Here is a 144179-nt window from a genome sequence, read left to right on the forward strand (position 1 = left end):
GAAATCTTTATTTATGAAATATGAACGAAAACATTTGAGTCCATTTTGAGAAAAACACTGAGAAAAAACTCACCCCCTTAGTATAAACTACCCCTTGTAGATTTTTCTCAGATAAATGCCTTATACCACAAAATAGGGTTGCTAATTAAATATTGATTTATAAAAAAAGAAAGAAAACAAGATCGTTAGAGCCAGTTATGAGAAAATATATTTTTTTTATTTTCATCGTACAGGAAACTACCCTTGTTTTGGGAGTAGGAGGGAAATTTAAAAAAAAAAACTATAGGAAATACTATGAAAATCTTAAACTAAAATTTGGTGCAGATAAGTTGAACATACCGTAAATTTTTCAACTAATTTACGGTATGTTCAAGTATGGCTTCTAGGCGAGGTATGGCTTCAGGTATGGCTTCTAGGCGAGTGCACAGAAAAGTGTAGCGAACGGACGGACGAACTAATGGACATGTATCGAAAAATAACTTTTTCGGTGTTAGGGGCTATAATACGTGTAAATTCGTTGAAATCTCAAATTTGATTTTTTTTTTCGAACACCATACTTTCTTCTCTCATTTGTCACTTCAAAGTAAAAGGAACTCAGAACTACAGATAAAAGACACCTACTTTTACACATAGACATTTATTGATTTAAAACTGTTTTAGTTTGTGTCATTTCACTTCCAATTGAAAGGTTTTACAATGATTAACGGCATACCAATGACGAGACGGAAGTGTTCAGGAAGTAAATGCATTCAGAAGTCTAGACTGCATTACAGCCTGTTTTTATTTCTGCAATTGTTAACAGCTGTAATTTCGTCCAAACGCTACATGAAATAATTTTTGGTTGACGTCATTGTATTACTATTTTAGTATTGTTCTCTTCAGACTTGGTTGAAGTTTTGTCTTAACGGTTATACATTTTTTCTTTCTTATTTCATCGTTACACATAAGAACAAAATGTTATGGTGAGTGGATAGATTCGAATCTACGAACATTGAGTTTATATTCTTCCAACACTTTACCAATGGACCAAGCTTTGTCTTCACGTTAACGCCCGGTTACAGGGTTTACTACGATTTAAATAAAATGGCTGGCTGTTAGAATTCCCTGCTCACATATTTCGATAAATAATTTTCATTGCTTCGTAGATACATAGAGCAATATTTAGATACACATTTTAGGAGAGTGAATTTTGGTGTATATAATAATTTCATGCCAGGTAAAAGCTAGATAAGTTTTGATAAAATGTTTCATATGTAGTTCTCAATAATAAGCTTGCTGTTCGGAGTGAAGTTCCAAGGTTCAGCATTGCCTAGCAGTTTTTGCTATTAATATCCCTTCTAACAATATTGGCAGTGGACAAAAGTTAGCCCGTGTTGAAGCTTTTTGCTCCTAATTTAGTTATTTTACTTATTTAAGGAATATATTGAAAATTGTCAGCAGGCACGTATGCAGTAATTTATTTCGGGAGAAGTCCGACTTCAATATTAGGATAAATTATAATAAAATTTAAAAGATAATCCTTAAATTTAGGCTAAATTTACAGAGAAGTTGGGATTTCAGAGGGGAGTCCGGACCCCCTGGACCCACCCCTAAATGCGTCCTTGTTTGTCAGTAACGTTTCCTCATTTTGAAACCCTCAAAAACTTCGGATATATGAAGGAAAACGAGTTATTTTCGATAAAATATCACTTCAGAAGACGCGACAGTTTTATTGCACATGGTGGTATCCCAAGTTCACAAGGGCAAGAATTCATTAATTTTGATTCTCTGTCATTGTGCTCTATCGAAAGGTTAGGTTTGTAACATATTACTCCTACGAACAAGCATGACTGGCAGATAGGAATACTGAACACAACTCCAGAGAAATGCATGCTGAACTTACGTTTATAGCTACGCGTTGGTGATTTGCCCTCAAGGTCAATCGAGTGGTAATTCAGTTCCGTCTCTGTTCTTAAGCCATGTTCGTATTACTTGGAACAGTTTTGATAATGAAAAGCATGCCTCTTAATATAACAGACTTCTTTCGCGTAAGAAATCGAAACTCAGTTGGTCAGAGCAACTAGTCTGTAAGAATTAGGTTGTTAGTTAGTTAGGAGCCCAGTACGAGTAAGGGTGTTTATTACTATTGTTTTTATCTTTTTTATGTGAGGAAAAATCAAATTGTGACATCGCGATATCAAATGTATTTGATTAGGTAGCTTTGTCTTAGCTAAACTTTAAACATCAGTAACCGTCGAAATTATTTCACCAACTGATCACTTACTGAACATTTCAAACACGTCAAACCAGTGGCATAACATGAAGGTTAACCTCTCCTCCGCAGTCCTTAGTTATGCGTCCGTACTTTCAAGGGCGGACTAAGGGCCGAGCGACTACCCGGGGCGCCAGAGAAAGAGGGGCACCATAACGAGCCTCAAAAAGTAAATTTTATAATGTGCTTTCTACTGACGTTTTTGGTTTATATTCTTGTAAAGTAGTGGCAATTATATGATCTTTTTCCATTTCACTATGGTAGAAGAGAGTTTCATAGTACTAAGGGGGCTGTATCGAAAAATTGAGAGATGGCATGTAGAATAAAGAGTGCCGGGAATTAAGTATTTGTTTGTTTGCTTGAGTTTAGCGTTCCACGGTTATGCCTTAATGGGCAAGGGAGATGTGGATACTAATTATAGTGGAATCCGAACCACTTTTATCGTTCAACAGTAATCCACCGGGAATTGGATCCGGTACCACAGAAGGCAGGCGTGCTAGCCACTAGACCAGGGGGGGTGGAGTTGGTATTGTTTATAGCGGGCCATATTCTTTGTGAACTTTTCCTAGGTAATGGATTTCTTTTTGAAAATGGGTTTAAAACAGGGGCGTCATTTAGGGAGGGCAGGGAGGGGCATTTGCCCCCCTTGAGTTTGAGATGTATATAGATTTTATCATTAGAATAGTAGTAAATCAGTGAAAAACGCGAAATTTTACTTATATCAAGAGGTCTTGCCCCCCCCCCCCCCCAAAGCAAAATCTGAAATGACGCTTCTGGTTTAAACTATTAAAAACACTATGATATAATGTAAAATATAGGCTACTACTAGGGGAAGGGCGCCAAAAAGTCACTTTGCCCGTGTGAAAATTTGGCCTGCTCCGCCCCTGCGTACTTTCTGTATATTTTTTGGCCTTGCAGCTTGTGCGGTCCCCACGCCACATTGTTGCGGGGGCGCTATTTACGCCTACCCTTCGAACGTAATTCAATAACTGTTTAAGAAATTCTACCATCAGCGTGAAAACGGGAATATATTTTTCTAATAGTCTCATAGAATTTTCACTCAGAATGCCAGATGCAATTTTTCAGAGTGGGCTCTGGCTAAGTAGAAGGAAGATCTGTTTCCTAAGTAAGTTCCTTTCAGAAAGTTTGCTATTTCTTTAACAGTGATGTAAATAAATATACTTATCGTTATTAGCTCGACACCAAACCATCCTGGACAAATCCCTCTAGAACAATGATCGGCAAAAGTTATTCTGCATAATTTTATAAGCGACTCAAGGGTGAAACACTTGTTAACGAAAGCAATGTTGTGTATATACTGCCTTGTTTCTGACAAAATATAAAGTCTTTTGTAATCTTTAGACACTTTTCCTATTCTTTTTGTCACCCTTGGTTGTGTAAGGAAGCCTCGAACAAATAAAGAAGAGGTAATATTACAGATAAGGGGCGCTATAAATATATTAGGTATTTCTTTTGTTACCTAACCATAACGGCCTAGGGTCGTCTTCAGTAGAATAAAAAATGCTACGTGATATTACATTCACGAAGGAGGAAAGGATGCTCTAAATATATTTCTTATTCATTTTGTCTGCCCTGCTTCTCAGAAATTATATACCTTCTGTTGGAGGGTGCTGAAAAGAGGGGAGGGGAAATAAAACGTCGTGCCCCCTCATACATTTTAAATTTTGTGACGTGGTTGCTCAAATTATTACTAAAGAAAGCACTCTAAACTAAGATGTGTAAAGTTACAACATTATGTAAGGGTGGCATATTCATTAATAATAATAATAATAATAATAATAATAATAATAATAATAATAATAATAATAATAATAATAATAATAATAATAATAATAATAATAATAATAATAATAAATATGAATGTCTTTGGAGAGCCGAAATTATGTGAGACGAACAATGATATGTAGAGGTTTAAGATGGGTGGTCATAGAGGAGGAAAAACCAGGATTTTTCTCTCTCTGACTCTCTAACGTTAAGATTATGTGCTGAAGGTAAGAAGCATCATCATTCTACAATAGGTTGCTTTTACGTAGAATATCTATTACTTGAGCTCCCCTCCTTCGGGCAACTTTGCTTATGTAGTAAATTCAAAACAATTTCAATTTAAGACAAATATTTATAGAGAAAATTAAACATTTAATAGGGAAATCTGTTATCAAAATATCCAAACACTTAGATAGAAGACTATGTAGTGAGAAACATTGTGAAACTATAAAATTCTCCAAATTAGAATTAACATTTACTGGAAAACATTCGTTATGCATCAGTGAGCACAGAGCACAGGGGAAATAATTACGAATCTGTTTGCAAACAAAAATTAGACACACTAATGCAAATGCGACGATATTTTCTCTCTCTCTCTTTTTTTTTTGGTATCGTCATGAGTTTTACACATATGTTACAATTTGATTCTTTCAGAAATAAAAAATAAATAAAATAACCTTAGTGATAAAAATGACAACAGTACTTCCACGGGATTCGAACCGTCTACCTTCGGTATACAAACTCGTTGCTTTACCTAACTGAGCTATTTGCATTCTTACGTAAGCTGAACCTATTCTACAGTAAAGACGATTTTTCATTACGATTGGGCTAACAATTCGTCTTTTTCCATAGTTAATTTCCACTATTTGCACTATCTATACGTTAATACTTAGCATAGATTCATATATTTGGAGTTCGCTGATAATGCATATAATAAGACATACTAGAAATATTTCGTTAAAATTTTCGTTTGTAGATCTAATCCACGCTTCTCTCAATGACATAGATGTCGCTGCTTCGTGTTGAACTGCAGAATTCCCTCGCGTTCTTGAAAATTTCCCACTTTAGCAGAGTTGGTAATTCTCGAGATTTCTGTCGATTTAATGTTTTTTGCTTCTAATTTCTTTATTTTAAGCCAATATCTAACACAAATATTAAAAACGGGTTTGTTATTAACCTGTCCTGCTGGGGAAACCTTCCGAAATTTCGAACATATAAAGAAAACGGAGATATTTTCAAAAAACTTCAAAATAAAGAGACGCGTCATTTATTTTGCTCATGGTAGTACCTATGAGCAATTTACTGTATATTCGTGTATTGAAACTGGTGAAACAAATTTCAATGTTTTAGAATGAAAAAAAAAAGAAAAAAAAAGAAGCCAGGGTCCTCAGACAACTAACAGCAGAGATATATTATCTTGTAAACTATTTGTCCTTGCCTTGTGAGCTTATTTGAATTTATTTTTAAGACCTTTAGGCAACTTTGGCCGAATGGATGATGATGGGAAAATTAGTGGAATGAAGAAAGTGGTAGGATACTAGACAACTTCGAGAAAACACACACATTCGAAAAATGAAATGAAATGAAATGAAATCTTTGAGTTTTACGTCCCACGATTATGCCGGCTAGGCTAAAGGAGACAGTGATGATGAGTAATGAATGAAATGGTGGAATGAAGAAAGTGGGAGGAAACGGGAGAACCCCAAGAAAACCCACGCACATGGTGTTTGTCCACCACAAAGTTCACTTGGCGGGGCTGGGATCGAACCCGAGACCCCAAGCACCAGAGGGGAACGCTCTACCACTGAGCCACCGCGGTCCCCACACACATTCAATGTTTGTCCACCACAAAGCTCACATGGCACTAACCGAGATCGAACCGACTACCACATACACCAGAGGTAAAGGCTTCACGGTGTAGCTACCGTGACATTTCTTGTCTTGTGTGTTCTGGGTAATACTTGTAACTTACAAGGGAAGAGAGGGAGATTATATATCGAAGTGGAAGATGGTTTCTATACCAATCGAAAGCACTAATGAAGCCTATTACAAAACTGTAATAAAACTTTTCCGAATGCATATACTATGCGAGTTATATGGATATATAGAGTGTCCAGATAATCCGTTACCACCCCTTGAAATCGCAAACGATAAGACAGATGCCAAAACTCGAAAACATGTGTTTGATCATTTTAAAAGTACAACATATCAAAGCAAAAATTCTTGTCACAAGGCCACCCGCAGTGTACTGGGCGGGGTCCAACTCAAAAATTACAAAAGGTAAGGGGGTCAAGTAGCATATCGTTCGAAACTTCTTGGGAAATGAAAGAAGACGGAACAAGTCTCAATACTCTAAAATTACCTTGTGCAAAATGGCGGCCGGTCAAACTGTCAGCAAAAACGTCATTGTAAAGTCGATGGCCACCCCCAAAAAAATCCTGAAACGGTGAGGCAGATGTCAAAACAGGAAAACATGTGTGTCATCATTTCAAAAGTACAATGATTGGAAGTAAAAATATTTGTCTCAGGCTCCTCCACAATGTCCCAGGCGGGGTCATGTTCAAATTGTTCAAATGGCAAGGGAGGTCAAGTAGCACATCGTTTAAAGCTGTTATTAAATGAAAGCAGAAAGAACAAATATGGACGCTATACGATAATACTGTGCAAACATCTTGCATTTTAGTTGTTCTTTCTGTAACCGGGTTTTTAGTTTATTTTCACTTTAATTCTTGTACCTACTCAACGGAAAGAAAGGAAATGCCCCTACTGTGAGATTCTGCTCTTTGAGCCCAATAATATCTAAATAAAGAAAAAAAAAATAATAAAATAAAAGCAAATTAAGATATAAAGAAAAGAAACGACAACATTTGACATCTTTGAGTATAGAACTGACTAGTTAATATATAATGTACTTCCACGAACATAAATAAGTAGAGGTTGGAGCCATCAGAAGTAAAGACTCTTACCTCTACTTATTTATGTTTATGACTGCACAACAGTGGTACTTATGCTCGTTATCTGGTTTATCAATTATAAAATAATTCAAACGAAAGAATTCCTTGCACCAGGAAGAGTAAATACGTACAAATGTCTCAGAATGAAAACAAGTGCCGATTGCAAAATGGAAAGTGAACGTGCTCAGAAAATCGAAATGAAGATGTACATTTTGACCGGCCGCCATTTTACACAGGGTAATTTTAGAGGATCGAGACTTGTTCCGTGTTCTTTTATTTCTCAACAGCTTTATTTGACCAAATTTGCCATTTGAAAATTTTGAGTAGGACCCTGTCTGGAACCTTGTGGAGGACCCTAGGACAAACATTTTTACTTTCAATCATTGTACTTTTGAAAAGATGACACATCTTTTTCTTTTTTGACATCTGTCTTACCGTTTCAGTTTTTTTTTCTTTCTTTGGAGGGTGGCCATAGACTCTACGATGACGTTTTTGCTGACAGTTTGACCGGCCGCCATTTTGCACAGGGTAATTTTAGAGAGTTGGGACTTGTTCGTCTTCTTTCATTTCCCAAGAAGTTTCGAACGATATACTACTTGACCCCCTTACCTTTTGTAATTTTTGAGTTGGATCCCGCCTGGGACTCTGCGGGTGGCCCTGGGACAACAATGTTTGCTTTGATACATTGTACTTTTATAATGATCAAAAACGTGTTTTCCAGTTTTGGCATCTGTCTCATCGTTTGCGATTTCAAGGAGTGGAAATGGATTTTCTGGACACCCTGTATATTCATATAACTCGCATAGTATATGCATTCGGAAAATTTTTATTACAGTTTTGTAATAGGCGTCATTAGTGCTTTCGATTGGTATATAAACCATCTTCCACTTCGATATATAATCTCCCTCTCTTCCCTTGTTAGTTGTATCTTGATTAGCATGGTGCAGCCTGCTACATTTTACTTTCGTTCCCATGGTATGCTGCTATATTTTTACGAGACAAGACGAGACAAAACGAGACAGGACAGAACCTCTCGAGACGAGACGGGACGAGCACATTTTTTCGAGACGAGACGAGACATGCTTTGCACGAGACGAGACGAGACAGCCTGAAGTCTCGTCTCGTCTCGTCTCGTGGCAACACTAGCGGTTTGTATCTAAATACTAAAAATTAGTTGACTGTCGATCTCGGTCGTCAAGAAATCTTCAGGAGGCAAGCATATCGGTCACGAGGTTCTAGGTTTGAGTTCAGGAGGAGCAAGTATTCGGCCAAACATGTTCAAAACTGCTCGACCCGGGTTTAGGGTTGTCAACGACTCAAGCGGCTCGCTCACAGCTCATTCACTTATCGAGCCGAACCGAGAAGTGAGCCGAGCCAACAGCTCACCCAACCGAGCCAGCTCGAGCCGAACCGAACCGAGTTGATTGCTTACCCCAACCGAGCCGGTTCGAGCCATCGGCTCAGTTGAGCTGACTCGAACCAAGCATATGGACTCGTTTCAACATAGCTGGTTCGAGCCATTGGCTCCAATCAAGCCGAGTCGATGATTCGTCCCTACCGAGCCGGCTCAAGTCATCGGCTCAATTGAGCCCAGTCGATGGGTCATCCCAACCAAGCCAGCTCAAGCTGTTCGCTCAGTTGAACCGAGCCGAGCCGGTTGACATCACTATCCCGGTTGGGCTTCTGCTTTGGCTAAAAAATTGGACCATGCAGTTCTCAGCCTTGATGGTAAGAACTACAATATATACTTATATTGGTGCTCACGGCGTCATTAACTTGTCCTGCCACCAACGAATTTCGAGGTACATTGTTTTTCATCTTTTGTGTCCAGTAGCGTCATTTCAGATTTGGCTGGGGGGGGGGGGCAAGACCCCTTGATATATGTAAAATTTCGCGTTTTTCACAGACTTACTACTATTCTATTGATAAAATCTATATAAATCTCAAACTATGGGGGGGAGTAAATGATCCTCCCTGCCCCCCTAAATGACGCCCCTGTTTGTGTCGCTTTGTGCGCCTATTCCCACATTTTGTGCGTCACCGGAAGTGGGTCAAAATGGGCCTACAAATATGGCGGAACAAGTTATTGCTGTTCCGCCATCAATGAATTTCGAGGACGTTTCCTTCACATCGTTTTGTGCGTCTACTTCCACGTTTTTTGCGTCATGGGAAGTAGGTTAAAATGAGTCTCCAAGGTGAGACGAAAATGACCCACTGTTCCGCCACCAACGAATTTCGAGGTCGCTTCTTTCGCATCGTTTAGTGCCAGTTTCTTGCCATTTTGAGCGCGTATTTTCACGTTTTGTGCGTCACCGGAAGTGGTTCAAAATGGGCTTCCAAGATGGGATAAAAATGACCAAGAGTTCCGCCACTATCGAATTTCGAGGTCGTTAATTTCACATCGCGTATTCTTTTGTGCGCCTATTTCGACGTTTTGTGCATCACTGGAAGAGGGTCAAAATGGGCCTCGAACGTGGGACAAAAATGACCCACTGCTCCGCCATTACCGAATTTCGAGGTCCATCCTTTCACATCGACTAGTCAATGTTTCGTGCCGTATCGTGCCCCTATTTCCACGTTTTGTGCGTCACCAGAAGTGTGTCAAGATGGGCCTCCAAGATGTGACGAAAATAACCCACTGTTCTGACACTATTGAATTTCTAGATCGTTTCTTTCGCATCGTTTAGTACCTTTTTAAAAAAAGTTTTCTGCACCTACAGTATTTCTCGTCTTGTGCTTCACCCGAGATGAGTTAAACGGGCCTTTAAAGTGGGAGTTAAATGGTTCACTGTTCCGCCACTATCGAATTTCGAGGTCGTTTCTTTCGCATCGTTTAGTGCCTGTTTTGTACGTTTTGTGCGCCAGCGGAAGTGGATCAAAATGGACCTACGAATATAACGGAACAAGTTAATGCTGTTCCGCCACCAACGAATTTGGAGGACGTTTCCTTCACATCGTTTAGTGTGTATTTTGTACCGTTATGTTCGCCTACTTCCGTGTTTTGAGCATCAGCAGAAATGCGTCAAAATGGTCCATCAAGATGTGAGGAAAAAGAGCCATTGTTCCGCCACTATCGAATTTGGAGGTCGTTTCTTTCGCATCGTATAGTGCCTGTTTTACAGTTTTGTGCGCCTATTTCCACTTTAGTGCGACAACGGAAATGGGTCAAAATGGCCTCTAAGTATAGCGGAATAATTTAATGCGATTCTGACGCCATTGAATGTCGAGGTCGTTTCTTTCATATTTTTTGTGCGTGATTTGTGTCGCTTTGTGCATCAGTGGAAGTGGGTCAAAATGGACCTTGAAAGTGGGATGAATATGCCTTTTTCCGACATATTTGTAGGTCCTCTTTGACCCACTTTCGGTGGCGCACAAAACGTGAAAGTATGCACAGAAACGGTACAAAACATGCACTAAACAATGCGAAAGAAGCGACCTCGAAATTCGATACTGGTGGGACAGTGTCATTTTTCTTCCTACATTGAATGCCCATTTTGACCCATTTTGACATTGATTCACAAAACGTGGAAATAGGCTTAGGCCTACATAACGGTAGAAAACACGTACAAGACGATGTGAAGGAAACGACCTCGAAATCGTTCCTGACGGAACAGTATGAACTTGTTCCCCATATTTGTAGGATAACATTGATCCATTTCCGGTGACGCACAAAACGTGGAAATAGGCGCACAAGACGACACAGAATGGCATTAAACGTTGCGAAAGAAACGACCTCGAAATTCGATATTGGCTCTAACAGTGGGTCATTTTCGTCCCACCTTGGAGGCCCATTTTGACCCACCTCCAGTGACGCACAAAACATGAAAATACGCACTCAGAACGGCAAGAAACTGGCACTAAACGATGCGAAAGAAGCGACCTCGAAATTCGTTGGTGGCGGGACAGTGGGTCATTTTCGTCCCACCTTGGAGACCCATTTTAACCCACTTCCCATGACGCACAAAACGTGGAAGTAGGTGCACAAAACGACACAAAACGATGTGAAGAAAACAACCTCGAAATTCGTTGGTGGCGGAACAGCAATAACTTGTTATCGCCATATTTGTAGGCCCATTTTGACCCACTTGCGGTGCCGCACAAAAAGTGAGAATAGGCGTGCAAAATAGCACAAAACGATGCAAAAGAAACTATCTGGAAATTCGTTGGTGGCGGAACAAGTTTATGACCCCGGTGCTCACGGCATTTGACGCTGTCTCGTTATAAAAATCTATAGTTTTCGCTATCGAGACGAGACGAGATGCACTAAAAGTACCCCTAGAGATGTACTAAAAGTACGACACAAAATATGGTGAGCACCATTAAAAGTATTCCACATTACTGCTTACATTTCTCATGGTTTTCGCTTTCCAGTATAATCAGATCATGATTTCAAAACAAGTTAAAACGAGCTGAACGAGGGAGCTATTTGACAAACTCGGCTCGACACGAAACTCGATATCAATTTATGGAGCTAAAAATAAACAGAACCTGCCCTAGCATTTAAAAAAAAAATCTCTATTATTGGGGGGAGACTTTCTACTTATGGGAAATTGGCAGTGGGTTGATTTGTAAAAAAATAATAGAAAACGATCGATATTAGTTTAGAAACAATTTTAAAAAAATACAGTGTTTCGCATTATCCAATGCTTTCTACTATAATAATCGCTGAAGCGTGTGCTTGACGCTTAGAGCTCAAGGAAATCAAGTTATGAGAAAAAGAGACAAAATTTGTACTGTAAGCTTAATTACATGGAAATTTTAAGTTTGTACGGTACGCTTAATTATATGGAAAATGTTATACTTTTTTTCCTTTACGTTGGTCTACTTTAACTAGATTTGGGACTTTCAAATTTTATTCTTTTTTCCACTGAAAAGTATCTATAATTCAACAAGGAAATAATTATCAATGATAATTATAATAATTATCTATATAATTGAATTCATTGTAATTTGCTCATGACAAACACTTTACCATTTCGTACTAGCTGTTATGCCCGTTCTTCGCACGGACCAGATAAAATATCAATGTAAACAAACTGAACAACGGGAGAACAATTAAGAAACATTTCCAAAATTGGATATATTTTGTGTGAATATATATTCAACAACGTACATGTGTTTTCATTGGGAAGGCCGATGGGGGCTGAATTTGAACGTAAACAATACATCTGAGCAATCCTGATAAATATGGATTTGACACAAATATTGGTCATTTTCTACTACTTTTACATGTCCCGGTAAACGCCCCTTTAGACCTCCTTGGTTCGAATTGTGAAAAAAATCTCTGTCTCCCAGCCGATACTGTGAAAACTATGAATGTGACACTAACATCTGCCATTTTCTGCTACTTTTTACGTATCCTGGTAAAAGCCCCTATGAGCTTCTGGTTTCAATTTTGAAACAACAACGCCTCTAGCCCGCAGCCGATGGCGGCTGTATTTGGAAGTCAACGCGTGTGGAAGTATCACCATTCATCTCAGCGACAGCGAAAACTATGGATTTGACACTAATATCGGTCATTTTCCATTATTTTTACATGTCTCGCAATTCTTCACCCCCGGTGACTCCCGGCCCGCATACAATGATGACTAAATTTGAAAATCATCGCTAATGAAAATATCACCATTGATCTCAGCGACCACGAAAACTATGGATTTGACGCTAACAGAGTTGGCGTGGGTCAATGAAAACTTGACCCACGACTCACTGACCCACCACCCACCGTGACCCACGACCCACTGACCCACCATGACCCACTCTGACCTACCACCCACCGTGACCCACCACTCACTACCCACCGTGACCCATCACTCTCATCCACTTTGACCTACTCTGACTCACCAAAATCCATCGTCATCAACTCTGAACACGATCCACGGCCTCTTCTGAACTGACTAAAGAGTTTACACTTGTAATAAAACAAGACTGTGAAATTGTCACTAATCGGAGTTTGAATTTCTAGTCAATCGCTCAAGCACCACTCTGTTACAGTAACGGTGGATCTGACCTTTACGATATTAAATGGTAAAGTGTTTGTCAGTGAGGAAACTGAAACGGTTCGAGGTGGGGAGAAATTAGTGTGAGCCTAAAATATACTTGTACTAAGAGAGTATTCTTGCAAGTGTTAATTTCTGAACGCATTCCACAAGAAACTTCTATTCGAAGGAAAATACCCCTGTACAATATGGAAAAGGTTATGGTTTCTCAGTTCACAATATTTTTCTCACAAAAGACTTGAAATATCAGTTGTTCATAGGCTATAAAGATGCTCGGGTACCCTATGTGAGAGCATCTCCATACAATATGCTCATAATTGTAATTTGTGTAATCACTAAAACACCACGTTAAATTTAAGTTACAAATATGCATAATTGCAATTATTATGAATATTTATTCAAAAGTAGTTTACCTAAAGCAAAGAAGAGAGTTACTAAAAAGTAGGTACAAAGTTGAATAACACAAATAAGCCATTAGTAATTCAAGTATACATTTTCTATAACTCGTAATTTTCCACCTTAAAACAAATCTGAAATCGATTTCCTGTTGGTAACTTTTTGGCGGTAAATCATCCGCAGTGGAATGATGTCCGTCCTCCAGCCAAGAAATAACTAACTCGTCTACTTTGAGCTTGTCTAGCGGTGGGCCATTAACATTGATGAGCAACAAGTTAGACAATGTTTGAGCACTTAATCTATTTCTAATATCAGTCATCTGTAAATTCATAAGGGGAAATCCCCATTCACACTCTGTCCTGGAAATTGATAATACTTCTACCCGATTTCTGCAACTTCTCATCGACAATCTACTTGTTAGACTTAAGTCTAATAACGATTTTTCTCGGTCAGTTTTGAAATACTCAGCAAGAAGAGTTTTGAATATCTCTATCACCATACATCTTTTCCATATCGACCATGTCAGTTGGCAATGTCGACCCATGTAGAACAGAAACTTCATCTACCACGCCTTTGATAGGGAATCTTGTGAATAAATTATCAATTAACGCCTGATAAACTGATGATTTCTTATGTGTTTATAAATTTAATTTTTGTAATTACACCTGAAGGTTTGATACCATTACCAAGTTCCCTCCCCCGTCTAGAAAGCGAAAGGGAACGAGGTTTCTGGAAAGTATTCATAGGTGAATGGGAATTTCCCTCCTTCTTCAACTTCAATTACCACACTGCTGTTTGCCATGTGCCAAATTACGATGAATTTCAATTAAATTATCATAGTATAATTATTTCCTTGCTGAATTATCAATACTTTTCAGTGGAAAAAAAGATGAAATTTCAAAGTTCCAAATCAAAGTAAGTAGACCAACGTAAAGGAAAAAAAGGGTAAAATTTTCCATACAATTATGCGTACAATCCAAACTTCAAATTTCCGTGTAATTAAGCTTACAGTACAAATTTTATGCCTATTTTTCTCACAACTTTATGGGTTGATTGCTCTGTGCTGTGAGGGCTCCATATAATAAACATAAGCTTCAGCAATTATTATAGCAGAAAGCAATGGATATATGAAGCCAAGCACTGTATTTTTTGTTTCTGAAATAACATCAATCGTTTTCGATCCTTTTTACAAACCAACTCACTACCAATTTTCCATATATAGAAAGTGCCCCCCCCCCCCACATAAAGGAGAATTTTAAAAAATACTAGGACACATTCTGTTTATTTTCAATAAAGTGTTAATACACTGAATTTCAGCTCCGTAAGTTTAACGGCTTGCGAGATACTCATTTTTTTTTCCCGCAAAAATTCGGATCCTCACTACCTCCTTAGGATATTATGCATTATAATAAAAGCAATATAACATCCCAATTTGGATTAAGCCCTAACTATATACCAAAAGTAATTTCATTTGACTTTGCAATTTGACCGTGATGATCAGGCACATATAATTACATTCAATTTTTTTATATAATAATTTATATATTACAGTGATTCAAAAATGTATTTTTTCCAGTAGTTAGCTCTAAAAACTCACAGGTCTCGAAAGCCAAGTAGAGTGCATCTATAACCTATTATTCTATATTGTATCGATTGATCTCTAAATCCCAAGTTTGCGTTCATTATCGAGAACGAATACTTTAATTCCCTGACATTAAAGAACTTTTCACTAATTTCTCTGACATTACCTGATTTTCCAGGTCTGTGGGAACTCGGTCCAAAGCTTAATTAATTTTTAAAAAGAGACTTTCACAGGCCACTCAGTAGCCACGTGTATTCAGAAATTTAAATTTTGGATGGTTTTAGATAGCACTTAATAGTACGATACTTAATGTAATTTGCCTAGATAGAGTACTTCACTGTTTATTAGAAATATTTTGTTATATTGAGGTATAATTAAGTCATAAAATGCACTTTGATGAATAATGCAACCATTTCTTTTCTTTTTTTTTTTTTTTTTTTACACTTGTATTCAGGTTTTATTAAAATCCTTACATCGCTAGCTATAGAATGTTCTTACGAAGGAAGGGCGCAATGTCACTCAGGGATAATTGCACCAAACTTGGTGTAGAAGTAGGTAATGGAAATAGAAAAGAACAGGTGGAAACATTCATTTTGCAGACGTTCGGATTCAGAAATAATGGGCCCTACAGTTCTGGATAAGTATGACTTCTCAATCAGATGCTGATGGAGCCTTTCCTCGTTGTTGCGGCCAATACAGGAGAACTTAAATTAAGTAGAATGAAAATAAAGAAGATGAGTTGAACAGAAAAACACTCTAATGTCCGCCCTCAGTCCCACCACGCGAATGCCGGGATACTAAATCTATCATCTGCCCTGTCCTTGCCGTTACCAATTGGGTATGCATCACTAGTTAGCCTAATGAAATTATATTTAAAAAATAAATATATACAGAAATTAATCATGGGTGTCGCTAGAAGTTTTCCAGGGAAGGAGTCGAAATGAACTTGCTGTATTTCTTCACACTATAAGATGCTGTCAGTACGCAAGTATGTTTGAACCCACCAATATTAAAGTATTGTGTGTTTGTGAGGCGAATTTAAATATATTTCGGGATTAGTGATGATGTTTAAAATAGGAACGACTGTGGATGGTCATAACAGAAATAACCGTTTGAATACATACAAGATTGTTCATTAACGCAACTATGTTAACGCAAAGCATAAAGGAAATATTTGAATTTGGTCTACTCAACACTAGAAAGCAGCAAAATGTATTGGACAGAAACAGCCTCGTAACAACTGCGTTCAAGACTCCAAATATAATTCACGTATGTTTAACAAATATTGCACTTTAATAGTGTGAACACAAAATGAACATGAGCGTTTCACTTCTGTTGCCTAGCACACATGAGACAGAACGTCTTCACTGTCTACACACAAGTCATGTTTGTAAAGTTAGCTTCCAAATTGGTCTCAACAAGATTATAAAATACCGTAGTTAACCTTAATATACCGTACTAGTTATATACTATTTTTGACATAATGAAACTTATTAACAGAAGCATTATTTCAATTCCTCTTTATAGAGATAAGATAGATAATGGCAATACCAGTTGATGATTTAGTATCCCGGCATTCGTCTGGTGGGACTGAGGGCGAACATTGGTGCATTTTCTGTTTATCTCATCTTTTTTGTATTCATTCTATTTTATTTAACTTCTTTTACATTGGTCGTAACAGCTAACAAAGGTTCTGTCCCATCAATATCTGATTGACAGGTCATACTTCTTCAGAACTGTAGGGCCCATTATTTCTGATTCAGAACGCCTGCGGAACGAATGCTTCCACACGTTTTTTTTTTTTTTTTTCTATTCCCATTACCTACTCCTACATCAAATTTGATGCAATTATCTCTGAGTGACATCGCGCCCTTCCCTTGTTAGTTATATACTTATTTTTCCATTATTTTCAAGACGTTCAGATTGATTTAAATCAGTAAGGATGATTTCAATCAGTATTAGCTATGTCTTGAACACTCGAAAAGAAAAATGTACTATGTTTTGTTATAGTACGAGTAATAGCATAAGAAAATGTGATCTCAACAGATTAAACTTTCATAAACAATTAGGCTGTTAACGTGGCTGTATGGTTAGCGTACGTGCCTTTGGCATGGGAGGCCACAGTTCAATTCCAGCGGGTGCTCATGTGGGTCGGATTCCACGGTAAGCTGAAGGTCCATGTCTCATAACGTCTCGCTGCTGAAAGGTGCGTTAAACTCAAATCCATTCATCCGGAAGGTCTTGGAATTAAAACCCTCGATCGATATATATATTTCGCTTTCCTCAGGTTTCTTTTAGATTTCCCAGGAAAACACAAGGATTGAGATTTTAAACATAGACTCGGACCGACTTACTTCCATGCTTTCCCATCTTCTTTGTTAAGATTTCCAGTGAAAAACGGCTTCACCAGCTGTGTGTCTAGAACTAAATTATTCTCAAAAACGAAAACGTTTCAAATATGAGTACGGTACAGACTTTATTTCTTCAATTAGGATGGCACCTTCACAAAGTAACTTCGGAAGACAAATAGTAAATGAAGTTATTAAATATAAATAAAGTACTTTCAAAATATTAGAAATAAACTTCAACAGAGAGAATTGTATTTTACAAAATAAAAGAGAAAACAATTCATTTTACAAAAATTTGATACCATCAAATTAAAATTTCACTGGAAGCTAGATCACAATATACTCTACAGCAATTTAATGAGAATGGTCCATTTTGCAATGTTAAATGGAATTAAAAAAATTCTTATAATATAACTTAGTATCCAAAACATATTGTTCACAGAGTCATCATCCACACAGTTTACATCACAGCAGCTGGAGATTCATTTAAGGTCATGCAATCATAAGGTCCAGATGACTTAAAGTGAAAAAATATCTTATTTGAAAATAATCAGTTTTCGTTCTTTCAGCTTAACCTCGATAACAACACCTAGTAAATATTCTATCTGAGCAAAATATTTTAATAATTTGCATACTATCGTTGTTTAACAAACACGAGTGTTTTAACAATAAAATACAAATTTTAGATATAGATGCAACTGAATGCAAAACAGAAAACTACATAAAGGATCCAATATTTCTTGATTTTCATATTATGTACTACACAAATTCACAATTCTTTGAACAGAAAATATGATGAAAATCATACTAAGATGAAGTTCCAAATTTTGAGCTGAAAGCATTATTTTCTTGCTAATATAACAAAAATTACGTAACAATAAAAGAAAGGGAAAATAGCTATTTGCTTACTTTTCTTTCTTCAATGACCTTAATAGCCTTTCAAGGACAGTAAAATAAACACTGCAAAAATATCTCACGCAATATAAATGAAATTAAGGACTTTAACAACACATTGTATACGAACAAAATATTATTTCCTTCTGTACATCAGTACGATAGCAACTTATGCAGTATTTTTTTTTCTTATACTCCCATTTGAGGATGTGCACGAAGCATTGAAATCTTGCACGTTTTTCTTCAGTATTAAATCATAAACAAAGGGAGATTACGGATCCAAGTTTCAACTTCATTACTAGAAGTTCTTGAAACGCAATAGCCAACATCAGTTCACCGTTATAGTACACCGTTATAGTCGTATGTACCGTTATAGTACATACGACAACCGTTTACCCCTTGATTACAGCAATTGGACGCAATTTAATACACTTTTTGCTGATTCCTGCAGCATGACATGTATCTACAACATCCGTTACATTTTTATAGGACTCTGGAGCTTCTTCCATCACCAATTTTGGAGAAGCCACTCGTATGGATATTCCCATTTCTTCTAGTTTATTCAGAACATCCTGGTAATCGAGATTTCTCCGAGACTTGGCTCGCGATAACGCACGACCCTACAAAAAATGAGAAGAGATTTTAATATGTAACATTCATAAATAAATAATTCTTATGTAAACTTTAACATGAAAATTGTTAAAGTGGCCAACATAAACACGTAAGTGTCTTAGTTTTGATTCTATTACTCATACGTAAGAGTGTAAAGTATATTATAACATTCATCATACGAAAGATTTTTTTTTGTTATTCTAATTTTTGTTTATTTAGATTTAACATAAATAGGCCTGATAATAAACTGTTTGTGTTTTGTTTTTCAAAAATAATTTTAAAAATCCCAAATCTTCATACCGTAAACCTAATTTTACTTAGTTCCTTGTTTATTTTTCGCCCGAATTTGTCTTGGGCTGGCTTGATAAAATATTAAAATGTAATAAAATACTTAATAAAATGTGAAACTGTTAACTTTCGAAAGAACAACGTCATTTGGAATATTATTCCTTGGTATATTCCCCAACAGTGTTAGATTTAATGAGCCTTATGCAGAGTCGTTGTGACGCGTGGTTAGTGCCATACTGAAGAATTCGACTAACATGTATCCTGCAGTAGCCAGGCTTTTAGTATGACGCTAATCATACGTCAAAACGACTCTACATAAGGCGGAATATGTTTACATTTTTATAGTATGCACTGTATATTTCACAAGCACTGACTCTGTTACATGTAGTGAGAAAAAGAGAGAAAGCTTGTAATGTACAAGTGTTGGATTTGTTGGGAAGGAATTGTCATGAATTGAAAAATCATTCCCACTTCTGGTTTGGAAAAAATCGTCCCAACCAGGGATAAAGTTTTCCCCCCTCTCTGTACAGTGTTACTCTATCCTAGAAAACTACGCTCCTAGAGTATTCCGTTTTCTAAGTTTGGATGACGCTGCTCTTTACTTCCCTTTCCTTCTTTGCTGTGCGAAAGGGGGAAAGGTGGCTCAGTGGTAGATCGATTACCTGTACTGCATTGGGTCCCTGGTTTGATTTCCGGCTAAGTTAGTTTGTGGTGGACAATCGTGTCCGTGGGTTTTTCTTAGGGTACTCCCGTTTTCTCCCTATCATCATTCCATTATCATCCGGCGGGAGCTCATGTGGTTCGGATTCCACGTTAATCAGTAGATCAATGTCTCATATAGTTCGCTGCTGAACGGGACGTTAAACTCAAATCAACTCAACTCTTCCATTATCATTCACCTAGCCTTAATCATCGTCTCCCTTAGCCAATGAGCATTAATCGTGGCTACATTATCGGACGTTAAACTGGAAGATTTTATTTTCTTTCTTTCCTGTACGTGAAGCTGTCTTTGATTGCGCCAGCTACCTCCATAAACATGTCGTTTTGGGGAATTGTAAACAAATATTACAAGAAAACAAACCCAAACAGGCATCTTGTTTCAACGTTTGTAGTATATTTCGAAGATGCTGTTTTTCAGGAAGGAGGACGATTTGATGTTGAAGCTTACACTTAAAACTTAGAGCAATGAAACTGGACATTAATATACCAGTAATGCGTTTCCTCCACTGCCGACAAGAAAAGCAAATAGCTAATAGCAAAAGCACAAGTGCGCCAGATAATTTTTCTTCTTTCCTCGTGTATCATATCACAGGAGGAAAAAATGTTTATTATTCTTGCGCTGAACTATATATCTGAAATTTGGGATCTCACAATCTCCCCAACCAAAGGCAATAACGAATATAGGGTTGCGTTGGAATCTATAGTAGCTTCCTTTTTTATTATTTATAGTTATATAAAGCTAATAAAGCAATAGAACGCTTCCCCAGCTCCCTTACAATCCCGATCTGGCCCCAGTGGACTCTTTTCTGTTGGTCCCATTACTTTTTTATACAAATCCTGTATCTCATTAACCATATTGTATATTGTCGTCTTGCTAGTGTCATGATGAAAATCTTGATACGTATATACTTTAGTAGCAAGTGTAGTTACTGCAGTTTTTTTTTTTTTGTTTACCAAAGTTTTTTTTTTTTTTTTTCTCGAAAACTACACTCACTCATATCATTCCGCTCAATAAGATCTATTCACTTATATATGTCTCACCTTTATACAATTTTCCCCCGCTTAATGCTACTATTACAGAATTATTTACAGCAATCAAAATTTAAAAACATTTATTATTCTTACAATCTTTAAAAGTATATATATTTATTTCAATGCTTCTGGACAACAGTCTATTGCAGTCAGTTCATAAGGAAGTAATGAAATATTCTTACAAAATATCCGAATGATGAGGATAATTCATCCGTTTCATTTTGCTGATACAGATTGGTTATTAATATAGAAACATGTGACTGTTTAAACTTATTTTCTTAAAAAAAAAACACCACTAGTACTACCCATTCGTTGCCATAAGAAAACCTTAACTTTTATATAATTTGTATTTCGGACTTCCATTACAAGTAGCACCAGTCAAGCAGGTCCGGATATCATGCGTGGAAGTAGATTCACAGCATTTAACAATCAAACAATAATAATACGGATTCCAAATCTCAGTTCCAAAATTTTAATGCTTATTTCAATGACCAGGATACAAGAGCCATATTACAGCTGTCTGCTTTTAAACGATCCGGATTGTAGGATACACCAGTTATCTCACCACTTTACTTCCTACAGCCAGTACATATGTTATTTCAAGACAACGACGTATTTCCACATGACTGCGAAGCTTTATAAACAATGGCTAAGAATACATATAAAACATCCGTAACATCCATCTCGTGTTAGTACATAGGCTGTAATATTAGCTTTCTAAATTCCGTAAAATTCATATTATTTAATAAAATAATTATTGCATACAAAATCAAACTTAATAATTTTACATTGGGAATCAACTGGGATATGGAAGTAGGCGGGGTTAGGCTCTTAGCAATTCATATTATATTGATTGATATTTCTTGAACACATCTTACCATATGTATCAATTTGCAGCACAAAAGAATATGATTATCACTATTTTATGCTATTTAACTTAGATAACAACTATAATTGTTTTAAAAACGTCAAATTAATTCGTTTTTACGTTTATCAACTTTACTGCTTATTCTGTATATCCATCAATCGATCAATAATTAGAAAAAGATAAAGATGCATGTATACAGAATTTAAAACACTTTCCGCCCAGTGATTCATTTAGTATCCCATAAAACTATAATTTATCGACTCGTTTTAATAAAATTTGAGTTGAAAATTCATAATAACATTTTAAAATTAGTAACAGCAAATCTTAAAATGAAATGAACAAGTATTTACAATAAAATAAAACAATCAAATAATACAAATGTAGACCAAACAAATCAGATTTGTAACGATCGTTTTTCAGATCGTTACAATTCCCCGGCTTCACCGGAAAAATTTTATGATCTTTATAGAGCAACATAAAATTTTCACCTTCAATTATTCATAGTTATCCTACATTTATCTTTTTTTCTCAAGACTGAATAAACTAATAGAAATTACAAACTAAACAACAATTTTAAAAACAGTAACATTAATAACATAGAATTCGCTATTTACAAGCTCTTTCGTTTTTCAATATTTTACGTCACCTTTTAATTTATTCCGTTTCTTCCCCGTACATTGTCTTCCTTTTAATTGCTTATACTTCCTTCTGTTATATTTCCTCATACTGTTTTCTTGTGACTTCTTTAATTTCCTCTTCCGATGTTTCCACTGTCTTCTTTCATCTGGAATTATTCCTTTCATCCTTTTGTACTTCCTTGTCTCTTCTTTGAATTTCTTTCGTGTCTTCTTTTGATTTCTGAGTTTTCTTCTTTTCCTTTTTCCACGCTTCCGATTTCTGATGATGATTTCTGTCAGTGCCTTTCTTCTTTTTCTGCTTCTTCTCTCGTTTTTCTTTTTCTTCTTTCTTTTCCTCCAACACTTATTTTTACATATTATCATATAACTTCTTTTCTCCAATTGTTGTATTGCGTTTTGTTCTTTGTGTTGTTTTATCTTCTTATAAGGTCTTTCGACTAGTCCATTTGATGTTGTCGTACTTTTACATGATACAGCTTTAACACATGTACTTTCATCATATACTGTCACATCTTCAATTACATTTGTTGTCCATTGGTCAGTGTTCGTCAAAATATCTTCTATTATTCCGTCACCAGATTGATCCTTTTGTTTACTCACTTCTTCACTCAGTTGGTTCAAACGGATATCGACAGTTGGTATCTCAGTTCTCAAATCCTCCTTCGACTCTTGTCTCAGTTCCTGTTCAGTCTCAATCATTCTTTTATTCATCCGCTCTTCCAACTTCTGCCAATGAAGTTCAAAATTCTTATTCTGATCCTCGAATTTCTTTTCCAAATTTTTATTCATACGTGTCATCTGATCCTCAAAAGTTTTATTCATACGCGTCATCTCCTTCCACAGTTTTGTCAAAATTGCTTCAGATCCTATAGTACTACTTTCAGCAACTTCTTCTTCCTCTTCAGAAGCCTTATCATCCTCTACTATTGATTGATTATCTTTACTGGTACATCGACTACAACACCAAGTGTTTAATAATTCTTCTAACTTGGTAGATTCTACTTTTTCACAGTACAGATGAAAATAATTGCGGCAAGTATTACACACTATACTGTTATCAGTATCCTGTCCAGTTACTTCCACACCGTCACAACACAGATACATTAAATTGTCTCTGCTTTTAGCAGTTTTGTCACCTTTATTCTTCCTTACCATATTATTCAATAATGTTCCGCCTACTTCCGAAGTCCCAAAATTTTCTCAAGAACTTTTTTTTCTCTGGTATCCACTATCCTCAACGCTGATATCTTTTCAGATCATTGTCGTTATATTCTGACTCTGGATCTGCGACAACATCCAGTAACTGCATCTGTCTTCAATGTCCGGTAACACGGTCGCCATTTTCTGTGTCTATAAAAATTGATTTTTTCTAAAAACACTCACTAGTACTACCCATTTTCTATAGGAACAACCATTCATTGCCATACGAAAACTTTAACTTTTATACTATTTTGTATTTCGGACTTCCATTACAAGTAGCACCAGTCAAGCAGGTCCGGATATCATGCGTGGAAGTAGATTCACAGCATTTAACAATCAAACAATAATAATACGGATTCCAAATCTCAGTTCCAAAATTTTAATGCTTATTTCAATGACCAGGATACAAGAGCCATATTACAGCTGTCTGCTTTTAAACGATCCGGATTGTAGGATACACCAGTTATCTCACCACTTTACTTCCTACAGCCAGTACATATGTTATTTCAAGACAACGACGTATTTCCACATGACTGCGAAGCTTTATAAACAATGGCTAAGAATACATATAAAACATCCGTAACATCCATCTCGTGTTAGTACATAGGCTGTAATATTAGCTTTCTAAATTCCGTAAAATTCATATTATTTAATAAAATAATTATTGCATACAAAATCAAACTTAATAATTTTACATTGGGAATCAACTGGGATATGGAAGTAGGCGGGGTTAGGCTCTTAGCAATTCATATTATATTGATTGATATTTCTTGAACACATCTTACCATATGTATCAATTTGCAGCACAAAAGAATATGATTATCACTATTTTATGCTATTTAACTTAGATAACAACTATAATTGTTTTAAAAACGTCAAATTAATTCGTTTTTACGTTTATCAACTTTACTGCTTATTCTGTATATCCATCAATCGATCAATAATTAGAAAAAGATAAAGATGCATGTATACAGAATTTAAAACACTTTCCGCCCAGTGATTCATTTAGTATCCCATAAAACTATAATTTATCGACTCGTTTTAATAAAATTTGAGTTGAAAATTCATAATAACATTTTAAAATTAGTAACAGCAAATCTTAAAATGAAATGAACAAGTATTTACAATAAAATAAAACAATCAAATAATACAAATGTAGACCAAACAAATCAGATTTGTAACGATCGTTTTTCAGATCGTTACAAACATCCCCGAAAAAAGTTAACTTACTACCACCTTTCGTCCTCAAAACAGCCGTGATGTGACGTGGGATGGGTTATAGAAATCGTAAACGATAGCAAGAAGAATATCAAACCATTCTGCATGTAATGCATTACTCAGTTCCGTGAGAAAGAATGGAGGCGGAAATCTACGCCGGATTCGTGTCTCTAAGACGGAATACAGTGTTCAAACATGTTCAGCTCTGGGCCTTGGGTGGGCTAGGGGAGGTGTTCAATTTCATCCCAATGTTCCTCAAAGCATGTCGCAACAGCTTGGGCTGTATGAATGGGGACATTATTATCCTGGAATATCGCGTCTTTGTTCGCATTGGAAATGCATGGTCCCCTAAATTAATGATATAATTACCGTAAGTGACACGACCGGTAAGCATCAACACAGGACCCACTGAAAATCAGGATATTGCAGCTCACGACATCACAGAGCCACTGCATGTCTCACGGCTGGCAGAGATACTGGGAATCGTTGGCTTTTTTGGCCGTGTACCACACATAACATAGCCCATGTTTTGATATAAGGAGAACGATGGCTCATTCCACCACATCATACGGTTCAAGTCATCAAGGTTAATAGTTCATAATCGAGGCAACATTGGCGTCGTGATGGTCCATTATCGGCGGTTTTACCCATGGAACCCGAGTCCACATATCCATGCCATGTAACTTGCTGTGAATTGTGATTCCTCCATCACTTGCACACACACACACATGACATTCTGGTGATAAACTCAGTTTTAATTTCCGGCGAGACTGGTCATCACCATTTGTAAATATGAAATGATTATCTCTCGATTCGCAGCAACCATCACCGACACTTCTCCAGCGTGTACACTTCCGGCCTACCTGCCCCAAAACACAAATCATCATAACAGTACATTAGACCACACCTCCCGCTTGAGTAATTCTCGAGATCTTTTTTCCTAAACCCTTCCACGATCTTCAGAAAAGGATACGAAGACATGCAACTTCTATACTGTACGCAAACCGCACCTGTAATGACTCCACTCCACAACATCCTCTATTTCTGAAATAACCACTTTAATCCTTAATAGTTTTTTAAAATATTTTATTTTTCAATATATATACACTATGTGATCAAAAGTATCCGAACACCCCCAAAAACATACGTTTTTCATATTAGGTGCATTGTGCTGCCACTTACTGGCAGGTACTCATTATCAGCGACCTCAGTAGTCATTAGACATCGTGAGAAAGCAGAATGGGGCGCTCCGCGCAACTTACGGACTTCGAAAGTGGTCAGCAGATTGGGTGTCACTTGTGTCAGAAGTCGGTACGCGAGATTTCACACTCCTAAACGTCTCTAGGTCCACTGTGTCTAATGTGATAGTGAAGTGGAAACGTGAAGGGACACGTACAGCACAAAAGCGTGCAGGCCGACCTCGTCTGCTGACTAACAGACACCGCCGACAGTTGAAGAAGGTCGTAAAATGTAATAGGAAGACATCTATTCAGACCATCAGACAGGAATTCCAAACTGCATCAGGATCGACTCCAAGCACTATGATAGTTAGGTGTGAGGTGAGAAAACTTGAATTTCATGGTCGAGCGGCTGCTCATAAGCCACACACAACGCAGGTAAATGCCAAACGACGCCTTGCTTGGTGTAAGGAGCGTAAACATCGGACGGCTGAACAGTGGAAAAACATTGTGTGGAATGACGAATCACGGTACACAATGTGGCGATCCGATGGTATGGTGTGGGTATGACGAATGCCCAGTGAACGTCATCTGTCAGCATGTGTAGTACCAACAGTAAAATTCGGTGGTGGTCGTGTTTTTCTTGGAAGAGGCTTGCATCCCTTGTTTTGCGTGGCACTCTCATAGCGCAGGTCTACATTGATATTTTAAGCACCTTCTTGCTTCCCACCGTTGAAGAGCAATTTGGGAATGGCGATTGCATCTTTCAACACGATCGAGCACCTGCTCATACTGCACGGCCTGTGGCGGAGTGGTTACTCGACCATAACATCCCTGTAATGGATTGCCTGCACAGAGTCCTGACTTGAATCCTATAGAACACCTCTGTGATGTTTCGGAACGCCGACTTCGTGCCAGGCCTCCCCGACCTAAATCGATACCTCTCCTCAGTTCAGCACTCCGTGAAGAATGGGCTAAAATTCCCCAAGAAACCTTCCAGCACCTGATTGAAAGTATGCCTGCGAGAGCGGAAGCTGTCATCAAGGCTACGGGTAGGCCAACACTATATTGAATTCCAGCAGTACCGATGGAGGACCACGAACTTGTGTCACTTTCAGCCAGGTGTCCGGATATTTTTCATTACATAGTATATATATATACAGGGTGGCCCATTTTAATCTTTCCATGGAAATATCTCGAAAACGGTTGAACATAAATGAACTGAACTAAAACTCAAATAGGAAATACCATGGGGCAAATCGAATAGTGATGTCGGGGTTCCCCCAGAGCCGCTCGTCATGGGGGCCCGGGACCCAACTTTAAAATTTTAAATGGAAACATGGGGCGAGTGACCCTTCGTTCGATAGGTCTTTAAAAACTAAAAAGCGATGTGGCGAAAGAATTTTCATATAGGTCACCGTATTTAAAACGGCCGCCAAGATATGTTACCTGTATCAGATAAACGTCCAGTACTACTAATATGAAAACGGTTGAACATAAATGAACCAAACAAAAACTCAAATAGGAAAACCATGGGACAAATCGAATGATGATGTCGCGGTGTCCCCCAGGGCCGCCTTTCATGGGGGCCCAGGCCCAACTTAGAAATTTTAAACGAAAATATGGGTCAAGTGATACCTCGTTCGATAGATCTTCATACACTAAACAGCGTTGTGGCAAAAGATTGTTCATATAGGTCACCGTTTTCAAAATGGCCGCCAAGACATGGTGCCTGTATCAGATAAAAGATCCAGTACCATTAATATGAAAGCGGTTGAAGGTAATAACGGATGAACAGAATAAAACTCCTACAGAAAATCACAGAGATTATTTATCATTCCAGGGCTCTAAAATGTTGCAACTGAGGAAAAGATGATTAGAGTAAAAGTCCCATAATGCAAAGGAGGAAATCTAGTTCCTAGAAAATAATCGTTCCAACGTCATCCGTAAGTGGGTGAAGCGGGACGGGAAGGAATGGTGAAATTGCAAATGAGAACCTTGGTTTTTGCAAATTGTATCTACACAACTAAATTATTTGAAATGTGTTTTTATAACAGATAGATGTCTGTAATGGAAAAAAGTAGGTAAAATTCTTGTTAAATGGTATCGTCTATTTTGATTGCAGGTAATGATTTGTGCAAAAATGAATCAACTGAAATGCGAAACCAATTTGTCGAACAACGCAATTTTAGAACAACGTGTACAAACGTTGGTTTTGCTCAAAAGTCGTCTGCACAATATTGGTTCATTACAGTACAGGTCACTTGTACACCCAAGTGTTTCGGACAAACCATACCTATTGCAGGTAAACGTGGGGTTCTCATTTGAGATTTTACCATTCATTTCCGCTTCACCCACTTATGGAGGGAGTTCGGAAAAATACTTTTCTAAGAATTAGATTTCCTCTTTAGCATTATGCCACTTATACTTTAATAATATTTTTCTCCGTTGGATTACTTTCGCGGTGTGGAATGATAAATACCCTCTGTGATTTCCTATACGAGTTTTATCTTGTTCATTTATGTCCAACCGTTTTCATATTAGTGGTACTGACGTTTTATTTGATACAGGCACCATGTCTTGGCGGTCTTGGTGAATACGGTGACAGATATGAAAAACCTTTTGCCGCAACAATTTTAGTTTTTAAAGATCTATCGAACGAGATATCACTTCACTTATGCTTTTCCATTGACAATTTTGAAGTTGGCCCTGGGTCCCCATGAAAGGCGGCCCTGAGGGTCACCACGATATCATTCGACGTGCTTTATGTCATTTTCCTGTTTCACTTTTTGTTCTGTTCATTTATCTCCAACCGCTTTCATATTAGTGGTACTAGACGCTTAATCTGATATAGGCGTCATGTCTTAGCGGCCATTTTGAAAACGGCAACCGATATGAAAACTCTTTTGTCACAACTCTGTTTAGTGTTTGAAGATCTATCGAACGAGTTATCACTCGCCCCATGTTTCCATTTAAAATTTTAAAGTTGGGCCCCGGTCCCCCCTGAATAGCGGCCCTGGGGGGGCACCCCGACATCACCATTCGATTTGCCCCATGGTATTTCCTATTTGAGTTTTTGTTCAGTCCATTTATGTTCAACCGTTTTCGAGAAATTTCCGTGGAAAGATTAAAATGGGCCACCCGATATATATCAATCAGGGTTCCTACTCATGTAGAGAAATCTATTTCCCTGACCTTTCGCAGAAAATTCCCTGAGTTTCATGTGACAGGTGCCGGGTGACTTTGACATATAAATAAAGAATAAATTACGGTGAATATTTAAATATGAGAACCTTTATTCTATAGAGACAAATAGTCATTAATTGCTCATACGTACATTCCACTTACCTTACCAAATAGGTATTATAATGATTGGCTAGGCTGAAATTTGTCTACTGTTAAAGTTAGAAAAAATATATTTTATAAAGTTTCCCTGACTTTCTCTGATTTCTGTTCTTTTTCCCTGAGCTCCCCTGACCTGCACCATTTTCCCTGAGTTTTCCCTGACCAGTAGGAGCCCTGTATATACACTTTCCTCTTGTTCGCTAATACAGATTCCTTTCTTTCCAGCACACTTACTGACTAACTACTCTTGTCAGTTTTCTTTTCTTCCATTATGTTTTTGAATTACTTATGAAACATGAAGAAAATTATAACACATTTTCGAAAAACTTCGTCTGAAGAAAACTCATCGTATTAGTAGAAAACCCTTCTAGGTTTTCCAGAAAAAAATTATTTATGTCATATTCTATGCTAATAATGTAATACTTATTTACAAAATATCCTCGAAGTCACTAGAGTATCTTTCGAGAAATCGCCGGTACAAAACATACCCAAGCTAGTAAACTACCGTTCTCAACTTTTGTGAGAAAAATAATACGCTATATTACTGGGTTATTAATTAAAGATTTATTTATTAACTATAAACATCGTAGTTTTTGAAGTTCCCTTTCTGAAGAAACTGCAATTTCGATTTTCGTTTTCCAGTGAACTACTTTTATGTTTTGGTTCAAGAGGAAAATTCGAAACATCCTTTCTGAGAATATTAATAAGAATCTGTAAACTTGTTGGGCAGAAAGGTTTTATATGCTACTAGCCCAGAAGATGAAGAAAGAAAGAATATAATTATTCTAACGCTTTTACACACACACAAGATTGTATATTTATTGTTATGTGTGGTAATGTACACCCATGTTCAAAATTACTGTCGCATGTCTATAAATATGTTGTTGTAGAAATATAATTTGGTAATGAATTCGCCCAGTATTTCTTATAATGTTAGTATGTGTATAATCGGCAAAGACATGTAAGTGGCAAATTTCATGTCAAAAGAGCAGTAAATAAGAACAATAAAACAAAAATAAAACTTTCTTGTCCATTTAGCAACATTTTGTTTTTCTCATTCTAATTTTCGTATTTATAATTCTTTTGCTATGAAATTTACCACTAATTATATTTCCCGATTATACACACAGTATCAGTATTAAAAGTATCCTTCAAAATCATCATCAAATTATATTCTTACAAGAAGACAGTTATAGATATGCGACTATCATTTTGGACATGAGTGTACATGTAAATTATACGAACTGGTTGAAAATCGCTTTGCTATCTTTATAAATGTATTAATCGAGGAAATATCTGCTGACTATAAGTCAATAATTAAGTCTCAAAAGAAATCTCATGCTATTTTATTAACAGTGCTTGTAAATTTGGAATCAAGTATAATAACTGCTGGGCCTATCCTAATTACTGAAAGAATATTTTAAAATTTGGTCTCGATACTTTGAAGAATAAGACCTCTATGCTTCTGTACATGCGGACGAAATCCAAAGAATACTATTTAGGCACTTAGAAGTCATGAAACGCATAAATCCGTATATAAATTCCGTTTTTTTTTTTTTTTTTCTTCACGACTACAAAACATCATTAGCTGTTCCTCGAAGGTAAAAACATATCCAAAGGAACTCTTCCTTGTACATTTTGTCAACATAAATGATTTTTTTTTTATATTGTAGGATTGTTAATGAAATATAATCGAAATCAAGTAAACTATTTTTGAGAAACTGTCTAGAAAAAAACTCACCATCAAGAGAAACTAACCCCTTTTTATTAAAAGAGTATTTCGTAATACCTATTTGGGACTTATTGTGTTAATGTCGATTCGTTTCATATGATATTTATTATCCAAGATACGAATTTAATTTAGAGAGGCCTAAAACCATCTGGCTCTATCACTAATATGTTTTATTGATAATAATGTACGACAAAATTATTATGCTAATTTTAAAAGTAGGGCTAATTTCCGAAAACATCAAGTAATACTTACAGCGCCATGGCATGTAGATCCAAAAGTCTCCTTCATTCCTTGTTCTGTTCCTGTTAATACATAACTGCACGTTCCCATAGTTCCTCCTATCAATACTGGCTGACCAGTCAGTTGGTAATCTACGGGAATCAAAGGGTGGTGTGGAGGGAAGGCTCGGGTAGAACCCTGTGGACAAAGATCAAATCATCACATATAAACATAAATATCATTTTTAATTTGTTCTACCTGCTAAAAGGAATTCAATACATATATAGGGTGGGCGGGAATTAACTTTCTATTGGCAGTGAACCAATTGTTTCTCGATGTAATTTGTGGTTCTGTAAGTACAGTTTTCTTTTTATTGACTCGCCCGTACTATGCAAATACCACCGGACAGTTAGCACTAACCTGTCAACATCGTTTGTGATATCATTGGCAAATTTCGATAGTTGGCTCCTTGTACTCGGACGACAGCACGTTTCAGGTGTGGCGTTGGTCCCAGTCGATCCGATCTTCCGTCAACGTATGTCTTTCCATTCTGTCTGAACTGCACTGTTAACAGATGCAAATGGTACAAATGAACCCCAGCATCGATGGTATGCTACTTTTAACGTTTTCAATGTGCTTAACTATGCGACTTCAGGTACATCGCGTCAGCTCTTTGCAAACATGTCCGCGCAACAAGACGCTATTTGTACTGCATGCTCACATCACCATCTATTCATATTCATCGGCAGATAGCACTCAGTCGGTACTTTCCCGAAATCATGTTCTTCAGCATGTCTTGTTACTTAGTCTGGGTAGTGTATATATGAGGCGTTCCCAGTAGTAAAGGTTTAACTTAACAAAGGTTTATTTTGTCTGTGCTCTGAGCGGCCGAAATAATTGTCTATTTATTTTGAACCTCTATTTACTAAGAAGAACGACATCCACAAAGTATACGCATAAGTACGGGAACTGGCTGCCACGGAGAGATTTGGTATTATAATCAAATAAATCGGGTGCACCATTAATTTCCAAGCGTTCAGACTGCACGTAGTAAAATTTTGCTTAGTTCGCCTCCGACACATACGAGGGTCATTTCATAAGTCATGGCAACTATGCTACAGCCGCTATATGAGACAGTGGACCAATAGGTTGACGTGGGACTCAAACCAAGAGCTCCCAATGGAAATGAAAGCTGGATCTTCCATGCCAAAGGTGCGTAAAACTAACCACATAGCCACGAGGAAACTCACCTGCATTGATGGAAATCAAGTATGTATTTGAAGACCATTGGAAGGTGCTTTTTAATGCCACCAACAGCTAACGTCTGCAGTATGCAGGAGCAACAGATAATGTATGCAGGAGCTAATGGTAGGAAGCAATTGAAGGATACGTACATATGAATTCACTACTTGATCAGGCTTAAAGTACGGTACGTACATGGCAAACAACAACGTTTATTGTTGTTTTAAGGGAACAAAAGTTTATATATATATATATTGAAAGTAGCCTTCAAAATATGATGATGATGATAATGTTGATGGTGATAGTGAATGCCATTCTTGAACTAAGCATGGTCGAATTAGTCAGAATCTTTTTCCAATCTAAGACATGAAATTTGAAAACGCAGGGATGTGTAATTTTAGTAAAATATACGGAATGTACATTCTCAACAGTGTCGTTTTAATTTTAAGTTTACATTGCTCGAAGTTTATCGCATGACTATATCAGCCTGTGAACTGTGCAGCAATAACTTCTGGCGTATCTACCAGGATCTAATTCAGAATCATGCATTCAGAAACCAACATATTAACCACTCTGCTTCTTGCGACAATTTTGGGAAGAAAATGTGAAGTAAGGTACACTTTTTTCGTTACTACTTGCTGTTCCGAATACAATTAGCCATTAAATGGAAATAAGACATTGTTTCACTTACCTTTCTATGAACTAACAGTGTTTTCAACTTTCCGTCTATAACATGTTCTTCAATCTTCGCAATGTTGTGCGATACATCATAAATTACATGCATATCCAAATCGTCTGGAGTCATATGGAATTGCTTCGCAAATGCCTACAGAAATAAGTGATTTCAAGATAAGTAAATTATGACACAGAAATAAAATAAAAACACTACTTAAATTACAACGCAAAATAAAACGAAAGAGATAACAATGCATTACTCTTGCTTATGTCATTCAGTTGGATGAGATTTTTTTTTAAATAATAGTTTATTTTACTTCTAATTATATTACTTTAGGCAATACGAATCAGGATTTGCTTTGTCGCTAGTTATAGCGACCAAGATATTTCTGTTCCTCTATGCTTACTGGTACTTACAGTTCGAAATTATTAAAATGGGTACTAAAATTAATTATTCTAATTTGATTGCAATAATTGATAATTACTTATGTACATATAATTGAGATAAAAATTACCTGTCTACTAAGGAATGTCATCGAACTCCTATTGACCCAAGCAAAATTAGCAGCTGCAGCCATTGATTTAAGATAATCCTGACCTTCAGGTGACTTAATATGTGCACAAGCTAACTGTCTATCATTAGTTTCAATACCGTCTCGTTTCATGGCTTTTTCCATCTGGACTAAGGCATCTGTCAATGCAAAAATAAAAGTAATAATTCACAAAGTAAGGGAAATACGTTTAGGATATTCATGCTGCAAAAGGAATATAAAAAGTTAATACTGGAATAAGCAAAGCCAAACTATGACCTTAGTACATAATCAAAAAATAAACAGACACTCATTTTGTATCTAGAAGTTAATTTTTGGATTGTTATATGATTTCGGCTTTCTCTAGAGTCTTCACGAGTAACAACCCTTGTCATTGCCCTGTTCTCTTTACACATTCATCCTCGAAGAGGACTTTTTTCCTGGAATATTTGAAGATCACTAGACCATCTGAAAACACTGAAATTTTTGAAATATTAATTGTGAATCCCTGTACTTTTTCCCCTTATAGAAACATATTCTTAAATACAAATTTCAAATTATGAATGTAACTGACCGTGTTCAGAAAACGATTTTGTAAATGGAAGAAAAATGTAATATTTCATCCCACCGACGTGTCATGAATTTTATTTCAAAATAGAATATTTTTCTCTTTCTTCACTTATTTTCATTTTCAGTAAATATAGGTTAAATATTTAGAAATTAGCACTCTTCATTTTGTGTTTTCGATCTCTCCTGGTTCAATCTTTTAATCTCATCTATTGTATTTCTTGCAAGGAAAAGAAAGTGTGGAGAGAAAATATAACATCCTCTGTTGCTATACAAACCATTCAACATTTGAGCAGAACAAAGAAAAATAATCTGTTTATTTTTGATACAGAACTTATCAAGAAAATTATTCTACATACAAATACATATGAAAATAAAACTGAAAATTATACACTTAGTATTTTTTCAGTTATGTTAATTACCTATAATTACTAAAAATAAAAAAAATACAAATAATAAAAAAGTAAAATAAAATTCATGGCACGTCGCTGGGATGAACGATTTCATTTTTTTTCACTCATTTGCAAAACAGTCTTCTAAGTACTATCAGTGACATTCCTAATTTGAAATCTATAGCTACGAACAAATTTCTATTGATACTACAAAAATTTCTGTAACATTTTCAGATAACCTAGTGTTCTTCGAATATTCCATGAAAAATTCTCTCCGAGGATGAATATGTAAGAGGAAATGGTAACAAGAGAAACTGTTACTCAAGGCGGCTCCTCAGAAGGCCGAAATGGTACAACAAAATTAACTTCTGAATACAAGGGAAGTGCATATTTATTTATGAGATACGTATCCTACAGTGTCTATTAGTAACTAATCAAATGGAATTAAATGTTGGCATTGCTCTTTTATTTTATCAACATGAATGCCAATTGCCGTTTTCAAATGAGAATACAAATATATAGAGACGACTGTTACACTTCAGTATCAAAGAGTTTTTCATGGTAAGATAGTGAAATTGGCCCTTGATCGAAATTGGGTTACTATTAACCCAAAAGGTTACCCTTGACCTAAAACTACCTCAAAAAATTTTTGACTCCCTCCCCTTAGCGAATTATCGTATCATACATGCTCACGATTGATTTTTTTTTTTTTAATTATTTTGGTGAGGGCGGTCCAAAAATTTTGAAAGTTTCACAGATTGTAGATACTATCTAGATGCAAATATGCAATTTTCTTCAAAACTATCGACGCGTATTTTATTTTTTTGCGTGTTGAAAAGTTAAAAAAATTGTAGATTTTTTTTTTGGGGGGGGGGGAGGGAGGACACGTTCCTGATTTTTTGGTTAAAAAATTTGTTATACCCTTAGGTACACCATATATTGGGGCCTGAAAGTGATGGCGATATTGTCAAAAGAAATAAAACTGAAAACAAACGTGATTTTGGCACAGTTTTTCCACCATTTTAGGGCCCTCAAGGTGAGGGCCTCTTCAAACAATTCTTGGCCAAAGTTCACAATTTTCCTTTCTCTTGGGTCCCTTCTCAGGGTGTCTACTGGAATACCAGAAAGTAAATTCATGACTTTTTCATGACTTTTCATGACCTTTTTGTTCAAATTTTCATGACCATGGCGATAAAAATTTACCATTAGTAATAATAAACCCCTACCATCAGTAGTGCATCGGAACTATGCGGGTTGCTAGTCTTAAATATCACTTATTGTGAATCTTAAAGAAAGAATCTAAAATTCTGCCGCCTTGTGCTCGAGCACAGAATAGCACTTACCTAAATACGAGCCTGCTCTTACCAGTGAATCACTCTATACTGTATTTGAAGTATTAATTCTGAGTATAATTATCCATCTAGCAGAAAAATGTCTGAAATTAAGCACTCAGAGAACTGCCCAAAGACAAAACAAATTATAAAAGAAATTCGTTTTAAAAAAATAGATCATCAAATTTAAAATCTGGAAACTCAAACGAATAATATTATTTGCGTAAGTCTAAAGGCCCAAAAATACACAATTTACATTTCTTAGAAGTAAAGAAATAGCAGATCAGAAAGTTGGACAGTAAAAAGTTGTTACTATATTACAGAGACTAGAAGATGAAATGGGGAGCAGCTAGGAAGACAGTAAAGTACCAGTTAGCCAGCACTAACCGGTGGAGGAAATTCTCACAATTACTGACCTGATACAACTGTTTCAGTACATGCAGTATGAGGTATAAAAGTATGAAGTATAAAAATATACTCTGAGATTTCAGATTTTCATGACCAGTTGGGTAAATAAAGGACTTTTTCATGGCTTTCATGACCACTAAGCAAAATATATGACTTTTTCATGACTTTCATGACTTTCATGTCCAGTAGACACCCTGCTTCTGCTTCTGTCGATCTTTGGATGCTTAGATTATGTCCATTTCGGGATAGAAACACCAAATATATCTCTGTTACAGTGCTTCAACTTCAACCGACTATTGCAGTTACACATACCTCTCATCGGTTCCTCGTATCTATCAGTGCTTGCTTCAGTGGCCGCACACAGTGGCGCTCTCTACCGCAAGCTGTGTGTAACTTTGTTATGCAAGAGTCGGTTGAAGTGGAAGCACTGTTGCGGAGATATAGGCCTATTTGGTGTTTCTGTTTCGAAATGGACACAATCGAAGCAGCCGAAAAACGACAGAAGCGGAAGGGACGCAAGAGAAAGGAAAATTGTGAACTTTGGCAAAGGATTGTTTGAAGGGAGCCCTTAAGTTGAGGGCCATAAAATGGTGGAAAAACTGTGCGAAAAACACGTTTTCAGTTTTTTCTTTCTTTTTGACAATGTTGGCATCACTTTCAGCCCTGAAAAAAAAATATGTTGTATCTAAGGGTATAACAAATTTTTTAACCAAAAAAATTCAGGAACGTCCCCCCCCATTTTTTTTTGCTACAATTTTTTGAAATTTTCAACATGTAAAAAAATAAAATATGCATCGATAATTTTGAAAAAATTGCACATTTGCATCTAGATAGTATCTACGATCTGTGAAACTTTCAAAATTTTTGGACCACCCCCACCAAATTAAAAAATATTCATTTTTTAATATGTATGATACGATAATTCGGTAAGGGGAGGGAGTAGGGGGTCAAAATTTTTTTTGAGGCAGTTTTAGTCAAGGGTAACCTTTCTGGCCAATAGCGACCCAATTTGGATCAAGCGCCGATTTCACTATCTTACCAGGAAAGACCCTTTCTCACATATTTCTTTCAAGAACGAATAACTAATAACATTCTAATGTCCTTTGTAGAGTATGAAATACCTAGGTAATACTTGTGTTAAGAAGCTAACAAGAGATTACTACCGCTGTTTCTTTTTATATAAATAATGGTCTGTTCAAATTAATATATTGTTCCAAGAAGAAGCACTATTTTCAAACTTTTTTTTAAAAGGTAGAGATATTTATGAGAAAGAGAATTTTACTGAAACAATCGATGAAAAATAGTCTCAATTCCAGCAAGTCTTCCATCACCATTCATTTGTCTTAATTATCCGTCTCTCTTAGCCTAAAGAGTATAATCAGGGTGTCTACTAAAATTCCAAAATGAAATTTCGTAACTTCTTCTTTACAAACCATAAAATTTCGTAGCATTCTCAAGAATGAATTTGGGTGCGAATTAGGCCCAAGTTTCATGCATGCGATAGAAGCGTGCTTTGTTTGCAATTTGGTAGCGTCAAAAGCCGACCACAGACATTTTTGGTGGTGAATTTTGACGTTTTACACAGCAACATTTTTCAGTCTGTACTTATATTTGTACAGATAAAAAAATCGTGACCCAAAAGGTAAATTTCGTAACTTTCTCTTGACTTCCATGACCATTTTCTGATTTCATGACTTTCATGACCGATAGACACCCTGATAATCGAGGGAAGTTAAACTGAAAGTTTTCATTTCATTTTCATTTCGAGCAGAGGAGTTGAAGTTATTGGGGATTTCAAGAACTGTAGTATAAAGCAAGTTTAATAATTAGTTACATTAGCTTTTACACACACTCCTTAAGCATGATTTCAAATTTCGTTGTTATTTCAAAGGATCATAAATTTGAAAGCATGAATATATAATTACTGCCTATGGTCAAAGTAATCAAAGAAAGAAAATTTCACACAACCAACGAACATATTATATAACATACCTGTTGCTACTTGATGTCCAAAGCCACGACTTCCGGAATGTATCATAACACAGATTTGTCCCCTCATTTCAATTCCCATTTTACTTGCAGCCCATTTGTCATATATCTCATCGACTACTTGGATTTCTGCATAATGGTTTCCAGCGCCTAATGTTCCAAGCTATATAACCAAAATGACATATGTACATAAATGCAAATAAAGCATACAACATTAAACTTAAAAATAAAATAAAATACCAGAAAATTACCCAAAATTATCTAAATGTGAAGATACCTGTTAGTGTTTATGTAGAAGAATATTTACATACTTTAAAAATATTTCGGTACTTTAAGGGAAACTCTATGGAGGATTACTGGAAGTGAGAAAAGTAATGCTATTAGGAAGAACATAATCAACGAGATGTAGTTCCACAGACAACGTTACTTTTCTGTAAAGGTACGCACTGATGAAGGCAATAACTTTTGGCCGAAAAGTTTACATTTAGATAATTTTTGATGCTTTTGAGATAAGTACTTATGATTTTTAGGATTTAGATTTCTGGGTTTTCGGTATCTATGGTTATGTTAGACCGTCACGTTTGAGGGATGGCGTCCCTCGGCGAGCACACTATCCGGAGAAAGGGAAGGAAGAAAGAACTGGAGAAGGAAGCAAGCGGTCTGGGAACTATATGTTAAGTACCACCCCAACATATGACTGGTGTGAATGAGGAAAACTGAAGAAAACCTCACTCAGGATTGGCCTAAAAATGCTTTTTACACTTTCTTGACCGAGTGCTCCCACCAGGAATCGAACCCGGGACCGTGAGATAAGTACTGCTTTAACCCTTTGAAGTTCTAGTACCTATTTTTATGCACTAAAGTGGTGTCTTCATTATTCGATTAAAAAAGAACCAATAAAGCTTTTTACTTAGTTTTTTCCTTTTTCAAGTCTAGAGGCATTGTAGAACACGTTACATATGGTTTCACGCCTTTTTACGTAGAGACATGGGAGGTGTTGACGTCATATCGTTAAAAAGAATATTTTTTTGTTAGGCCTATTTTTATTTTTTGGCGGGCTTACTTTTGCACCTAGAAGATTGACATTTTGCACAAACATTCAGTCCACCGAGTAGTATTCATCAGATTTTTTCAGATCTCTGGGTTAATACAGGGGGGGGGGGGTCGAGAGGGGGCAAAAAGGTTTAAAAAAGGATTTTTTTTTTTGCAAAAAATCCTTTTTTTTTTTAATAGCGATTTTTACTCCTTAGGTACATGATGGAGACATGTGAATGATACCGTTTGAAAGGCAGTTCTATTCTGAAGAGAATGATGGGCGAACCATGATCCTAGGATAAATAGAGATGACTCAGGAAATTTTTTACCTGATATCAGGGTCTTTTGGGTAATCTGGAGCATTGTGGAGATTATTGATAAATATTTTTTTTCGACCTTACTATTCAGATAGAAGCTTGATATTTAGTACACCCCTCAATATTTTTCAGGTAATTTTCAGGTCTCTGCGTTAACACAGGGAAGGTTCAGAGGGGCTCAAAAATTAATATATATATACATATATTTAAATATATTTGCAAAGAAAAATCCCGATTTCTCTCAAAATTTCCCACCTCAGGGACATGATAGGAAAATGTAAATGGTACCATTTGAAAGGTTGCTCTATTGTGAAAAAAACGGGGTATGAAAAATGATCCTACGATAAATAGGAATGATGCTGTAGCCGCCTGACTGAAAGTGCATAACTTACCTTAAAAAAAAAGCATGAATTTAAAAGGGTTAATGAATATTGAATATGCATCTTATTAAATCAAATGGCTTTTTAAGGCATATAGCATTTCAAAATGTAGGGAAGAATCTTGGTTTTTTAATATACATAAGTTACTTAAAGAGAGGAAGAAATTAATATTCTGTCGTTTTTTCTATTTCACTTTCAAAATACGTTTATTCAAGAGTATCCGAGAAACTGTAGAAAAAGAAAAAAACTTTGATTGTTCCAAAATCAAAGTAGTAAATTACTAACTTAATTTTTTCTCTACTGACATATTAATAGGTGTATAAAGGCAAACAGATATTCGAAATATGAAGAATGAGACGAGATGACTTCTTTCATGTGGCCACACAATTTGCCGTTCAATAATCAACGAACTATCTATTTTATAGTGATTGTGATAATACTACTGAAACGGTATCTCAGCCTAAGAAAAACTTCATAATTAAGTATGAAATATTCATTCTTGAATAATTTATGTGTTGAAATTTACTACACACTTTCAAAAACTTAATCCTTACAACAACAAGAAAAAATTATGATCAATCTTATTCTAATATTCTATAAAATATTCACTTTGTTTTTACAGATGTTCCGTCTATCTGCAGTCTTCGGCTAGGATAGGACTTAAATACAGTAAAACCTGGATAAGTGAGAAATCGGCTTTTTCAACTTACTAAGTAAGAAACTCGTTAAGTCGGATTAAGTTGGCGTCCTTTGCAATCTCATCGGTTAAAAAAAAAAAAAAAAATCTACTCCACACAATATGTACCATATTTTGCGTGTTATTCTTCAAAGCAGTATTCTAAATTATTTAAATATATCGTAATAAATACTTATATTTCACACTAAATACAAATAGAAAGAGAATAACAACGAAATAACAGAAAAATCTAACGATCCAACTGTCAGATTCTTTTGGTGTTATTTCCATACCACGATGATATTTAATGCACCTACACGAAGTATCAACACAAATGAAGTGCGCCACAGGTTTCCAGGTTTTGATGTATACTGGAGTGTATAACGAAATCAGTAAGGAAGTAGAAATTATTTAGCATATAATGTGATGTTTCAATGAAATAAAATTCCTCACTCCCTAAATATTTTGAAAGATCACGTTCTTATTTTTTTTTTTTTTTTTTTTTTTAGGATATTCAGGTTAGGAAAATATTAATTCGATTTTCTGTTTACATTTTTAAAGAAAAAGCATTTGACAACAACTGAATGACTTACTTGTGTAAACATTTACTTGTCTGATATACTAATTATTTGTAGTTTGTATGCCAAAATGAATATAAATTTAATCACAATAGAGACTAATGTACTTTGAACTTCATTGACTAAACCTGCATCAAAATATCTTTTATAATCTGTAATGGTGAATTACAGGTGGACTGACTATTAATTAGTTTTTGCAACATACCTGTGGCAAACCTCTTTTCTTCGCTCTCATGCTTACTTTGGATGGGTCTGCATTCAACATACGTCCATATTCTTCACAATGTTCCTTGTCTTCTGCCCAGATATAACCTACAAACAAATATTAATGTGTTAAGAACACAGAAATCCCAGAACTGATATACGTAAATCGAAATAAAACAAAACATAAAAGGCACTTACATGATAGTTATCGTCAAAAACACTCGAAGGAAACTAAAAATAAACCTGCAACTTTCGAAACTGTCATTTAATCCTCAGAGCACAGAAAGAAAGGAAAAAAAAAAAAAAAAAGTCCGGTCAAGCATTACGGTTCATCATTCTTCACGTGTGACCGTATTCCAATATGGCGTCCAACTGTGTGCTTCACAATTAATTTTCTGTTTTATAATTGTAATTTCCTTCCTATTTCTTTTTCTCACTATCTAATGCAGTTTTTAGGGAAAAAGCTTATATTATATTTACTAAAATTGTACTTATCCCAAAATATCCAAATTACAATTCAACTTTGAACGTTTCTGCAAAAGTTTTATTGCTATAATCAGCACAAAGCTTTTCAGAAAACTAACGCTGTTTGCAGAACTACATCCCGTTGATTACCTTCTGTGTATTATGTACTTCTATAAGAAACGTCAGTATTCTGAAAGGATCTGTGCTGACTGGGGATGGTAATAAATTTTTGCCGAAGTATGTTTTCACAATGCAGGTTTAATAAATACTAGTATGCATCTTATTATGCAAGTGGCTTATAGCATCCTTCTTTTTAGTATTATGATATTTTCAATATTTTCCGATAAATAATTCGTTATATATAACGAACTCCGTTTAGAAGCCCCACATATAACAGCGTTATAAGCCGATGCTCGACTACACATTACCCGACTGATAAGCCATCTTATTTTTTCTTGCAACATTCCGCAAATAATTTTTCACTACTATTTTCAATAACGCATTACAAAATTTTGTAACATTTAATGGTTTGAAAATTCGTCATATAGATTCTGTTATTAAACTTGAACTTTGTTCTCCCCTCGATCAGCATTATGAAATGTTCTTTCACGTTACACAATTTTCACTCTGATGCAGTAACTCATAGCTTTTATAAATACTCCTATATTCAATCGTAATTCCAACATTATGCATCTGGATTTCATCAAACAAATTAGAATATCTTTTACATTTTTTTTTTTTTTAACCAAATAACTACAAAATACTGACAAGATTCTAATTACTTATTAGTGACCAACGTTTTTGAGAAGACGTAATTAGTTTATTTGACAGTTCATCTAGGAACTATCATGATGCGACCAGAAATCAGCACAATTCTCGAAATATCGTTGAGAACTTCATGGTAAGTTTTGAAATTTACTTCTAAAGGAATTTCCAACATCATTTAGAACGACTTATTCAGCTCTGCAGCAGTCATAATGTTTGATGAAATAGGACAGGGTTATTTCCAATTCTCCCTTTGTTAAAATATCCTGAACGGAACACGAGATATAGCAAGTAAGTCACAACTTTCAACAATTGTGCTAGTAACAACGGGAGGAAAAGTGGAAGAATGATTCCTAAGATTTAAACATGTTAACCGAAATCATCAGCTGCAACATTGGGCAGCAAGCATGTGTTTAAATGTTTTGCTAAATACGATAATGGACCAAGCGAAATTGTTGCTCAAACTTACAATGATGCAGTAATATCAAGAGAAATAAGCGACTTACAAATTCCAGTGCCAGTAAAACATCCCAATCCTCTCTTTCTGCATTGTTTCGCACATAGACTTAATCTTGTCCTTTCGTAAGTCATGAACAAGCGAAATATTAAAATGTTTACAAGACTTCAAGTGAATTAGTAACCTTAAGTTTTTTTATGAGATCTCATGCTAAGGATAAGCTGCTTCTCACTAGATGGAATTACAATCCTCAAAATGAAAATCGATACACCTTAGATAATTTGTTTCAAAGCATTGTGGACGATCCTAATGAATGAGATACTGACACTTCTATCACGACTCGAGGATTTCTGGCTTCAAGATTTTAATTTCACATTTCTCATAACAGTTTATACTGATATGTTCTCTCCACTTAATTCGATGTGTTACCAAAGGCGGAAATGGACATCAGTCACTGCTTGAATAAAACATGCTCCTTCAGAGTTTTGCTCGTCAGCGAAAAGCCGCTGAGTCCGTTTGTTTATGGAAGCAGCAAGAAGTTGTTATAAGCAAACCAGCGAAGTAACGTTAGTCTTTCCACTTCGATATTTGTAACATAATATCGAGTAATTTCAGTGGTGCAGACTGTTTACTCAGAACGCAAGTCACCAGTCTCAAATTCATTCAACCAGTCTTGAAAAGATTTGTATTTTTTCGTACAAGACAGAAATAGTATAAGATGTTTAATATATCGAAAAGCATTAAGAGGTTGCTCAAAGAAGTTTAACGTCAAACGACATGAGTATGACAAGTGTCAATGCGTATGACAAGCTTGAAGGGGAGAGAGAGCCTAGGTTGCTACAGAAATAATAATAGTAAAAAGGATAAAATATAATAATACAAATCTAACTAAAACTATTATTATTATTATTAAATCGAAACAATTAGTTTTAAAATTTTCCTGATAGTTCAAGGATAGGCATTATTATCACAGTACGTTACGCAATTTTCACATTTACTTTTAATGTATTGAACTGTGTTTGTCAAAAAGTAGCTCGTGGGCTACCGGTTTCGGGTGGATGATAATTTTCCCGTCACATTCAGAAGATGTATAAAATGTATGCACTAGTAATTTAATTTTTTTTTTTTTTTTTGCTTCAATACTGTTTAAATGATTCTTTTTATACAAGAACTTTTTCAATGAATATCTTATTTGAAACAGAAAATAATAAAATAGTAATACATAAAATTTAATTACTTTAGGTTTGTAAAACAATTTTTCTGAGGCATAAAACAATTTATGTATTATGTAGAAACAAAATTCTCCAGATGTCATATCTCCGACCGTGTTCAATGTGTCCAGTATTTTTGCAGTATCGCTTTCATCTCCTGTGTATGTAAATTTTCCCCGGTTGTGGATGAAAACTTTTTCCACCAATATATAACAACGAAATTAGACACAGATATCTTTGCAGAGAAAGAGGAACAGAGTCTGAGATGACGATTTCTTTTTAAGTGGACTGGTGCTTGCCAGCCCCTTTGGCCCTCTCACACTGTACAGTACCGTTCAAATCCTTGTCAAATATTTCTCAGAAATAACAAATAATCTCGCTGCTAATGTTCGCAAATAATTTCTGAGCAATAAGTGAAATTTGCCAAAAATATTATTTTGTATCACTTCGGTCCAAATAGAAACTAAAGAAAGAAAAAAAAATCAATAAACCATAATTTCGAGTTCACAAATCAGGAATTGTTCATACTTAATTAGACATGTAAAAAAAAGGTCAAGAGAAAAATTAGACACGTCACAACAATCGGAGCCTTACTGAGAAATAAAGCATATTACCATAGAACCTAAAAGAATAATTTTAACTTATGTTTATTTCTTTCGTTTAGAACACTTTCATTTGAAGAATGCAGCAATGAGCTTGCAACCAATTTTGAAATTTAAAGAGGGATATATTGCTATTACTTAAATCACTGTATATACGTGTACAAGTATTACCTTCCCGAAGGGACCAGTCCATGCCCATTTCTAGCGCCTCTTCCAAATCCCGAGCATTCATGGGAATAATACCCTTAGATCCAACACCAACAGGGATGTGATCGAACATACTCTGGGCTAGTTGCTCCTAAATAGAAAGAAAAGCAAAATATTAATTAAAACTATTACTGTATTGATTATTTACCTTACACATAATATTTGTAATTAAAACATCATATTTGTGGCGAAATACTTATACAACAATGTGATGCTTTTTCAATATTGTGTTTTTCACACTTCTGTGTGTTCCATGATATTACCTCCAAACCAGTGAACGTAGAGATGATGGAGAGGGGCGTGATTGTTTCGCAAGACATGGAAGTCGAAGTGATGCAGCATATAACATGCAGACGACATGAGTCCTTACTCGGACTTTAAGAAATCAATGAAGCTACTAGATACAATATCGCACATGAAGACGTATTCTAACATTTGTAACAGTCAAAACCACAACCCACACATGGTCATCGTGTTCATTTACGCGAATTTTTTTTTTTAAATCGGAAGCCCGTTTATCAAAACCCAATGCTTTTGTGGAATCGTGAATTCACGGAAAATATAAGAGACAATTATTAAGGGCAATCACATCGAAGTTAAGTCACTGAATACTTTGCACTAATTGCTCTTTAAAGAAAACAAAACTTACTATATGACATGTAAAACTAAGAATCCGGTGATACAGTAATAAAAATGGTGATGATAACGTTCCCAGAGAGGAAGGGAATAAAAAAAAAAAAGTAAAATATAAATGAAAAATAAATAAATAAATAAACATGGAGGTACAAAGCGAGTCACTTTTCTTATGCGTACCATAGCAACTAGATGAACATAATGATGTTTGGTGGCCAAGTCGTCCTAGATCGCTGAACCAAATTTGATGATTTTTCAGTACATGAATAGACCATGTTTAAATTAAGTTCTTATCACATTATCGGTATGAGGATTACAAGGGGTGAAAGGTGTGTGTGGGAAGGAGGTGACATGTAAAAATAATCGAAAACAATCGATATTATTGTCCAAATTATGTTTTTTGAAGTCGTTCAGATAAATACTGATATATCCCGATTACGTTTAAGTCAAAATTAGTCCTCCATCAGCATGAGGGCGAGGGATAACATGTACCAATAATCAAAAACTACTGATACTAGTGTCCAATCCATAGTTTTCGGTGTCATTAAGATGAATTCTAACGTTCCTGATGACGTTATCCAAAATTATCCTCCATTGGCAAGGAGGAAGGCGGAGGAAGTGACAAGTAAAAATAATCGAATCCATAAATTCGGGTTGCCGAGATGAATAGTGACCCTTGTGGTGCCGTTAAGTTTAAATTCATTCCCCATCGATATAAGGGTGCGAAGTGGGCGACATAAAAATAATCGAAAACGACCGATATTACCATCCAATCAATAGTTTTCGTGGTCACTGAGATGAACAGTGCTAATCGCGATGCCGTTTAAGTCCAAATTAATTCCTCAACGGCATGGAGGGGAGGACGGTGGTGCGAAGTAATGACATAAAATGCAATCAATATTACTGTCCGATCCATACTTTACGACACGAAGTGACACTCTGAATACCGTTTTAAGCCCAAATTCATTCCCCATCGTTATGGGGAATGAGAAAGTCTGGAAGGTGCTGACATGTTAAAATAATCGAAAACGACAATATTAGTGTCCAATCGTTTGTGAGGTCGCTGAGTTGAATACTGACACTTTTGATGTTCTAGTTGATATAACCGTTACCAGGTTATATATATATATAAGTAATTTTTGTGGACGCTCTGTATATTTTGGAACGACAGAAATCATTCTTCAATTTATACTTTATTTTTGCGACGCAAATAATCTCTCTCTTCGATGGGAACTGCTATTAACTGATTTCTTTCCCACGAATTAGAACAAGAGTCTTTCATCGTTCACCAATACATGCATGTGAAACGTTTTTTTCACGGAGAGAAGATTTAGTGAGTAACAAAGACCACATTCATTTTCTGAACCATATGTATGGGTATACTACTTGCATACCTCAGTGTTTCTTACTCATTAATATGCAAAGACTACATTACATAGTTATTTGGAACTAAATTAAGTGCTTTCTTCAATTATTTATGGAAATACTGGCAGACCAGAGCAGATCAGGTGCTTGAACGTCTGACCGGCACCAACTATATCGCTCAGTCTGTTCTTATCTCTACGTTCTTACGTTCGAACTACTCACCCCTTTTCTTAAATTGTGGCCAGTGAACTGTGAATTAACACAGATTCTTTCAACATCTAATTTGCATATTCATACAGGTGACTTAAACCTGTTTACATTTTAAATGAACTGCTAACATTGACCAATCGGTCAACCCGGCTCGTATCTGGAGCACCTCAACTCGAGAAGTTTTCTCCGCGTGTCGATGCCAACACGTTCGTACAATTCGCAATAGAATTAAGTAAAGGGACATACGTCTAGTGGGCGCTCAAGGACTGGTACAATGGCTAGCCAACATTTAGTGAAGTCCCGGATCCGCTGACGCAGTGCGTATAATAGTAAACGGGTCCTACCAATGTCCTAAATTATACATTGCGACTATTTGTGTTTATTCTGCTGGAGACTACTATCAACTTTTTACGGATTCTTCTCGCAGCAGCCAAGAACTTACGTTGCCTGATTACCTTTGGTGTTACCCCATAGTGCTAAACCCAATGTTCATTATTTAGTAGTGTGAGAAAAGTGCTTGTTGTGAATCCTCAAATATAATATTTCATCCATATATATGTGTGTGTGTGTGTGATACAAATTTAAAGGGCTACAACGTCGTCAAATGTGAAGTGTAATTTTATATTTGTGGAAATAGTTAAGTGTCTACACCCATATCAGTGTTTAGTGTTGTGGTTATTTTTCTTATATATATATATTTTTTTTTTCACAGTGCATTTAATAAATAAGCATAGTATTATTTTATTTTGTGTGTTTTTGTTGCATGTATGAATAATATTTTGTGTGGCGTGGTCTGAGTGATCATCTGAATGTCCGTGAGGAATTTAGAGACGAGACATCCGAAACTCTCGGTGCTTCATGCTCATCTCATTGTTGAGACCTGAGGGCAATCCGGGAAAAGTTCTGTAATGCCTTTTTGGAAATGCTTTTTAATGTCTTAACTAGATAAGTTCAGATCTCCCAAACGTACTCGTTGGTGGGACAGCAGGGGGCAGATCCAGAAAGCGGTTACATTGACATGGAGGTGAGAGAGGGTGGAATTAAGGATTTTTATCATTACATCTTCATTGAAATACATATCCTTACGGGGAAGGAATTCAAATGTTTTCTATAAGCCTATTGTCCCTGTGCAGCGAATGGGCATTTTACTTATTTCACTCTAATTTCGATTAGTCTACATTATTATTGCGAATCTAGAAGATCAAATATTTACACTTACTCATTGAACGGAAAACTGCTCTTAATTTTTGGATGTTACGCACTGAAAAGCTACACAAAATGTAAATTGAACGTAACAAATGTAAATTTTACTTTACCTTTACAGGCAGCACATCTCTCTCGTGAAGATTTGTCCTCAAAAGCCTTACACCACAGTTGATATCAAATCCTACACCTCCTGGAGAAACTACTGATTTAGGATTTCCCATGTCGAATGCTGCCATGTTTCCTATAAAACATATATATGAAAAAAAAAAAAAAAAAAAATTAAAGTGACAAGAGATTAACACGTAAACCAGATAATTTTGTTTGTAAATCTAGCTATAATTGCCGCCACCAAATTAACAGATGGACAGAAGGTATGGAATGGCTAGCACAATGAAGTGCTCGCTTTAAGTCTGTGAAATCTTTCTTAAAACAATTTTATTCGGAACAAAACACGAGCTGTTACATGTTGCATGTATAATGCTAGTGTGTTATTACTTTATAATTTTTTTTTTCACTAGTTACAATACTGCAGCTGGTATTACATTCTGAATGCTGACTGAAAGTATCACGATTAAAAGAATTAGTTTTCATATTTCCATAAAACTATAAGGCTGAAACGGAAGTAGGATACCCAGTGAATAAGCTGCCAAATGTCAGGAACGAACTGCGAAAACAAGTGTTAACGGGACCAGAGTTGCATTAGCAAATTTCGAATTTCTCGCTACCACAGTCTCGAGGAAACAGTAAATAATCCTAGACTTTTTGCCTGGAATTTTATATATATATATATATAATGTGTGTGTGTGTGTGTGTGCCATAAATGGAGGAAAACCCGATTTTGTGTGACAAAATCCTTTATTGGTGTGGAGTCAATAATATACAATGAAAAATGTACGACTGCAGTGAGACTTAAATCCGTCTCTCTGGCATACCGTGATAATGCGTTAACCACTACGTTACCCAGTCCGCTTCCTGAACAGCCATACACATTCTATCATTCTTGAAATCGGTCCTCTGCCATTCAGATGGAGAAATATTCTGTTCCATCTTTCTTTTCACATTACAACACAATAATAATAATAATAATAATAAATAAAATTTAAAAAGATTATCAGTAAATCACACTTGAAAGAACTAAACTTCCATTTTATGTATAACCATGGTCCAAACAAGTATTTATATTGCATTGATACAGACTTTAAAATTCGAGAAGGAATTAGTTCTATTTAAGCTATTCCTAAGAATTATTTCAATGCTCTATGAATTAAGTAAGTTTTACTACCATGCTAAGTATGCAACATACCAAAATGGCAGTTCAATTCTATCATTTTGCAAGCAATTCTTTTTATGAAGTAAAACATCGATTTAAGAAATCCGATTTATTTATACCGCTAATGTAAATCCCATGTTCCTTAGTAGTACTTTACATCACAAATCTTATGTACTGTCCAAATTTCAAGTTTCTAATTTTAGTTTGCTCTAGGCGTTGACCAATTGGTCATTCATTCATTCAGTCGGTCAGGATTTCTGATTAAATGTGTAATAATTAAGGATGTTTTATACGTTATACACTATACACTTTAAACTTAAAATTGATTTGGTACAGTTTCCACTTTGTTTTCCTATCAAAACGTGAAAAATTTGGAAAAAGGAAGAAAAGCTGCTGTTTTAAATCATACTTTAATAACTTAAGACATCTACTGAGACTTATAATGTCTGTAATTACTAACAAATACACATCTAAACCGTAACATTATCCTTTCGGTAAGTTCAGATAAAGGCGATAGCGCGAAAGTACCAAACATTAACCTATAAATGAAGAAAATAAACGAAATATAAATATTCTTAGACTAACTTACCAATGGCGAATCCATAACCAGAGTGAACATCAGGTAAACCAACTGATTTTCCTACAATACCAGGCAATGCGGCCACATTGGCAATCTGTTTCATTCCAGGAAGAAAGCCTCCAACCATTCCAGGTCTACAAGCATTTCGAAGTTCATCAAACATCAGTTTCTCCAAGTGGTTATTCACATAAAACACACCTTCAACCTTCAAGAGAAAACATAATTATCTTGCAAAAGCAAATTCTGCCAAGTTCTTGTGTTTTAGTACTTTCTAACTTACGGTATAATTAAGTACAAAGGAAAAACGCAACAGGGTGCATTTTTGACTCTTATTTAAATGTCATTCAACTTTATAAGCCTAATAAAAATTTAGTTTTAGCATCTTAGCAATTCTCTGTCAAAACCGTCTTTTATTATATCACAATTTTGATCGATCGTGATATATATGTCAGGAACAAAAATATATTGTGTAATATACTTCACTGATTGGATTTAAATATAGCGGCTTTTTCAGCACTGCAGCTATGTGAGACGGAAACTACAATTTAGCGTGGGATCCGAACCATGTGAGTTCCCACCGGGAATTGCAACATAGTTCTTTGTTTTATCTGCTGCATTCTTTGCCTCTGAAAAATATGCTAACCCTACCTGAAGGCGATATAGTGTGGTGAGTGAATCATTATGACCCAAAAAGGAAGGCAATGAATACACGATATAAGCACAGAGCTTTCGCGCCTCCAAAGAAACTAAGTGCTACTGTCAACTGAGAAGGTCAGTGTCTTCTATGTTATCATGACTGATTATGAGCACAAAGGTCAAATTATCACCAGGGAACATTATCACGACCTACTCAGTAAGTTAGAAAGAAAACGTGTTATCAAAAGGAAAAATGAAATGAAATGAAATATTTGTTTTACGTCCCACGGTTATGCCGGTTAGGCTAAAGGAGACGGTGATTATGAGAAATGAATGAAATGGTGGAATGAAGGAAGTGGGAGGAAACGGGAGAACCCCGAGAAAACCCACGAGCACGGTGTTTGTCCACCACAAAGTCCACACGGCGCGAGCTGGTGTTATCAAAAGGAAGCGTCCTGGAATACTAAGAGATGGGATCCAGATACTCGGTGACAATGCATCCTAATTTTTCAGGAGACAGTGCCAATTTCAAGCTCTGTGGTTTGGATTTCCACACCATCAGCCGCACTCCCGAACCTAGTATTTGGTAACTTCTCACTCTTTCCCCAACTAAAGTCCACGGAGGCATTTTCTGGACGATAAACACGTGATTCCTGAGGTGTGGCATTCTTTCAAGTAAAAAAGGGCCGTCTTCTACAACCAGGATATTTGGAAAAAGATTCAGCCCCAGAAGCAATGTGTTGCCTTACGGTGTGATTATGTAGACAAGGACAAAGTACATCAAAAAAGTTTATACACGTGGCTCCCTTTCTGCCTACCGATACTATGAACTTAATCACAACTTCCGTATAGTTGCTATATAGGGTACTTACAAATGGATCAGTCATTTCGGAAAAGCTATATATCCACCAAAGTAAATTGTTGAGGGGAAATAGAAAACTTTGAATTGAAAACTCGACGTGTACAATGGCATCGATGATATTAAGGCAATAGTGTAGGATATGTAACATAATGTGACCATACAATTGGGCTTTACACAGGGGTGCGCGTTTCTTCGCATGCGTCTTAAATTTGCACTAAAATGAAAATGTGGTGGGGATGGGCATATGACCTTTTCGCAATGACCAATTCAAATGATCCTCGCAATAAATAAATAGATAAAAAAACAGGGGGTACTATGGCTCAGAAGTAGAGCGCTTAACTCTAGTGCTTGAAATCCCTTGTTCAATCCCCGACCAAGTAAGTTTCTGGTGGACAACATCATGTCCGTGGATTTTCTCGGGGTACTCTCGTTTAGTCTCACTTTCTCATTCCGTCAATTCTTCCATCATCATTCACTTGCTTTAATCATTGTCTCCCTTAGCCTAAATGCCATAATTATGGAACATTAAACTGAAATATTTCATTTCAGTTCATTTTCGGTAAGAAACACTTATAACCTACGTTAAGCTGTAACAATGAAAAGAGAAACTCAAAAACATTTCAGTGGCTAGTAAAACTGCATCTACAAGCCATACCATTAGTCGATCGTGATATAGAGGAACACGATTAGAGGCTCGACATATATCGAGTGAAAGAAATCAAACTGAACACCTCTGTTGTGAAACAAAACATTTCTAATACATCGTCCCATTTATACCACTTTTATGTGTTTAAGTGTTATATGTGAGTTATGAGTATTTCTAATGGGAAGATCATCTACAAATAATCCCGTATTTATCTACTGGTTCTTCATACAAAATAAATTGTATTTCTGAAAATTAATTCATTGTTCAATGCCATAATACATGAAAAAGAAAACTACATTATGTCAAGCAATATTTATTATTATACTTATAATGATTAATGCAGCATTCGAAAAACATTTCTCCTGGCATAGGCGTCAGTCCTAAAAACAAGGCGCGCGCACACACACACACACAAAAAAAAAGCAATCTGATACATAAACAAGCATGTTTTTTGGTTTAAATTATATTTAATAACATAAAAGGTGCAATGGGAACAGCAACGTTTCTGCTGTTGGAATAGTAACGTCATTCGATACTGAAATTTCATCTCTCGCTTCACATGGTTCCGACTGGATATTTGAATACGAGTCTTTCTTTCATACTGGGACGCTAAAATATTCAGTTTGCCAAAATTGTTTCAAAACCTGTGTTTGAGTATTTTATGTCACACGTTTCATGGTTGACCTGTGAACAATAAAATTTTTGCCAAAACTGTAAACCAAACCTACAGATAGACACACAGCACTGAATCGAGCTATACAGTAGGCAATGCCAGTAATTCAATGAAACTTCAACGTATATTGGAAATTTTGAACTTTACGACGAATTTATTACAAACTGGGAATAGTACCGTCAGAAAAAGCTAGGCGGCATACTCAGATTTCCACTCGACGTGTAGCCCAAAATTTTTCGTGCTCTAGCTTAATTAATAATATGATTAAACATTCATACTATACATACGTTCATATTTGGCTGAAATCCTTTTTTAATTTTCCAACAATTTGGAGAAATCTTTTCCAAATATTTAAGCTCTTCATTATATTGACGGACCACCATTGTGGAAGATCTATGAGAAAACTGTTTCTATTAAGCAATCTGAAACGAAATAAAAATTAACATAAAATAATATACGTTTCTGTAACACTTGAGTAAATGAACATACGTAAAATATAGAGTAAATAAATAACGGAGACAATTAGTACAATGATCGGCTCAGGTACCTAAAGTTATAATTCTTGTTGTGGTATGTACATACGGATATAAATAAACTATATTTTATTATAGTTTGGTTTGCGCATGCGTATCTTTTTGTACATAAATTAACAAATGAACCTCAGTTTATCTGAAAAGTCGAAGTTTGCGAATTTTTTTCGAGCACTTCCGGTTCGAATTTTAAAATTCTGTTTTCACGGTTGGTAAGACCTAGTTACCCACTTTCCGAAAAAAATTATATCACTTCTGTGTGTAACCATTTCGTCGAAAAAAAAAAAAAATCGAGAAATTGTCAAATTTTCAAAAATCACCATTTTCTCGAAAACACCACTTTTTAAAATTCTGAAATTTTGTCAGATGGTTCAACTTTACATGAAAAATGAACACACCAAATACCATTCTCGACCAATGCGTCATGAATTGACTACAGCCTTTAGAAGATAGCGAAGTTTCGTTAACTTTGATGTCACAGTTAGCAACACTGGAAACAATCAAAGTGCAACAATTTGATGATGTTTGTGATTCACATTCATTAAATAACGAACAAAAGTTGTTTCCTGACTGTTTTTTATTATTTTGATCAAAAATGCTCTCTGAAATAGTAAAATAATCCTCCCCGCCTACTCATCCGTTTTCTTAAACCGAAGTAATCTGAGGTGGAAATTATGATTATGAAACACACAAATTTTAAGTTTACTTGAAACGGCCATCCAATAAATTCTGATGATCTATAAAAAGCCTGAACTATTACCTCAGTAATGATTTGGAATGCTCCAGACAAAGTCCCAATAAGTGCCATGTCATTACAATGATCGAAAATAGATAAAAAGTTAAAAAATCGAAACGTTTTCTTACGCTTTCCATCACAGAAATTTACGGACTTTTTAAGCAGGACAGTCCGAGCATAAAAATGGGTCACTCGAAATTTTATAGTATTCGATTAAGGTGGGTCAGTCCGCAACCTGTGAGGGAAGTGTGTGTGTGTGTGTGTGTGTATTGTGCAAATTTTAAGTTAGCTGCTACTGCGTTGCTACAAATCAAAAGTGCAGCCTGTATTGAAGCTGTCATGAGTGACCTATTTCCTTTAGTAGTATGATCCGTAGAAAATGACAGCTGTCTCCTTCAAGGATATGGTGAATGTCCTGGAGTGGATGGAATAAGTGTGGAGTCTTTAATTATTGATCTTGACAAAAATGAAAGTGTTACGTATGCCATATAGGAAAACAATGATCTCGTTATATATATAAACCCTGTGCCACTTTCTGTTTTCGTATCGTATGTTGCTGTAATTGTAAGAATTGTAATTCATGACTACATCAAGAAAATCCAAAGAAAATTAATTACTACCGAAAGGCATCGTATAAAATTTCAAGATACAAATTCTACTTTACTTCATGTGGACTTTGCTGAAAACTGGATCGTTATTCTGCAAAGTGAAATTCAGAGTTATCACCGGAAAAAATAGTAAATTTCCATCTTTACGACAGTGGTATATTATTATGAAGCAATTGATAGTTTTGTTGTAATAAGTGACGACGAAACATATGATTCGTCTCATGTACTCATAGCCATTGACAAGATTCTAAAAATACTCGAAGAAAAGAGAAAATATAAGTTATACAAAAAGGTTCGAATACGTGAAAATAAGTGTCTACAATTTCCCAAACCGTGTCCATGATTTCTGATGGTGCTGCTTGTCTTAACTGTTTGTTTTCTTAACTGTCAATGAAATAGGTGTACTGAGGAATTTTAAATATTCGAGTTTTGTATTCCGGTTTCAAATATAAATATGTGTATATTTCATCTCGGTCCTGCAACCAGGTGGACCTAGATTCGACATTCGATCCGGGTCAAATCAGATTATTTTTTAGTAAGGCAAGCATTTGATCTTTAGTGTAGAATGAAGGAGACAAATAGACTTGTCAATATTCGTCTTAATTTTCTGTTTTCTTCTTCACTGTCAGGACTTCGTGAAATTACTTTCGGCGAATTTTTGATATTCAAGTTTATTACAATTTGGGTGGGATGTGGGTTTGGATAAGAATCAAGATTTAAGATCCGAATTTCGAACCCAGATCCGAAATCCGGATCCAGATCCAGATCCGGACCCAGATCCGAAATCCGGATCCAGACCCAATCAGATCCGGATCTTCGAATCCGGCCATCCGTAATCTGTACTATATAGCCACTACAAAACATGAATGCTACACTGAATCGGGGCAGGAGCAAGGATTATGAAATATATATATATATAATCATATAGCATAAAAATGCATGCCTTATGTTTGGCATACCTTTCCGACACTTCTATAGCAGTTTGCACAATATCTTAAGTTCATCAAGGTTTCGTTATGCAATACATATGGTACAGAGCACACCTTGCATTACATATTTCCACCTTATTATACACGTTAGAGTTAAAATCCACCATATTTTCACTACTTATACATTGGTATTCTGAAATGAAGCAACATATTTCTTTCGTAACTATTACAAATCAATAGGTACCTAAAATATGGTAGAACTTTTGTGTATTTTATGGAGATGGTTTAATGTTGAGAAGAAAAAGACTAACCTAACCTAATGTTAACAGAAATTAGCGAAATTGTGATATTTTTTCAATCGCAAAAAGGCTACCCCCGTCAACTAAACATTAGCCTGAAGATGTACTGCGGATCTAATGTCGAATTCGGTTTCATGAGGTCAAAAAGTTTACAATCTGAACTAGCGCTGAACATACAGTAGAACAAAATTAAAAGAGTAATACCTTAACCACTTTGAGTCAACTTTAAATTTCACATTCCAGTTACGCTTCGACAAGTAGGACTGCTTCTAAAGGATAATACGGATTGAGATGAGTAGAATTGGGTTAGCTTATTGTTAGGAAAGTTTGGACCAATTTTGTTAAAATTAATCAAGGGTAATTTTTTGTGTCTGTGGGTACTGGAATTTACCCGTAACTTTTGTAACGTATTGCTGATGGTTGTCTTGAGTTTTACCTGCTTACTGTTTAAAATCTTACATCCTACGGTTATGTCGGCTAGGCTAAAGGAGACGGTGATGATGAGAAATGAATGAAATGAAGTGGGAGAACTCCGAGGAAACCCACGCACACGGTGTTTGTCCACCACAAAGTTCACTTGGCGTGAGCTGGGATCGAACCAGGGACCCATATACCAGAGGTGAACGAACTACCACTGAGCCACCGTGGCTCCCGCTTACTGCTTATTTTATATGGTTATTACATAGTGAAAATGGTTCACTCAGACGGTTCTGACAAATATAAAAATTCTATGTAAAATACGATGTGAAACATTTTTCGTGAAGGAGTGTGTTGAAAAGAAATCTGTTAAAATTTAGTAACCAGTAGAACCGTTTTGAAGTTAAGAAATGTATATCAGTATTTTAGAAGCGGCCCATGTTCCGTTAACGGGGTCCAAAACCAACCTCACCTAATATAACGTTATATCGTCGCCTCCATGGCAGAGGGGCGTAAGTTGCATTTTTATTTTTTTTTACAGGAGAGAGGAAAAAAGATTTTGCTTGATTTGAATCTCCCAGTACTCTCTCAGATTAGAAGCAAACTCAAATATTTTTTGATATTTAGATGTCAAAGTTTGTTTATTATGCCTTTTATCATGTACATTTTCATACACATTTTTTTAAATTGAATTTCTACATGTTAGTGTCGTACATACGGCCTTATGTCATAAACAATTTATTTCCAACAAAGAACTTGAATGAATTTCTACATACCATTGTTGGTTACTTATGCAATAATAAAACAGTATAAAACTAGTTACAGATTATACACAATGAATTAAAAACACAATTATAACAGCAGTCCTTTCCACCAGTATTTTTTTCTATCCGAGGAATAGTAATTTTTCTAGATTGGACTTTACCACGTTCTGTTTGCACAACCAAGATAACGAAAGAGAATTCAATACTTCAATACTACATAGAGATACAATAGTGAGGTTCAATAGTGCTGATTAATTTTTACCCATAACAAGATTAATTCCAATCTTCATTAGCGATTTCAGATTACGCACAAGTACTTTTACTGAGTGCCCGAGTACGAAATCTCTGAGTAGTCCTTAGCGTCATCGAATGTAACGAGATGGACTTGCAAAAAAGCTGTGATACTCTTACAGTACTACTCTAGTGTTACACAGTTTCATTAAATCATTCTTCATTTCCTTGGAAATTGGTAGCAGTCCTGAGTACTGATGAAAAGGATTGTATTCCTTTCCAGGTGTTCGGAAGGATCTTGAATGTGAGGATTCTTTAAAAGGCTCTGTCATCCTTTCCTTGAAGTGAATCTTATTTTCGTATTTTGTGAATCTCAGCCATCTTAACTTTTGCCATGGAAAAGTAACAACGTTCTGATCGTTGAATGTAGCTAACTTATAATAGATTTTTGCGGCATCAAAATTATAGAAATCTTCTGTTGTCATCGAATGTTCCATGAATGGCTACGGCTTTCGTCTTGCCATCTTAACAACTATACACCAATCAGGTGTATAAGCATCTATGTTCTTCTTTGCGCGTTCTATGATGCTGTGCATGGAATCTGCTTTCATCTGAGTGTATTCTGGTTCAAGAAACTTGTGGTCAATACAGGTTACACTTGTATTATGGCTGCATACATACACTTTTCATGTTCAAATTCTGTCCAGCACAACAGTCTGAATACATCGTCACTTGTTTACTTGAGGAGGTAAATTTCGCAAGTAGAGTGGAATGCAGGAAGCAATTTCATCAGGACCTCTCTTACCCCTTGTTTCATCCCATATGTAACACACCCCTTCGCGCGAGGCTAGATTGTAGATGATGAGGTTGTAAACATTATGTTTACGAACATAATACACAACACCCGTTTTACGTGATGGCGTTGTCAAGATTTGTTGGAGATCAAAACAGATAGTTACATGAGTATCGTCCTTTGTTGCTTCTTCGTCTTTTTGCTCTTCTTACCTTGCTGCTTCTTTTCTTTTCAAATGTGTATCGCTTAACTATAAAACACATATATAATTAGTTCTCTATAAAATATATAGTACATAATATATTACATATACAGATGGTGATCAGAAAAATGGAAACACCTGTAGTTGGCAACACGTCAGATGTATGGGTTGGCAGTGGTGTGGCGCCCGCAGCGCCGGACCGCTGGTGGTGGTGTGTTAGGTCGGTCTCCATACTACGTCAGGCGCAGTGGAACAGCAGTGTAAAATGGGAGACCTCTCAGATTTTCAAAGAGGGCAAATTGTTGGTGCGCGGTTATGTGGAGTGAGTGTGACGGCAGTGGCTACTGTGTTAGGTGTGTCGCGTGGGACAGTGTCGAAGGTGATGACGGCCTACACAACACACGGGAAAACCACATCGGGGAAGCGGAACAGTGGGCGGAAGAAAATCATGAGTGACAGGTCACGCCGGGTATTAAAGCGCATTGTCACGCAGAACCATCGTGCCACTGCGGAGCAAGTAACGGAGGAACTCAATCAGCACCTCCCCACCCTGTTTCGACAATCACAGTCCGCCGCGAATTACATGACATGAACTTACGGGGTCGTGTTGCACGGGCCAAACCGCTCATCAGGGACCATAACGCTTTCGCACGCCGCAAATGGTGCCGCGACCATGCAACTTGGACCGTTGAGGACTGGAAACGTGTGATATGGTCGGATGAGACATCCTTCACCCTATTCCCAACCACGGGCCGTGTTTATGTGTGGAGAACGCCCAAAGAAGCTTATGATCTGCAGTGTCTCCGCCCAACTGTGAAACATGGCGGCGGCTCGGTGATGCTGTGCGCCGTCACATCATGGTTTTCATTGGGTCCTGTGGTCACACTTAGCGGACGAATCACTGCCAACGATTATGTCGCAATTTTAGGAGACCACTTGCATCCTATGGTCCGGATGTTGTTCCCGGACAATGACGCCATCTTCCAGGATGATAATGCACCCATTCACACAGCTGGCGTTGTTGCAGCGTGGTTTGAGGAACATCGGGATGAAGTTCAACACCTCCCCTGGCCCGCCCAATCCCCAAATTTCAACATAATTGAACATCTGTGGTCCGTCTTGGAAACATGACTCCGGCGACGATTTCCACCTCCTTCCTCTCTCACAGAACTGGCCGATGCCCTGCACGAGGAATGGTGTAAAATTCCACTTGCTACCATTCACGACCTCTATGCCTCCATCCCACGTCGCATCAAGGCTGTTCTGAGGCGAAAGGTGGCCCGACACCCTATTAATCTGGTAAGTTGCAATTTCGTTCAGGTGTTTCCATTTTTCTGATCACCATCTGTATACTTTTAAGTGCAAATTTCCACTCTTGCTTCGCTCCTTCCCGGTCTCATCCGGGGAAAAAGAATTTTAAAAAAATCCTAACGGTTTCCTTAAACAGAGCTACACAAGTAACAGTAAAAATATAGAGACTATTCAATAACTTGTGGAGAATTTTTGTATTTGCTAAAATTAAACAAAAAAAAATTAATTATACTTGGTATTAATTCTTTAATTAGTTCCCTTAATTACTGTACAGTTTTTGTACAATTTGTATACAATATTAATATTCTTGATCGTATTAAATTATATTCTTCAACCTACTATCTTTTAGACCGTCAGTTCATTCAGCTGAGCGGCCAATATCCATTCCGGAAGAGGACTCATTCGATCCCCGACCAAAGCAAACCTAGAATTATCCTTGTCGTCAGCTTACTCGACTACACGACTGTTTTAAAATGGGACCTAGAAGAAGACTCACTCGATCTTCTACAGGTTAAAAATGAAATTACTCTTCCAGCTTTAGTTCAGCTGTTCCTACTTAAAATTTCTTAAATAGCAGAAAAAAATCCGCAGCTCAGATAGCTGGGTTTAAAAAAAAATCATCCGAATGCCCCCTCATTTAAGAGACAATCACAAAATGTAGATCTAAATGCCCCCTCATTCAAGAGACAATTAAAAATTAAAACTAAATGCCTTCTCATTTCAAAGGCAATAACTACACAGTGGATGCCCCCTCATTCAAGAGACAACCACAATATTTAAAAAATATCTCCGCAGCCGACATCATTCAGGCGACTGGGTACTAAAAGCAAAAAAGAACAGCGCCTCCTCATTCCGAAAGCGGTTCAAAAAAAAAAAAAAAAAAAAAAGCTTTATCTGGTTCATCGTATAACGACCGCCATCACCTATAAAAAAAAATAGCTAAAGTTTATCTCTATCAAACCCCCTTCCAGGCTCACTTATCCCGAAAGAAGAGTTATCATTATTACATTAAAATAAACAGTCTCTATCATTCAAGAGAGCTGCCCAGTAAAATTTAGCTAAATACTTTAATAATACCTTCAAAAATAAAAGGTAGACTCCCTTATAATAGGAATCTAACAAAAATCCTTATTTCATCCTATTTAAAAATATCCTAATTTCCTAAGATTTAAAACGAAATGATACGGTATGTTTCAGAGCCGACTACTCATTCTGTAAGTCCGGTTGAGTGGTAAAAAACTTCATCCCTGCGTCCCTTCACTATTGGAGGCGCAGAGGGGTAAGGATCTCTGGGAGATGTGAAGGAGTTAGTGGTTGAGAAGAGAGTGCCTCCCCCACAAACATGAACCGTATTTATACGCTTCCCAACTCACCAAGCATCCATATGTTAAAAAAAAAAAACAAAAAAAATCTTTTCCCACGGCTATTTCTTTCAAGGAGAACAGTAACTAAAGCGCAAAATACTGTATGTGAAAAAACTTAAAAAAACAATTTTAAAAATTTCATGACAATTAATAAAATCAATATACTATAATTATTTATGTAAATTATACAAAAATTAATGTGTAGATTTTTAAATCAACACAAATGTTATTCATAAACCAATTTCTCTCTTTCTTTTTCCTCAGAAGACAAATTTTTAAAACTGACAAGTTTTATATTGATCTTTCTTCGGCTTGTGTATCTTGATATTCATTTCTTTCAGAATTTTCCAGTATGAAATAAGCTCTATTACATTTCCAGGAGAGAATTTCTTCTCCTTGCAGTATTCCTTATAAAGGTTGTAAAAGCTTCACATAAGACAGTCCTGCCTCAACATAGTAATAGCAGGTTGAAGATCGGGAGACAATAATGAGAGTCAACTCGGGACATCGATAGTACATGCTTTTTTACAATATTTTTAACTGCTGATGTTAAACTGTGTTTCCCTCGAAGCTCGTGACCTGTACTTCCGGAAGAAAGCCCTTTCTGCAAAACGAAACGACACACTTTATCACTAACGTCAGGAGTATAAAGGAAAAACTGTTTGAAACTAGTATCATTTTTCCATCGATAGTCAAATAATAGTCAACTGTGTACTGCCTTGTGGTGTTACATTTTCTGCGTAACTTTAATCTTCGCTTCATGTGACGCAGAAGATAATCTCTCTGTCTATGAATGTCTCCTAGTTTCCAGTATAAACGATGCACAAATTTCCGTTTTTCTTCTTTGATAATTTGTTTCCAACTGTACACGCATCTACATGAAACATTGGGTACTCTGCGCGAATCACGAATTTTGCCAGCACTGGTAACATATTTCTTATAAAAATTACGATTAATTTTGTCTTTATTCTTTTTCAGTGCATGGGATTCGATGGTATGTTCCTTGCTTTGGATGCATGTGATGATTTTGTGGCCATATTTGTTTCTATTTGCATTTCATCATTTGAAGTACTTTCATCTTTGTCCACCTCAAAATCCAGGTCGGCACCACTATCGTACGATAGTCTTAGTATCATTAACGGAATGTCCAGAGTCGTCTTTCTCCAAAAGCTTAAATATTTCCTAATCAAATAGCGAAACACCGTCCATCCTGATCACTCTCTTCAACTCGACTACAAGATCCATACACACTACAAAACTAAAGAAAGGCCAATAATGCCACAAACTGCAACAATATTTAGTTTACTTATTTACCGCCTACAATAAAGCATTGGAGAAAAAAATATATATAACGTAATGTGGCTTCTTCTGAAGTCGCAATTGCTTTAATATGGATCTGAATGCTACTTATGCCCATCTATTGTATGTACGCTCAGATATGGGTGATTCCACGTAAAAGGGAAATTTTCTATCACGGGCATTTCTTCAAACTACTACTAGAAAGAATCACCTCATTTTTATTTTGTTTGGTAGTAACCGTCACAAAGTAGGTATGGCATGTATAACAGTTTGCAAATATAACACGAAACATACGTAAAAAGTAAATTATTACCCAGATTTCTCAACACCGTGGGCTGTCACAGACTACAGTTGACTGATTTTAATCAATAAATTACGACTGAAGTTGCAAATCAAACATCATTTAATGTTAATTAAATGGAAGAGAACACTTCAATGTTTCGGTTTTATGGAAAGTAAGCCTTTATAACGATTATTTTCGAAAGCTTGACTATGCTTCGTTTCTGCCACCTCTATTTCGTCTCAACTCCATGACATGAGAAAAAATTGTCATTGCTCTCAACAGATAGCATGGTCGTCCACATTGGCAACACCCACAAGAAGACAAGGTAGACATGTTTGACTGAAGAACAGAAAAAGTTGTGTGTGTATGTTAAAAGCTATAGGAAAAATATTTTTGTGTGTAGAAAGCAGTAGCGTACATTAATTGATACTCAACACCATGGTATTTATTACTGAATGTATTTGTATGGTATATACCTTGAGAAACCTACGCCTTAACGTAGAAAATTCGTACACAATTACTCACATCTACTGGTTAAAAAGTGGGCCGGTAAAGATAAATTATATTCGATTTTCTCAACTCCATGGTTCTCAACTCCATGTCCATCTGAAAACTAAGGAATCCATGGTGTTGAGACAAGTTCACGGAGTTGATAATCCTACAGTGTTTGTTTGCTCATGCTCTTCCAAATTGTTCCTTCAGCATATTGATAGAAATAAAGCTCGTTTATGGTCTAGTGGCTAGTACGCTCGCCTTTCGTGCGTGGTTCTGGGTTTGTTTCCCGGTGGAAGCCCAAAAATTAATGGTGTTTACTTCGCACAGTAAGGCAATTGAAAAACTCATTTGAGTACAGATATACTGAAACCTGATCGCGCAGACCATCACAACGGCCGTAGGAGCCGACACGCTGACCACGTGTCATTCAAACTCAAAGGCCGGCTGGTGGGTCCTAGCCCATTTGAGGAGTGTTTTGCGGAAGTTCAGATTTGGGGCTGTCAGGTAGCTGTAGGTAAACCTTCAGTCAAGTTAAGATGGATGGTGTCTGTCTTTAACCTACTGACGTCTCAATCTATAAGTATTATGCGCACCAATAAAAAGCTTTTAAAGAGGCAATAAGAAAAATATTTTTGTGCATGGAAAGCAGGTACGTATATAAATTGATATTGGTTTATTTCCTCTCTTGATTGATTGACTGATATTGGGTTATTTCTTCTTAACTAATTTGTAACTTTTTCCAACTCATTATTTATCATATGTGAGTCTTGAGAAGTTTATTAAAAATTCCGAAAAAATAAATTCGGTACGTACAATTTGGTACGTAGGCGTTATATATATATATATATATATATATATATATATATATATATATATATATATATATATATATATATAAACTGTTCATCAAAATCTTTCAATATCAATGAATTTCTTATATTTCTAAATGTTTCTTGTGTAATAGTCTATAAGAAGTAACATTTGTTACAAGTTTTTTTTTTTTTTTTTTTTCATAGATTAAAATGCCGAGAAAACGATTACGTGAAAAGGAAAAGTTAGAAAGAAAGACGGAAGCCGAAAAGAAATGTCGGTTGGTAATCAGGAATGATCGTATTAAGTATGAAGAGTTCAAGAGGAGAGAACAAGAAATGTGGAGAAAGAGGAAGAAAGAATAAAAGGCATATTGTCATCCGAAAGAGAGCAAAGAATAAAGAGAAAAAGGTGGCGATCATCATCAAGAGAACATTATGGAAGGAAAAAATCCGTACAAATTGCTGAAAAATTTGCTACTCACCTGTCAACATCAATTATAAAATGCAAGAATATTACATGGAACTATTCCAAAACTGGACATGAGAAAGGTGCTCCCGATGGGGTCGGGGCCACTCTTGAAAGAACCGCAGAATTCCTTATCGCTCAAGGATATGATGAAGACATTAATTGAACAAATGAGAAAACATTGCAGATGTCAAGATATACACTGTTTCAAAGGAAAAAAAATCATCTGTCGAACAGCAGCTTCCTCTCACCACGAAACGTTTTGTGGGAACATCAAAAGTACATCAAGTAACATGGTGTAGCACAACCCCACAAGTAATTAATTTCTGCTCTCTTTCGTGTTTTACGTATCTAGCAGGAGATATCTGCATTGATTTCCATCTCGGGCAACTTAACTACTATTCTCCACCATCAGTGGCAACAATTTCTTCAGATGTAAACATTTCTTATGAAGTTGGTTTAACAGATGACAATCCACCAAAAACTGAAGACTGAGTTACAGTTATGTACTTTGATGAGTGGTACCCTCGTAAAATTCAAATTATTTGTTAACTTTTAAAAACACACTAAAAACTCTCGCTTCTATTATTATTGGGCCAAAACTTCTGATTACAAGGACTTACTAAATCTTATCTTATGATCAGCTAATTGTTTTCTTTTCAGGGATTGTCGAAGAGTCTGAGGGCAACGTACGGACAGTCAATTTTATGACGCTGATCGGGAGGAATTTCTCCTGGCCCGCTAAACCTGACGTTCAAAAACGTTGGCAGTTGATATTCTGTGTAGACTAGAACAGCCCTTCCCTGATTCCTCAAGACATTTCCTTCATTGGAGTGGAAAATGTGAGCTACTTAACAAAGAACATCGAATTATCCAAAGAAAACTGAGAAATGATGAGTGCCTTACACTGTCATTTAGTGTTCATTATACAGGGTGTTTCAAAACAACTACGACAATGTTTGGGAGGTGATTCCTGACACCAAGATAAGACAAAAAGTATAGACCACTTTGGGTGCACAAATGCTTCCTTTCGGAGTTATAGGCTGCCGAAAACATAAAAAAAAAAAAAAAAATGAACTTTAAAGGTCCATAGCTCTAAAACTATGGGACCCACCGTAGTCGGGTCAAGACTTCACTTAGGAACTAGTATGTGCGCTATCCAAATATCCATATTTCAGAATCCTGCGGTACTTCCACAACAACTTTTATAGAAGTAGTTGGTGAGTACTTCAGATTATATGCCTGTAGCCAAACTAGCTCTATAAAAATTGCTTCGTGAGTACCTCAGGATTCTGAAACACATTTTTGGATAGTGCACATATTAGTTCCTAAGTAAAGTCGTGACCCGACTACGGCAGGTCTCATAGTTTTGGAGCTATGGACCTTTAAATTTCATTTTATTCACGTTTTCGGCAGCCTATAACGCCGAAAGGAAGCATTTGTGCACCCAGGTTATCTATACTTTTCGTCTTATCTTGGTGTCAGGAATCAGCTTCCAAACGATGTGTGTATTGTTTTGAAACACCTTGTATATATATACCAAATATACAAATACATTTACCAAATGTTGAAAAAGTATTGCACTTTCGACGTGTTGACTTGATCACACAGAAAAGACTTACGGTTTACATAAGCTCAGAAAACAATTGAAGTAGACAATAGACAGGTTTAGTGACTACTTCATTTCTTTCGTAAGCTTATGTGAAACGTCTGTCCTCTACATATGATAGTCAACATATTCAAAGCGCAATAATTTTTCAATATTCGATAAGTGTATGTGTATTTCTTTTTTTTCTTATTTACGTCACATATTAATTATATATATGTCACATTATAAACTTATCACCCAGATGTATCACGTTTCTCAACTCCACAGCAATTTTCAACTCCGTGTTAACTAATCTCAACTCCGTGGGTGCTGAAAAGTTCATTATTTTTTTATTTACTACATCAATAGCTCTGCTGAAAACCTAATTAACATGTACGTAGTAGTAGTAAGTGCATCTGATATTTCTTTTCGAAATAGGCGACCATCAACGAAACAAAAATTTTCCAAGTGAAAATTTCCCTTTTTCGTGGAATCACCCATATACGTTTCCTGCAATGTGAATATTATATTTCTGACATAAAGGCGTAGGTGAACATAAGCCTTTCTGTCATAAACGACTTTGTGAAACACTCTGTTATATCTTCTAAACTTTGAACTGGAAATCCATTTTTATTGGGAATTAGCATACATCAATTTGCCAGGTGTAACATAAGTGATTCAATGAGCGAAAAAAAAAAAAAAATGCATTTTTAAAAACAAATGTCACTTACGCCCGTCATGGAAGCGACGATATTATGCAATCAAACTACAATCAATGGAAAGAAGTGGAAAAATTGCAAATTTCGTGTGGAAGAAATTACTGGACCCCCTTAACGGAATATTTACCTTAGAAGCTCTAACCTAACCTGAAAATGTTAGAAATCTGTGAAAATTGGTAGCACCGTCTGTTCGAAGAATGTCAGTAAAAATCTGTAACATGACTGGACACAGGAATTGTAAACATTAAAAACGTGTATCTAGTTCCCAGCATAAGATCCATTTTTATTGTTAGTATCGTACGACAAGATCCTTACGTGCAACATAATAAAAATTTATTATCTACAACTCATTTATCTTTAAATTCATTAGTTTAACTCATACTTACACCCACTTTAATACTTAAAAACAAGATATACAGTATCCACATACACCGGCACGACTTCGCTCTACTGTCTGTCTTCTGTACACACTGTTGCCAAGGCAATAGATACCTTCAGACAATATCTAAATTCTAAAAGATATAAATGAATATACTAGAGTAAATTGATTAACGATATTAATTGATGATGATTTATTTCAATTCAACTGATAATATGGCTGTTGACTTCCCACAAATCAGATGAGTTGTTGATGGATTTTATGTAATTTAAAGTCATGTATGTTTCTTGTTAGTCTTCAGTGAATAAAATTCAATATTTTAAATTTTACTGAACTCACATATAATACTACACACAAAAAAGGGGGTTTAAAAGCTATAATGTGGGTTATTGGTTAGCAGCTCAAAATCTAGCCATATTTTTACGTAAAAAAGCTTATTTCTGAAGGCCATCAAGCCTTTCTTCAGAGGTTGTTGGCAACACTGCGTAGGAGTATGAGCTGTGCGCTATTAAAGGGCCTAATAAATACTCGCCTTTAGAACCTTTCAGAAGACGATGGCATCTCCGTATTTTCAGGGTTTAAAGTTCAGATGTTGCATTGGCAATTCTACCACTATTGTGTATTTCGCCTTCGCGAGAGTAACAAGTAGAAGTAAGGTGATTACGCCGTTCTCTCTTTCTGAATGTATGTTCACCTTACACAGTATATTTAATTCCTAACTTATAATGCTTCGAAAATTTCTATAAAGTTTAGCGTCCCTTTTTAGCAACAAGTTTATATAAGACGTGGAGTTACAAATTACGGTGGAGTTGGAACCATTGTAATGCGTTCGGATTTTCAATGCTCTCCGAATAGGAATCGATCCCAGAACTATGTATTTACACTTCTCCAAGATATAATTGCACGCCTGATTTTTTCTGTCCCTTAAGATCAGTGGCGGCCGGTGGATTGTGGTTTCGGGTGTTGTAGTACGAACGATAAGAGACAGATGATATAAAGTTGACTAATTAACTAATCAGCATAACTTTAGATGCAAATGCTATGTGACATGTTAAATTTTATCCGATTAATCACCTTTATTAATTAGTGAGTTCATTGTCCTCTCTTTGATTGGAGCAAATCTGTCTAATACATGCTGGTTGAATTCGGGTATTCTTTTTGTCAGGTCTTTTTCGATGGAAAGCATAACCAATGGTGATAACCTTGTTTGGGACATTCAATTCCTTGAAAGTGTCAATTTTTTCTCATGTGGAAAACACTTTTCGTCTTTTGCTGGCGCCATAGGTACAGTTAATATTAATTTGAGAAGCTTTGTAGATTCACTAAATATTTTTTTCTAGATTATTGCGAACGATTCATTCGAGCAAACTCAGTCCCTGACAGTGATCCGAATTCCTCTTCAGCGTTGACTGAAGAGAATTCGTAGCAGAGATTAGTGTTATAAAAAAAAAATGTACATTAAACACACTTTATTCACAGTTTATCCAGGAAAATTTAAAATAAATTGTGGAGATGTATCTGGTATAAACAACACTACCGTCATAAGGTATCCTGTAAATTTAAACGATTTGTTTTTCGAACACTCTCCTGAATTGCCCTTTGCTTGTTTTGTCTAAGCCTTAATTGCAAATTTTTCCTCAGTTGAAAGCTGATCAATGTTTTTGTAAGTTATTTACAGAAGTCATGGTACACAATTCATTCAGAATTTGTATGTTATTTACAGAATTAAATCACACAGAATAAAATTAAACCTAATAATTAAAAACCAAAACAGCTGATACAAAATAGGTACTGGTATATGAATTCCGAATGTCACATATTCATACATCAACACACACACATGTGCGGAAAAGAAAAATCTACATTTCAAATCATCCGTCTTGGTTGTTACGCAATGCAGGATGTACACAATATACTTCCACATGAGGCGAAACAATGCTTATTAATGTGATATGTTCTGGAAAGGAAACCTCGAAACCCGCCAGATGAAGGATCAGCATGTAACAGAAGCCAAAAATCAAAGAACATCAAAACAAACAGCATACCAGTTCTACACCCAGAAATATTAACTGGGAGGGGTCCAAAGTATTTGATGGAGGTCCAATACGTCTACATAATATGGAACCTGTCTTATACTGCACCCCAAAAGACGATAAGTAATTCTTACTTACTCTCATCTATATTTTTAGAAAAAAAAATGATAGAACGATTATTTTTATAAGAAAAGAAGAGTACATGATGAGACGTAAAATAAAATATTTAGCCTACTTGAATCATTTCTCTGTTAAACAAGTATAGTTCGTTAAGAAAGTCTACAAATATTAGTCAAGTTTCGAAATTATTGGGAGGTCAGGACCCGGTGGACCCCCCTTGTGGCTACGACCCTGAGCAATGCTAACTAGTCCCAAATTCAATGTGGCGTTCCCCATCATACAGTTTTATGTTGAAATTATCAAGAGTATAAAATATACTTATTTTATAAAAGAAATATGTTTATACTAAAATACTATCCACAGAGAGGGGAAGGAGCGATTCTACATACTGACTTACTAATATTTGATTCACAAATTACTGTAGAAGAAGCCTTCATTAGCAATATAAGCTAAGAATTAACTTGTAAATGCGGATCTACTTTCATTTGTTTTCTGCTCTACTACATATTTTCTTTCTTATTTTGTAATTCTGCAATCACTTTTTTAATTGTCATTATATTGATTTGCTTCAGTATGGTCCCGTAATTTAAAAATATGAATGCATAAAAACAAATTCCATTTGTTAATTGCTAGTGAAAGAAAATTCAGAAATCTTATTTAGCGTGAAAAACCTTCTCGTTCACTGGAAACCGTGCTGTGTTGCAGAAGCACTGCAACGACGAGTTCCTTTAACTTCTGAGATAGGGGAAAGGAGACTTAACATTCGCTCCAATTGCCGCGCTGAAGGAATCTGGTCGTTGCATGCTCGCTGCAACACAATGTAAATTAGAGACTCTGTAACGGATTATTTTTTCCTTTTTAAAACGGATTAACGGAACGGACAGTTACAGAAGTAAAAAATTTGTTATTTAAAGTGTATATATGCGAGTATTAAAAAGTATTTTTTCTGTTCTTTACTACTATTACTAATAATATTCTTTTCTTGAAATACTTTGGTCGTTGCGCAACGCTGCAACACTAACATTAGCCGCCACTGCTGAAGATTGTAAGTTTGGCAACAACGCATTCTGAGCTAGAGGAGGGGAAAGAATGAAAAAAGAAACAAGACTTTTGAACACAACTCACAGCAGGGGCGCCGGAACCGGGGGGGCAAGGGGGGCAATTGCCCCTCCTGAAATTTTCAAAGGGGGCAAGATACCCTTTTTGCCCCCTCACTTTCAGACTGTAGAAACATCACACAACACTGATTATATGAACTAAATTTTGCTTTTTATAGTAATGTGAAAAAAAATCTCTATTCCAGATTCATCTTTTTGAAACAAGAGACCTGGCGCTTTTCTGCCCCCATGTTAGACAAAAAGAGTTAGGAAAAAGAATTGAAAATTCTCTTTATTTCCATTGGTGTACATTCTCAAAACACTGTAAATTCTTTTAAAATTGTTGCTTAAGTAATCGTAAGTCTGCAATATGAAACGAGTCGTCGAGCGAGATTTTAAACTTTGAAAAATATAACAGTTTAAATGAGTAACAGGACATTTAGGAACTAAATACATTTTCCATAAAGTTAAATTAATGTTCTTACAAACAATATGCAGAGTGCAGTAAGTTTTATAGTGAGGAGGAAAAATGTATAAGGTAGGATTAATAATTCAGAGCATATGAAAAATGCGAACTCTATTGTCGTTCCGTTAGTTTAATCCTTTCACTACCATTTTTTTCGGAGTGAGAAACATTAATATATGGTTATTTTAAGTTGTTTTCAAACGTATAAATAAACATTATCCATCGTTTCGTTTTTCGGTGTGGGAAGGGTGGAACATTATGTATCCCTCTGATATTTTTACGTGGGACCTATATGTCCCAGTGGTATTAACATGAATTATCATCTTGTATTTTCAATTATGAAATGTATATTGTCAGAAAAGCAATTGGGTAGTATTTATGATTACAAATATTTTACATTTCGGAATCTTTTTCCAAATTACAGTACCACCCTGCTTTATCACAAGCACATTGTTCCTCACTTTCATCTGTTCTATTATCACTTTCATTGTTCACGTTCACTTCCACTACTGTCTACTTGATAATGTTAAGAAGAATTCTGTGAACCATTAGAGGGTTTCTCTTTACCAGTGAAACATCGATTCATAGCAATAAAATGTGGTAAATTACCAGGGTTCTCCGAGAATGTATCGTGTGGGAACATATATCGCAGTGGTAGTGAAAGGGTTAAGATATGAATGCGGAAACAGAACATCTATTTCAGCTCTCCTTTCAGACCAAGTTTGTAAACAAGTATAAGGAAGATAGTCACTGCTTATAATAACTAGTAGTGTTAGATATTTAGCTTGCAGTGGTCAAGCAATCAGTAGACATTTGCATAGTACGGGTAATTTGATGTCACTCCTGGATGAAAGAAGAATGATTGTGCCTGTTCTCAACCAATGGATTAATCGACAGGATAACTGGCTTAGTGTTGATTGAAAGAATGAAATTTTAAAGATTATGGGACATGCAATATAGAGAGACTTGGTAGCAGAAGTTAGTCTCCATTTTATACAATCATAACCGACTCAACGACTGATATTTCAAAGAAAGAACAGTTGTCTCTGTGTGCGCTGTATTGTCTCTGATCATCAAACCCAACAAAATATTTATGGAAATGATCACCCCACATGGCACAAAATCAGAAACAGAATTCACGATCAAAGATATTCTAACGAAACCTAACCCGAATGCAGGAAAATATACACGAACAGTGTCATGATGGTGCAGCTATCATGTCAGGACGAGTGAATGGTGTGCAGAAGATAACTTCGACTCAACATCCGAAAGCTGTATACATTCATTGCAGTAATCATGCATTAGATCTTCCATTGCAGGAAATAGCACGAAAATGCGATTCTTTGTGTGACGTGCGGACCATAGTGAAAGACGTTTGAACCATCAACCTGGATTCTGCAAAACGATAGACAACATACGCACTCCGACATTGTTCTTGAACCCTGTAAAACTATCAACGAAAGTAATCCTAAACATCTGTTGGCTGTTTGTCCTACTCGCTGGTGTGTTAGGCGAAAATCTATAATCAGATTTCAATCTACTACAAACGAATTCAAATCACGTTCGAAAAAAAATCATCAGTAATACAAGTGTTCCAAACGATGATCAACAAGGAATTCTAAAAGGACATTTAAAAAGAATGAATAAACGAGCTTTTGTACCTTGCGGACAACTGGCGAAAGTGCTTCAAAATTCTGAAGCTTCTGCTTCTGGAGCTAAAAGAGCAGTAACACTCTGAGAAACCTACAAACGGACAGTGCATTTGAAAACATCTATAAGGAAGCAAAGGAAAATGCAGACACACTACACCTAAAATTGCCCACTTCATCAAGATCAAAGAGAACACCAATTAGGTTGGAGAAGACTGATAATCCTTCTATAGCAGCTACCCTAAAACCTGTATCAGATCTTCGAAAAATGTACTTCGAAATCATTGACTATTTGTTAAATGAAGTACAGCATCATCTCAATCAGCCAGGCCTCAAACAACTCATAAAACTCTAGAAGAAACTTTGTGTAGGAGCTCTATGTGCTGGTATATCCAATAATAACAAACTGGATATACTGAAGTAAGTGTAGTAAAAAATACAAATAACTCTTGATAATTAGTGTAATTGAATTTTCTATATAAATTTTATGAAGTCTTTAGTGAAAATTACATTTTTCCCTTTCTGGTACTAAGTCAAGTAGGTAGAAATTTTTTTTCTTATTTTTTACTTAATTATGTAGCCTGTTTTATAATGTACAAGTTACTTTCTACTATAAAGTGCTACAAAGTTTGTAGTTGTAAATAGCAATTTCTAATATTACAGTATACTGCAACACCAGAACTGGATTTTTAAAAATATAATTTTAATTTCCTCATTTCCAAGTGATTTAAGTAGCTTTAAGATTCTTTAATAGTGTCTGTGTGACCATGTCCAATACAGTTAAAAATTTGTACTAGTATATAAAACGGTAAAATTTGTACTTACAAACAGTCATTGTGAGCAGTACAAATTTTACAATTTTGTGTTTATAATTCTGATTTCAGTGGTTGAAAATTTCTGCACCAGACCAAAATCCAGCACAAAACTGACACGGGATTAATTAATCTAAAGATGTAAACAAAGATGCCTCTAATAGATGGAAATTTCACCCTCACGAAACTGTTTACAGCTTCATTATATTATTATTATTATTATTATTATTATTATTATTATTATTATTATTATTATTATTATTATTATTATTATTATTATTATTATTATTATTATTATTATTAACCAATCAAATCAAATTATTGTTACATTACAAAAATATTTTCGTATTATCTTACCTAAGTTATATTCCCGTGTCTATTTTCTAGACAGCAGTTTGCCCCCCCCCCAGTTCAAAAATACTTCCGACGCCACTGGCTCACAGTTTGCTGTTTGAAATTCTCAGTTCCTCTTTTGTTACTTCTAATAGCGATACTTCCAGTACAAAACAGTACCTTAGCATTAATGCAGCAAACTTTTTTTCTTTTTGAAAAGAAAAAACACACACTTCTCGAAGGAAAACAAAGATTGTCATAAAAACAAGGGTAGTTAAAGAGTTTGTTGTCTATCAATGCAACTGAAGGAGCGTTCTTCAGTTGTTCTTGTAGCCATGCGTGCTAAGTAGTTATTTTTTGTGTTGATGCAAAATTTCTGAACCTGGTTCGAATCCCACTCGATGCTTTTATTATTTTTTTTTAATTTTTCAGTTATTCTTCCCGTATACTTTTATAGTATATATATTACAGGGAGGTAATGGACTGCTTTCTAATTTATCCAAAAATAAGAAGGTGTACAGCCGTAAAACCTTTTCCGTATATCTCAAGTGTGATTTCTCCTAAGTGCAAAACACTTCTTGCATCGATCCATAAGATTTTCGTAAAACTGTAAATAAATACGGAGTTTTAGTGCCCACAAAATCACTATCAGACCTAATACCTCCTTCATCACTACCAGAACGCAGCTATTATTATTATTATTATTATTATTATTATTATTATTATTATTATTATTATTATTATTATTATTATTATTATTATACGTATCTTTGTTGTGGGAGACCCGGGTTCGATTCCCGGCGGGAGTTCATGTGGTTCGGGGCCTACGTTAAGTTGCAGGTTTACTTCTCATATAGCCTCATTGCTGAAAGGGCGCTAAACTCAAAGTCTATTATAATTATTATTATAAGTAGGAAATAGAAAAAAAGTTTTAGGGAACTAAATTTGGTGAGATATTTTATTTCTTCCCAGTATGGACTTTATTGTTGTCTTGGTGTATCAGAACCAGATAGGCTTTCCGACCATCTCACATTTTTTGTTACTAAAAAGTCTTAATATCTCTTAATAGTATCACCGCTTGTTTGAGTCAATTGCATCGCACAAGAATGCATTTAGTTACATAATACCTTGGCCATCACCTTACTCCGAACATTCACACTTAGTATTTTACGAGAGATGAGGTGTGTTCTCTATTGTTTTCGAATCGGTTTTGTCTCAGGTTCAAAATAGTGGATGTAAGCCATACATTGAATTATGATATTTTTTAAAAAAACCTTGTTGTATCCTCTTTTTAAACATAAATGATGTGCTCAAAAGTGAGATTTCTTTTACATTTTCCTATAGAAAAGCTTGTCTCAAGAGAAATGAAAGTGAGTTGAGGCCATAGTGGGACACTATTTAGTACATCTTAGATCCTGCGCAGTGCGATGTTTCAACTTCGAGGGAAAACGTACACCTAGAAAAAATACTGAACTCGCTGCCAATTCTGTCCAGCATTCAGATTTGGGAACCTGCCTCGTCAATATTTTCCTCATGCTCTGCCACATTTGTATCTTCAAGACTTCATCGGAGGATGTTGTAACTTCTGATACAAAATTCCTATAATTTCTATAGTACACCAAAAGTTTTGATTTTTTAATACTGTCATGGATAACATCAATGTTTTCTTTGTCAGTATTATTGAAAGTGCAGTCCAGCGAAGTTAATTAAAATATATATCATACATCTTTTTGGAATGTACAACTCAAATTCTCACAGTAGCATTAGAAGTTGCACGGTTCCTCAACAATTGACATATATCTAGTTGGAGTTTTAGGGTGATATCCTTCTAGTAGAGGTATCCAATGAAAGCTCGGTAATGCGCACCACAGTAGTAGGGGTCCGCGTATGTCCAGCCGAGTCAGCAAAAATTTTCTCGATTCTGATTGGCTGATAGAGGTCACGTGACTTTAGGCCCCGTCCACGCGGGAAATTCAAAATTCCAGGTCACATGGTATGACATCATGAGTCACCCCGCGGGGTAATCCCTCATTCTCTTTTATGACAGGGATTTTTGAAATTCGTTCCCTTTTATGGGTAAGATGAGTGCTTTGATACCTGATTCTGGTTGGTTGACAGATGTCACGTGATCTTGGACCATGAGATATTTGAAATTCGTACCCTTTTATGGGTAACGAATGTTTTGGTACCTCGATTTTGATTGGTTGATAGAAGTCACATGATCTTAGCTCCAGCCCATGCTAGAAATTCAGTGATATGACGGCTATCCACCCTTGAGCGTGATTTTAGAATTTTGTTCCCTTTTTTATGGTTATCCTTTTTGGTACCTGGAGGGTTCAACCCCTTTTTAAATAACCCTTTTTGGTATCATGATATTGTACTGAAGTTACCTTAAATATTATCGTTCTCTTTGACAGATAAGATGATTACCAGCTTTCTTACCTTGATGGAGAGACAGCCCGTCTTATGTGTTTACGTATGGAGATCCTGTCCTTAAATTAATAGCCTATGTCTCTGAAAGGATAATTTTTTAACAATGGTGAAAGGCCGGTCCATTCTTGTCGCTTGTAGATTTCTTATAACACATTGTTGTTAGTTTAAGCGATTTTTTTAAATGCTCAGTAAGCGCTTCATTAATGGAAACAGTGTTGCCAGATTTTTCTTACCTAAACTGCTCCGATTCTTTTTGAAACGGTTCCGCAGAGTGTAAGAAATTTTAAACTAAAAATTTTTTGAACTAAAAAAAATTCAAAAGTAAAAACTTTTTCAAACTCAAAAAATTTAAACAAAAATTTCAAAAAATTTCGAACCAAAAAATGAAACAGAAAGTTTTTCGAGCTAAAAATTTTGAAACTAAAAATTTTCAAAACAAAATTTTTCGACCCCAAAAATTGAAGCAAAAAAATTTCGAACTAAACCAATTTTTAAAAAACAAGTTTCGAACTAAAGATGTAAATCACATCTAAAAATTTTCGAATCAAACTTTTTATCGAACTAAACTTTTAAAATTTTCGAACTAGAAATTTAAACCAAGTTTTAGAAAACTAAAAAAGAAAAATAGAAATGTTTCTCCAGGAATCGAACTTAGCTCTTTCAAACCAAAGACGTATATCCTAATCGCTTAGCTATGAATGAATTCGTTTTAATTGCGCTTGGTGGGTTTCGAATCATGGTCCCTGAAATACTTTACGATGTGGAAAAGAAAGTAACGTTTTCGTTCGTGGATTAAAATTAAATGCTGATAGACTTTTTTGTGTGTTGACATAGAAGCACATATGATTGAATGCAAACGTCAGCGGATGTTGTATCGTATTACTTTAGTTTTACTACGAACGTGTCAGCATGATTCATGAAAAAAGCAAACATTGACATTTTCATATGGAATATGAGGAAAATTAAATGTCACAATTTACGACAGGTAGTGACATGATCCTGGCAGAAAGCATTTGGGATGATGTCATGATCGGAATTGCGATACTAGATGTTGTAACTATTGAGAAACGTGAATGACGTCACGATCGATTGTTACACATCGTTTTGGTTCGTGATTCATGACAAAAGCATCGTTTTGATTGGATCGTTGTGATGTCATTTTATGAATTTCCTCGTTTCTGATTAGTTGATGATGACATCGTTTTCACAACGACCTAAATAAAAATCGAAATTTCATTTTTCAAATCCTACACCGCTCTCAACTGTCAAGTGAAGAAGGTCTGCTTTTTAAAAGTGTCTTCATTTAAACTTTACTGCACCGACTTTTTGTTCATTGAATTTGAGGTAAGTTCAGTGAGATTTTATTTTTCACACAAGATTCGAAAATCATTTTTATTTAATATGTGTGGGAACTACATATGCGGATCACTAATACACTGTTTTACTTTTAATACGAAATATCTAGGCTATGTGGAATTAGTGGAATATGAAAGTGGGAGTACCCCGAATAAACTCACGAGATCGAATCAGGAACCCCCACACATTAAAACTAAGCACGAGAAATGATATGGTTTGTTTATTTTGGTTTAGCGTCTCTTCAGCTTAATGTTGAATCCGAGCGCCCGTCGGGAAATGAACCATGGCCAGAGATGTGTGCGCTTGGTTTTGAAAAGAATGCATTACAAAATTTTGAAAACTACGCCTGAGAATAATATGGTTCGATATCCTTTGAAACATTATTTTAGTTTAGCGTCCCTTCAGTTTAACGTGATATTCGAGCAACCACCCGGGATTGAACCAGGGCCAGAGGTGTATACGTCAACCATTTAGCTTAGTTCTGAAAAGAATGTATGATAACGCATGAGAATATTAAATTTCAGAAAAGGCTTGACAGCGATCCGACGTGGAAAGCAAACCCCTACCGAGGATTGAACCAGGGCCTTCCACGTCCGAACCATGTACGCTAACCGCTTAGTCACGAGTGCATGAATATTTGGTTAAAAGTTTTACGCTATTCAGATTTTATTTTGACAATTACATATGCGTAACGTTAATGTTTGATGTTTCTCTTCAACTTGCAAACGCATCATTTAAAGTTGAGGGAAATAATGCTTACGCGTACTTTGTCACATCTCAACACTGTTAAAACATTCATTCATTTCATGCATTCTTTTTATCACTATAGAATGGTAGGTCAGTTATATACTGATGTAATGGTCTCGAGTTTGATTTCCAGCATGACAGCAATAAAACACTCATTTCAGTAACATAATTATTTTTTAAAAAAACTTTGATTTCTATTACGTGTGCTTTAATAATGGGATTCTGAACGCCCCCACCAGGGAAACTCAGGACCTTTACATGAATTGTTTAGTTAAGAATTTATCATCAATGTTGTGATTTCCTGTTTATCAGGTGATTAAGATTTTTCTTTCTTCTTTTTTCTGTAGTAAATTCACGCTGCTCAATTCCTTTTCCCCCTTACATATTTTATCGTAATTATACCCGTTTGTTTCTTTTCTTCTTTTTAACCATGGCCGAATCGGGTTTTACTGTTCGTAACGAAATAACTCGTCATTATAGAGGATTTAACATTGAGGGCAGAATGCTCGAAATTCAATTCAACCCGTAGGAACCGATATTATCCAATACGTGCATAACACTTTCCAAGCAATGCTGGACCATTTATTAGCCAACGTCGATGATGAGGCGATGGTTGGTTTATCGGTAATATCGCCACGCAACACCAATAAACCATTTTGGGTGAGTTTTCGCCAAGCACGAAACCTGACACTGGAAACGATGTGGGCCTCGTTTGAAAGAGTTTTACAAAGTAACAATTCATTTCTCCTGCACGAACCATTTTCATCGTGTGGATATTCCACGTGGCTACGGCGGCGGTTTGCGGCAAGGAATACTGCAAAATGAAGAATTGTTACGTTGCAAGCGAGGAATCAAGATTCAAGGTGTCTGGCGTACGCCCTTGTCATTGCTATTGGCCTGAAAAAATACAAGAATGTAGATGGGAAACGACATAAGCAGTATCAACATCAATCGAAATGTATTGTGGATGAAGAAGGCGGTGCGTTATGTGCAAATGCAGGAGTGAATTTGGACCATGGTGCCACTGTAAATGAAATACGACAATTCCAGTCATAACCCAAAGAATATAAAATTACAGTGTATACCAGTTTCTCAGGCCATGACATCATGTACGAGGGACCCAACGATGAAAATCGCTAGGGATGGTATCGAGACGAGACGAGACGAGACGAGACTTTGTACAGTCTCGTTCTCGTCTCGGTTGATAAATAACGGTCTCGGTCTCGGTCTCGTCTCGAATAAAAAAAAAACAGTTTCGGTCTCGGTCTCGTCTCGGTCAACAGATGCTTGTCTCGATCTCGGTCTCGGTCTCGAGTACCAAATCTCGGTCTCGTCTCGAAAGTCTCGAAATAAATAGTGTGAAATTAAAATAATGAAAGTATTATTCTCTTACAGTCTGTCGTTTCCGGTTATTTTTTCCTTTCATTTTGACTTAGAATTATGGTATGGTGTACCTCTTCATAGCTAATTTGCTAGTGCTAATGCTTTCCATGCGCGTATTACAGGTTCAATGATCAGTGGGTATATCACTCTAAAACCCTAATAGAATCCATTTTTCACTTTCAGCAATAAACTTTGTCTCAGATAGCCTCAGAACTGCCTATACAATTAAACTTTATTAAATTAACTCCAGTACTTTACAGCAGTTTATTTCCTTCCTTTGAATCAGAATTGTTCAATATCTCCTAACGGATAACGCAATACATAGCAGCACGAATGTATTTAATCGTACCGAAATTGAAACTTTACAATTTCTCATTATTCAATACATTCTGCTTTGACTGTAATTTTAAAAACAGAATATAACGTTCATTATCTTAACAAATAGGGTAAAGTATTACTACAATATACGTATTTTGTTTTAAATTGATGAAATTCTTTATTACCGTTTCACATCTCCGTGTTTAATTGACACTTTATAACAAGAAAGTCCTGAACCTTGTGGTGGGAGCTACTACACTCATGTTTGCTATGTGAGGTCTCGAGTTGGATCACAAAACAAGTTAGATTCAAAGTCCGATGTTTCGCATAGTTCGCGTCTCATTTTAAGTGCATTCTGTTCTTATACTAGTTCATAAGGTCGTAATGCATTACGTAAGCATATATCCACTGCCGTAACATAGATTAATCTTATTCTTGAGCTCTCAACGGTGCATGCAATCTTTATTCGAGAAACCTAATCTTGCGTTTATTACATTGAAATTTTATATTGATTGAAAATTAGTTGCAAAACATGGACATACATATTATATGAGTATATAGGTAATTCGAGTTATTTGTATCTATTTTTTCTCATTCGCCAAAACAAGTGATTCTTAACTTTCTAATTTTCTTTTGTATTAATTTTCGTAGTTTTGCTGCAACATGATGGATTGAATAGTCAAAAATACTTTTTTCGCTCTATGATTTTCATTAAATTTTGGATCTATTTTTACCCTACCTTACCTAGTAAAAGATATATATTTAGTCTTAGTTGAGGAACCAGTTTTTCGCTTCTGTAAAAATTACGAAATTATGACTTGGTTTAGTTTACCTCCGAGGTCCAGATTTAATAAAATCATCATCATCATCATAATCAACCATTATCAATCAATTGCTGGATGAAGGTCTTTTCAAGTCTTCTCCACAACTATCTAACGGGCAATTCTTTTCCAGGTTACTCCTCCAGTGGCTCTTGATTTCGTCACACCTTCTTGTATGCGGAGGTTTCCTAGGCTGTTTTTGTCTCGTGGTATCCAGTTGGGCTACAAATAGTTCGAATTCGCTACTTTCGGAGTACAGACACGCTACTTTTTAATCATCGGATCTGACAACACTGACTGAATGATTTAAATTAACTCAATGTAAGGACCCCCATTTGGTCTAGCGGCTAGAACTCTTGATTTCGGTTCGCGTGGTCCCGAGTTCGATTTCCGGTAGGGGTAAAGTTGAGCGACCGAAGTGGTTCGGATTCTACTATAATCATTAGCTCCACGTCTCCTTTAGCCGCCCTAGCATAACTGTGGGACGTTAATCTAAAACAAAACAAAACAAAAGTGAACACTGTGTATTACTAACTATAAGTACTTGAATAATTGCATATAATTATATGGTATGGATCGAGTTTGAGGTGGTCGGTGGTCAAACTAAAGCAAGTGAAATGTAATTAGGGTGCAATTAGAACTTTTAATTAAGCACGATCTTAATGTAAAGTGTACACCAGGCCTAAGGCTTAAGGGGAACAACTAGTGTTACTGAAAATGTATCAGTTACATTTAATCTCAGTTACAATATGCATTTACATGTATTGCTGGAACGAAGATTTAAACATTAACATTATAAGTAGCCCAATGACTATGAAAAACATCGTCTCTTGAAAGCATTCTTGCACCATAAAACAAATTACGAGTAATTTTAAAATATTTTGCAGTTTATCTACGTTATTTGCACATATTTAGAATAATATTTAGCTATCTATTTAAGTGGGCAACGCTGCTTAAAATAATGTAACTGCAACTTATTAAAACCACCAAAAACTGTTGTAATGTTATAGAAGCAAAGGAAAGCAATAATCATTATAAAAAATTAATAAAAATGCGTCATTTTAAGTAGTATAACAATCACTACCAATGTGTTTGGTATCTCTGAAACGATTTGAAATAACAATTGTTGTAAATGGCGTTATAAGCAGTTAAGTCTTTTGGAAGCATCTGCATGATGAGACGTGATATGTCAGCACGTTTTCGAAAGTCTTTAGAAACATTTAAATTTTCCGTTTCTTGTAACTTTGTTCCTTCATTCATTCGAAATATATTACACCATGATCACAGTATTTGACGCTAAGGTACAGTTGATGCGCATTGCACCGTCCATGCCATTTGAGTTATTAAAGATTTCCAAACTACATAAATAATGTATGGGCTATTGTGGTTTTGTTAAATAACTAAATATGTAATACTTTACGTAGCGCAATTTCAGAAAATACAACTTTAGTTTGCTTTAGCAACATTGCTTGTTTATCTAGTGATATTGCACAGTATCAAGAAGAATTTCCCAACTTGGTACAAAATTTCAGCATTTTTAATATATGTATAGCAGATCCTAGGGGAGGGCTATAGGGACTATAGCCCCCCTTAACGCTCATGTATCCTATGTACTGGATAAAATGGGCTTCAATCTTAATTTCTTTACACTGGATAAAGCGGCAAACCATGGTTTAGCCCCTCCCTTGATCATATACTGTGTCCGCGGCTATATATATATATATATATATACAGGATGCAGTGGTGCCCACCCCCCTCATCACCATGACGCCCCTCCCCCTCAATTGAATATCCGTAGGTATTCTTCAATGAAAAAAAAATCTTTTCGATTAATTTTTACACTCTCTCAAACATATTTTTGTAGATTTTTAACTCCCCCCAAATATTTCAATGACGCAGTTTGCGTCATAGCCCCCCTTGTGGACACCCCTGCAGGATGGCCCATTTTATCTTTCCACGGGGATATCTCGAAAACGGTTGAACCTAACAAAAGCTCAAATAGGAAATGCCATGGGGCACACCGAATGGTGTTGTCGCGGCGCCACCTGGGGCCGCCTTTCATGGGGTACCAGGACCAAACTTTAAAATTTTAAATGGAAACATGGGGCGAGTAATACCTCGTTCCATAGATCTTTAAAAAGTAAAAAGTTTTGTGCCAAAAGATTTTTCACATCGGTCACCGTTTTCAAAATGGCCGCCAAGACATGGTGCCTGTATCAGATAAAACGTCCAGTACCACTAGACCCCTAATATGAAAATATTTGGAGATAAATGAACACAATAAAACTCGTATAGGAAAGCACAGAGAGTATTTATCATTCCACGGCTCGAGTATAATGCAACGGAGAAAAAGATTATTAAAGTATAATTAACATGATGTAGAAGAGGAAATGATAGGAAATGAGCTTTCCGATTTCTGTCCGTAAGTAGGTGAAGCGGGAATGAATGGTAAAATTTCAAATGAGAACCTCACTTTTTATTTGCAATAGATATGGTTTGTCTGAACCACTTGTGTATACAAATGACTGGTACTATAATGAATAAAAATAAGGTGAATAAAAATAAGGTGAAATTCAAGTTTAACAACATTTTACCCGCCCCTTCGCCTCTGATAATTTAACGCATTGCGCACAAGATTTTTGGGACATATCTACAAATTGGTTTCGCATTTCAGTTGATTTATTTTTGCATCAAACTATTGCCTGCAATCAAAATGGAAGGTACCATTTAACAAGAATTTTACATTCTTTATCCCATTACAGAGACATTTATATCTTATAAAAACACATTTCAAATAACTTTGTTTCGTAGATACAATTTGCAAAAACTAAGGCTCTCATTTGTAATTTCACCGATCCTTCGCGCTTCACTCACTTACGGAGTGAGGTTGGAGCGATTGTTTTCTGGGAGTTAGGTTTCTTTCTTTCCATTATGGCACTTTCACTCTAATCATCTTTTCGACTGTTGCAACATTCCCGAGCTATAGAATGATAAATACCCGCTGTGGTTTCCTATTCGAATATTTGTTCTGGTGTTTTCATATTAGTGATACTCGACGTTTTACCTCATGCAGGTACCATGTCTTGGTGGTCATTTTGAAAACGGTGACCCATATGAACAATCTTTTCCAACAGCACTCTTTAGTTTTTAAAGATATGTCGAACGAGGTATCATTCACCCCATGTTTCCATTTGCAATTTTGAAGTTGCGCCCTGGGCCCCCATGAAGTGTGGCCCTGGGAGTCTCCACGACAATATCAATCGATTTGCCACATGACATTTTCTATTTGAGTTTCTGTTCTGTTCATTTATGTTCAACCGTTTTCATATTAGTAGTACTGCACGTTTTACTGTATCTGATATAGGCAACATGTCTTGGCGGCCATTTTGAATACAGTGCCCGATATGAAAGATCTTTTGCCACAACGCTTTTTAGTTTTTCAAGATCTATCGAACGAGGTACCACGCACCCCTTGCTTCCATTTAAAATTAAAGTTGGGTCCCGGGAACCCATGCAGGGCGGACCTGGGTGGCAGTGGATTTTGTTTCGGCAGAGGCTTGAGGAACGAGTGAGAAACATTTGCGTTGTACGTGCAATGCGAAAAATTATCACAAATTTATTTCTGGAGGGTTTTGAGCCCGATAACCACCCCCTAAATACGCCATTGTATATCAGTCAACCGTTCTCATATTATCTAACACAGAAACGAAACAAATTTTGAGTGAAGGCAATTTTAGTATTTATCAATATCAATATTCGAGACGAGAGCGAGACTTTCGAGACTGACCTAAGTCTCGTCTCGGTCTCGTCTCGATTTATAGAGGTCTGTCTCGGTCTCGGTATATAAAAGTCCGTCTCGGTCTCGGTCTCGGTACCATCCCTAAAAATCGCACTCCCATAAATTTCATTTGTTTGGCTGGACATTTTGATATCATCCAATCTTTAACTGCTTGTTTTGCAACCAAGTTCTACTGTGAAGCGTGCCATAAAAAGTATAGTGAACGTAACAGAAATGTGAAAACTTGTCCTGTAACATGTTCAAAATGCTTAGAGACCTCTATGCGACAAGAACCAAACGTTGATATTCTGCAACGACTGCAATCGTCAATTTTACGGCGAAGAATGTTTTAACCATCATCGTAATGTTCCATATCATCAAGGGGAACATGTATGTAAAATGGTGAAGCAATGTACTAAATGCTAGAGAGTATGTAACAAACCAATTACCGGTTTGTTTACATTGGATCCGTATTGTTATGTGTACCGGTTGAAGTCGAAGTTGGTTCCCGCATAATATTACTGTGCCCAGTTTTGTTACGTGTAAGTCTACACTAATTTAATGTTAATTTGTTTTTCAGTTTCGCTATGTGTAAGTTTACACTAATTTAATGTTAATTTGTTTTATATTGTTAGTACAAGGAATGGCACAAAAGAATACATGCACTCAATTACACATCCGGAAATCTTTTAAAACTAGCCCTTACTGATTCACTTCAAACTGTAACCGTTTCTTTAACGTCCATATCGTATTCTTAGCTCACACATACGAACAATTAATATAAGTAAAATTAAATACTATTGAAAATTTTACCTTAAAATTTTATCGAATACGATGTAGTTATATTTTATTCATTTGTTACCTACTTCGGCTTTCTTTTGTTACATTATATTACTGCTAACATGGCGATTTCTTTGGTTATTGCCGCAAGAGGGCGTTCGAATCGCCATACGTGGAAATAACATTGTAAAAGATGGCGGCTCGGCGGTGAAAGGAAGTTCTCCGTTACTATGGAAATTTCTAAATAATCACCGGGAAAGAATAATCTTTTAATTATTTATTTATTGAATGGAGTTTTCGGTAAGTTAGATATTAAAATAGATATAGAAATTCATGATTTTTACAGTTAGATTCTTGTATTGATATGTATTTATGGTAAAATTATGCGAATTATAATCAAAGATATAATAGTAGAAACCGCGTTTATAGAGGCCTGGCTACGAGCGTAAGATGACGCAGTGGATTAGTAGATTTCAGTGTGGAAAAATGATGGCTTGTTAGCTCCTCTAAAAAAATTTAGAAATTCTGTAACTAAAAGTGTAATTCGGCCTGTAACCTAGTCAAAATCATGGTTTAGACTAACCTAAGACGTCATTTGGAAGAAATAGATACGGAGGAGTCTAACAAAAGTCAAAATTTAGTGAAAACCTTTTTCGGCCACAAGCCATCAAATGTCATCTCCGCCATTACTAGACATATGCAGTAATGGAATGGGAGATGTAATTCATCGAAGCTGATTGCTGCGGCGGACCGGAAAGATATTCTACGTTCGTGGAGCGTGTAGCCGGTGTACCGAAGGAGTCATCTCTCGATTTTAAATAAGCAAGTAGATGAAACCTACTTTGCGAGAGGATTATTATTCTGTGAAACCTGCGGATAATCGGGTAACATCTTTTCTTATTTTCCTTATAAACAGTATAGCAGTTCAGCAAATGGCGTTTTTAAGCATCAGGATGTGTAACTAAAGTTAAAGGGCGTTACGCGTCTCTGAGCTTGTCGATCGTCAGTATCCACTTATGCTACAAGCATGTATAATTGAATTATTAAACCTTATGTGTGCCTCTACGTAAATTTGAAAAATATGTATGTTGATATTAGGGTAATATTTTACTTTGTACGTACCTTTCGATGGCAATGTACTTTGAAAATTTTGAATATTTAGATTAGATCGGTTATGTTAAATACATTACTGAATTATGTCTCAAATTATGTCCCGTGATGATGCCTTATTTTGTCAAATACTTGCTGTAGGTTAGGTTAGGTCTAATTTCGCAAATGTGTGATCCATAATATCTATGTAGGTTAGGTTAGATTCGCTTTTACCCGTGTTTCCAAATTTAATACGTGTCTTTTATATATTGCAATATGATATATGCTATTTTGTTGGGAAATCTTTATCATGAACGCACATACGAATATTCCGTGTCTAAGAAATTTAAGTATTTTTTTCTTAATTCATTTCATTCGCTTCAATATTGCTTCATATGTCAGTCGTAAACATTAAGATGAAATTTCTTTGAGAGTGCTCTGATATATATATATTAACGTGTCTTTTAATCGTATTTGTAATACATGCATGTAGGTTAGATAAAATTTCCATTTCTTACGTGTAGAACCGGTAACAATTGTGATGTGAGCGTACTTTCCTATATTTTGTCGTGTGTCCCTTTGATATTAATCTGTAATGTATTTTGTATTCGTGTTTGCCATATTTTGTCATGTGCATATTCAAGACGTGTAATGTTGATAAAATTGCATTTCAAACGTGTCTATTATTATTATTTTGTCGTGTGCCCTTTTATAGTGTCTCTTAATACATTAGTGGTTTAAAATCTTCTTCCGTATGTATGATCTCATTTCGTTGCACCATATATTTAGTTTTGTAGGTTAGGAAAAATTGAATATAACATATTCTCCGATGTTAATATCGTATCTTGATGAGTGCGAGTAATAGATCTGTGCCGATGCGGGAGAACTTTACTCTGGACATACCTCCGGAGTTTGACATTACTATTTACAAAATACTATTTCGTACTATGTTTGTTTATTTTCAGTTAGGTAGATATTTACTTTGAACGTGCCATAATTGCTGTGCGGAATTAAATGTTCGTGCCTACATTGATATTTGCCTCGTTGGAAACCAATAATGTTGGAATGTTTTTCAACTTGCTATTCTCCAGTAGAGCGTATCCATCCCTCTATAAGTTTAATTAGTTGTAAACAGAGATAATAAGTTAAAAATAATAATAATTCTTTAAAGAGGCGTTTCAGTAATTGGACCCTGTCGAGCATATGTAGATTTTTTTTCCTTTTCTTTCGTTCTCGCTAGACATTTGTATATATATCATTTTTCATTGATAGTAGTGCTTTCATAGTAGATGTATTATGCGAATGATGCATAGGCTAACGTAAAGTAATACATGATGCTACTCGTACTTTTTTTTATTTAATTGAAAAATGGAATTGTAGTAGCGATGATACTGCCTATGTCTACATAACTTGCATATTGTTGGATGAATGACAGGGACATTATAAGCAATGAACGCCCAAGTAAAAGAATCTTCTGTAACTACATAAGTAGAGGGGATGGATCGCCAATTCTTTGATTGATAATGAGTTTTATATGTATTAATGAGATATGTTTGAGAATCATGTTGGAGACTTGATACGTTAAAACAATATAACAATATCATTTTATAAAATGTTGATAAAGTATCTTAGAGATACCACAATGGAGGCAAATGTTTATTTTTTTTCCTCTTTCAATCTGTTATGATGTAAATTGTTAATAAATTGGCACGAATAAATAGTCATAAAAAAAGTTTAGCTCTATAAATTTCAAATATAATCTATACAATTAGAATTTATGAAGTTTTTTTTCTTCTTAAAAGTACTTATTAAGCTGAACAATGTTGACTCTTATTCTTGGTTGGCCACAAAACAAGAATCTGGAAACTTCTGATGATAAATAATAGCTTTATCGTTGTGTTGTTCTTTTCTTTTGCTAAAGCTAATGCAACCTAAAAATTAAATCTAATATAACCTTGATTTTTTTTTTCAATACCGCGAAAACGTATTGTTATAATTGGCGACCTCAGCTTTAGGATATTTGTTAAGTTGATAATTTGTTAAGTTATGTCTTAATATATTTTTATAATTATTGTTTTGTGTGCCAAACTGAGATAAGCATGTAAAGTAATGAGTGGATAGAGTAATGAGTGGATATGACGATGACAAGTTGTTAGACGCGTGACCCAGTTCATGAAAATGAGTGAAGAAAGTCTTAGTGTAGATGGTTCTACCGAACATTTTAAATGTTGTGAAAACAAGTACAGTGACAGTGTATCCATATGCTGTGAAACTTGTAACCTATGGTTCCATATCCGGTGCCTCAATATTCCTGAGGAAGAACAGGAAATGTTACGTACCCCGGATAGTAATTGGGTTTGTTTTGACTGTAAGTTAGATAAGGTGTTAGCTACAGAAATTGAGCAAACCGTTGAGGAACCTGAAATTGGAATGGATGGAGAACCATTGCTTAAAACGTTGATTGACATCATTAAGGACTTGAGAACTGAAATGTCAGTTATGAGTGGTGACATGAGAACTGAAATGTCAGTTATGAGTAATAAAATGGATGCTGGTAACAATGATTTAAAATCTGATATAAACAAGTTGAATAATAAGATAGATGCTAATAATAATGACTTAAAGGTAGACATTGGTACAATTAAAGAGTCTCTCTCCAGTGTGCAGTTGGATTTATCCACTGTCAAACGAGAATTAGAACATAAAGTAGCATCTGAATTGTCATCTGTAACGTCATCAGCATTGACTTCTGAAAAAGAAGTTAAAACTGTAACCGCTATTGATAAACTAGACATAAGAGCTAGGGGTTTATGTACAAACAGTAATATTGAAGACACGGATACACTTTTAGTAAATAATTTGTGCGGTGTATCAGATAAAATAAGTAATAGTTTAGAAAATGACAGGGCTGCGTTAGAAGCGCCTGAATTTAAGTCTCACATAAATGTGACTAAGGATAATTTAAATGATGAGACTGATGATTATTATGATGATGTAAATGTAGATTTAGCTTTAGATTTAGTATGTAGTAGTAGATTTAATGTACGTGTCGGTAGATATTTGATGAACGAAACCCCAGTAATGCATGATGATGTGAACAATAGCTCTCTTATGTATGTCGGTTATGAAAGAAAGCAGCATGACAGGGTAGCGATGTCTAGTATGGTCGATGCGATAAGGATCCACATACTGAGTGGTGATGACGTTGATGATTTCCTTGATATTGATGACAAAAGAGTAGGTAGATCTGAAAAAGGGAGAAAAGAGATAGGAAAACCTAATTTGATATTGTTTATGGATATTAATGTAAATAGATCGAAACTGTTTAAGTGGTTAATAGGAAATTGTTCTAGCCAGGGACGAAAACATAAGTTAATCAGAATGAGTAGATCTCAAAAAGGGAGAAAGGAGATAGGAAAACCTGACTTGATATTGTTCATCAATGTTAATATAAGTAGACTGAAACTGTTTAGATGGTTAGTTGGAAATTGCTCTAGCCAGGGGCGGAGACATATGATAATTGGAAAATATTGCTGGAAGTGGCTAGAAGCACTCCATAGGATAGGACAGGCAAAAGTCTCACCGCCTGTATTAGCGCCTCCTGCAATTGAAATTGTAACCGTGAATTTTGTTTTCTTTTTCTTTGTTGTATTTCTATTGGTTTAAGTTATGTTCATAATGTTCTATGAATAACGTAGGAGATAAAATAGACATGCATTAACAAAATGGGGATTTTAGAAATTTGATCTAAAAACTTCTCTTTTAGTGGTTTTAGTCAACTGAAAAACTGAAATTTTGTAAAGGAGTGGCAAGTTGACTCAAGTTCCTTTGATTAGTGAGCATAATAATTTGAGCTTAAGGAAAATAAATGAACAGATCCTCCGGTTTGGCTAAATCCGCGGAATAATTTCTGTTAAAAAGGGATTGTTAGGACTAATTCAGAATATTCAGAAGTTTACGTACCGGTATAGTATGCGGTACCGGAAATATATGGTTTAACAGTATAAACCTACCTGTTAGTTAATTCCGTTCGAGTCCAATGATGATTCCTTTGTCCTCTTCAAACGTACCACTTAATTGTATCGCCGCGTTCTTTTGTTGCAGTGCAATCGGTTGGTAGCAATGACCATAATAACAATAAAGTTTCCCATTTTGTTAGCCATTTCGGTCTTAATTCGTGAAAATAGATTGAGCAGTTGTCATAAAAGAGAAGTGATGGTTGCTCAATTGGAACTTCTCTCCTCAAAACAATATTTTGAATGTAAAATGAATTCGGTTCGAGATGAAGTGAGTTGTACTGTCTTCCTTAAGAATTTATTGACGTATTTTGTTCTCAAGGAAGGAGGAAATACAGCGAATCGAAATATAAGTAAAATGTATCCTGAACACAGGAGTCGAGCTGAACTTTCTAAAATTATAATATTTGCCAAACTTTCTAAATTTCTTTTCGTTCGGTTAAGATCGACCTGTGTCCAGTGTACATTTGAAATGCGGTTTCGGGAAAAAGATAGTCTTCTTCTAGTATACCAGTATTTATAGTTAAGAATATGAAGGCTGAACTGATAGGTTTACTTCTCTTTACAATTTGTGATGTGTTTTGATTTTAAGCTGGACGAACACTTTATTCATTCAGAACAACTTTTTGAAAATTTTAACCTTTGGGAAAATCTTGCACTAAAATCAAGAATAAACTTAGGTCCTTATTAGGCATTCTTTCTTGGCGAAGGAAATTCATTCCTCAGTTTGCGGCCTTAACAGCGCCATTTTTCGATTTGTTGAAAAAAAGACAAGAAATATTGTCTAACTGAGGAATTGCTGAATAGATTCCAACAATTGAGAGAGTTGTTGAGTGAGCCTCCAGCGCTCAGTCAACCCAATTTCGATCAACCCTTTCACTTATTTTCAGATGCGTCACTAGAGAATTTGGCCGGCTATCTGGCTCAGTATGATGATACTGGAGAACTTCTCGTTATCGGATACGCAAGTAGAAAATTAAAGTTATATGAAGTTTCCTATTCGATCTTCCAACTGGAATTGCTGGCAGTATTGTTTCTGTGCGAGCATTTCTCATACTATATTTTAGGTAGAAAAGTTACAGTCCATTGTGACAACAGCGCAGTGACATACGCTTTTACGTTACAGAACCTAGATCCCCGAACCACAAAAATTTTGTTGAAGTTACAGAGGTTCGATCTTCGGTTCGAGCACATTAAAGGAGTGGACAATAAAATAGCTGACATATTAAGTCGCAATACTCCGGAACTCCCTGCCGAACCTGAAGAATACCATGTTAATTTTGTTAATTTTGTTTGTTACGATGAGAGTACGTGGTTCACTGTGAATGAGTTAGTGCAAATGCAAGAAGGTGATAGGTATTGTAACGAATTAAAAGCGAAATTGTCAGACAGTGCCGATTCTCGAATTCGTATAGTGAATAATTTGGTCTATATTCAAAATTCGAAAACGAAACGTTGGTTGCTAGTAATCCCAGAGTTATTGATTGAGAGAGCGATTGGGAAGGTTCATGAAACGGGGCATTTTGGCGTTAGTAAATGTTTGAAATTAGTTCAGGAATTGTTTTTCTGGAAAGGACAAAAACGTACGTTCCAAAAGTTCATCAATAATTGTGAATTGTGTGCCCGAACGAAGTTCTCCAATAGAATTATAGCTCGTGAGGATCTACATATTGAGGCAGATAAGCCACATATCAAATTATGCATAGATCTCGTGGGAAAATTGCCATGTAGTTATGGATTCTACTACATCCTCTCAATTGCTGATGTCTATTCACGGTTTCTATGTTATTTGCCGTTGAGAACTGCCACAGCTGCTGAGATTGTTCGGACTCTAGAAAAGGAATATTTCTATCTCTTCCCTTATCCAAATTTTATCATATCCGACCAGGGCCCACAGTTCCTCTCGAACACGTGGAAGAATTACTGTAAGGATCACCAAATTCAGCATATTTTGGTCTCGCCGTACAACCCTTCTGGGAATGGCATTATCGAACGTTCGCATCGAGAACTCAACCGAGTTATTCGATTATTGTGCAGCCATAACCACACTAAATGGAAAACAGTGCTAAAGACGGCACAAGATCTGCTAAACTATTCTTATAATAGCACCATTGGATGTACGCCTGCTGAGGTGTTTATTTCTTTTTCAGCTGCCGATAGATTTCGAGAAAAATTTCCATGGCCTTCTGAATTGAAAACAACAGAAAATTCTAAACGGCATATTCAGGTGGAACCCCGTTTGTTATCGAAACGAAAACGAAAGGCGCAAAATAATGTGATTGAAATTAAGGAAATGGACTTGGTTATGGTTAAAACCCATTTTCAATCGGATGCATTTAAGAAGGTCACACACAAGTACATGCCTGTATTCACGGGGCCTTTTGTTGTGACTCGAGTGCATCACAATTCCGTTTCTTTAAAAGATTTGGAGGGGAGAGAAGTGCCGACTCAAAATTTATCGAATGTAAAACTGTTCAATTGCTCTCCGGAAAAGAGAGAAGAATTATTAAAAGACTTTAAACAGTCGTGAAAAAAAAATAAAAATAAAATAAAATTAAAAAATAAATAAATAAATAAATAAAATAAAATAAAAAAAATTGTTAATGTTCTAAGTAGTTAAAAAATTTTTTTTTGCTAAGACGCCGGGAAAAATGTAACAAACCAATTACCGGTTTGTTTACATTGGATCCGTATTGTTATGTGTACCGGTTGAAGTCGAAGTTGGTTCCCGCATAATATTACTGTGCCCAGTTTTGTTACGTGTAAGTCTACACTAATTTAATGTTAATTTGTTTTTCAGTTTCGCTATGTGTAAGTTTACACTAATTTAATGTTAATTTGTTTTATATTGTTAGTACAAGGAATGGCACAAAAGAATACATGCACTCAATTACACATCCGGAAATCTTTTAAAACTAGCCCTTACTGATTCACTTCAAACTGTAACCGTTTCTTTAACGTCCATATAGTATTCTTAGCTCACACATACGAACAATTAATATAAGTAAAATTAAATACTATTGAAAATTTTACCTTAAAATTTTATCAAATACGATGTAGTTATATTTTATTCATTTGTTACCTACTTCGGCTTTCTTTTGTTACATTATATTACTGCTAACATGGCGATTTCTTTGGTTATTGCCGCAAGAGGGCGTTCGAATCGCCATACGTGGAAATAACATTGTAAAAGATGGCGGCTCGGCGGTGAAAGGAAGTTCTCCGTTACTATGGAAATTTCTAAATAATCACCGGGAAAGAATAATCTTTTAATTATTTATTTATTGAATGGAGTTTTCGGTAAGTTAGATATTAAAATAGATATAGAAATTCATGATTTTTACAGTTAGATTCTTGTATTGATATGTATTTATGGTAAAATTATGCGAATTATAATCAAAGATATAATAGTAGAAACCGCGTTTATAGAGGCCTGGCTACGAGCGTAAGATGACGCAGTGGATTAGTAGATTTCAGTGTGGAAAAATGATGGCTTGTTAGCTCCTCTAAAAAAATTTAGAAATTCTGTAACTAAAAGTGTAATTCGGCCTGTAACCTAGTCAAAATCATGGTTTAGACTAACCTAAGACGTCATTTGGAAGAAATAGATACGGAGGAGTCTAACAAAAGTCAAAATTTAGTGAAAACCTTTTTCGGCCACAAGCCATCAAATGTCATCTCCGCCATTACTAGACATATGCAGTAATGGAATGGGAGATGTAATTCATCGAAGCTGATTGCTGCGGCGGACCGGAAAGATATTCTACGTTCGTGGAGTGTGTAGCCGGTGTACCGAAGGAGTCATCTCTCGATTTTAAATAAGCAAGTAGATGAAACCTACTTTGCGAGAGGATTATTATTCTGTGAAACCTGCGGATAATCGGGTAACATCTTTTCTTATTTTCCTTATAAACAGTATAGCAGTTCAGCAAATGGCGTTTTTAAGCATCAGGATGTGTAACTAAAGTTAAAGGGCGTTACGCGTCTCTGAGCTTGTCGATCGTCAGTATCCACTTATGCTACAAGCATGTATAATTGAATTATTAAACCTTATGTGTGCCTCTACGTAAATTTGAAAAATATGTATGTTGATATTAGGGTAATATTTTACTTTGTACGTACCTTTCGATGGCAATGTACTTTGAAAATTTTGAATATTTAGATTAGATCGGTTATGTTAAATACATTACTGAATTATGTCTCAAATTATGTCCCGTGATGATGCCTTATTTTGTCAAATACTTGCTGTAGGTTAGGTTAGGTCTAATTTCGCAAATGTGTGATCCATAATATCTATGTAGGTTAGGTTAGATTCGCTTTTACCCGTGTTTCCAAATTTAATACGTGTCTTTTATATATTGCAATATGATATATGCTATTTTGTTGGGAAATCTTTATCATGAACGCACATACGAATATTCCGTGTCTAAGAAATTTAAGTATTTTTTTCTTAATTCATTTCATTCGCTTCAATATTGCTTCATATGTCAGTCGTAAACATTAAGATGAAATTTCTTTGAGAGTGCTCTGATATATATATATTAACGTGTCTTTTAATCGTATTTGTAATACATGCATGTAGGTTAGATAAAATTTCCATTTCTTACGTGTAGAACCGGTAACAATTGTGATGTGAGCGTACTTTCCTATATTTTGTCGTGTGTCCCTTTGATATTAATCTGTAATGTATTTTGTATTCGTGTTTGCCATATTTTGTCATGTGCATATTCAAGACGTGTAATGTTGATAAAATTGCATTTCAAACGTGTCTATTATTATTATTTTGTCGTGTGCCCTTTTATAGTGTCTCTTAATACATTAGTGGTTTAAAATCTTCTTCCGTATGTATGATCTCATTTCGTTGCACCATATATTTAGTTTTGTAGGTTAGGAAAAATTGAATATAACATATCCTCCGATGTTAATATCGTATCTTGATGAGTGCGAGTAATAGATCTGTGCCGATGCGGGAGAACTTTACTCTGGACATACCTCCGGAGTTTGACATTACTATTTACAAAATACTATTTCGTACTATGTTTGTTTATTTTCAGTTAGGTAGATATTTACTTTGAACGTGCCATAATTGCTGTGCGGAATTAAATGTTCGTGCCTACATTGATATTTGCCTCGTTGGAAACCAATAATGTTGGAATGTTTTTCAACTTGCTATTCTCCAGTAGAGCGTATCCATCCCTCTATAAGTTTAATTAGTTGTAAACAGAGATAATAAGTTAAAAATAATAATAATTCTTTAAAGAGGCGTTTCAGTAATTGGACCCTGTCGAGCATATGTAGATTTTTTTTCCTTTTCTTTCGTTCTCGCTAGACATTTGTATATATATCATTTTTCATTGATAGTAGTGCTTTCATAGTAGATGTATTATGCGAATGATGCATAGGCTAACGTAAAGTAATACATGATGCTACTCGTACTTTTTTTTTTATTTAATTGAAAAATGGAATTGTAGTAGCGATGATACTGCCTATGTCTACATAACTTGCATATTGTTGGATGAATGACAGGGACATTATAAGCAATGAACGCCCAAGTAAAAGAATCTTCTGTAACTACATAAGTAGAGGGGATGGATCGCCAATTCTTTGATTGATAATGAGTTTTATATGTATTAATGAGATATGTTTGAGAATCATGTTGGAGACTTGATACGTTAAAACAATATAACAATATCATTTTATAAAATGTTGATAAAGTATCTTAGAGATACCACAATGGAGGCAAATGTTTATTATTTTTTTTCCTCTTTCAATCTGTTATGATGTAAATTGTTAATAAATTGGCACGAATAAATAGTCATAAAAAAAGTTTAGCTCTATAAATTTCAAATATAATCTATACAATTAGAATTTATGAAGTTTTTTTTTCTTCTTAAAAGTACTTATTAAGCTGAACAATGTTGACTCTTATTCTTGGTTGGCCACAAAACAAGAATCTGGAAACTTCTGATGATAAATAATAGCTTTATCGTTGTGTTGTTCTTTTCTTTTGCTAAAGCTAATGCAACCTAAAAATTAAATCTAATATAACCTTGATTTTTTTTTCAATACCGCGAAAACGTATTGTTATAAGTATATTCTTTTGTAGGAAGTGGACAACGCATTCATGACTGTAATGAGATCTTTTGTAATGTTTGTAAAAAGATTGTTCCAGGATCGCATCAATGTTTCATGCTTCCAGATCGACAATGTTTGAAACCTGGTGTTCCTTCACTCATGCACGCAAAGAAAGCCTTATTGATTTTCTACGATATAGAATCCATGCAGGACAAGAATATTGGCGATAATATGTTTGTACACGTTCCGAATTTATTGGTTGCACAACAAGTATGTTATGCATGTGTTGAAAACAATAATATCCAGCAGTCTTGCAGTACGTGTGGTCAGCGCCAGCATATTTTTCCAAGGAGAGGATCCAGTTTATGATTTTCTCCAGTACTTGCGGGAACGTCGTCCCAATATAAATAGGATTTTCTGTCTCGCTCACAATTCGAAGGGCTACGATGGGCATTTTATTCTAAAGACCATGGTAGAACAATGTCAATGGAGACCTGAGGTCATATTAAATGGGACCAAGATACTGAGTTTAACCTTGAATAATCTGACGTTCATTGACTCTTTGAACTTCCTGCCCATGGCATTAAGTAAATTGTCAAAAGCGTTCAATTTACCCGCAACCAAAGGATACTTCCCGCATTTCTTCAACACCAAAGAAAAGCAATCGTATATTGGACCACTTCCAGAAACGAAGTATTATGGTGCAAATGAAATGTGCGTCGAAGACAGGAACAAGTTCATGCAGTGATACAACGATCATCGTAATGACACGTTTCATTTCCAGAAGGAAATTATCAACTATTGTATTCAAGATGTCAATGTACTGCGACAAGCATGCGTTTCGTTTATGACGTCATTTGAAGCAGAAACCAAAGTGAATCCCTTCTTGGAGACGATAACGATTGCAAGTGCTTCCAATTTAGTATTCCGCCGGAATTTCCTCAAACCCAATACCATTGGAATTCTACCAGCACATGGCTATCGATGGAGAAGTACCCAATCGATCGCTGCAATGCAATGGCTGGCCTACATTGAAAAAAACGATGGAAAAAATCTTACATGCGCCCCGATAAAAAGAAGTGTTTATTGCGGGATTCCATGTTGATGGCTACTACCAAGATCCTGAGACGTTAGAGAAGCACATCTATGAGCATGCCGGCTGTTTTTATCACGGTTGTAAAGTGTGTATTACTACAGGCCGTAATCAGCCCATCTACGGCAATCCAGAAGACACCATGAAATTCCGTTATGAACGAACGCGACGAACAAATGCAAGACTGCGTGAATTGGGGTACATTGTACATGAAATGTGGGAGTGCGAATTTAAACAGTTCTTGAACCAAAATCCAGCAATGGCGACGTATCTGAAGAATCATCCGTACATGAACTGCAGACCCTTAAATCCAAGTGATAGCTTTTTTGGAGGAAGGACCAATTGTGTGAAATTGTACCATCAAGTCGACAAAAAAGCAGGGGGAAAAATAAAAATATTTCGATATTGTTTCGCTTTATCCGTACATAAATAAGTGTGTTAAATACCCTGTAGGCCATCCTAGAATTTATCTACAGGGTGATGAAAATATACCACCAATAAATGAAGTGAATGGTCTGATCAAAATGACGATATTGCCAAATCGCCATCTTTATCATGGTCTCCTGCCTTATCGATGCAACAAGAAACTACTGTTTCCACTGTGTGCTGCTTGTGCCGAAGAAATGAACCCAGACCCTACAGCAACGTGTACGCACAACGATTATTAGCGATGCCTCTATGGAACATGGGTATCATACGAAATACAAAAGGCAATAGAATTAGGATATCAACCGGTGGAAATCTTTGAAATTTGGGATTATGACATTGAACAATATGACCCCATCACGAAAACAGGTGGCTTGTTCACGGAATACATCAACACGTTTTTGAAATCGAAAATGGAAGCTTCTGGATGACCAAGTTCCTGTGTCATCGAAGAAGACAAAACAAAATTCATACAAACCGTCCGGGAGCGTGAAGGCATTGCATTGGATCCGTCCAAAATTGAAAATAATCCTGCACGAAGAAGTTTATCTAAGCTTTGTGTTAATTCTCTATGGGGCAAGCTTTCGCAGCGTACAAACTTTAGACAGACTACAATTATTGATCGGCCGGAAGAATTTTATGAAAAACTCACTTCCCCCGACATTGAACTCCATCAAATTGTACCCATGAATGATACGATGTTATATGCGTTCTGGGAGTGCAATGAACATGTGCCTGTTCAAAACCGGAACACCAATGTCGTTTTAGGCGCATTTACAACATGTCAGGCAAGTCTGGAACTGTACAAGTACCTGGAAATGTTGCAGGAACGTGTTTTATAATTCGACACGGATTCTGTGATTTTTACAGAAAAGCCCGGGGAGCCAACCATTGAACCTTCCACATACTTCGGATGCTTATCGGATGAGATGGAGTCTTATGGACAACGAGCGTACATTAAGACATTTGTTAGTGGAGGACCAAAAAATTATAGCTTAGAAATATACAATCCAGACACCAACGTCACCAGTTACATATGTAAAATTAGATGACTTACATTAAACTACAATGCAGGACAGCAATTAAATTTCAGCACGCTAAAAGAAATGATTACAAATCAATGCCGTGGACAAGTCACCATTACCATCCCCCATAAAATAGTCAGGACCAAAGACCATACCATCGTCACACGCAAAGAAGAAAAAATGTACAGCATCCAGTACAGAAAACGACGATTTAAAGAACTCAATTCTTATGATACTGTTCCGTACGGGTACGTTAAAAAACGGAAGTTTGAACTGGAAAAAGAAGATGAAGAAAAATTGTAAACACCCAATGAGCCCGCCCTTGTAACATAGAGGACTAGTTCGGGAGAGTAATGCTCCCGGAAATAGAAACGAGAAACACAGTTCTGATTGGTTGGCGTTATCCACTTGATGTCGTCGGCCTCAGTGGCCGAGCGGGCTAGCATTATATACTAGTAATGAATTCCTCTTTTGGCGCGAGTTCAAACCCCGCCCGAGGAAAGATTTTTAAATTTTTTTTTACATTTTTATAACACTTATTAAATTAAAATAATATGAAAATAATACTTAAAAAAGTGATTTATTTATTTTTATGCAGATAAGTAGTTGTAGTACTTATGCCCTTGTACTCCATGATATAGGGTCGTTTTGTTCCCCTTGTACTTCATTGTATAAATTTTGTGACCAACTTAAAACAACTGGCTAGGATAGCGCGTAAAACAGCTGTCTAGAGTAGTGCGCGGAAAAACGTACTTCCGGGAGTATTACTCTCCCGAGCGGGTCGTGTAACATAGTGTTTTTCCTTTTCCTTTTTTACCTTCTTGACCACAAAGCAGTAACAACAAGAAAAAAAATGAAGTACCCAGAGGAGTTCATAAACCACCAGCAACATCAGTGGAAGAAATGCAGTCATTTCGTATCCGAGGAGAAAGATGAGCCTAAACAGATCCATCATTTACAAGTTAGTTTTATTTCTCTCTTACCAATATTTACTCATTTTTATTGTTTCAGAAAAAAAGAAATTCATAAAGTAATCCTTTGTTTCTTCTTTTTCTTTACAGGATACGTCTACAAGATTCGAAGATGATGACACGTCCAAAATATTCATTAACTAGATCCTGTATTTATTTTGTTAATAAACTTGTATGAGAAGAGCACATACTTTCGTTAAAATACATTATAATAAAATAAGTTGAAAAAATGTGTTTTATTATTTCTTGAAACCCTGAACACCTGTTTTCAAATAACGGTAATCTTTAAAATTTAAGGTGGGAAATAAATCCAAGATTTGGTTTAAATGATTTCGTTCGAAAAATTTATTTGAAAATTTAGTTTTTGAATTTTGATTTTTAATTTTTAGTTAGAAAAAAATTGATTTGAAAATTTTAGACGTGGTTTACATCTTTAGTTCGAAACTTGTTTTTAAAAATTGGTTCGAAATTTTTTTTGAAATTTTTTTGGGTTCGAAAATTTTGTTTCAATTTTTTAGTTCGAAAATTTTGATTTGAAAATTTAACTCGAAAAATTTTCTTTCAAATTTTTGGTTCGAAAATCTTTGAATTGAAACTTTTTGTTTAAAATTTTTTCGTTTCAAAATTTTTTTAGTTCGAAAAATTTTTTAGTTTTGAATTTTTTTAGTTCGAAAAATTTTTAGTTTGAAAATTCTTGCACTCTGCGGAACCGTTTCGAAAAGAATCGGAGCAGTTTAGGTAAGAACAATCTGGCAACACTGTTTCCATTAATGAAGCGCTTACTGAGCAATAAAACGCTGAGCGTTTAAAAATCGCTTAAGCTCACAACAATGTGTTATAAGAAATCTACAAGCAATAAGGATGGACCCCTCTTTCACCATTGTTGAATAAATGTATCCTTTCAGAGACATAGGCTACTATTTCAAGGACAGGATCCCCATACGTAAACATATAAGGTAAGAAACATCTTACCCATAAAAGGAAACGATAATATTTAATGTAAACTTCAGTACAATATCATGATACCAAAAGGGTTATTTAAGGAGGAGGTTGAACCCTCTATGGGAACTTTAAGGTACCAAAAAGGATAACCATAAAAAGAGAACAAAATTCTAAAATCCCGGTCTAGGGTGGATCGCCGTCATATCATTTTGAATTTCACGCATGGGCTGGGGGGCTAAGATCATGTGACTTCTATCAACCAATCAAAATTGAGGTAACAAAACATTCATCTTACCCGTAAAAGGAAACAAATTTCAAAAATTCAGAGTGTAGGATTTCCCCACGTTATACCATGTATTCTGGCCACCGTGTGGTGGGTCTGAAATCATGTGACTTCTATCCTCCAATCAGTATCGTAGTACCAATTCCAGAGCCTAAGATCTCATGACCTCTATCAACCAATCAGAATCGAGGTACCAAAGTACTCATTAAAGAGGATACCCAAATTTAAAAAATCCCAGGGTCTAAGATCACGTGATCTCTATCAGCCAATCAGAATCAAGGTACTAAAGCACTCATCTTACCCGTAAAAGGAAACGAATTTTAAAAAATCCCAGACCCTAAGATCACGTGACCTCTATTACCCAATCAGAATCAGGTATCAAAGCACTCATCTTAACCGTAAAAGGGAACGAATTTCAAATATCTCTGGTTCTAAGATCACGTGACCTCTATCAACCAATCAGAATCAGGTATCAAAGCACTCATCTTGCCCATAAAAGGGAACGAATTTCAAATATCCGACGACCTAAGATCACGTGACATCTATCAACCAATCAGCATCGTGGTACCAATGCATTCATGTTAGCCATAAAAGGGAACAAATTTCAAATATACCAGGGTCTAAGATCACGTGACATCTGTCAACCAACCAGAATCAGGTATCAAAGCACTCATCTTACCCATAAAAGGAAACGAATTTCAAAAATCCCTGTAATAAAAGAGAATGAGGGATTTCTCCGCGGGGTGACCCATGACGTCATACCACGTGACCTGGAAATTTGAATTTCCCGTGTGGACGGGGCCTAAATGCACGTGACCTCTATCAGCCAATCAGAATCGAGAAAATTTTTGCTGACTCGGCTGGACATACGCGGACCCCTACTACTACCACAGAGTCGGTTAGGTTGCGATGAGCTATCCGCTCTGTTCGACTCGGCTCAGATGAACCATCCTCTCGATTCGGCTCGGTTGAAGTCCGCCACATCTCGGTAGACGTGATATATGAGCGGTCTTTCTGAGCTCGGCTCTGTAGTGAACAAGCCGCGATCCGACCAATTTAAACCAATTGCACAATTAGAGTCGGCACGTTTCATTCAGCGCATTCGAATGGACCGAGTTTAGTCGCTAGAGGTTAGATCGCTTGTCGCTTTTATGGAAGTGACTCTACGTCCGGCTTAGTGAGTCTTCCTGTATTTGATTTCTCGTTAAAGACATCCTTGGTTCGGCTGTGAAGAGGATTTTTACAAAACAAAGTTCTTGTAAAGTCAGGTGTAAATTTCCTAAAATTTCTTGTACAGCTATCTTGAAAAATTAATGGATTTACGCAGTGTTCAGTAGCTTTTATCAATTCAGGTGAGTAGGACCATGGTTTTTATTGGACATTTGAAAAACAAACACTAAAAAGAACGGCCTTTTATTATTACTGAAAATAAAACTTCACAAATTTTGTTTACAACACCATGTTTCGCATCCATACAGCACCGCAGGTTTTTCATAGGAGAAAAGATATTCAAGTGACAATTAGCTCATATTTTCTTTACTGTTTATGCACTTTGCTGTTCTGTTGGAAATATCAGTAAAAGTGTTCAATGGGTATCAATTTGGGCAACAACGACACGCTGATGTTCTCTCATGCTTCACAGCATAAGCGTGAAGATTCATCAATTATCGGAAATGAATTTTCTAAAAGGTAGTCCAAACTTTTGAATATACATAGGGTAATTTTAAATAGGCCTAATATAGGCACATTGAAAGAAAATGATGATATAAAAATATAATTTGACAGAAACGTGAAATATCTTGTCTAGAGTTCGATTTGTTGGTGAAGTTACTTTGACATCAACTTACTTTGACATCAACTTTTTCTTATTATACAGTATATGACACAAGTTATACTAGGTAATAGTTGTTACTTATATAGCTCATAGTCGGTTCGGAACTAGCGCGCTATTTGTAGCGAAGCTATAATAGCTAGCTACAAATTTTTATATTGTGTAGCGAATTTTGCACTAAAGCTACAAATAAATCTTTTCCTGGACGCAAAAAAATTTTTGTAACTCCAACATTTCCTCACAATTTTTAGTAAATTTTTATATGATGATAGGGAGAAAATATAATTGTTTTCTGATTTCTATCTCCAATTATTTTGCAACAATATTACTAGAAAATTTTCTGAAATAAATTGCGTACTGACGATCGGTCAAAAGGATAGTAATGACTCTCAAAATAGAACTACATGCCATTCTAGCAGCGACAGCATACATTTTTGGGGAGAGGGGTAATATATATACTTTTAAAAGAGCAGACAAAATGCATACTTCACTGTGAAATGCAAATTGACAGACAAAGCTTTTATGTAATATTTTAACCGAACTTTTAAGTTCAGTTACGCATGTAGATGCCATCACACATATTATAATGCATGATGCCAAGTACTGTATTTGTGACAAGAGCTTAAGTAGTGAATACGTTTCTGAAAAACTAGCTAATAGTTGAAGCGAGCTACAATTTTTATCATGTAGCTGTAGAGCAGCTACTTTTGAAAAGTAACTTTCCGATCACTGCTCATATGAAAATAATGTTGGCAAATGGTGAATATACTATATACTTGCCTTCTACGTGTGCTTCTCGGGTCTACTCTAGGCGATATTGCGGTCCTTGATTTCAACAAGTGATAGGAGGAAATTTATCACCTTTTTCAGTTAGTTTTCTGTATGCTCAGAAAACTGTTAAAGTTAAGGATATAATTTAGAGTACTCGGGTCATAACCAAAGAAGGGGCCTGAAAACTATGGCCCTACTCACCTGAACCGATGAAAACTACTAAACACTGCTTAAATCGATTAATTCTTTACGATAGCTATGCAAAAACTTCATCGAGTTGGAAGTAGTGGTGTCAACCGGCTCGGCTCGAGTCCTGAGACACCGGCGCAGTTTGAACTCCGGGCTCGGTTCAACTGAGCCAACAGCTCGAGTCGGGATGATTGGAATGAGCCATTGGCTCGGTTCGGCTCAGCTCAGGTGAGCCATTGGCTAGAACCGGGTCTGACGGCTCACCCCAACAGAGCAGGCTCGAGCCGATGGGTCACCTGAGCCTAGCTGAGCCAAGCCGAACCGAGCAGGTAGCTCATCTCAACCGACACATAATAATAATAATAATAATAATAATAATAATAATAATAATAATAATAATAATAATAATAATAATAATAATAATAATAGCTGCGTTCTGGTAGTGATGAAGGAGGTATTAGGTCTGGTAGTGATTTTCTGGACACAAATTCCGTATCTATTTACAGTTTTACGAAAATCTTATGGATCGATGCAAGAAGTGGTTTGCATTAAGGAGAAATCACATTTGAGATATACAGAAAGGGTTTTACGGATGTACACATTTTTATTTTTGGATAAATTAGAAAGCAGTCCATTACCTCCCTGTAATATATATACTATAAAAGTGTACGGGAAAAATAACTGAAAAATTAAAAAATAATAATAAAAGCATTGTGGCGGGCCGGCGGTATGCGTTTGCGTAGACCGGCACCAACACAAGAGACTTTTGTAATTTACCAAAATACTTCAAAATTAGTCAACCAAAGTTTCTGCAAAACACCACTATAACTCGAGCGGCAAAGTTATACTGGAAACAGGAACTCAGCTAACAAAACAGTCTGAAGAATCTTAGTATTACACGGTAGCGTTGGCCTGGGCCAAGACTTAACTTCTAGTGGAAACAATGGAATCGTTATCTTCATTAAGGTTTGATAACCAAACAATCCTTCGGGATTTCTCTTGAAACAAAACTCGACAAATATGTTCCTTGCAGTAAGCCTGCAGTTTATTGGCTCTAAGCAAATTACAAGAACCAGAGCCGGGGCGATAGTGTAAGTACTGTGTATATATATAAAAGAGTTTAACTTACATGGCGGTGTTCCAAAGATAGTTCCCAAAAAATAAACTCACTAAATAACTTCACTCATAAAAAGAGCTTAACTGTTGCACTGTTCACAAATAAAACAAAGCTGCACTAGACTGGGAGGGCACGAATCAGTCCTAGTGGGTAGGTAGGTAAGGGGTATACTATTTGATCTACCGGTCTGCAGAACAGACATCAAATAGGGTAGACTACCAGAGGTTAGGAACAGGTTACCGTTTGATCTACCGGTCTGCGAACAGACATCAAACAGGGTAGGTGTAAAGGTTACCGTTTGATCTACCGGTTTGCTAAGCAGACATCAAACAAAGTTGGTTACCAGAAGGAATTAAGGTTACCATTTGATCTACCGGTCTGCGAACAGACATCAAACAAGGAAGGTGTAAGGGTTTAACGTTTGATCTACCGGTCTGCGAACAGACATCAAACAGGGTGTAACTATTTGATTACCCGTGTGCTTAGCCAGCTAAGCAATAAACTTAGAGTCTGTCAAAACACACATCAAATAGGGGTGCGACAGAACTTTAGCCGTCAACTTCCTAAGCTTGCCAGCAGTTTCTGGAGCGAGTCCGGGCTGTAGCGAAACTTGCGGAAGTAGATTGCCAAGTTCGGAAGGAGGTAACTTTAGCCGTCAGTTTCCTAAGCAGACCAGCAATTATGGGAGAACCCTGGCTGAACCGTCTTGCTTTCAGAAACAGATTGCCAAGTTACCGTGAGGATTAGGTAGGGCAGTACTTTGACCGTCAGTTTCCTAAGCCGACCAGCAATTATGGGAGAACCCTGGCTGAGCCATCGAGCTTTCAGAAACAGATTGCCAAGTACTGGGTAAACCAAGAGAGTGAGGTAGGTAACCAAGAGAGTGAGTAGGCAGGCCTCCGTGGAGGCAGAGAGGTTGGAAGGCAGAAGGTTGGACAACTAGAGACTTCTTCGTGATAAGTTCCTGAACCGAGACGTACCTAACGAATTGCGTACTCCTCGTAGGCCGCACGTGTCTGAGGGGTTCAGGAGAGGGACGTTGTCCGATGAGAGAGCCCAAAACAAGCGTTTTTAAGGGCCTCGATCGGGGGTGCAACCGGCACCAATTTACGGTCTGTGTGCAAAATAGTAACGTGTGCACACGTTGCACCAAGACCGTGAGGTCAGAGGTTGAGCATGCGTGGAGTTCTAAAAATGACCTAGGGCGGAGCCCGAGGGGGACCAGTATCCTGAAAAGAAAGATTATTGGCTTTGCACACGGTTTCGGGTGCATAGGAGCTCGGAAGAGTTCCACTCTGAGGGACGGAGATACTAGCTATTGGAACAAGCCATGCCATTAACATCTAGATTGGCTAGAACAAGGTGCCTTGGACGGAGCCAGGCAAAAGATAAGATTTTGTGTGTGCGCATGCGTGTGCGTGTGATGTGTAGTCCTTGGGTTTAGGTGTGTGAGCCCCTTTCTCTGGGAGAATGATTTTACATCTAGACTTACAGAGAATTGTACAAACAGCATCTTAAACTATAAAACATATACTAAACATAAAAGATTTTAAGTAATAAACTTGAAAGGTTTTATACATAATGAACTCAAGACCCTTCGACAGTTTATCTACTTGTTTTCCACCAAAGACATACATATATATTTAATGTTTCGAAGAACGAAAAAGAATCTTCTTTTTTAGAAGCAGAAAATGACATTTAAAAGATACATAAAACTATATGGGTTTTCTTAACAGTATTCTACCACCAATAATAATAATAATCTAACTTGTTAAAAGACTACATAAATATAGAAAAAGAACCAGGCTTCTGTATAGAACCAAAAGGGAGAATGTTTATCTTAACTGCTCTTGACCTACAGTTCAGAAAGGGGGAACTCGAGTGCAAGACTTGTCTGGCTTCCAGCTAGGAAAAATAACAGCAAAACTTCCCAACAGAATTCGGAGTTTAAAAGAAGTGAATGAGACGCGAATTCTGTTGCAATAAAATGCAAGGAAAAGAAAAAAAAGAAAAAAATGGGGGGCAGATATTGAATGATATTTGGGGACGCTACAATCGAGTGGGATTCGAACCAGGTTCACAAATTTTGCATCAACACAAAAAATAACTAGAGAACGCTCCTGTGTGATTTCTTTTTAAAAAAGGAAAAAAGTTTGCTGCATTAATACTAAGGTATAAACCACAAAAATTCTCTATGCATTTTAGCGTTTTCCTTTTAGCTTCCTCATAATGCAGCATGATAACGCTGATACAGTCTTGCATGTAATAGCTTTTCAATTGACAAATAAACAAAAGGGGCAAATAATAAGTACTGCATATCACGCTTGATTTTTGGAGCGTACCATAATGCCCTACAAAATACCATAATTTTGATCATCATGCACAATAATTGCCTGGCAACCCTGGCACAGTTCGAACGTGTCGATTTCTCAACAGATGATCCTCGGGTCCATTTAGTTGTAGTGCGACATCTTCAAATTCGAATTTTAACTAGCTCAGAATTTTGTCCAATTTTTGTCCATTTTTGTCCACCAAAGAAAAAATTTTGTACCATTAAAATAAACGAGGGAGGGCCATTTCAAAACTTGGGGCACTTCGATCACCTGTAGTGCGACATCTTCAAATTCGAATTTTAAGTAGCTCAGAATTTTGTCCAATTTTTGTCCATTTTTGTCCACCCAAGAAAAAATTTTGTACCATTAAATAAACGAGGGAGGGCCATTTCAAAATTTGGCCGAACCATTTAGCTGTAGTGCGACATCTTCAAATTCGAATTTTAACTAGCTCACATTTTTGTCCATTTTTGTCCACCCAAGAAAAAATTTTGTACCATTAAAATAAACGAGGGAGGGCCATTTCAAAATTTGGCCGAACCATTTAGCTGTAGTGCGACATCTTCAAATTCAAATTTTAAGTAGCTCACAATTTTGTCCAATTTGTGTCCATTTTTGTCCACCCAAGAAAAAATTTTGTACCATTAAAATAAACGAGGGAGGGCCATTTCAAAATTTGGCCGAACCATTTAGCTGTAGTGCGACATCTTCAAATTCGAATTTTAACTAGCTCAGAATTTTGTCCAATTTTTGTACATTTTTGTCCACCCAAGAAAAAATTTTGTACCATTAAAATAAACGAGCGAGGGCCATTTCAAAACTTGGAACACTTCGATCACCTGTAGTGCGACATCTTCGAATTCGAATTTTAACTAACTTAGAATTTTGTCCAATTTTTGTCTCTAGTGCCGTTTCAAAACTTTTCCACTTACATCACTCGTAGTGATAAAGTTCAAATTCTAATTTTAATTATTCAAAATTTAGTCTAGCTTTTGTTCATTTTTGTAACACCATGAAAAAGTTTTGTACCATTCAATTTAATAATGCAGGGCAATTACAAATAGTAGCCAGTTCGATCACTTGTAGTGCGATATCTTTTTTTTATCGAATTTTGACTAACTGACAAGTGAGAACTAAGTGCATTTCTTTTACCACAAAGAACTTTGTACCATTCAAATAAACGACGGAGGGTCATTTCAAGATTTGGCCAATTCGATGTCTTGTAGTGCGACAATATTTAAATCCTAATTTTAATTAACTCATAATTTTGTCCGATGGGTGTACGTTGTTGTAGAACTAAAAATAATTTTGTAATATTTAAAAGAACGAATTAGGGACATTTTTAAATTTTAGCCACATGGATTATTTGTAGTGCAACATATTTAAATTAAGGCTTTTAACAAGCTTACAATTTTGTCTAAATTTTGTACTTTCTTCTATCACCAGTAAAAGATTTTCTACAATTTAGATAAACATCAAGGGGTCAGTTCAAAGTTTGGCCTATTCGGACACCTGTAGTGTGACATCTTCATAGTGATGTCAACCTGTTCGGCTCGGCAGGAGCCATCTCGGTTGCGATAAGCCATCGGCTCAGCTCAGGCGAGCCATCGGCTCGACTCAGGTTAGCCACGACTTGGGTCGGTTCGGCTCACGTGAGCCATGGGCTCGGTTTTATTGGGCGGAATTGAGTCATCAGCTTGAACCGGCTCAGTTGCGACGAGCCACCGGCTCAGTTCGGCTCGGCTCAGGTGAGCCATCATCTCTCTTTTTTCTCGGCTCGGCTCAGCTCATGTGAGACATCGGCTCGGACCGGCTCGGTTTTGAGATCTATTGGCTCGGCTCAATTCTCGGTTCGGCTCGGTAGTGACTTAGCCGTGAGCCGAGCCGTTGACGACACTATCATCTTCGAATGTTATGTAGCTCAGAACTTAGTGAATTTTTACTATCAACAAAACTTTTGTAAAATTCAAATAAACGTAGAAGAGTCATTTCAAATTTGGCCAATTAGATCACCTGTAGTGTGACCATCTTCAAATTCTGAATTCAAAATGCCGAATTAGCATTAACTTGGAATGCAACCAATTCGTATTAAAGAATTAAGAACAACAGCGTCCTCTACGAGTTTTGCACCTTCAGAAAATGTAGATATTTTATTTTGTACCCTCGCCGTTAATGAGAAATTCCTAATTAAAAATACCGAATTACCATTAACTTGGAACACCACCAGCGTCTTCTACGAGTTTTGCACCCTCCGAAAATGTCGATATTTCATTTTGTACCCTCGCCGTTAATGTGAAATTCCGAATTACCATTAACTTGGAACGCCACTATTTTATACTGAAGAATTAAGAACATCAGCGTCTTCTACGAGTTTTGCACTCTCCGAAAATGTCGCTATTTCATTTTGTACCCTCACTGCTAATGATAAATTCCTAATTTTAAATGCCGAATTACTATTAACTTGGAACGCCACTATTTTGTACTGAAGAATTAAGAACACCAGCGTCTTCTACGAGTTTTGCACCCTCAGAAAATGTCGATATTTCATTTTGTACCCTTACAGTTAATGAGAAATTTTCAATTTAAAGTGCCTAATTATCATTAACTTGAAACAGCACGAACTCATTTTGAAGAAATAAGATAAGCGTTTCCTATGAGTCCAGCTCTGTCAGAAAATGCTGATAATTCGTTTTGTGTCTTGTCAGTTAACGAGGAATTCAAATTCAACATGTCACAAATCACATTTTGTCTACAGTAAAACAACATATTTTAGTAAAAGGATAGTTTAGTAATGAATAATTAATTAAACTGTACTAATACGTAGATATTATATTACAAGATAGTTCAATAATTTGCGTTAGAATATGACTAAGTATACTGATAAAGTACATTGTTTTATTATTAGCATACGTGAAAGTGAATCTGAAAAGGAAGAGGACACATGAGGTCTCGCTGTTCCCTGTGCCTATCTTTGTCAATTGTATTTTTTTTTTTTTTTTAAGAAGTAGAGAATGCCATAGATATTGTCATTAACTTTTAACGCCATAGATAGTTTTTGGAAGCGGGGTAACGGCGTCCACTTGCGTTCCCCTTCACTTTTACACCCAATTGTTTGCTCGAAGTTATTTCGATGTGCAAAACTCGTAGAATAAGCTGGTGTTCTTAATTCTTCAAAATGAGTTGGTGGCGTTCCAAGTTAATGGTAATTCGGCATTTTGAATTTTGAACTTCTCATTAACTGTGAGAGTACAAAATAAATTATCGACATTTTCTAAGGGTGCAAAACTTGTAGAAGACGCTGGTGTTTTTAATTCTTCAGTACAAATTAATGGCGTTCCAAAATAATGGTAATTCGGCATTTTGAATACGGAATTTCTCATTAACTATCGGGGTACAAACGAAATATCGACATTTTCTGAGGGTGAAAAACTCGTAGAGGACGCTGTTGTTCTTAATTCTTTAATATGAATTGGTGGCATTCCAAGTTAATGTTATTCGGCATTTTGAATTCGGAATTTCCCATTAACTGTCTGATACAAAACTACATATCGACATTTTCTGCGGGTGCAAAACTCGTAGAAGACATCGGTGTGCTTTATTCTTCAATACAAATTGGTGGCTTTCCAACTTAATGGTAATTCGGCATTTTGAATTTTAATTTTCTCATTTACTGGGAGGGTTCAAAATGAAATATAGACATCTTTGGAGGGTGCAAAACTCGTGGAAGACGCTGGTGTTAATTCTTCAGTAAGAAATAGTGGCGTTCCAAGTTAGTGGTAATTCGGCATTTTGAATTCGGAATTTCTCATTAACTGTGAGAGTACGAAATGAAATATCGACATTTTCTGCAGGTGCAAAACTCGTAGAAGACGCTGCTGTTCTTAATTCTTTGAAACGAGCTGGTGGTGTTCCAAGTTAATGGTAATTCGGAATTTCTCATTAACTGTAAGGGTATAAATGAAATATTGGTATTATCTGAGGGTGTAAAACTCGTAGAAAACGCTGATATTCTTAATTCTTTAATACAAATTGGTGGCGTTCCAAGTTAATGGTAATTCGACGTTTTGTTTTTAGATTTCTCATTAACTTTGAGGGTACAAAATGAACTATCAACATTTTGTGAGGGTGCAAAACTCGTAGATGACACTGATATTGTTAATTGTCCGAAACGAGTTGGTCAAGTGCCCCAAATTTTGAAACGGCCCTCCCTCGATTATTTTAATGGTACAAAATTTTTCTTGAATGGACAAAAATGGATAAAAATTGGACAAAATTCTGCGCTAGTTAAAATTCGAATTCGAAGATGTCGCACTACAGGTGATCGAAGTGCCCCAAATTTTGAAATGGCCCCCCTCATTTATTTTAATGGTACAAAAATTTTTCTTCGGTGGACAAAAATGGACAAGATTCTGAGCTTAAAATTCGAATTTGAAGATGTCGCACTACAGCTAAATGGTTCGGCCAAATTTTGAAATGGCCCTCCCTCGTTTATTTTAATGGTACAAAATTTTTTCTTGGGTGGACAAAAATGGATAAAAATTGGACAAAATTGTGAGCTACTTAAAATTCGAATTTGAAGATGTCGCACTACAGCCAAATGGTTCGGCCAAATTTTGAAATGGCCCTCCCTCGTTTATTTTAATGGTACAAAATTTTTTCTTGGGTGGAGAAAAATTGGACAAAATTCTGAGCTTCTTAAAATTCGAATTTGAAGATGTCGCACTACCGCTAAATGGTTCGGCCAAATTTTGAAATGGCCCTCCCTCGTTTATTTTAATGGTACAAAATTTTTTCTTGGGTGGACAAAAATGGACAAAAATGTGAGCTAGTTAAAATTCGAATTTGAAGATGTCGCACTACAGCTAAATGGTTCGGCCAAATTTTTAAATGGCCCTCCCTCGTTTATTTAATGGTACAAAATTTTTTCTTGGGTGCACAAAAATGGACAAAAATTGGACAAAATTCTGAGCTACTTAAAATTCGAATTTGAAGATGTCGCACTACAGGTGATCGAAGTGCCCCAAGTTTTGAAATGGCCCTCCCTCGTTTATTTTAATGGTACAAAATTTTTTCTTGGGTGGACAAAAATGGACAAAAATTGAACAAAATTCTGAGCTAGTTAAAATTCGAATTTGAAGATGTCGCACTACAGCTAAATGGTTCGGCCAAATTTTGAAATGGCTCTCCCTCGTTTATTTTAATGGTACAAAATTTTTTCTTGGGTGGACAAAAATGGATAAAAATTGGACAAAATTCTGAGCTAGTTAAAATTCGAATTTGAAGATGTCGCACTACAGCTAAATTGTTCGGCCAAATTTTGAAATGGCCCTCCCTCGTTTATTTTAATGGTACAAAATTTTTTCTTGGGTGGACAAAAATGGATAAAAATTGGACAAAATTCTGAGCTACTTAAAATTCGAATTTGAAGATGTCGCACTACAGGTGATCGAAGTGTCCCAAATTTTGAAATGGGCCTCCCTCGTTTATTTTAATGGTACAAATTTTTTTCTTGGGTGGACAAAAATGGACAAAAATTGGACAAAATTCTGAGCTACTTAAAATTCGAATTTGAAGATGTCGCACTACAACTAAATGGACCCATGATCCTCCCCGTGCAGAAATACCAAAACAGCGTCGTAGAATCTCCGCAAAATATGGGGCAGATATTGTGGACATTTCTCGGGAACATGTTGGTAACATAATTCATAATGATTTGGTCATGTGCAAGTTCATGGCAATATGTTTGATTATGTTTTCCTGTACATATTTACGTTTCGCAAAAAAAAAAAAAAAAAAAAAAATCCATCTGTTTAGTGATATTTGTTGCTAACTTCAGCGATATTTTACCAACAGGGGTAGGAAAAAGCGAAACTTTCTTCATGAGGAGTGATGCCAATTTAGCCTATTTTTGGCTAAATCTACCACATTTGGTGAGACACTTAACCATACAAATCTTTAAAATGCTTGTTGCCTTAAATATAGCTTATTTTATGAAACTATTTTGCCATTTTTGGCTTTTTATTAGCCATTAAATTAATTCTAAAGGTAACGTACTATGGACACCGATTGGTATATCCGCATAGTAACATTTACATGCCGATCACCTCCTTTTTGCTTTACATACTCGGATATTAACGCAGCAGCCTGGTGTTTGCTGCAATAAAGTACCGGTACTTTGTTACAGACGGCTGCCAGTTACAGTCTTCGTAGATACGTGGCCTAGGTATATTTCTCGTCTGTAACATGGAACATGTTGAAGTGCAGCAGTTACGAATCTGATCTGCAAAGCCAATCTCACGCAAAGTAAATAAATAAGATAGGGGATGACTTGCTGTTTTAGATTGTGGTTGGTATTTCTCCAAATTTCAGTAGTGAGAACGGTTGAACTTTGGAGTAGTTCAACATATCAAAGGTGAGATGAGATTTTGCACGCAGATTGTGAATAGCCGCGTGTAGAGATTAGTACAAATTTAATGTTTTGTGGTAAAGGTAATCTCATTTAGTGCCTTAAATAGTTTTATAAGCAAAATTCCGTCTTGCTTTTATGCTTATACGACGAGATCTTTATCATAACTCAGTGAGCGAAAGCAGACTAGTGGTACAGAAGGTAAGGGGCGATTGAGTGCTGGTTGAACTCCCAAGGCTCTAAATACCGTAGATGCGTATTAGATGTTGGAATGAAATTTCTAGGCTTAACGTGCTGCGATTATGCACCAAAGCTGAGAGATTGGCAATAATAATAATAATTATGGGAGGAAACAAGTTCAGACACCACAGGTGTAGCAGGTATACTATAGGTAATGGTTCTCATAATGAGGCTTCTGAGAACAAGTATGAAATCATGAAAAGTGCTATTGAAACTCATATCACTACCAGAACACACCCTCGCTTACCCATATACCCCTTTGGTGACGCGCCAGTTCCCTTCGGGCACACCCCTTCGCCCACGCTCAAGTCCCAAGTTTCGCCCTACTTTGACTCGGGTAAATAGTATTCGTTCTTTTTAGTGGTCACCTAGCACAAGTTGTTCTTTGTGCACTGTAGGTTTTATGCACACATCAGGAAGCCGTATTTATACGCAATTCGTAAAATAATTGTAATTTTTCAACAATTGCTCTTAATGGCCTACTTGAATTTTATCTATGCCATTGTGAGATATTTTCATGTCGCCCAGCGCGAATCATTTAGGAAACGATAAGATGGAAATTAGGGAAAGAATTCTAATTTTTCAACAATCAATTCGAGTGGTGCGCAAAAGGTAAACCTGCATTGATGTGGTAATCACGTATCATTTGTTGGGGTATGTTTAGTACAAGGGGTCCAGAAGCACGTAAAAACACAAAATTTACAGGAGAAACGAGCGATGCAAGTACTTAGACGTAACATAACGCAATAAAATCTAACCTAACCTACCATAAACTAACTTAAGCTAACCTGAACTAACCTAAACTAACGTAATATTAATAGAAATAAGCGAAATCCTATCATTTTTTCGAAAATCATGCGGGACCCCTACACTAATATAAGACAAACTAAACTAAACTAACGTAACCTAAACTAGCCTAACCTAACTTAAACTATCCAACCCTACCTTAAACTAACCGAATGTGAACAGAAATTACCAAAATTGTAACATTTTTTAGAGAAAAGAACTGGACCCCTTCTGCTAAACATAGGCCCATTTGTTTTACAAACCTATAATTATAGTAATCAGGCAGATAGGACTAGCATATAGCATAAGTACAGTTTAAATAATAGGTATTCAAATGGAGGCGTGTTCTTGGATTTTGAGAGCCAGAATTTTTTGAGTTAAAATTTCTTACTTGATATAGCCTTTTTTTTTTTTTTTTTGTTGAGTTTAGGTTAACTTAGTACTGGGCCCCCAAATCCAGATCTGTACCCAAATAAATCATTCTATATACACCTTACGTTATAAATTAAGTAGGGTCTACGTACCTTGGAATTAGTATTTTGTAATTGACGTTTATTTATTTCAACACAATAGGCATGATACCGAATTGCAGTGTTGCATATAATCAATAGTATCCCGTATTATATAATAGCCCTGTTTAAAGAAAATTTTAAATACATTTATTTTTATAGGTATTAATTAGTTCGTTTACTGGTCTCTATTCATCATAGTATTCTGAAAATACCTTCACTCATTCTAAATATATCAATGTCGTTAGATACTGATTCCGTTAGGATATAGTATACGTAAAGCCGTGTCAGTTCCCGAAGGAGCTGGACGCTCATACTTTCAGGGATTATTCATTGAGTATCTACGAACTTACCAAGGGGGTAACAAAGCGACTATGATTTACTTATCGACTGATACGAAAATAAAACAGAACGTACCTGTAGTTCATATCTGCATGTGTAGTGCCCTTGTACTTTATCTATGACTATGTGTGTGTAAGTGAAGGGGGGGGGGGGTGAGTGTTTAACGTATATCGCATGTCTTGTGCACATGGATACTTCTTACTATTGCACTACGTAGAAAATTTATGGTATTTCATGTAGAAGTGGTAATAGAACACAGAAGAAACGCAGATCACGACGTTCTCATGTATACTATTACCCTGTATTATTGTAGGAAGCACTCATTCAACATATATTCGTCATATTCTTGTTGTTAATTCTATCATAGACTTCAGTATGATACATATGCAAGATATAGACCTATTTTTCTGTATATGAATAATTCCAAAAACTTACAATGAACGCTTTCTATCATTTTACAATATTTTTCAGTATTCCTGATCCAAATAACACAAACATATTCTAATTGAGATCTAACCCAGGAATAAGATAATTTTAAAAATGTCGATTGAATATGAAATTTCTTACCAAAACGACAGAAAAAAAAAACAAGGTTTCTTGTATGCATTATTCATGATGTTCTCGATATGATGAGTGAATGATAGCTTTGAGTCAAATAACTGTCCTAAATCTTTCATCGTTTCAGGTCTATGAAATTTTATTCAATCAATAGAATAATCATAACTGATACAGTTTTTTTTTTTTTTTTTTTTTTCGAGTGAAAGAAAGGAGTTTACGACTGAGAAAATTTAACATAAATAGATTGATATCACACTATGTCTTTCAGAATTGGCTGGTTAAGAGTCTTCATCCCGGCGAAATTAAAATACCGCTAATTTTACAGTAATTATGTGATATCTTCAAATAGATAAAAGATAATTGAAATATGAAACAAGAGCGCCCTAGACAATATTATTTTGCGTGAGGTACCGTTATCACAAGTCACCTAGCGGCTTTCCGTTTTCAGCTGTTTAGAAACGCGAAAATAAATGCCGATTTTAAAAATGGCTCGAAATCGAAAGCAGATAAGTGAGTCGTGATAACGGTTTCTCATGTAAAATAATATTGTCTAGGGCGCTCTTGTTCCACATTTCGATTATCTTTTATGTATTTGAAGATATCACATAATTACTGTAAAATTAGCGGTATTTTAATTTCGCCGGGATGAAGACTCTTAATAAATAAATAAATATATAAAAATGCTTTAAATTGTGTGAAATTCATGGTGACGTATCCACATGTCAAACCATCTACATTAGTTTTATCTGCTTTTCACCTTTTAATCAAGGGGTCCCGTGTTCAATTCTAGATCGAACCACAACCCTTCTTTCAAGTGAAAAGAAAGTAGCGGTGCTCCATTAAGCGAAAGTCTTCTCCTTGACAACCTTGGTATTTCACAAGGATGTTAAGCCTGAACAGACGAAACGAAACCAAATTATATATTTCTGCTTGCCTGAATGCCTGTTCTTTTATAAAGAAGCCAAGGTTGCTTAAATATTTTGATAGAAATTGGCAAAATTTATCAACTGCCCAAGTAGCTTTCAACATTAGCTTGGATTGGACTTTGTTTTAATTTTATTGACTGATATCTACATACTAAATTTGTAATTTAATACCTCAGTTTTAGCTCACTGATTATGATACGTTGACCTTAAAACTTTACATGCAAATATTTTTAAAGTAATAACAGGGTTTTCCCAATAGCTAAGGCGGGAGTTTCCTGATTTATATATAATTTTGTGTAATGTTGCTACTTGTGTAACTGTCTATCTTTTTGTCCTTCTAAAATGACTCTTGACAATTATATTAACAAGTAGGCCTATGTAAAGACCAGTAGAACGTATTTTTATCAGGAGTCCTTCGTGAGTGAGTCGGCAGACCCATTGCATTTATGACCAATTAGTCCCGGTTTCATGTCCAAATGGACAATTTCCCCTTGGATGTAAACTGAGAAGCGTTTTGGATTCCGCTTTAAGCTTATGTGACCTCTTCCAGCATAACCCTGTTGTTGCATAATAACACCGAGGCGAAACAAACTTATTTATGTCCATATGCAATATAAATACGGAGAGCAAATTATTTAAACCAATAAAACCTGGTTTAAACCCAAAAAGCCCTGCTTTAAACCAAAAAGACCGTTTTTTTTTTTTCAATAAAAACCATGGTTTTTGCCAACCCTGATGTCTTTATACTTTGTAAATCCATTTGTAGTTTTATGCAGTCGTCAGTTGACTTTATTCTAACGTATAATTTCGGATCATCTGTAAATAATAACGTATTAGTATTCAGTTATATAATTGTCGGCCCTCGTAGCCGAGCGTACTAGCACAACGTGCTAGTAATGAAAAAATCAATTATATCGTTATTATAAGGAATAGCAAAGGTCCAAAGTTTGAGCCTTGTGGAACACTTGATGCTGTATTAAACGTTTAGGAATCCAAAAATATTAAGGATTTTAAAGGAAAAAATAAATACTACTTTTTTTCTTAGTAAAATAACTAAAGCAAACGCCTTCTGGAAGACCTCCCATTACGTTTCTTCAGAAGAGGAGGATCATTATTGCTATAAATATTACATTTTCTGGTAAAAGTTTAAACTGCTTAGAAATTAGTTGTCCAGTTTTACTTCGATGCTTACACAGCATGTTTTGTGATCTAGCCGGGAGTATAGGAGCCGGAGGGTCCGAGAACAGGAAAAATAGCACAGAGGCTTAGGGAGTCATGAAGAGGAATCGAGATATTTTTCTTCTTCCATTCTGAAATATTTATGGTGGAGTTATGGGATATGTTACTTTAGGTGTTGTTTTCCAGTTTTGCTCTCTACCAAAATTCTAAATCTTTCGTGAGTCCTCCTCTGTTTCTTTTACATTTAGTTTTTCTCGTTTATTTAAAGTCTGACCTCCAGGCTAGTTTTAGTGTATTCTCCTCCGGAGCTCCCTCTTGGCTGAACTGTTGGCGCAGGCGCCTTTGGCGTGGAGGCCCAGGTTCGATTCCCGGCGGGAGATCATGTAGTTCAAATCCCACGTTGGACTGTAGATTCTTGTCTCATATGTGCCGGTGCTGTGTCATCAGTTGTATCTCAGAATAATCTCTAAAAATACTCATAGAATAATGCAACAATAGGGGATGGAACTGATGCTTAACACGGTACTTAATAACGAAATTATGATTGAATTTAAATAAAATTCAAATGTTTCTAATTTTGAAAATGACTAGTTGGGGAAAAGGTGAGAGAGAGAGAGAGAAAGGTTATGATTAAAAATAAAGGATGAGCACTAGCCTGATAAATCCATCGAGACTGGCGTCGTCCTGGTCATCTGGAACGATGAAAGGTTTGCCGTGAAGGAATCTGGATCTTCTGGTAACAGCCAACAACTGGAATTCAATCCTGCTGGACTGCTAGAGGCGTCGAACTCTCTCCGTGATGCGTCTCTACAATAGTGCTTCTTTAGTATGTCCTCTTACATTCCCATTCCACTAATCTCAACTGACAAAAATATCTGCGGTGATGAACCTGCAGAATGGTATTCTTTGACTATGGAGCTGGTAGTCCTGCAATGGTGGGATCTGCTTGTTTCCGATGACCCTTGCACCTTCCTCAACTTCGTGACGAATACCCCTTGTTGTTGTGTTCCTCGTGGTTTTGATCAACTCAAGAATGATGACCTAAGAGTCCAATGAATCGGGAAGTTTCAGGCTATGCTTGAAGGTATGCGGAAAGGAAAGAAGGAAGCTAGTCGAGTTTATTTAACAAATATGCATTTACAACAGGTGTCTGAGAATGTACAGTCTTGATCAAAGTTTCTTTCCGATGAATTTTCAAAAGTTCATGTTTCTTTCGTTAATAAAGTAATTTAATAATAATCGAATTTAATGAATTAAATTCACAGTTACTTCTAATACACAGTCACTTCATTTCCAATACACAGTTACTTCACACATATAACCTCACTGCTGAAAGGGACGTTAGCACAGAGTATTAGGATGCATGAAGTCTCTAAGAGAAAAATGGAAGTCTCTAAGAAAATACTTGTAAACCATTGGAGATCATTTTGTAAAATATTATAGTCATATTTGTAATAATAGTTTTGCCTTAACTCACTTATATCAAATGGGTGTAATCCGTGTTGACAGCCCAAATCATGTATAAAAGAGTATGATCAGTGTAATAATTCTTGAAATCCGCGTAATGGTTTATGACCGTCAGGTCGGCCATAACAACTCACTTATTGGACAAACTGTATATTTTCACCGATTTGTAATCATCATGCAAAATTAATATTTTATTCAAATCTCTCTAGCAGAGTGCTTCGAAACAGCAAACTTTTTTTTTTTCTTGAGTGCTTACCAACTCATGATTTTGGCTACTATTTTGTGTATACTTTTCATATAAATGATTATCAACGCTTGAAAACCTTTTTAAATACGAAATTGTTACATTGCAAACCAGATGCAAGACTGACACATCGACGCTTTATAATCTCAACTACGGTGGGAACTGTGCTTGTAATTTGTGTGAATTGCAGACAGAATGGGCAATCTCCACAATTGCCAGTCTGTATTCTTTTTTATTAAACTGTTTTTATTGGACTATCATGTGTGATATCCATTAGTTGTAGACTAAATTCTTAGAGTTGGTCTGCAACACTTATGTAATCTCAGTCTCGAGTTCTTCGTTTCCCACGGGACTAAGAGACGTGTTGCCAGAACTACTTAATATACCATAACTATATTTGCATTATGAATATAAAACTTGTGAATTTTCCATAGAAAATCCTAAGAGTTGAGTTGATTCTGAGTTTAACGTCCCGTTCAGCAGCAAGGCTATATGAGACGTGGACCTACTGATCAACGTGGAATCCGAACCACATGAGCTCCTGCCGGGAATCGAACCCGGGCCTCCCACGCCAAAAGTCCTAAAAGACACTGCTGACCAAAGACATTGTATCGCCAGGGGTTAGCAAAAAAGAGGAGTTCACGTTTGGTGTTAAGAAGTAAGGCACTTAAAAGCTTCCATTGATCAAACTTAACTTATATTCTAGTTTGCATATTACTTCGACTAAGTATTAAATTTTTTGTGCGATTACAACCACGGCCTTAACAGAGAAAGTGAACAAAATGTACGCTTTATAATTTTATAAAGTGTGTCGTTCTTGAAACAACAAGACCTCGCAAGAAATTGGTGCTTTACCTAATCCTCCTACTTACTGCTCCTGTTTTACAGTGAAAGCCTAACTTTGACGTATGTATACAAAAGTAAAATACAGTCAAACCTTGATTTCCGAACCACTGAGGCTACCCATGTCGTATCACTTATTTTCTATTGTTATGAATTTGCGCTTGAACGGGACGTGAACTCTGAACCAGGTTGTTATCAACTGTTTCTTTAGAGACTATTCTATTAGCCAGCAGGGCTCATAGCGAGTCACTTTTTTAACTAAAAGTTACTTTTTTCAAGTTGGTCACTAAAAGTTACTTTTTTTTTTTTTTTCAAATTTGTCACTAAAAGTTACTTTTTTGGGAGGTAAAGTGACTTTTTCATGTGATTTATGTTTTGCATTGGCAGTTTTTTTTTAAAGAAAAATGTTATAAAAATAAATGAAAAAAGGCAGAAACTTGTTACTTATTACTCTTCTGAAAGCTTCAGTACTTGCTGCCAAATGTAAAACAGACACCTTTATTCTCACTTCAGCTTTTATTCTTTTCAAAGCACAGTGGATGGTTGGTAGATGCTTAAGCTCTCAAGGTGGGGTTGAGAACCCTTCTGTGTCTATTCTTTCTTCTATCATAATAGTCTTTTAGTTTTCTCTCGTAATAGTTAACGCTTCACTTAACGTTGTGTATGTGGTTTCATCATGTTCGTCTTGTGTTATGCTGCATGTATGTTCTTCTTAAGAGTAGGTGATGAATTTGAATATTTCATGGCTTTGAGAACTCTCAATACTAAGTTAAATATAATTTTTGGGATGAAGAAATTCGGAAATAGGCCATGGTTCCACTTACTCAGAAGCTTCTTACATCTGCTAAGTCTACTTACCGTAACTACAAAGTATACTTAGAAAACCTTAAGAAAAAGAGGAAGATCAAAAGGAAGAAGTAAAGAGGAAAAGATGAAACAAAACAACAAAGAGAGAGGTGATGGAGAAATTGACAAAAAAGGGGGGGGGGGCATGATGAGATTTTGGTCACTTTTTCGTGGGCTTTTGGTCACTTTCCAACTATTTACAAGAGACCTGAGCCAGTGCCCAAGGGAGATGGTAGGTAGCAGGTTGCTATTTTATGCCTTTTATTAATTGTTATTTTGTTTAAGCAGTTCACTGTGTTATAAAAAAATACGAAACTATATATAATTTGTACGTAGTAAATATTCTTAAAACGTACATTTTCCAGTAGTCAGCCATTAACTTATTATTTATTTTTAGGGTTAACAGTTCAGTATCAAATGTATAGAAACATAAGATTTTCTGCATTATTTTCTATCAGTCATTTAGTGCTTGTCATTCAAAACATATTAGGTGATGCGATGTTCGGTCGCAGCTCCCGCCAAGTGGGATTTATGGTGGACATACACTGTGTGCGTGTTTTTTCAGAGTTTTCTCCTTTCCTCTTCATAATTCCAACATTATCATCCATCACATCATCACTGTCTCCCTTAGCCTCGGTGCATAATAGCGGGACTTGGAGAAGAGCAGATTATTATCAATTGTGCCAGATTTTCTTAGAAGTTGTTGGGATTGTCAGACCAGAAACTAAGTTGTAACTTTAAATAATTCAGTAATGGTTTTCTACTGCTAGACTACCTTACATAGTTCTATCTTTTGTGCTGTTCTCGCGATACCTTTCATCCGTTCTTAATGGAGAAAAATTCATAAGCAGGGTTAACTACTAGTTGAGGACTGCTCTGAGCATGCAGATGTTTTATTGAGAATATGAATTAATATTTATTCTCTGATTATTTCTTTTGCAGTGATCAGCTGAAAATAAAAGAAGCATAATGGGATTGGAAGTGTTTTTTGATTTAATGTCTCAACCATCTAGAGCTGTTTTGCTGTTTCTGAAATTGAACAAAGTACAATTTACGCCCAAGCCCGTTGCATTGAGAAAAGGTACTTTTCAGTAGCAATATGTGTAATATTACTGTGTGTCTTTTTCTTTTTTTTTGGAAGGGGGGGGGGGTATTAACGGAAAATTTCGCATCTTTAAAAATATAATTATCATCTTATTAAAGTATCACCTTTGCTGTTTGTGATAGGTTCCACAATTAAGAAAGTGTGTACACAACATCATGCTTTTGAGTCCTATTTCAGCCTATGACCTGCTGTCATGGATGGTTTGCTAACTTTTTTCTTTCCAACCTGTAAGCTAAGTTATGCAACCTAACTTATCATTGGTATCGTTTTGGTTCTCGTAACTACCTTAACACGTTGGTTAAGTTCAGAGTCAAGCAACACTTATAGTTCTTCCTCAAAGGAAACATACATGAAAGTTACATTCACATGGAATAATGCTTATGCGAGGTATATCAGCATACTGGTTGCATGTGCATATGCGGAGGTAACCGGGCCAAACTTTTGAAAAACAAATAATAATACTAATAATAATAAAAGACAATGTGTATATATTGTATATGAAAGAAAAAACTTAAATCCTCAATTTCTCTTTCTTAGGTGAACATTTTAAAGAAGAATTCAAGAAGATTAATTCGTTTCAACGAGTACCAGTTATTATCCACAATGGCTTTACATTAACTGAAAGGTAATTTTGTTACAGCTTAAAGAGATGAATAGATACCAAGGGCGCCCATGTTGTGGTTTCCAGAGAGGGGCAAGTATAAGCGACATTTCTAATGTAATCTCAAATCTTGCGGTAATTATTCTAAAAAAATCTATTAGGTTTTTGATCTTCCGAAGTACAATTTCCTCTAGAGGGAGTAAGCACCCCACCTTGCCCTCCCTCCCTGACTAGCGCCCTCGATAGGCGCTTCTTCAATTATGAGTATGCAGAAATTACGCTAAAACTTTGTACCATGCAAATATCGGCAAGGCGCATTCTTTGACATTCTATTCCACATACTTCCACAAGATAACAGTACTGCCAATCCAACATAAAATTTTGTGCGAGCGGTCCCGGGTTCGATTCCCGGTGGGGCCACTCTGTTGAAAAAGTGTAAAACGCTTTTTCAGGCCAGCCACCCTGAATGAGGTTTTCCTGGGTTTTCCTCATTCACACCAGGCAAATGTCGGGATGGTACCTCACTTATAGGTCCCAGGCCGCTTCCTTCCTTCCCCAATCCTTTCTTCCTTCCCTTTCCCCGGATTGTGTGCTCGCCGAGGGACGTCATCCCTCAAAACGTGACGGACTAAATGGCCTTAGACGCCGAAAGCCCAGAAATCTAAATCCTAATCCTAATCCAATATAAGTGACACGGATGGGGTAATGCACAGCCTAAGTACCCTAATTAATGTTGAATACTACGGTCATTATATGACGTATTTCCAACAAGTAGAAACAAAGTTACAAGGAATTGAAAATTTGACTTTTTTCATCATACTTGATTTGAAAAAGTGTTTAGATAAGTATCACTTCCAATTACCTAGATGGTTTTCAATAGACATAATACCGTTTACAACAATTTAAAATATTAAACCATTCAGAAGACATGAAAAGAATGTTTGCTTAAAATACCGTATTTGTGGGAACTTTTTAAAACAATTTTTGATTTATTTCCCTTCTATGCCATTACAAGAATACTTTTTGGTAGGAATAATTACAATAAGTTCTCGAAATTACATCATTTAAGCAGTGTTGCAAACTTTACCAGTATTTACAATGTATCCAGAACGGTGTGAGATATTAAATTGCTGTAAACGGCATTATGATCTTCACGTCTGTTGAAAGCTATCTATGCAGTTGGGTGAAGTACTTACCTAAGCAGTTTTCCGAAATAAAAGCTTTTGAAAAAAGTTACATTTTCAATTCCTTGTGACTTTGTTCGTATTCCCTCAAAATCCCTCATAACATTATCATGCTATTAGTCACTAAAGTACTTTGGATGTGGGTTAATAAATTATATACTAAAGAAAATCGTCAAGGCATAGACCATCGCAAAACTTGCTCTCCGAGACATACGACTTGTTGCTAAAAATTGAGCTTTTCTAATCTCCACCCCTTTTCACATCTTTTTTCTTAGAGGTGAAATGTTCTTTTATGCTGTTACTACCTAAAATGCTCGTTCTTCGCAGTGGGAGAATGGATAATATTGTAACTTTTCCCCCGTAAAACACTGTGTGCGTGGGTTTTCTCGGGGTTCTCCCGTTTCCTGCCACTTACTTCATTTCTCATCAGCACCGTCTCCTTTAGCCTAGGATCGTGAAACCATAACCATGGATCGTAAAACTGAAAGATTTCATTTTTTTTTCCCCTTAGATACGCATTTCAGTGAAAGTATAATGATAAACATTCGTAAAGGTCGCCCCTTCCTAGCCCTTATACTGATGGGGTTGAACTTAGGAGTTAAACGGAATCGGCAATATCACTATCCACATCAGTGACCCCGAAAATTATGGATTAAACACTAATATAGGCTCTTTTTGATTATTTTTACATGTCACCTCTTGGCACCCAACCCCTTCTTTTCCTCATGTCATAGTCCACTTATGTACCAAACGTTATCGAATTCATATAGGAGTCTAGGAGGAATTGGCCACTAAATACCGCTACATTCATTTCTATTTAATTAGAAAAGGCCACCCTGCCTTTCCTTACAACGGAAATTTTTAAATTGATGGAACAAATGTTCCGTTATTTCTAATGAAGAAATATGTACACCTAGTTTCATCTTTCTAACTTAAAAGACTCTGAGATATGTAGTTTTAGCATAAATGCTATAATAAGTCTACTCCTCTTAAGATAAGCCATTCCAGAAAACCAATATAATAAAAACCTAAGTTTAGTCAGGATTCCCTCACTGCCAAACATCATCAAAATTAGTCTAGCGGTGTAGGAAAATAGTTTTGTGATGTAATATATACAGAGTTACAGTGTTGGCTTAATCGATAAAAATTAGTGACCATTAATTGCAATTTAATTAATTGTAAATTACATTCAGTTTCAATTGAATGTCTAAATTTAATTGGAATTACTTTCCATAGCAATTACTTTCAATTGATTGATTAATTGCAATCGATTCCCATGGATAATTGTTAACTCATTTGAAATTTGCCCAACACTGCATTTGCCTCAACTGTAAATGTATTTAAAACTTGAGGTCGCTTGAAACACCATTTAATATTACTCAATTAAACAAATTTTTCTCATGGGTTACCTTGGTCTGATATGAAACTATTTTAGGCGTAACTCAAACTGAAAAATAAGAACTACCATAATATAGACGTATATAATAAGTAAGAGCCATTAGTATTATTGACAATACCTCCATTATGGAGTGTTCGCTTCAACTTCTTTAGACTAAAAATATACTGTTATTATGGATGAAAGCTTTACAGAATCTTTAAACTTTTCAAAAAAGACTTATTAACATTTTTTTCTTGTAATACTGTTATAAGTATTCACCTGTAGGTTGAAGTTACTAATAACTTGATATAGCTAGAAGCAGACTTAATGCCTGTTATTTATCAGAACCTTGAAAACTACAGAATTGAATGCTGTGTAGTAGATGACAGCGCTAATAGGATGTATTTCAGACTTTAGCACAACGGAGACTTCAGTGTCTCGATGCCGAAAGGAGCCACATGGATTCATTTTGTCTTCCATTAGTTCACTATGAATATGACATCCAAATCCGAAATATTTCAAATTCATTAAACCCAATATTTTTGGGCTAGAAAACTTAGACTTGGAGAGATGCGATTGCATTTTACTTTGCAAAAGTGTAATATCTGGATATGTCGTCCACATCTCTTTGGAAATATATACATATGTATGTAATATAAAATAATCCATCATCTCATTTTAAGCGCAACTTTTCTCTCTCTAAATTTGCTTTTACACCCTCCAATTTGTACGTAATGTATATTTAAATATCTTGGTAGTAATATATTTAAAAGTTATAAACTTGCATTACAATTGAGACAGTTCTAGATATACTTAAATTACAATTATTCCTAACTGTTTTTTTTTCTTTCTTTCTTCTATGCTTTTGTGTGTCTTTCTACTATGATTTTCTGTATATGTTATGTTATTTAAGTTAAGTAGCAATTTTCTGTTCAAATTTTAAGTGTTTTTTCATTTATTTTATTTATTATTAAATTGATATTTTCTAGCGTTGCCATCCTAAGATACTTAAGTCGTGAATTGAATGTACCTGATCATTGGTATCCAAAAGACAGCCAAAAACAGGCAAAAGTTGATGAATACTTGGAATGGCAGCACTTAGGCACACGATTGCACGCTTCTTCGTATTTTCTATCAAAGGTATGGTTTATATCAGTAGCAGTTAGTGTCGATATTTTATATAAATCAATATACTCCACTCACTATTTAGGTGCATGGTCTTTACTAGAAGTTACGCAATATTTTGTCATCATTTTTTTCTTTTTTTATATAGAAAAATCTATATTCCTGCGATTTTGACATTTGAACATGGCACTGAGTAAATTGGTGTTTCTTTTACATAATGCCTTTACTTTAAAATACTATGTAGAAAGATATGTTGGCACTGTCAGTAAGTACCGTCGGTTTCTCCTGTGTGCAGATCAATATTGTTAAAAAAAAATAATGCAGTAATAGGCTGCATGACCATCTGCCCATGATGTACAATACTATCCCCGCCTTTATGCCAGCACCTTGCTCAGGATGCACTCATTAATGGGGAAGGAGATCCAGATCCTTCCACTCACAATCGCTTCAAGCGTAGTTCATACGAGCGAGCACGTTTCGTTCATAGTAACGATCCGTTTGAGAAAGTTTTCACTGTCTCTCTCGTAGCTGTGCGGCGAGTTCTATACAGTTGCATAGCGTTTTTTTTTTTTTTTTTTTTTCACCTTGGTTATTTGATGGAGTTCGTATTTACCGCGCTGCAAGTTTGCAGAACCCAAGAATGTTAGGCATGATGTCACGATTTTGTGGCATATGCCTACTTTTGCAGCTAAATCAAGCGCCGTCCATCAACCAGCATGGAGGGGTAGGAGCTGAACTGTATAATTATCAACTTGGGGTAATCCTTAACAGCAGCTATCCTCGGCGATATATGTGACCACCTGGAACAATTTTTCCATCGCGACAAAGTTCGTCACCCCATGCCTCACGTAGTTCCAGATAATAGTCCTATGTACTCCAATCACGTACGACTTCAATTTTGGTCCACGTATGTTGTTCCACTGTCGTAAGCTTTTCGCTAAGTGCTTTAAGTATCCACCTTTAAATTAAACACTGCAGTATTTGACTGAGTGAGACACAACCGTCCCCACGAGCCACACTTACCCGCCTGAGCCTCCGTTATCGCCTATATAACAATGTGGTTATTTCACTCCTCTCACGCGACACCAGTGTTGCTACTACTTTTTATTCAGCCTATATTTATAGATATCAGAGAAGTTCCATTTTTGAACGAGAATGTACTGTCACTGGTAAAAGTGGCTATTTAGACTAGTGCTGTAAAATTCGAATATTGAAAATGAACTTTGAAATAAAGAAAAATTATTCGTATAATTTTAGGAGCACTAATATAGACATTGTACATGTTCTTTTGTACGAATGAATCAATTTAATCAGTTCTCGTTGAAATGGAAAGAACATATTATTTTTACAATGTTGATAAACCGGTTTAATTGGCTGCTTTGTTAGGAAGTATATTCTTGTTTATGACTGTATAAGCACTCATTATTACATAGTTCCAGCCTTATTGATAAAGCTATCTTTTTGAACAACTTCAGGTAACTGTTGGAGAAATAAGTGTAATTTTTTAATTACTAACTTAATGTTTTTCTAAGTATGGAACAACGAAGAGTACCATATGGTTCAGTGGTAACAAAATACAAAAGTAAAATTACTTATACTATTTATTAAGTAAGCAAGTGGTTTATCGTATGCCTTTGTGTTTACTACTCTAATTGAATATTTCCTTTCCTAGGAACGCAATCAGCACCATCTTTATTGCAGTGTCTTTTACATCTGCTGTTGTAAGTTTTCGTATCTTTTAAAGAACAATCAATACAAAGTATTCCGTGACTTAATTTCGGTTTTTGGTTACCCTTAATAATTGTCTTTGTATTTACAGTTAATTCATGCTTTTACAAACGTGAAACATTTGCACATTAATAATTTATGCGGTATTCATTAATAATTTATGCGGTAGACAACATTTTTAATTTCTTGCTCTATATGGTTGTCCTTGAATTAATTATTCCTAAAATTCACTAAGTTTGCGGTGTTAAATCTACCAGTGGAATTAGTGTTTACAACAGCCAAAAGTGAATTGAAGGACAATTACATAGAGCAATAAATTAAAAATATACAGTGGAATTTCGTATAAATTATTAATATGAAAATTACTTTTTTATATAAAACAGTGAATTGACTAAATACAGGGACAACTATTAAAGGTAGTCAGGAACCGAAATTAAATCACGGAACTGATTGTACTGATTGTTCTTTTAGAGATAAGAAAACTTACAATAGGAGATATAAAAAGTAAGGATCCGGTAACATGTTGCTAGTGACCTTCCCAGAGAGGAAGGAAATATTAACTTAAAGTGATAGACACGGAGGCACAAAGTAAGCCATTTTTCTTATGAATATGTGTACTACACCTTCTATAACTAGAAGGTATATTTAGAAAGTATATGCTTTTATTAATTTCTTATTAATTAAAACCAGTAACTTTTATTGTACACTTAAGCCAATTTTTTTTTATTTTTTTTTTATTTGTATTGTTTCTTTAATTTTAGATGTCAACAAAGTTACATCCTGTATATCCTGCAGCACCTTCCTAAAGAAAGTATATCATATTAAAACTGAATGTGGTCATTGGAGGGCAAAATAACTTACTAGTACAAAATTGATTATAAAAGCAATAGATTTTAGTGAGTGCTTGCTACACAGTTTTCTTTTTTTATTTTTAGTTCCTTCAACCTTTGGTGACGAAGACACCGCCTAAGGCTGAAGAAATAGCTAAATTGGAAGCTGAGTTAGAAAAGACCACTGGACACATAGAGAACGTGTGGCTTAATGGGAAACCTTATCTAACTGGAGATAAGATTAGTATAGCGGACCTTCTTGGAGCTTGTGAACTGGAACAACCAAGTAAGTATTAAAAGAAAGTAGTTTTTATACAATTTGAACTCAACAGAAATTGAGATCTGTCCTGCGTGAATGATATGTGACATTTGCTTCTGCTTTTCTGTGGAGTAATTCAGAATTGTGTGAGGAAGATACTTTTATTTATTTTAGTTATTGTACTTCTAACTAGAGTTACAACTGGGGTTCCGAAGTACGGGTTACAACTCTCTGTTATATTGCTATTTGACAAGATTTGCGAGCTTCCTCGTGACTAAGTGGTTAGCGTATGCGCCTTTGATGCAGGAGACATGGGTTCGATTTCCGGCGGGAGCTCATGTGCCTCGGATTCCACGTAAAGCTGTAGGTCTACGTCTCATTTAGCTTCGTTGCTGAAAGATACGCTAACCTCAATATCAAAATTAATTGGCAAGATTTGTCTATATAGCGTTTGACAATTTTAAAAATAAAAATCTGGTTCTCTTCTGCTGCTTATAGGTGTACCGAGATTCAAAACGGGAATGATACAAGGATTTTAAAATGGAACAACTATAATAAATTTTTCTGTGAGGCAAATAAGGCATGTTCTGTAAAAACCTTAATTATTAAGTAATTTCTTTTTGTTTCATTTTTTGCATATCCCTAGAGGCAATTAAACTACCATTGTATCTAGTAACTTAATAAGGTCAGTAATTCTATGGTGTGTGCAGAGGTCTTAGGGTCACGCCGTTTCAACATATAGAGATAAAATTTTGAATTTATTGATTTACTAAGATTCTCAGGAGGAGGAGGAGAAGGTTGAATTTTCCTTTCCCCATCCAAAGTGATGGTAGTTTACTGGTGGCTGGAAATTAAACACTACAGTGTTTTCAATGCTATAACCATTGTTTGCAATAAATGTATATTGCAATAACACTCCTTGAGTATAGGATAATTAACCTTCTTCACAGATTATTTAACTGGTGTAGATGTATTTTCTTTTGAAAGTTTTCTTGAAAATGGCTAAATAAAATATTTCATTAATTGTCGAAGAACATAGCATAATTCAATTCTTTCTGAAGAAAAGAGTAAGGGTGGTTTTCTTTGGACAAATTTTCTGAAAGCTTCTACAAGGATAAGTCATAAGTCTTGCAGTATTCCGGTATACAACATACCTGAATTTATTACAGTACAATGAAGCCGGTGAACCTTCAAAGTATAGCCTCTCGTACTGAACTGTCCGCAGCCACCTTCCTGCTAGCTCCTCGATTTTACGTTGATATCACATCTTGTCTTTAGGAACAAAGAAATCAATCACTGCTTTTTTTTAACTCCTGCTGATTGGTGAAGCATCGTGATTTCAGGAAGTGTACCATGGAGTGAAAGAGGTAGTAATCCGAGGGGGCAATACCAGTACTATATGCTGGATGTTGTATCAGTTCGATGTTATCACATTCCTGTATTTTTTGCTCCGTTTGTCTAGCCCTGAGTGGTTTTTTTCGTTATCCTGTTGCAGCAGGGCGCGCTTTCGGTTTACCAATGCGGGATATTTTTGGGGTAGTACAGCACACACCCGCTCCAATTGTTCGGAATAAACGTCAGTGATGGTACGACCGTTAGGAAATAACTCAAAATAAATTACCCCTCGTAGTTCCGCCACCACAGAGAATGACGTTAGACTCGAAAAGTCCTGTTTGACGTCCGGTTCTGGAAGTTGGCTCTTGCTCAACCACTGTGTTTGCACATTCGGATTCTCGTAAAGAACATCTCCTTTTCGTCGCATGCGACACTACATTTTAGGAAACATACATCACATGGATTTTGCAGCAGTTGTCAGTACGTATCACTCTCCTCTGGGCCTGAGCTGGGGTCAACTCAGTGGCACAATTTTGGCAGCTCGTGATGGTTTTCCCGAGTTCGTGAAGGTGACACACCAGAGTGAGACATGCCGAGTTGGTTTAACAATCGTCGTGTGCTGGTGGACGGTTTTTTTTACCAATGATGTGTAGTATGGCCTCTAAATCTGTTACTTTAAGGCAGCCGTATCTTTGCTGATTTTCGACATTTTTTATAACTTGCACGAAATTTCTGGAACCAATGAGTTGCTGTGCTGTGGTTCACTGCACTTTTCCTTTTGGTATATAACAGATGTTTTGTTTTACAGTCCGAATTGAAACTCATACAGTAACATATCACGTATCAGACGTTGTTGAGCACTCACGGCTACTGCCACTAAAAACTGATTCAAGATACCGACAAAATGGTGGGCTTTGTATTAGATAGTCTGCGTGCCACAAACCTAGTGGGCCAGTTTGATCTTGTTACTTAGGAACAGTCACAGCGTGTACACGCGCCTGCTTTTTGGTTGTGGAATAATGCAAGGCTTATGACTCCTTCTTGTATTATAATTTTGTTTTATTTCATAAATGTTTCAACACTAGCTTTGTAGTATGGTATGAATTATGCTAAGATGTGGAAGCGAGAAAGTTTAGTGCGATGGCTCAAACTGGTTACTTTTTTCTTTTTTTTTCTTTTTTTTTTTGTAGAAAAATTCGTAAATCCGAGCGTCGTCAAAAGTGTAGATGAAGAAAAGTCTTATCTATGTTACTGTATCTGTGGGGCCGGCAATAGGAATATTGAATAGGTTTCAACTCTATCCGCGACGGCTACGGATTACCTTTGCATGTGGGATGTCTTATCTAGAGTTCTTACTCTTCCCAAAGTTTCGTTGTTTAAGAGAAATAATTACATAATTTATAATTTCTTAACAGTTCTATCAAGTTAAGCAGTGTTTTTATATTTTTTTCCTAGAACTTGCTGGATATGATGTGAGACAAGGAAGACCTAGATTGACCGAGTGGATTGAAAGAGTAAGAACGGAGACACAACCACATTACGATGAAGTTCATACAGTTATCAACAAGATGGCAGAGAAGTTTGGAGGGAAACCTCCAATAGGCTCCTAAAGAATGGGAAACATTTTGCAAAATATAAGAGCACTCGAAGAATGTATTGCCATAAGAGAAAAATGTACATAATGCGATGGAAAAATTATTTCAGATTCGTACTTCCTTAAAATTTCTTATTGTAGTTGTATTGTAACCATTGTAAGAACTAAATTTGATAATGAGAACTTTATTTTTTTAAAGATTATATATAATATTCACAAATATATATGCAGTGTCTCATAGACCATCAATAACAGAGTATTGGATATGATCTTGAAAAGGCTGTGGCAGTAATTTTTCCTAAATTTCAAAAACAATGGAAAAGGATAGGAAAAGACAGTGTGCTAACAAAAATCATATATAAATGATTTTTCAGAACATGGATTACCACCGGGAAAATTGTAATTACAGTTTATAGATTACAACTGATTAGCTATCAAATTACTAATGATTCTCGAAAATATGGGTCATATGGTTGTACGGAAAATATGGTTGTACAATTTTGTGGGAAACTGTGACCACTATATTTTGAAGATTGTTAGATTTTTCTTTACATTAAGAACGTAAAAATAGCGAATCTAGGTACTTCTTTTCCTATTAATTCTGAAAGGAATTCCGCTAATTGCAATTTTCAGATTCACTTCTTAACATTGTGGGTGAAAGAACAATGTAATACTTATGTATGTGTATAACACGTGAAAAGTAATTAGTAATTACACTATGGACAAAATAATAGAAAAGGTTCACTTGTGTTTATATTAATATTTACTACATTTTGTTGAACAGTGCTAGTGTTTAAGATCATTTTATACATTTTCTTGTTGATCTTTGTGATATGAATTTTTATAAACATATATTTTTCTGCACTTTTTATATTTCCTTACATATTTTATTGAAACCAACATTTAGGCTCTAGAATTTTCCGAATAATTATAGTAACTTTGAACTTCATTTTTCCAATATAATTTTTCTTTTTCTTTACTAAGACTTGCTTTGAAAACTACTATTTTTCTTCAGAAATCAAAGACTACATCATTAGTGGCACAAGTGTAAACTATCTTAAAGAACGAGAATAGTGTTCTTACCTATACTATCCTGTGAGAGAATTGCTACAACTTCTCATATTCGCTATTTTTGGAAGTTGTAACCCACGTGATGGTACTTTAGGCAATCACTTTGGTGCATTTCGTGCCCTTGTCCTTTACAAGGACGACAAGTGAAATCACACCAGCGTTTCTGTGCGCTCTAGTGTACCACACACAGAACCATGTCGGTTCGCCTGTCCTAACTTTGCATGTCGCGCGCCATGTTAATTACTGCAGACACATTTCTGTTTTATAGTGGTGTGTATCCCTTGCAGCCCAGCGAACTAAGTATTGATTTCGAAAAGTATAACATACATTATAATCTTATTTACTGTCTTTGCAAGTTAATCTTCATGAACAAAAGCACGAATGAAAAGTGAACCATTAGTGTGTCTGTTTGCTTCTTCGAAAAAACAAAACGTTAAATACAACTATGTTTGTATACCATGATAAACATAGTAATCTTTAAGCCATAAAGAGCTAGATTGCTATATTTTTCATCCATATTTTTCGTTATTGGTATATAAGGCCGTGTTGGTGCTACTTTGTGCGAGTGTTTTGAACAAGCAAGTTGTGTGCCTCGCATGACTTAATGGAAAAATGGAAAAGTCATCATGTTCCTGCTGGATATGATAAAGTGACGAGAAAATTTCTATAGTTTCTTTAAAATGCGTTGAATTGAAATAATTTCTTGAAGGAGACAGCGGAATTTTCTAAGTGTCGTTCTCGATGAAAATCTGAGAAACTTCGATCAATTGCATGAAACTAGAGGAAAGTCGCAAATGGTATGCAAAATTGACCATGATTCAATTTTTGAGTAAATTTGAAGTCCGTCGAATTTTTTCAGTAAAATGAAGAAAAATATTTAGCGGGAAGAGTCAGTTGTCCTCACTCGGGAATAAACACTGTTCTGCTCGAGAAGTTCGACTCGAGGTAGCTCGGTGAACTATTATGATTATGGTCGTCAGAAACTATCATCTCGTGAAAAAGGAGAAAAATGAATTAATTCCATAGAAAAATAAACCATCGAAGTCCGAAATTTATCACGCACTTAGAAACGAAGTCCAACTTTCTGATCTGATGACATGAAAATAATTTTAGCTTCAAATTCTGAAGATGTACACTCATGTCGAAAATGATTGTCGCATGTCTATAAATATGTTGTTTTAGGAATATAATTTGATAACGAATTCGCAAGGTATTTCTTACAATGTTAGTATGTGTGTAATATACGGCAAAGCCATGTATGGGGCAAATTTCGTGTCAAAAGAGCAATAAATAAGAACAATAAAACCAAAGTAAAACTTTCTTGTCCATTTAGGAACATTCTATTTTACTCATTCTAATTTTCGAATTTATAATTCTTTTCCTATGAAATTTACCACAAATATACATTTGCCAATTATACACATGGTATCAATATTAAAAGTACCCTGCAAAATCATTATCAAATTATATTCTTACAAGAAGACAGTTATAGAAATGCGACAATAATTTTGGACATGAGTATACATAACTGCGAAGCTCAAAGTTAGCTGAGATTTACACGGTTGCTTCGTACCTGTCGGAGAGGGGAGAGATCGATAGCGTCCTGATCCTGAAGACAGACTTGTCTGCAGGCGCAAAAGTACCTGCATATAAAAATATCCTCAGTTTTTCTGTTCCATTTCCGGATTCTAACCGGCGGGGGTAGTCTCCTGGTTGAGATGCTTACGTGTGTTCCAGAACCAATGATTAAAAATGAGTGAAGTTTTGTGTTTATCATGACAGATTTCGTCTCGTGGAAAGACCTTGATGCAACAAAGAGAAACATTAAAACATGAAGAACAGAAAAATTCTTATCACTCAGTCCTAGGCAAACCACTAACCCGAAATACCTGAAATCTAATCAAAATGTAGTACAGATTCAAATTATCTGGTCCAGAGTTCGTATCCCAGCCCAGGTTCCTCAGAATTAATTAATTTATTATCGGATTCTTTCCTAATTCTGTCATAAGGTTTCCATTGATACCGCACTGTCTTATTTACTCTCTCAATTTTGAATTTGTAACCCTGTTGTTTTATTCAGGTGTTCCCTCTTCACAAAGCAAATCAGAGAATTGCTTACGAGATTTTATATCTGTGTAGAGGCTGTCGGCAATTTTACATTCACACATGCTCATCCAGAACTTAGGGCAAACTTAATTGTATGCCATCGGTTCGAGGTGAGCGGCAATCACACATTTTGCGGAGAACTTAATCTACGGGAGGCTCAAACTCAGACGTGCAGCCATGGTCAACTGTTCTTAACAACATGAATTTAGAAAAGCGGAAATCTGTATTGTCATGAATAGAGTTTCGACTTCCGTCAGCTGCTACAGTCGTCTGTAAGGACTTCCAGACAAATTATTCCGTAGTATCAGCGGTCCTGGTACGACGACGTGACAACTTCAAATTTGTCACGTAACAGTACCTTTAATAATCATATTTTATAGGAAAGGTTGCCTACCTTAATTTTGGTTTACTTTAAGAGGCTATAAGCGTTATAAGATGCAGCAGTTTTTGGACAAAATTCTATTCAATCCGTCTAAAAGTGTTATCCGCAGTAGTATCCTTGTATGAACGGGATCATTTTTTGAACCCAGGTAGGGGTTATCGTGAGCTGAAGCCTCGTGGCAGAATTGGAAATTCGTTTTAATTTATTTTCCTCATTTCTTTATTAACTCCTGTTTCCTCACTTCACTACACTTATTTTCTAACTTATTTTTTCTGTATATACTACCCGTGTATTATTTTACAGTACTAAGCTAACACATTCTCTCATTAATGCCATATTTCAATTATAGTTATCACTTTTTAGACAGTCTTTCAATACTGATTCACACTTTACAAAGGTGAAGATAAACACTTAAGAACATAAAGATTTAAAACATTTTCAACCTCACACTACACCATTGTTTCTTTATGTGAGTTTTTGTTATACACGGCTAACAATTTTGTATTTGGTTTGTTTGAAAAATAATGTAAACAGTGTCTGTACGAGAACAAAATAATATCTTGGAACATCGTTACATCGGAAGTCCATCGTTACATCACTTTGACCCTAGACTAGAAATGTGTGCATATATAGTGATGCGTCAAGTATACAAATAAGTGAATTTTATGCCCTAATATAACCTGAAACTAAAGAAGAGAAGATAGTCTCCTATTATAGTCGTCGATTAACTAAAACAGAAAAGTTTCAACAAGCAATGTGAACTTCACGCACTCATCAATGTCCTAAGAAAAGTTTGCTATTATTGGTGAACAGAAAATTTAAGTTATTTATAGATGAAAAACGCTTTTTATCTTTAAATACTCAATCTGATAGGATAGGTAAATTTACATAGTACAAAATATTTCTGGCCGATTACCATTTCGATATGTACCACATAAAATGTCTAGATATCGGGCATTTTCAGTCAAATTGAGCAAAGAAAAGACGTTAGAACAAGAACATAAGAAAATTGATAACTTTCATGGCACAGAGGATGCAAAAGTAGTTTGCCCCATGCCTCAGAAAATACCATCCTCCAAGCCCACTGCACAACTACGCGCCACATACTGTACCCCAGTGCACAACTTGGCTCAAGAACAAAAAAGATGAATTCTTCTCCGACATTATTTCTATATTGGGAGGCAGGAAACCTAACAAGACAACTACACTACGCTCAGCAAAATTGCCTTGAAAACAACCTTGTCGTACACACTGACTTGTGGAATTAGGAATAATATACCTCCTTTGCATTGCAGTCATTGGCGAAACAACAGTTCGTACTCAAACATCCTACAGCTTTGCATTTCGGATTTACAAAAATTTATCAATCAACACTAAGAAAATACTATTTTCTAAACGTTAAAACTTACAAAATTTTACTTTGTTTACAAAATTAAGACTTGCATTCAGTGTCAAGAAATGAAGAAATTACGCAAAAAAGCCTCGGGCGAACTATTACATCACTCGATTTAAACTATTCCAAGGAACTTCCAATTCGATACCTTAGGCGTTTTCCTACAGAGGACTGCAAGACAAAACATGTCTTTGTTGCAGTTGAAGTGCTTATCGGGTTTTGTGTCACCAGGTTAACAGTAATATTACCGCAGAAGTTGGTGATAAATTTCTTTTCGAGAATATACTACGCTTCGGCTCATTTTCTTATCTACATCTAGACATCCAGTCCATAATACGAAGAGGCTTCAACATTTGGTAAAACTGAACTCAAGTGTTGTCCAGCTTATACGACATTGGAATTGTCGAAAATTTTAACAAAACTATACAGAATTCACTTAAATTTTTCATACAAGAAAACCAATCGATATGGTCAAATCTTGTACCGCACATAAGTTGGAATAAACAGTATTATTCAAGCAGGAACCAAGCACTTAAGTTTCTTCTATATGGATTTAAAATCGCACTTTGGCCAACTCTATAGTAAAAACAACACACCTTCAAGAGGAAAGATTTAAAATAAAATAGAGGAATAGTGAAAGAAAATCTTTTAAAAGCTCACAAACGCACAAAAGAAACATTACGATACGAGACATACGAAAATCGAATATGCTCCAGGTCCCTCTTTTACCCACTTAGTAAAAAACGTCAAGCTGTCATATTAATAGCAACTGGTCAATATGAGGGACCAGTGATGGCGTGGTTCATTGAAAACTTGACCCACCACTCATTAAAACACATCGTCACCAAGTCCGAGCCTTGATCCACGGCCTCCTCTCCACTGACTAAAGATATTACACTTTCTGGGATCTGGATGGGATTATTATTTCCGTGGATGAGGCCTGGTTAAGACTGGGATGACGGCATCTGTAATTGTACCTTGAAATTTCCGTCAACGCATCATGGCGCTCCATGCAGGAACTAATGAGGGGTGTTCCCCAACTTGCCTGTATTTATCGGCTAAAAACATTGCTGGCTGCAAAACCGATAACTATGACGAAATGACTGCACAAATCTTCGAAATTTATTAAACTATCTAAATATGAAGTGTGCAATTGACATGGAGATCGCCAGCTATGATCCGCGTCCATTGGTGAAAACTCCACCAACGAAGACCAAATTACAGAATATTGTTTCCTTCATGAAACAACACAAAATACCAGTACCGAACACTGTCCTCATAAAAGTTGTATTGTTAGAAGCAACAAAATCGGAAAATATATCCAAAAAATGCGTGGTAGATGAATTTCCAGTAGCTTCATATGGACATGAAGTGTTACGCCTTCCCCACTACCTCTGTACGTTGAACTCCATTGAACTCGTATGGGCTCACCTGAAATATTTTGTGAGAAAGAACACGTCCCCTACGTTGAGTGCCACTATGTGTCAGTTATTGCGGGACGGAAAAAAAAACAAACAGCTTTGGGCCTTGTTCGTCACCCATACAATGAAAATAGAAGAGAAATACATGAACCATGATAGAGGCAGCAGTCAGAAGAGATTTGTAGTTCATATAGGGAACAGTGATGATTAGTAAAGGTAAGTCAATATATTTTAATGTATATTAGTAGAAATCTTAAATCTAGTGTCAGTGACCTTTGAAATACATTTAGTTACTATGTTTTCTTTTCTCTTAAATTTGCATATAGGGGCAACGTAGCTCAGTGGTAGAGCGCTTGCCTTTGGTGCATGGGTTCTGTGGTTCGATACCTAGCTAAGTAAATTTGTGGTGGACAACATCGTGTACCTGGGTTTTTCGGGATAGTGCTGTTTTCTCTCACATTTTCATTCCACCAATTCTTCAATCATCATTCACTTGCCTTAATCATCGTCTCCCTTATCTTAAAGGGCATAATTATGGGATGTTAAACTGAAAGATTTCATTTCATTTCAATTCAATTTGCGTATGAAGTAATGAAAAAAGAAAACAGTCATTAGATGCATGATGTGTGCTTATTTTACTCTTAAATATAACATATTTTAATATCGTATAACTTCCATAACGATAATGTTTGTACGAACCAAATATGTGTAACTGTTTGCTCCTCTTCAGCGTACAGCGTGCAAGAGCCTAATGAGAAAAATACAATCTTTCTTTGCCACTCGTAGAAGTCCATCCTTGATGCGCCCTTGCCGATACTAATATAGTGGATTGATTTAATATTTGTTATATTAGTTTGGTTTGATTTGATTGAGTAGGTTTAATGGGGACGTCAGCGTAGAAGCTAGCTCGTTATGTTAGCGATATTATTTTTATTACACAATGCATCCATTGTTAATATAAGTTTAGCTATGGTATCAACGCATCACCGTAACACCACACACGTGCTGTTTATGGCTTATTTAGAGTGTTACTTATGAAGCCGGTTAGGATAAAGTTTCTGCTTGAGTACAAAGGAAATCGGTTGGGGACCAACAGAACATGTCTGCTATACTTCATCATATTGCCGGTACTCTTCTCAATACTTGCACTACTAGTTGTCTTCCATGTCCCCCATGAGTTCCCTACCGCTCCCAATCTAACTTTTTGTCCTGCCTATTGTTAGCCATCTCACATGAACCATTTCTTCTTATCCATACACCAGTGATCATTTTCCTTTTCTTGCTTCTTCTTTCTTCCATAATACTGCTTTTCCTTCTTTTTCCTCCTGTTCGTATATATTCTACTATCCTTGATTGGTCTGTTTATTCATGCATGTTTGACCACCTATCACGTTCGTCGTCCTTTGGGACCCTTCGTCCTGTGATCCTTTATTCCTTCAAATTACATTCTGTTCTCGAATTTCGAAGGCTGTTCCTTATTAGAACTTCGCTCCAGCCCAACCAATCCTCTCCTTCACCTTCCCCTCCCATTATCCTAAACGGTGGACTCGGGAATTTCAGCAATCTATTTTTCGGACGTGCCTTTCTCTTAAAACTTACCTTGTCACGCGATCCTGTATCAACTTCCTGGCCTATCAAATTACCCAAACTAGCATAGCCTATATTCTTCAGCAAACTCGTCGTAACGTCTGGCGACAATTTTTCCATCTTCCGTTAATTATCTTCTCTCTATTTTACAGATCCTTTCGTAATAAAACTTGCCGTTCTCTTTCTGGCGAAACTCTTTCTTCTTCTGGGCTCCACCATTTTCATTCCCAATTAGCTCCCGCCACGTGCCTTTTCCCTCCTCTCTGGTTTTTCCCTCTATACTCCAGGACCATCACCCCTTACATCTTTCTTTTCCCCTCTCCGAACTCTCTCTCATCTTACCTCGTCTGCCCCAATCATCCTCTGGTAAGATGGAATTACCTATTGTCACTTACAGCGACTTCCTCCAACGCCCATGCAGTTTTTATTCATCCTGTATAATTCTGTTTGATCTTAAGAACGACTTTTTCTTCTTTGGAAGGACTACCTCATTATTCCCATTGTCATATCCACTAAATGGCCTTGTATTGCTGATCATTATTGCCCTATTGCTCTCTCGTCATGTCTCTTATAGATCTTTGAACATCTCTAACAACGCTATCAATGGTTCTCCAAATATTACCTATTGTTCTTGAAACAGTAATATGGTTGCAATAGGTTCAGAGTAGTTTGCAGTGTTTTTGACTTTCTCTTTCTTCTTATCTCCGGCATTTGACTGCGCTTCTCTCGTACTCGCGAGTTTGTTCATGTTGTCTTTAGTGACTTCTTTCATGCTTATGACTGTTCCCCTTTATGATCTCATTGACATTTTCTGGCAAGGCATCCCATCTAAATATCTACGCATTATATGCAAACTATATATTTGGCTTGCTTTCCAACTCTTCCGCACGTACCGCCTCTTCAAGGCTCTGTATTTTCTCCTCTTTTATCCAACCTTTTTCTGAGTCCTATCCTCCACCAGATAACAACATTCGTGTTGTATCTTTTTCCGACGATTTAGTCTTCTACACTACTACTATCTCCCCCTATCTCGCTATTCTCCAACTCTTTTCTGCACTAAATAAATTTTAAAACTGATGTTCTGGCTATGATTACGTATCAATAAAAAAAAAAAAAATCCTTTTTGTCTTTGCCTATAAATCCACCCCACCCTGTCCCTCTCTTACCTTTACTGGCATTATTCTTCCCCGTCGCCATTCGGTTAAACATCTAACTTTGGACTCTTCTTTACGTTGAATCGCTAATTGTCAATGTTACGTCAAAAAACTTCCTCCTAACTACGTTTAATATTCTTTATTTCTACTTTCACCCTGGTCTACTGATTACCGTTTTCTTCTTCTCTTATATAAACAGGCTACTTACCCATTTTAAAGTGTGGAGTTTATTTCTGTCCTCTTATCCTTCTACAGTCTTTCGTTTTGAAACCCTTCAATATTATACTCTTTGCCGTAACCTAAGCTTTCCCACCATAACTGTTGCTTCCGTTCTTTATACTGAAACTTGGGTTCCGCCCTTAAGTATTTACCTCAAATACGTCTCGAATAGGTTCTGTTTATAATGTTTAAAACTTAACCGGTCCCTCTCCTTTCGACATCTTCATACTACCTTTAAACGTTCCCCATATGCCACTTTTCCTCCTTTCATATACACTAATTACCTCCAGCTCTCACTACATTTGCCTAATTTACAACGTATGTTTACTTTGCCATGCTATATCCATCTATATCCTGTGTTCCCTAGTCCCTATCTATCATTTTCCTTCAATATTCCACTCCGCATGTTTCGTTCCCAGCTCGCGCCGTGTGGACTTTGCGGTGGACAAACACCGTGCTCGTGGGTTTTCTCGGGGTTCTCTCGTTTCCTCTCACTCTTCATTCCACCATTTCACTCATTTCTCATTATCACCGTCTCCTTTAGCCTAACCGGCATAACCGTGGGACGTTAAACTTAAAGATTTCATTTCATTTTTTTTCCACTCCGCATGTTACTACCCTCACCTCTTACCATCATCATTTCTACTCTTCTATTCTTCCTTTCCCTCCCGATGACTATAGAATTGTAACGCTACTGTTCTAGTCAGGACTTGAATTTGGGTTCTGTTTTCTCTGTTCATCGATGTTTTAGGTTTAAACTACCCAGTTATGTTTCTACTTTTCTCACTAAAACTTAGGGCCTTTTTTGCGATCCTTCTCCACTCTCTTCAGTTTCAGCATCAAAATCCGTCCATCCGTAGGCGGAGCTATGGGGGCATTGATCCCCAACTTTTTGGCCAAAAATAAGAATACCATCTATAAGATAGCCACCTACCTAGACCTGTCAAAATTTGCGAGATTGTACGATTGTTTTGACAGGACTTTCGGTTCTGAGAAACAGAATACGCCGAAAACGACTTGTCCCTTGGTAAGGTCCGAGACCGAGCAGAAGGTCTGCCCAACAGCACACAATTCCTAATTCCGCCCATGCTTCCATCTGCATAGCCACAGATTCTAAATCTTAACTTCAATCCTTAAAATCCCCCTTCTGGACCTCAAAATCCTTCTGGGTCAATCCATCTGAAGTCCAAAAATGGTGAAAATGTTTGCTCGACCATCTCTGAAAATTATAAAAATTTGAGTGTGACGAACCGTCTGACGGTCAATAACATCATTCTCGATTTCGCAAGTGTTCCTAAATGGCGGCCATCTTTGTTGTCGATGGAGTGCCAATTTTTCCATTTGCAAGCGTTTACGAAAACTACAGTTGCTCAGGACGTACGAATCAGACGAACACCAAACAAAAACTAATGTTTACAGAAAAGGCTGGGGTATACGGTGAATATAAACTTTTGTGTCTAAATAAATATTCAAGGTTGCAA

The 144179-nt window shown here is 36.1% G+C and overlaps 2 protein-coding genes across 11 annotated transcripts; one reads left to right on the forward strand and one right to left on the reverse strand.

Annotated features, from left to right (window-relative positions):
* Positions 1 to 17421: 17421 nt before the first annotated feature.
* RtcB (RtcB RNA ligase) lies at positions 17422 to 67756 on the reverse strand. Of its 2 annotated transcripts, none has more exons than XM_081771301.1 (11): positions 67601 to 67756; positions 53656 to 53790; positions 50561 to 50756; positions 48812 to 48942; positions 45252 to 45378; positions 41582 to 41688; positions 38394 to 38553; positions 33689 to 33864; positions 33190 to 33324; positions 31290 to 31454; positions 17422 to 18826 (listed from the first exon to the last, which is right to left on the reverse strand). In XM_081771301.1, the coding sequence occupies exons 2-11, from the start codon at positions 53749 to 53751 to the stop codon at positions 18599 to 18601; spliced, it is 1521 nt and encodes a 506-aa protein (XP_081627427.1). In that variant the 5' UTR covers positions 53752 to 53790; positions 67601 to 67756; the 3' UTR covers positions 17422 to 18598. The 2 variants fall into 2 exon arrangements, with proteins under 2 accessions (XP_081627427.1, XP_081627428.1); XM_081771302.1 differs by having other exon boundaries at positions 67607 to 67662.
* Positions 67757 to 113656: 45900 nt separating this feature from the next.
* On the forward strand, positions 113657 to 134229 carry LOC145694734 (glutathione S-transferase theta-1-like). Of its 9 annotated transcripts, none has more exons than XM_081771306.1 (6): positions 113657 to 113810; positions 123169 to 123307; positions 123869 to 123956; positions 127484 to 127634; positions 130283 to 130463; positions 133227 to 134229. In XM_081771306.1, exons 2-6 carry the CDS (start codon positions 123196 to 123198, stop codon positions 133379 to 133381), a joined length of 687 nt encoding a protein of 228 aa, XP_081627432.1. In that variant the 5' UTR covers positions 113657 to 113810; positions 123169 to 123195; the 3' UTR covers positions 133382 to 134229. The 9 variants fall into 9 exon arrangements, with proteins under 9 accessions (XP_081627432.1, XP_081627437.1, XP_081627436.1 ...); XM_081771311.1 differs by lacking the exon at positions 113657 to 113810 and adding an exon at positions 113819 to 113925; XM_081771310.1 differs by lacking the exon at positions 113657 to 113810 and adding an exon at positions 113975 to 114103.
* The last annotated feature ends 9950 nt before the right edge of the window (positions 134230 to 144179 follow it).

The sequence above is a fragment of the Thermobia domestica genome, chromosome 9 (genome assembly GCF_964235325.1).
Source record: "Thermobia domestica chromosome 9, izTheDome1.hap1.1, whole genome shotgun sequence".
Taxonomy (NCBI): Eukaryota; Metazoa; Arthropoda; class Insecta; order Zygentoma; family Lepismatidae; genus Thermobia; species Thermobia domestica.

What these genes read in the sequence shown, in the direction of transcription:
- RtcB (XM_081771301.1), bottom strand. Translation starts at nt 53,751, where the DNA reads ATGGTGGTCCGTCAATATAATGAAGAGCTTAAATATTTGGAAAAGATT. An exon ending in TGGTTATGGATTCGCCATTG is followed by an intron (nt 48,943 to 50,560) that starts GTAAGTTAGTCT and finishes TATGTTTTATAG; the next exon opens with GAAACATGGCAGCATTCGAC. An exon ending in TGGACATCAAGTAGCAACAG is followed by an intron (nt 33,865 to 38,393) that starts GTATGTTATATA and finishes TTGCATTGACAG; the next exon opens with ATGCCTTAGTCCAGATGGAA.
- LOC145694734 (XM_081771306.1), top strand. Translation starts at nt 123,196, where the DNA reads ATGGGATTGGAAGTGTTTTTTGATTTAATGTCTCAACCATCTAGAGCT. An exon ending in GCCCGTTGCATTGAGAAAAG is followed by an intron (nt 123,308 to 123,868) that starts GTACTTTTCAGT and finishes TCTCTTTCTTAG; the next exon opens with GTGAACATTTTAAAGAAGAA. An exon ending in GGCTTTACATTAACTGAAAG is followed by an intron (nt 123,957 to 127,483) that starts GTAATTTTGTTA and finishes GATATTTTCTAG; the next exon opens with CGTTGCCATCCTAAGATACT.